The sequence below is a fragment of the Lissotriton helveticus genome, chromosome 5_1 (genome assembly GCF_964261635.1).
Source record: "Lissotriton helveticus chromosome 5_1, aLisHel1.1, whole genome shotgun sequence".
NCBI lineage: Eukaryota > Metazoa > Chordata > Amphibia > Caudata > Salamandridae > Lissotriton > Lissotriton helveticus.
In genome coordinates, this window is record NC_136065.1 from 1,306,462,205 (window position 1) to 1,306,606,383 (window position 144,179).

The following is a 144,179-nucleotide window of genomic DNA, read 5'->3' on the forward strand; positions in this document are numbered from 1 at the left end:
AGTTTAAAACTGTGAAGCTGTAAAGGTTTCGATTTTGATAGTAACACATATAAGGTATTATTATCTACATACGTTGGAGAGTTTAAAAAGTGATATTCGGTAAAGTGTGTCTTTGCATTTTCATGATTAAAAGCATCTAAATAGGAGACGTATAAAAAATATCATCATCATTAGAAGAAAAAAAAGGTTTAATATTTGTTATTTTTATGGTTCTTAATTTAAAAAATGCTAGCATTTGTAAATCGTAATCCTACCCTCGGAAAGGTGTGCTGGCACTTGGGGCTTTGGGAAGGTTATTAAATAATAAATGCCCTTTTCTATGCACCTGTAGACTTGGCTTTTAAACTTTTAATCGCCTCGTCTATATATTTGCACTTCCTCGAAACATTTGGGTACTGCTATTTTAGTATTGTAGTGAGCCATTCAGCAGAATGCCCTTATGTATGCACTGTGCTAAAAATGAAGCTCTTCTAAATTCAGACAGACACTCTCCTTGCAGAACTGTAATTATCCAGTCAGTACTCAAGTAATCATGGTGCAAAGTAGGACTTAGGCCATGTACTGCTTTAAACCTGTATAGAGTATGCATGCACTCTTCTATGTAGCTGCACATTTGTTTTTTATACATTCAATTGTCCAGTCTGTATCATTAGACGTTCACAATCACTCTCACTCTCCTGTTTCAATATTGTAGTGAGCCATTCAGTATTATTTCCTTATATATGTACTGTGGTAAAACTGAAGCTCATGCACTCTCTTTGCAGAACTGTAATCCTTCAGTCAGTACCCAAGTAATTATGGAGCAAAGTAGGCCTTAGTATATGTACTGCTTCAAACTCCTATTAACTATGCATGTACTGTTCTATGCACCTGCAAATTTACCTTTTATATTTTGAATTTCCCAGTCTCTATCCTTACACTTGCACCAAACACTCTGTCATTCCTGTTATAGTTTTATAGTTACTCCTTGATTAGTGTGTAGTAATGCATTCACTACATTCAAACAGTAATCAGCAAATGTGCAATAAGTGGTACATTCCCAGAGATATGGCAGTTATTGTGCACTGTGATATCAGCACAATGGATGCACCGTATTTACAATGTAGTGTATTATGGAGCAAAAGCGGCACGGATATGTGATGTATTTGTGTTGTCAAGGTGGTGCATTGCTTGACTTGTGTTCCAAGTGCAACGCAGCTCCAGCAATGCTCTTGTGGTCCTATGCTCACAAAGCTGTGTCAATCCTTACACCTGTTTCAAGCAGTTGCAGGGTTTCGATGTAGCATAGGCCTAAAAGTGACTGAATGAAATAGTATAGATTTCACTCAGTTACTTTTAGGAGGTGTTCCTATGCTAGAACATCTCCACTCCCTCCCCGCCCCCCCTCTCTGTGCAGGAAAGTCTCTTTCTGGCGCAGTGCTTTAGAATGTGATGCACGTTACATATGCATTACATTGTAAATATCAGGTAATATGGTACATCTTTTGCAACACCGCTGCATCGCAAAAGTGACAGAAAAGATGTGTAAAAGAGGTGCAAGGGGGTTGTAAATTTGCTCCTAACACATACAAATTCACCTAGGTAGTTTCACTAGCAGTGCAAATTGAAGTATAGACTTCTAACATATTTATATGGATGTGTTACATTGAAGTGCTTTAGAGGTACTACGGTATAGTATAGGTAAACACCCTATACATTTATGCTGAAGCACGCTCTTATAGTTTTGCACTTTCACATTCACCATACAGTACTAATTCATTCGTTCATTTATGCACTACACATTAAATCTGACACATTTGTAAACACTAATATAGATATATAGTTCTTTTTTTAAGCCAGTGGAGGTCGTTTTGAAAAGAAGTGGGGTTTTTTCTTTTTAGTTTTCTATTTTTTTTGCATTTTTTCAGCAAGTTTTTAGTTTTGTTTTTTTTTAAAACCAAAAAAATGAAACTGGATACAAAAAAACTGTGGAACAGGAAGAAAAAAGAAAAAAAAATATTATTGTTTTGGGCAACGGTGCTTTTCTTCACAATGAGGTGAATAGACTGCTCACCGTAACAAAGGAGTTCTCTGCAAAATTTACAATGAATTGTAAGATCTGCAAACTGAGGCACAATAATAGGATGCGGACTGCTCGGATGAGGTGGTGGTGCAGTTGAGGTAGAAGGAACTGCAGGTTGAGGGTTCTCCTGGAACCTTTGTGTTGCCATCCTTCCATAATTATTTGGATGCAAATTTTTGACATGGGGAACCATTGAGGCTGTCCCGAAAGAGTTCTTTTTAGTGGGTTCAGCCCTGGAAAGTGTAACCTCACAGATGTTGCATGTTAATTTCGGTACATTCCCCTTTTTCTGTCCCTCCGGAAATGAAGAAAACTTCCAAATGAAAGTTTCTTTTCTCTTTTTCTGAGGTGGCTCAGTAACAAAATCTTCCTTAGAGAAATGTACTGATGAAGTCTCAAAAAGAGCAGCCATTGTAGAGTTTGGTTGTAAAAGACTACAGCTCCACAGAATAGATGTTTTTCGTATAAACCAATCAAAACTCTCCTTTTATGGTCACATGACTTTGCGTACGCTTACAGTGCTCTTACGGTGCTCTTAAGATGCAAGTACGTACGACGTACCTATGCGATTTGCGTAATTGCTTTTAAAAGTAATAATCACTTATTAAAAGTAAAAAAAACAATTTTCATGATTGTCCTAGATACTGTCTTCCCTTAATATGTACATTAAATACATAAATATATGTTTTTGAACAATTAGAAACTTTTGCGCTGTACGCTTACGGGGCACCGTATATGACGTCACGCAGAAGTGGTGATGTGATGCGCAAGGTCAAAGCGGATCCGTAACGCGTGCGTGGCTACGCGCAGAGGACCATTTGCCGTACAAAGTGTGGTGCGATCACTGTACGCGTAAGGTGCGATTACCCAAAAAAATATGAAAAAGGAATTATACAGTTTTTAATTGGAAAAAATGGGGGGAAAAATGTTTTATAGAAAAAAAATGGGATATAGTTTTGTTATTTTACATTAAGAATATGAAATATAATTTAAAAAATAACATAAATATAAGTATTGTTAATAAAAATGTAAGAAATTAGTATAAAAAGAAAGAAACTGAGCCTTTGAAATTCACTGAAAAAACCATAGGTTTCAGCCACGTTATAGTTAGGAATTAGCATTTAGAAAACCTTGCAAATTCACTGAAAAAAACATAGGTTTCACACGTTATAGTTAGCTGGAGATTTCACTCATACAAAACAATTGAAATTCCCCCGTTATAGTTAGTTCAGCTAACTATAACTCGCGCGCCCGCAATGCACTGCTGATGACATCACATACTACATCACTCATGACATGGTCAGTGACATCACTCATGACATCACTGATGACATCTCAAGTCTCCCTTGCATAAAACTATGATTGCTTGATGTGTTTCTCTAATGTGACCCTGATGCTAGTCTATTGCTGACGAAGTAGTTTGCCATTCTTGAAACAACAATGCTGCATGCGCCAGTCGTAATACGCTCACTTCATGTAAGAGCTTGGACTCGTTCTCATGTGTCTAGTCGTCATAGCTTGCATGTGTAGCTCTGCCCAAGTTGCTTACAACATTCACGGCCTGGCTGGTTACTTGGGTCGTTGATGCGAAATCCGACCACTCAATCCTACCCAAGTGGGTGTAGCGACCACCTCCTCCTCCCAGCGCATTGGTGACAGCTAATCATTCTTCACTGATCACGGAAATAGAAAGGTCTTCAACAGTTTCCTGAAACAGAGATAATTAGGTTCAAGATGAATAGAGTCTGGGACCTGGTTCCAAAATTTTGCGGCATGAAAAGAAAAACGTCGGCCACCCATCCGAGCCCGTTTAATACTAGGGACTGTCAGAAGCTTTTTATGGTTAGATCTTAGAGTCCGGGAGATCTGATATAGTTGCAGCATAGGCTGAATCAAAGCGGGTCCATTGTCAGTGATGGACTTATGAACAGTGCACATGGCCTTAAACCAGATTCTTTGCTGCACTGGCAGCCAGTGTAACTGACAAAGTGCTGACTTAGCAGAATTCCGCTTTGGTACGTTCATTAGAAGTCGGGCGCCGCAGTTCTGAACAATCTGTAGAGTTTTAATGGTTCCATGAGGTGCGCCCAGGTAGACCGTGTTAGCATAATCTAGCCTCGATAAAATAAGGTCTTGAACCAATAGACGTCTAGCTTCATCGGAAGGAGAGGAAGAATCTTCCTTATTGATCTAATCAAACCGTAACAGGTGGCAGCAACTTTACATGATTGTACTGAGAAACTAAGATTAGGGTCCAACCATACGCCTAGACTCCTAATTTGTTTCTTAGGTGAAGGGGGAGGGCCAAGGCAGCTAGACCACCAGGGATCTAGATTCATGGAGGCCATGTGTTCAAGCATCATAATTTCCGTTTTAGAGCCATTAAATTTAAGGAAAGACAAATTCATCCACTCTGGTACTTTGCTCAGACAGGATGTAAGATTCTTGTCGCAGGTAACATGTCGGCTAAGGGACACCACCAGCTGAGTGTCATCAGCGTAGGTGACCAACTGGACCCCCCAGGGAAGCACCACGTCCGCCAGGGGCCTCATATAGATGTTAAACATGTTCGGACTTAATGAGGATCCCTGGGGTACACCATACTGCAGAGGAATATTTTTCGAAAGAACATCCTCTTCAAACACCATGAAAGATCTGTCAGAGAGAAAGGACTGCAACCACTTAAGGGCAGTCCCTGCTACACCCATCTCCCTCAGTCTTTGAATCGTGATAGAATGGTTTACTGTGTCGAAGGCTGCGCTGAGATCTAATAAAATAATAGCAGCGCAGCCTCCGGTATCCACGATTTTTCTGGCTTCTTCATCTACGGCAAGAAGGGCGGTCTCCGTGCCCTGCTTGCTTCCGAAGCCCTTCTGGGTGGGGTGCAGGCCTTTGTTATTCTCCACAAACTTAGCTAGTATGGAATTAACATATTTTTCAGCAGGTTTGCTAATACCAGGCAGTAAAGAGATGGGGTGATAATTCGCCCAATCCTCAGGGTCTAAATTTCTTTTTTTTAGCAAAGCTTTAACTCTTGCTTGTTTCCATAGAGGCGGGACCAGTCCGGTTACAAGGCGGGAATTAATTACATCCCGACTAACTGGGGAGACAGTCTCCGAGACCAACTTAAGAATGGGAGGGGGCGCGACATCAGCCGGGGATCCTGACTTGAGATTCCCCAGGAGTCGCTGCAGATTGGATAGGGCAAGCAGAGCAAATTCCTCCAGCCTAACTGGTTGAACGGGTGGAGAGAGTTGTACTTCAGGCTCAGTTTGCTGAAACAGCGAGTAAATGTTGGAAACCTTAGTAGCGAAAAAATTTGCTAATTCATCACAGCATTTTTGAGCAATCCCCAGTTCAGTCGGAGGAACAGGAGGAGTGATCAGGGATTTAAAACATTTTAAAATTTCCCTGGGAGAATTTGAGGCAGAGACAATCTTCTCCTGATAGTAGCTGGCTTGTGCAGCTTTTATTTTACTTTTATAGAGCCTAAGTACAGTTCTATAGTTGCACTTACTGGCATCCAAAAAATCCTTCCTCCATTTCTGTTCGGACTGCTTACATGATTGTTTAAGCAGTCTGAGTTAGAGGGAGTACCACGCTTTTTTATTAACGCCAACTCGATGGCAGAGTTCTTTCTTAAGGAGGGTAAGGTCCAAAGAAGACTCCAGTCTGCTATTAAAATACTCATTTGCCCTAATAGGATTAGCGCAGAATGCAGGGGTAGCATTGTTAAGGTTAGTAGCCCATTTTTCCACTGAAAGTTTAGACCATGTGCGACCAAATTTTTTTGTCCTTATAAAAGGTTGTGACCGATCTACAGGGGTCCAAGCAAAAGATAACAAAAAATGGTCCGACCAAGGTACAATAATGGTCTCAGCCAAAATAATGTTATCAAGATTAGTGAAAAAATGGTTGAGCAAATGGCCTAATTTATGGGTAGGACCAGTAACAATTTGTTTCAACTGAAAAGCTTCAAGGCCTGCCAATAGATCGAGAGATGGGGAGGTGTCAGGTTCGTCGAGGTGAATATTAAAATCACCCAGAACAGAGAAATTGGAGGTGAGACTGGCACAATTTATAGCAATGTCTGGCAGATCATTGCAGAAATCGGCGTGTGCTCCTGGAGGGCGATATAGCAGAATTCCTGAGAAAGTACAAGTAGGAGAGAAGCCAATAGAAAAGGAAACACTCTCACAGTCCAATAAAAGACACCTAGTTGATCTACAACTATAAGTATTTTTGTATATAATGGTAATCCCCCCACCCCGTCCACTGTCTCGATCCTGTCTAATGATAGCATAGTTGGGTGCAAGGGCCCGGACCACATCAGCATCCGAGGCTGTATTTGTCCATGTTTCAGTAAGAAAGAGAGCGTCAGGACTCCTTTCTTCTAAAAGCAGGCATATTTCATTTGCGTGCTTGGGAAGGGAACAACAATTAAGTAGTAAAAAAGAAAATTATTTCACTTTCCCAGCTTTTAAGGGGGGAAGCTCTGGAGGCTTAAATTTAAAATTACAGAGCGGACAATAGTTATGTATTTGTCCATGTTTCAGTAAGAAAGAGAGCGTCAGGACTCCTTTCTTCTAAAAGCAGGCATATTTCATTTGCGTGCTTGGTAAGGGAACAACAATTAAGAAGTAAAAAAGAAAATTATTTCACTTTCCCAGCTTTTAAGGGGGGAAGCTCTGGAGGCTTAAATTTAAAATTACAGAGAGGACAATAGTTATGTTCCTTCCCAAAAGACAAAATATGTGTACATATATTCGTCCTCTCACCTCTAATCCTCAAAAGCTGCTCCCTGTTAAAGCAGGAATTACCAGGGGGAGATTGAACAGGGGTTCCGGCCCCTAGACCCATCCTGGCGCGGACGGGCGCAGACGGGCTTGCCTTTGGCTGCGCGGGGGACGGGGCATACTATTTAAATAGGCTGGGGTGACTGGAGCGCTAAACTCCCTGGCCCCCCCCTCGCCAGCGGTCAGAGGAGCAATGGAGCCGCCTGCTCCCTCCACACAATGAGTGATTCTATTTCTAACACATGTTACAGGAAAGCATGTATGACATCATCCACTGAGTGGGAGTGTTTTGTAAAAGTTAGTTTCATTTAAATATATATACTAAGCAACTACACAAGTAAAATTAGTATCCTTTCTATACTACCAATGAGTGATTCTATTTCTAACATATGTTATAGGAAAGCATGTATGAGGGTCTGTATTAGTGTGTAATTCAGTGTCTGAGTGGTGGTATGGCTCCATGAGTGGCTCTATGAGTGTGTGTCTGAGTGGCAGTGTGGGTGGAGTATCAGTGTATGGAGAGGCATGCAGGTGGCTGCATCAGTGTGTAAGAGGGTTTATGAGTGGCTGTGTAGGTGCATGAGTGGTTGTATAGGTGTGTGAGTGGATGTATGAGTGTGCTAGTGGGTGTGTGAGTGGCTGAATGGGTGTGTGTGAGTGATTGTATGTGTGTGAGTGGGTATATGAGTGGCTGCATCAGTATGTGGGTGGCTGTATGGGTATCTTATTGGGTGTGTGAGTGATTGTCTGGGTGTGTGAGTGGCTGTATAATTGTATTGGTAGGTGTGCAAGTGTCTGTATCGGTGTGTTTATGAGTGGCTCTGTAGGTGTGTGAGTGTGTTTGTGAGTGGTTGTATGAGTGTGTGAGTGGTTGTATGAGAGTGTGAGTGGTTGTATGAGAGTGTTAGTGGGTGTGTGAGTGAGTGGTAGTGTGGGTGTGTGTGGGTGTGTACATGCTTGCATGGGTATGTGAGTGGCTGTATGGGTGTTTGAGTGTGTGTACGAGTGGCTGAATGGGTGGGTGAATGGGTGTGTGAGTGTGCGTTTGTATTAGTGGCAGTGTTAGCGGGTGTGTGAGGAGTTGTGTGGATTTGTGAGTGGTGTGTTTGTGGTTCTGTGGATGATGTCATCAGTGATGTCATTAGAGGTGTCAGTGATGTCACTGACCATCTCTTGAGTGATAGAATATGTGAGGTCATAAGCAGTGCATTGTAGGGGCACAAGTTACAGTTCGCTCATGCGACTATAAATGCTGAATTTATATGTATTTGTACGTGTAAAATCTGAGCCTAACTATAACATCCCTGTAAAAAAGAAAATGTAAGCGTATTTTTATGTTTATTAGTTCTATTTCCTAACTATAATGGCCCTGTAACCTTAGGTGTTTTCAGTGAATTTCAAAGGTTTTTCAAATTCTATTTCTAAAGAATTATGCCCCTCAAATGGTTAGTGTTTGGAGTCAATTTCTAGAGTTTATTTTTAGTATTAAGTATACTACAATTTTTTTAGCTTTTTAATTTAGTAATTTATTTTTAAACTAGTTATTTAAAAAAATACTTAGTGCGGCCTTCGACATGGTCTCCCATGAGATTCTGCTCCCTAGTCTCAGGGAAATCGGGGTTAGTGGCGGGGCCTTGGCCTGGTTTGCATCTTTTCTATCTGATCGCTCCTTTCAGATCCACGCCCCTCCATACCTGTCTGGCACGCACCTCCTCAACTGTAGTGTTCCCCAGGGTTCCTCTCTGAGCCCCACGTTGTTCAACGTCGACGTCTGCCCCCTTACCCTTTTGGCCAAAGACTGGAAGATTAATATGATTTCATACGCGGACGACACACAACTGTACTTCACCATCACTAAGAACGCCGTGCTGAACCAGCTAAAATTTCGTGAAGATGTGCTGGCCATCTCGGATTGGATGGCTGACAACTATCTTCAACTCAACTATTCAAAAACGGAGGTGCTTCTGATTGGCCGTGATTCTCAAAAATGGGACCATCAGTGGTGGCCTGCAGCATTGGATCCTACCCCTCAACCGAAAGAGGTAGTCAAGAATCTGGGGGTCCTGATGGATAACTCCCTCTCTTTCGAGATACATGCAAAAAAAGCTGCAGGAACCTGCTTTGGCCACCTACGTGGACTCAAACCCATTCTGGGATTTTTCGAGGCAACCACCCGTCAAGTAATCAGTCAATCAGTGGTTTTGTCACATCTTGACTACTGCAACGGGTTGCTACTGGGCGTCAATAAAACGGTCACGAAGAGACTTCAAAGGGCTCAGAATGCGGCTGCCTGCACCCATTTTGCCTTACCTAATTCTGTCACACCTCCCATCTTCTGCACCACCTGCACTGGCTGCCCATGGAACCAAGAATTCAGTTTAAGACTCTCTGTTTGACCCATAAGATCTTACACGGCCAGGGCCCCCAGATTTTGCAGGGACTTTGTACTTTCTATGTTCCCACACGAGCATTGTGCTCTGCAGACCTGCATTTGGCCTGCACCCCCATGGTGCGCAGGAGTAGTGATTCGCAAAACTCGTAAAAATGAGTAACTTTCTTGAAAAACAGATATAGGGGGCCATATATCTATTTGTAGATATGTTCACACTTATATCATTAAGGAAAATAGATAGAGTTATATATGTGAAATAAACTTTAAAACATTTTTGCTGACTCCACGGATCTGCTTCGTGAATTTATTCTGATCACGTGATCGTATTTAAAAACCATAGAGTACTTCTGGTCCCGCCTGTGTTTTGGGAATCGCAGAGGTAAAACTTGTTCAATTACATTTACAAAAACATTATGTATTTTACATTAACTACATATCTGATTTTTACCTTTTAAAATATATGTTATGTTATGTTAGTCGAGCTTATATAGTGCATGGCTACCCCAGCGTTCGCAGACAGAACCAGGAGGGGAAAGACACAGCAGAAAGGACAGATAAGTATAGTTGCTTTCAAGCGTAGGCAAGTGCGACTACCTTGCTAAATGGAGGCAAACAGACAGGTTTTAATCTGTTTTCGAAAGGTCCGGTGATCTTGTGTGCTGCGTGCCTCGAATGGAATAGAATTCCATAGGGCGGGGGCCAGAGACCTGAAGGAGCGGCCTCCTGCTCCTTCAGCCTCCCTCTCCTTCAGGTCAGGTACCCACTCTTTTCAACGTTTTCATGGAACCACTCACCGAACTTTTCAGTCTCTCCAAGATTCACTTTCACATGTATGCAGACGACATTCAAATCTACATCAAGATCCACTCACTTGAAGACATTAAATCTCTCAATGCAACACTACAAAACACCCAAACATGACTGGTCGAAAACCATCTGAAACTAAACTCCCTCAAAATGGATTTCCTCTTAACCGCTCCCCCTAACAAAGCGTCCACGATCCTGGACTGGATGAAGCACCTAACAGCTCTCAAAGGACAACCTCTCATTGTCAAATCAGAGAAATCGCTAGGTGTGACTCTGGATAGTAACCTAAAGATGCAGAAGCATATCAGCGCTTCCACAAAAGGAGCTAATTATCGCACGAAGCCCCCACGAAAACTGAAACCTTTCCTGCCAGCTTACGACTTTAAACAAGCAGTTCAAGCCCTAGTAATCCCAATAGTGGAAAATGGGGCTGTAATCTTATGCGACCTCCCAAGGTCGGTGACAGCCCCGCTAAGAGCCGCTATTAACACAGCTGCGAGACGCATCATTGGCTCAAAGAGAACCTCTTACATCTCTCCAGACCTTAGAGCCTTCAACTGGCTACCGTTTGAAGCTAGAATTCATCTGAAAATCGCATGCATGGCGCACAAGGCCTTAACCCACAATTCTCCGAACTACCTAGCTCAGAAACTGGTGCTTTCTGCTGGTAAAAAAGCCTCCAGGAGTACCAAGACTCTTTTACTGAAACCACAACGTTTTGTCAAGAAAAAATCCCACAACCGATCCTTCTCTGGAATGGCACCCAGGAACTGAATGCTTTTCCCACAGAAACGAGACTGAATCCTTCCACTGCCTCCTTCAAAAAAGAAGTGAAAGCGATTCTCATGGCTAAACTCACAGGAACTTACTGACTTATTACTGTATTTTAATTACTAGTCTGTTTTACAGAGCTTTGTATTTTAATCGCTAGTTTTATATCTATTTGAGTATTGTATATCTGAATCACCATAACTGTGTTTTCTATGTCTATTCTTGTTTCCTACATCTGACATGTAAAGCGCTCTGATACCCACAAGGGTCTTGTTCGCGCTATATATAACCTTCAAATAAATACATAAATAGTATCTATTGTGAGTTCTATAGTTTTTAATTTGCCAATCGAAGCAACACCTTTTGTTAAGATCTTGGTTAATGTTGCTTCACATACAGAGGAAAATATTGAAACCTTTTCATAGTTAAAAAATAAAGTAGTTTAGTGGTTGGATAGGCATCTTGGTGTGATAGCTATTTATTCCAGTACATTAACATAGAATGGCATGTTTCTTGAATTAGGAGGGAGCGTAAGATACTAGGGGGCAACCTTATAGTTGTAAACATCAACCAGCTTGATTCGGCTGGCTGGATAATGTCACAACTCTTCTGCCCAGAAATTATACCAACCATAATGCAGATATTGCCCCTATGGTTCTTCTACGATCCTCACATGTCACAGGGTGTTCATCCCTTGCTTACTTTTGGTTTTCAAATAGAGGGAGCACTTGTTAATAACCTGATGTAAGTACATTTAATAGGTGTGAGGCTTTGTCTATCTTGGATATTGATGACTGACCTGATTCCATTTTCAGTCGTGATACAGATTCCAGTATTATTTTTATTAATATTCAATCTGTGATGCCTAATACTAATCCAAATATGCTAGAATTGTTGCTGACTAGCTCTCTTGCCATTGTGAACTGGAACATAGCGGGTTTATCAAATAAGAGAAATAACTTTTATAACACTATATACTCCTGTTGCCCCCACAGCCTCAGGAAGATCGAAAGATGGTTTGCGGATTTGAGTTAGCTTTGTCCTTAGATTGTATAATCTCAGAGGCTCAAACAGGATTGCACAATTTTTTTTACCGTTTCCAAAACTGGGTAGTTTATTGATTGTTAACTTCTATAATTCTAACTATTCTCAATCAAATGTAGAACATACGCATTTATTAGGTCTTTTCTGGATAGCTTTAAGGCATGAGCCAATATAATCCCTTATTTGAGATTATCGGATGATTTCAATTTGCAGATATGTAAGGACCGTCGTTCAAGGTATGATAACTACTTTGTAGGTGCCTCAAATAGCGTTTTACATTTTTACATTTCGATCATTTATTGGAAGAGAAATTATGAGCACTGTTCTTCATGATTTTAATCTTTTATTTACAATGGATTTAACGGTGAATCATACCGTTAATGTTATCCCATCGACCTTCAAAGATACAGGATTCTGAATCTGTGCTTGATTTTATTTTTGTTTTTACGCCTCTTTTCCAGCTGTTAAGTGATTTTAGAGTTACATGGAGTGCCTTCACCATTTTCAAAAATTAATTCAGACTGGCTGTCTTTCTAATTTTTGTGTGTGCTTGGACGAATGATCTCATGCCAAAGCAATTTTGCATTCTTTTCGGACTATTTGTAATAAAGTTAAAGCAATCTTATGACCTCATCAAGGAAATCAAATCTAAGGAGTGTTTTAGGTGGTTTGACAACACATGTTCTGAGGCTTATCGAGATTTGAACAAGGCGTTAAAAAGTATCCCACAGGTTAGGTCAGTAGTATTAGCATGTTATATTAAATAAATGCAAGCGGTGAAAAAGAACAAATCAGAGATGCATGATGAGAAGTGAAATCAGTTAACACAGGGATCCACACTAAGAGACCATTTTAAATATTGGGAGATTGTTAACCACCCGCTTTTATTGCAATCAGAAGGGCTTGGCCTGTGCTCACATATCTTGCCTAATCCTTGGGTAAGTCATTTAATGGGCTTATATGTTCTTCAGAGCCAAGATACTTCAATACTCCCATGCCATTTGAGAAGTCTGAAATCCGCTTTTCATACAGAGAAGTTAGGAATGTGATGATTATCAGATTCCTAAAAATAAAGTTGAGGGTCCCGTGCTTAGCGGTGGGCATCAAATTCCGTTCCACTTGCGGAAATTGCGATCATTTGACTATTTCGCGTTCCACGGAGAGCGTGAAAATGGCAAAATTTCCGCGATCCGCAGCGTACCGGAATTTTGTTTCATGCTTGCGCTTTAAAAATATACGTTCTAGCACGCGCGATCGCCTTACCTGGATCCCAGCGTTCGCCGACAAGTTTTCCCGATCCGGTCTCGTGCTCCACGAGATGTTGGTAGCCGTTTGTGCTACCTCTCGCGAGTTTGCGCCCGCGATCCCGTCATTCGTCTCGCGATCATGCACCGCGAGAGTATGAGATCTCGAACACTTCATTCTCCACCGCGAGTGAGAGTGTGGACGTGAACACGTCATTTTGGACGTGCCATCGACATCCGGCGGGAGTAAGGTGAAGCTCGGGAACTCGAACATGTAAAAAGTTCTATCTGGAGAAGAATATCAGCTCTAGCAGCATAAAACCTTCTGCAAATGATGATTTGGATGAAAAAAACTCCTCAGATTGACATTTACTGGCCTTTTTTGTTGAAGGAGTCCTTTTTTAAATGGGGGGGATGGAGGAAGTGCCAGAGAATCTCCAACTTCCTGTTCCTGTCCAGCAGGCTCCTCCCAGTGCTTTGTCCATCTCTTGCTCATTCTGCCTTTGGATTTTGAGCTGGAAAGATCACTCTTTTTGTCTGCTGCATCAATGCCATTGGATTTGAGGATTTTTTAATTGGATATTTTAAAAGTAAGTGGCCGTTGTGTCTATTTGATTGGGGCATTGCAGTTGTTGCAACTACAATTTAATTTTAGTAACTATCATTCCTTTTTTTTTTTAAATGTTGTGGGTAGTAGTAGTCAGTAGGCCCAGAGCTAGGCATGGGTGGGTGCACGATGAAGCAACTGTTCCTTTGGTGTTTTTTTTAATGTATTTCATTTTCAAGCATCATTTAGGGCATGGATTGAGTTGGGAAATGTGTTTTTTGGGGTGGGCTTTCTGTTGTTGGGCCTGGCCATGTGGCTGGTGGCCATTTAGAAGCCTAGGCCTGCAAGCTTGTCTGACCTTGTCTGCCAACAGGCCTGATTTCAACCAGTAGGCTCAGAGCAGATAGCCACAGCTGCATTAAACAACTGTTTCTGTGCGGTCTGTTGAATTTAGACATCATTTAGGGCATGGATGGCATTGCATTGAGTTGGGAAATGTGTTTTTTTGGGGGTGCACTTTCTGTTGTTGGGCCTAGCCATGTGGCTGGTGGCCATTTTGAAGCCTAGGCCTGCAAGCTTGTCTGGCCTTGTCTACCAACAGGCCTGCTTTCATCCAGTAGGCTCAGAGCAGGTAGCCACAGCTGCATTAAACAAATGTTTCTGTGTGGTCTGTTGAATTTAGACATCATTAAGTGCATGGATGGCATTGGATTGAGTTGGGAAATGTGGTTTTTTTGGGGTGTGCTTTCTGTTGGCCATTTTGAAGCCTAGGCCTGCAAGCTTGTCTGGCCTTGTCTGCCAACAGGCCTGCTTTTATCCGGTAGGCTCAGAGCAAAATTGTTTCTGTGTGGTCTGTTGAATTTGAACATCATTTAGGGCCTGGATGGCATTGGATTGATTTGGGAAATGTGTTTTTTGGGGTGGGCTTTCTGTTGTTGGGCCTGGCCATGTGGCTGGTGGCCATTTTGAAGCCTAGGCCTGCAAGCTTGTCTGGTCTAGTCTGCCAGCAGGCCTGCTTTCATCCAGTAGGCTCAGAGCAGGTAGCCACAGCTGCATTAAACAAGTGTTTCTGTGTGGTCTATTGAATTTAGACATCATTTAAAGCATGGATGGCATTGGATTGAGTTGGAAAATGTGGTTTTTTTGGGGGTGGGCTTTCTGTTGTTGGGTCTGGCCATGTGGCTAGTGGCCATTTTGAAGTCTAGGCCTACAAGCTTGTCTGGCCTTGTCTGCCAACAGGCCTGCTTTCATCCGGTAGTCTCAGAGGAGGTAGCCACAGCTGCATTAAACAAGTGTTTCTGTGTGGTCTATTGAATTTAGACATCATTTAGGGCATGGATGACATTGGATTGAGTTGGGAAATGTGTTGTTTTTGGGGTGGGCTTACTGTTGTTGGGCCTGGCCATGTGGCTGGTGGCCATTTTGAAGCCTAGGCCTGCAAGCTTGTCTGGCCTTGTCTGCCATCAGGCCTGCTTTCATCTGGTAGGCTCAGAGCAGGTAGCCACAGATGCATTAAATACGTGTTTCTGTGTGGTCTGTTGAAATTAGACATAATTTAGGGCATGGAATCGATGGCATTGGATTGAGTTGGGAAATGTGCTTTTTGGAGTGGGCTTTCTGATGTTGGGTGTCTTAAAGACATGCCTTTGTTGTGTGTGTCTGGTGTGTGTTGATGTACAATGCATGCACCCTGCAGACCTTTTTTGGGCCTGTGTATTTTCGTTTTTGCATTTTATTGCATTAAAAAGGCAGAGCAGTGTGCTTTAGTATGCATCCTTTGTCTGGCTTTTATAGGCCTTTTGTCAGTTCATGGTGTTTCCCAGGCCTCCTGCTTGTTGCTTGTGATTTGTGAGTGTCCATGTGGCTGGTGACCTTTTTTTGTGGTGGGAATTATTAGTGTCCTGCTTTTGCCATATAGGCCTGCATGGTTTTTCTATTGGCTTACTGCTTCCTTCCATCCATCCCCTTTGCCAGCAGCAGCTCCATGAATGATGTGATGCTCAAATAGTTTAATGCCAAATAGGGTCCACCCCACTTCCATTACATTTGTATTTTGGTGGTTCTTATTCTCTTTCCTATCCTTCCTGTCCTTCCTGAGAGTGTACTGTGTACCAGTAGTATAACATAGCCCTTGTTGACAAAGTCTCAGAAATGGCTAGACTATATCTTGTTTTGTTTGTTTGTTTGTACTAGTACAGTAGTAACTGAACCACAACAACAAATGCAACATTTCACTGATGTTCTTCTCCTGGCTTATTTGCTTTTAGGTGCACAAAAAGCCAGAGGAGGAGGTGTCATCATCATCACCCGTTGTACTGCCAGCCAGACAGAAGTCCTGCTGTGCATCACGTCCTCGTGTGACCACAAGTTGTGCACCTGCATCCTGCCTGACATCTGAAGATGGCCCCAAAGAAAGGTACCACGTCCAGTACCAAGAAAGTTGCAGGTGAGAAGAAGGAACAGAAAAAGGAAGTGCCACTAACCACGACTGGTGTGCCAGCCAATGTTTTTTTTGGGACCAAAGAAAATTACTCCTGCAGCAGCGTTGTCCGGGAACCAAGCTGGGAGCAGCACCTCTGCACCAGCGGTCAAACCCCACCAACCTAGGCCCAAGCCCTTGAGTGTCGCAGAGGTAGCCAGTCTACTAACGAGCAGCGATGTTGAAATGTCATTATCGCAAAGTAGTACACAATCAACGCAGGCGGAAACTCGGCGAATAAGTGTGCAGCAGAAGCCGCAACAACAACAGCCGCCAGAACCATAGCAGCCGCAAGAACAGCTAACAATAGTAGTTGTTGCTCCTGAAGTAGGGGCATTTCAGGAAATTGAGCTTCCTGCAGACAAAGTGGAGCAAACCACTATTTCAGAAGATCTATTGTCTTCCAGACCACAAGCAAGGAAAAGGAGGCTTAGTCCATCATCTTCTTCTTCAAGAACCGCTTCTGATGATCGTGATGCCACTTGGCAGCCACCAGCTCAGTCTGAGAGTGATGCATGCCACAAGACAATGCTTCTGAAAAGGAAGGTTCCAGAAAAACGTAGAGTTATGGAGGTAGATGTACAAGAGGGGGATGATGTTGATGAAGACGAGCCAGTCATCACGCACATCACTCCCGCCCCAAAGGGGATGGAGACCAACATTCCCACCCTATCCAGAAAGGCTGCTACTAAGCGGGATGTAGTACGGATACCACCAATACAGGTTACACCACCACGACCTCCAGCTGCCATATTTTCAAAGGCCCGGCAGGGACCTACATCCAGCTCAACCATCTCAGTAGGTAGTGGTAGTAAAAGTCACAGTGTAGCTGCACAGAGTCACGTTCCAAGCACACCCTCCAGTTCATCTGGTATTGAAAGTGGCACATCCAGCAGTGCCAGAAAGTTCTCCTCCCCAGTTTGGGACTTCTTTTCTTTTAGCACCAAGGAGGAGAACGTTGCTATATGCTCAATTTGTCGACAAGGTGTTCGGCGGGGTTAGCTTGGTACAAACTATTGTACCGGAGGCCAAGCAAGTCATCTCAGAATACACCACACTATCCTGTGGGAGAATCACCTACTTCATTTAAAACAAAGTAAAAAAACTCAACCCATTGAAGTTGGGCATGAAGAATCAGGGGATGATATTATTGCGGTGGAAGGTGAAGAAGAGGGAGGCATTTCTAGGCCTGTCCCCAGTAGTGTATTGGTACCGCCCACATCCTCCTCAGAAACATCTGAGTGGTACTGCAGTAAGAGTCATACTCAGAGTCAGGCTGAGACACTAAGGTGACCGAGTACTGCAATGAGACAAAGTGCGTCGTTGAGCCTAAGTGGGTTAATGAAAACAACAGCACCACAAAGGAAAGTAATCCAGACTACCATTGAGAGCATGATTAGGTTGGAGGGGCAGTTCCAACGCAATCACCCAACGGCACAGTTGTACAATGCGAAGCTGGCTAAAATGTTAGCACTGGACCTTCTCCCTTTTTCATTTGTGGAAAGGGTGGGTTTCCTTGAATTTGTGTCAGTCATCTACCCTAAATGGAAGGTTCCCAGCCAGTCCTATTTACCAAGAATTGCTGTTCCGGCACTACATCATGATGTGCTGGAATTGGTTGGACAAGCTTTGCAGCAGAGTGCTGTTCACAATATCCACCTAACAACAGACATGTTGACCAGTTGCCAAGCCACAGATTACATGTGCATCACTGCACACTGGGTCTCTTTTGTGGGGGTTAGAGATAAGCTATCTGAAGGAGGTGCTGTTGACACAGCTGAGATTTTTTAAGCTACTCGGAAACATGCAACTGTAGCCATGTTCGCCATGGAGAAATCTCATACTGCTATAAACATTTTAAAAGAGTTTCGCAGCAAGGTTTTTGAAGGGCTAAGTATTGGTTTTGTTGCCACAGATAATAGCAATAATGTACTCAAGGCCATGGAGCTTGGTTCCTATTTCAGGGTTCCGTGTTTGGCGCACTGCATAAACATTATAGTTCAAGACTTTCTGAAAAAAGAACCCATAATCAGCAACTTACTGACCCCCTGCCGAAGAAAATGCACTCATATCAGCCATTCTTTTAAAGCTCTGAAGCAGCTGAGGATCATTCAACATGACTATAACAAGCCAGTCAAAGCACTCATCCAGGAGGTGGAAACACGTTGGAACTCAACGTATTACATGCTTGATCGTCTGTTTGAGCAGTACAGGCCACTCAATGAATATATCATGCAAAGACTGGATGCTACTGTGAAAGGCATGACCCTTCAATGGTGCCTAGTTAAATGCCTGACTGACATCCTTCGTCCTTTTGAGGTCTTCACACATGAAGTCAGCAAGGAGGACTGTACAATAGGCCAAGCTATACCATTATTGCAAATGCTAGAGCATCAGCTGAAGAAGGTGTCTGAATCATACAAAGGTGTAGAGGAAAAAAAAGAAGCCTATGACTTGGTGGAGAGCTTAGCCCGCCGCTTATCTGAAAATACAAGGATGCAAAATAAGATTTTGTCATTAGAACATTACATTTCTGCCACAATTCTGGATCCACAGGCAAAATTGTCACTGAAGACATTAATTCCTTTTTCAGAGATGGGTGTTGCCCGCTAAAAATCTTGGATAGCTGAGGCAGCGAGTAAGTTGGAAAATGAACGGCTGCTAATTAAAAGCCCGCTAGATCAACCCACAAGAAGTACTGCAGCAGGGCATCCGGCATCCAGTGCAACTTCGGAGGCTGAAGGCAGTGCATTTGGCTCACCATCACTATCGACAACAGCAGCAATAACTGGATCATTAGGCCCAGTAGAATCGTTACATGATTGGTATATACAGTTAGGCATTGGTATTAAGCACAGTGCTGATGCACAGAGAAAAGAGCCCGAAAAAAGGTTAGCAGCAGCACCCCTGAACATTGAGCGGATGGACCAGGCCTATCTGGATGACCCAACAGAGGTTTACATTGATCAAAACCCATTGCAGTGTTGGTATAGGTAAAGGGCCGAATGGCTACTGCTCAGCAGGCTGGCGATAAGCTATCTGGCTTGCCCTGTCGCAAGTGTCTGCCCTGAACGTGTTTTCAGTGCTGGGGGTTCCATTGTAACAGTGAGAAGGACCAGTCTCTCGCCCAAAAACGTGGAGAGGTTAACAATGATCAAAATGAATCAGCACTTCATACCACCGAATTACACAATATATGAAACAAGGGAGGAAGATGAGGACAGTGACTCAGGTGACGGAAGTAGTGTGTTACATGATTACCTACTATTGGTTAAAACCCCAGAGTTTGAGGACGAGCTATACTTCCGTGACAATTAGGCTTGCACTTACTGTCTTCCTCCCTTATTTTCCTTTATATGTGTGTCTGTCTTTCGGTTACAAACTTTGAATCACAACAAATCCATCACCACCGTCTTCTGCTCTTCTTATTTCAATATACGAGTTTCAGCTGTCTGCATTTCACAGTACAGTCCTCCGAATCCAGCTCCTCCGCTCCATCTTCCTGAATCTCCTGAAATCCATTGCCCTCAAGACAGATGATGATTGGATGATGCTAAATAGAAGAAAAATACAATCTTTCCTAGTCCCGCTAAAAGAAGTGGAACATGATGACTACTATAGGTATCCTCCTTTCTGAGCCAAGAGAGACTGCCCATTAACTGAAAAGTGAAAATTAGATGGAACAGGTGATGAATGATGCCATGCATTGGACGCAGACTGAGTGATTTTGTTGTTGTTTGTTGTGCATGAAGTTATTTCATTGTGCACTAATCATCTATGCACACACTAAACATAACTCAAGGCAATTTTCCCCTTCTTGCAACTTATTTTGAATAAGAAATGTGAAAAGGAGCTGGCAAAGTGAAAATAGGTGTCCAGGGTCCAGCAGGACAGTGTGGAGACTGGAATTGTAATATGTGCTTAACAGGGACAATGTAAAACTATCATGTTTAGGTCGAGGCTTGACAGCGCATGCGCTGTCTGCAAGACTGATGTAAGAAGCATAGCGAGTGTAATTCCGCCTGCTGGCCGCCATTGGTTAACTCTTGCTTTAATATTATTGCTTGGCTCCTAATTGGTTGGTGCTCCGATACATCACTTCCATTTTTATCGGAAGCAGCACCGACCAACTACAATTTTATTACGCCCAAAGTGTTTCTGTGTAATATTTAGGGACTACTTGTTTTATTGTGTGTCATCACGACACATAGTATGGAGCACAGTTTCATGTTTTATTATTTTGTAACCATGGCGCCCGCTTTCACAGGGCGCCATGAATCTAAGTTAAATTGCATAGGCATCACGGTTTATATTTTATCACGGCGCCCACTTTCATCATTATGTAATGCTTATATCAGCTTCCCTATGGTTGCGTATGTAGTAGAGGCAGGCGCACTGAAACAGTGCTTAACGCTCGCTTTGATGAAGTGTGACCCATCTCAGCATTAAAGAGAAACAGCCGTGCTCCGAGATGGATTAAGGTATGCTGGGCATTGCAATTTGCGCAGCTTGCCATCACATGCTTTGCACACTGAAATTGCTGGTTGCAGTTTCCTGCTTTCCACACTAGCTTTCTACTGTAAATGTGTAAATGTAAATGTAGTTGAGCTTATATAGCGCACAGCTACCCGCCGTGGGTTTCCCGGCGCTTGCTTAGGGAACCCTTCCTGGTATTCCCCTGTGAGATAGCAGGGTATCCACAAGGTGAAAGTCAGGCATCCCGCCGCGAGGGGCCGTTGTGGAGATTAAGCAAGCTATTGCCCAGAGTCGCAGAGTGTGAACCCGTGAGTCGAGGAGGTACCGGGGCGAGAATTATCGAGTCCGTGAAATTTTTAGCCCAAGACCCCGCCGAGGCGGGGAATTGAACCCTGGTCCAGGACCGATCTCAGCTTCCGGGTCTGCTGCCTCTAACCCCTGAGCCACACTTCTCCACATGTGTGGCCGTGCTAGAGATTAAGAATTCAGCGAGTGTGACTCGAGTTTACTGCGTGTACAACAGAAGAGCCTGGGAAACCAGAGTGACTCTTTGCTTGGCTCAATATGTGCAGGGGTAACCGCAAAAAAATAAATGCAGTTACATTGGGAAATGCAGTCTTTTACAGATGAAAAATCAAATAGTTAATGTGAGCGCTGCTGATGTTGGGGTTTGACCGGAGACAAAAGCACTGAGGATATATCTTTATAGCATGCACTATCTTAACCTACGATTCAGAAAAGGGGGTGGTGATGAAATGGCAGAAACCGGTCCCCGGAAGCTTGTTTCCTTCCCAGTACAAGAATTGGCTTGGTAGTTTGGTTTGCCCTGTTCCCATCATGCACTGGGACAGGAACAGACTAATTTGCATATAGCCAAGTTCTGAGCTGGGATGGTGCAGTGAGCTAAAAAACGGTGATGGATCAAGCCCTGATCTTTGGACTGGGTAAGAGTGGTCTGCTTAATTCAGGCACTCTGTTCATCACCACCCCCTTTTCTGAATCTATCTTAACCTAGTCACTCTCACGGCTTACAAACACTCAGTCATCTCACTTCCCACCCACCCACTATCACAGTGCTCTCCTCAACTCTTCTTCCCGGCAAGTGCCTCCCAAATGCAGACCTACGCTCTTTCGCATCCAAATACTAGTGGCCTACCAAACTGTAAGAATGCTCTTATACCATATACAAATACTCGGAGCCAAGCGTGTGTTCAACTGCCTTTATTCCTCGGAGCGCCGGGGCTTTGCGTCTGTCTCTCTGCCGGGCTCGGCGCCAACACAAAATGGCCGCCTTCCGGTTCCTGTTTGCCCCTTCCGGTTCCGGTCTAGACCGTCACCACACAAACCCGGCAGCCACCTTCCTCTTCCAGCAGGAAAGAAAGATCATGGGCTTCAGGAATGTAGAAAGGACGCATGGTTAGGGAGGATTGCATAAATTTGGATTAACAGAGCGGGCATCAGGGCTGAGAAGAAGGGCATGAAACGCGAAGAGGAAGCGAGAGCCGGAGAAGCAGCACCTCCAAGCTAGAGAGGCAGCAGGCGTGTAAAGGGGGGAGTGTAATGAGCCTAGCTGTAGGGTATTTGTTGGTGTCTGGAGGCGCACTTGAATTAGCTGGTGGCTCCATATTATTGAAAATATAAAGTTTTCGATGCTGGGCATTATAAACCATTTTCATGTGAGGTGCACAAAGACTATAGCTCCCACAATGCATCATGTTGCAGAGCGCTTTACTGGCTTAAAAGACAGACATGCAGTACCGAAGTAAGCACAGTACCGAATACACTTTGCAGAATACAGTTTTAGTGCTTTCTTATTCCTGTCTCTGGGCAGTGCCGTTTTTAATGCCACCTTCCTTTTGTCCTTTTGCTTTGGAGGGTACTCTGGTCTATTTTTGGCACCATTCTATATGGCCGATGTTTTCTGAAAGCAGCACTCCTTACAGATTGTTTCTTTGCAACTTTTATCTTGCTTGTAATTTCTCAGTTGACAGAATAAACCTACTATATAATCATTTATTTTCTTTGCCCCGGCATACTTTTGTCAGCTTCAAGATTGACCTTGGTTTTTTCTATCAGCACGAATTCTGTTTTAGCTTCAGATGACATTGGTGCGAGCAGGTTGGGAGCGAGGAAGGGTCTGGATGATAGGAACGTGGCTGTGATAAGGGTTTTTTAGATTATTACTGTTTTTGATGTGGTCCAGGTTGTGTATTTTTTAGAGTATTGGTAGTATTGAGTGCATGTATCTTAGCCACCGAGGTTATGTGTGGAAACAAGTTGAGCTGTTTGTGACTCTCTCTTGTATGTTTGTGAGTGCAGCAGATTAGACGGCAATAGGGATCGCCTGAGCAGATAGATGATACTGCTCAACTGTGGAATCATTATGCAATGGTGTGTATTTGCAGGAAAATGCAAGCACTTAGGAAGCATTTGAAATGCAATAGGTCTCGCATTTGCGAGGGTTTCAGCTATTGGCATTGCAAATGACAATGCCTTTTATTTATGTGTTTTGAAAACCTGCAAGCGTGCGTAAATATACACTTTGTTCTTATGGTCTTTGCTTACAAGAAGCAAGGCTCACAGTTACTGCAGCTCTTTTACTGCCAGCCTTGCTTCTCATAAGCAGGAAATATAACTACAAAATGCGTGTTTATGCACCCCTTGCAGGTTTTCAAAACGCATAAATAAAAGGCATTGTAATGTATAACGCCAATAGCTGAAACTCTCACAAGTCCGAGACCTATTGCATTGCAAATGCTTATTTTTTCTAGCACTTGTGAAATATAGCATGGCATTATGTACTCAATGGGGGCAATGTGGAAACTGTTTATCTTTTTTTGGAAGAATATGGAGACCGACTTGGAACCGCAGGAGATTGTTCATCTATTTTCTTGGCCAATGTGTAAAGTGGTATACCGATTAGGGCTTAATTAGAGTAATATGAAATTAACAGAGTAATGTTGAAACTACAATTGCAATACGAAAAAAGGTATGGTAACTTTCCAGTATCAAAATAGAAATTGACATGGTAAATTGGCTTTACTTCGCTTAATTTGCAAAAGGGATTCCAATTTTCTTGGGTCAATATTAAACTGCCATATTATTGTGTCCCTAACTATGGCAATGTTCAAACGGTAATGTAGTTTTCCTTGTCGGAAAGTGTTCATTGGCCTGGGAGCATAAAGACTGACAAACTATTTTCTAGGACCATGCAGAATCTGGCAGGGCAATGTGTTCATAATTTGATAATGAGTAAACTGGCATGCCAATATGGAAACTAGCAGTTCACCTGAATAGAGCACAGCAAATCTGCAATTGCACCACATAGAAGTGGATCACTGACATAATATCGAGGGACATAATATTGACTAGCAAAAATATCGGCGAAAAAATATCGACAGACAGAATATCGACTTTGTATCTGCAAACAGGTAAGTACAAAAATATAGAGTAAAAAATATAGTTTACCAAAATATAGTTTATAAAAATATCGACTTTATTAAAAACAATGTTAAATTAAATTAATATTAAAAATTAATTACTAAAATATACTTAAAAATACTTACATTACCTTATAATAATAAAATATTTAATTAACGTTATAAAAAAAATTTACAATCATATTTGTTAAAACATATATATATATATAATAATATAATATAATACAAATATATCCAATATTATTACCGAAGGATAGCGGAAGTGTAAAAATTACTATTCCCACTCCAGAGAGTGCAACAGTAGGTAAGGCGCTGGATAGCGTAGAGGTAAAAATTACTATTCCCACTCCAGAGAGTGCAACAGTAGGGAAAGCGTTGTATAGCGTAGGGGTACAAATTACTATTCCCACTCCAGAGAGTGCAACAGTAGGGAAAGCGTTGGATAGCGTAGGGGTAAAAATTACTATTCCCACTCCAGAGAGTGCAACAGTAGAGAAAGGGTTGGATAGCGTAGGGGTAAAAATTACTATTCCCACTCCAGAGAGTGCAACAGTAGAGAAAGGGTTGGATAGCGTAGGGGTAAAATTACTATTCCCACTCCAAAGAGTGCAACAGTAAGGAAAGGGTTGGATAGCGTAGGGGTAAAAATTGCTATTCCCACTCCAGAGAGTGCAACAGTAGGGAAAGCGTTGGATAGCGGGAGGGTAAAAATTACTATTCCCACTCCAGTGAGTGGAACAGCAGAGAAAGCATTGGATAGCGCAGGGGAAAAAATTACTATTCTCACTCCTGAGAGTGCAACAGTAGGGAAAGCGTTGGATAGCGTAGGGGCAAAAATTACTATTCCCACTCCAATGAATGCCACAGTAGGGAAAGCATTGGATAGCGTAGCGGTAAAAATTACTATTCCCACTCCAGTGAGTGCAACAGTAGCGAAAGTAATGATTTAATATTTAAATTAAAATAAATTCGTTATCAATACCAATAAAAAATGTATTACAATGAATTGCCAATTACAAAATATGTATTAATTAATTAATTATAAATACCAATAAATATTACTTATTAAAAAATATTTACCTATTAATATTTTATTAACCAATACAATTCCAATACCAAAAATGTAACAAGTAATAAAAAAATTACCAATTAATCATTAATTAACAATAAATCAATTATCAATATACAAAAATAATTTTAAAAATTACTTAATTACAATTAAATTACTTCCCGCCCTATTCCTCTATAAACCCACAACCCTTTCCGAATAATACATTAATACACTTAACATAATTATCAATGTATTAATTAACAAAAATTATTTACCAATTAATAAAAACGAATTACCAATTAACAATTATTTAACAATGAATTAATTATCAATACAAATAAATTAAAATAAATATTTACTTAATTACAATTAAAATACTTCCCACCTTATTCCACTATTAACCCAGAACCCGCTACAGAACTAAAGCGCAAAATTAAATGAAAAATAATTAATAATTCATAAAAATTAATATTTAATTTACTATAAATAAATTATTTCCCAGCCTATTCGCCTATAGACCCACAGCCCGCTACGGAATTAAATTATGCAAAAATGAAATAACATAAAATTCTTTACTTTAAAAAAATTAAACATACATTACAATAATAATATACACTTTTAACACATATACTAACATAGAAAACACTTTTAAAAAATTGATATTATTAAAAATGTGATATAAATGTAATGCCTATATTATGTACTTCGATATTTTGACAGTCGATATTACTTACCTGCATTTCGATCGCTTTCGAGGCTTTTTTTCAGTTTAAGAAAATTTTTATTAAATATTTTAAAGAGATTAACAGGACATATGTTATGAAGTTTTAGAAAACAGGCAAATAATATATATATATATAAGGAATACATAACATATGCAATAAATACTAATCAGAATGATAAGAGGGATATAAAGAAAGGAGGGAGAAAGAAATAGGTAAAGAAGCAAGAAGAAAAACAAGAAAGAAAGAAGATAGAGAAGAAAAGAAAAAAGGAAAGGGAAGAAGGAGGAGAAAAGTATGTGGAAGTAAATAGAAAGCACTCAAGAAGGAGAATTAGAAGAAAGATAGGAGGTGAAGGGAAGCCAAAAAAGATCAGATTTAATTTTTAGGGGAATAGAAGAAGAGGCAGCAATAGAGATCCTATGTTCATCGCATACAAAATTCCACCAAGTATGAACAGAAATCTTAGAATTATCTTTCCAACACGATAAAATGACTTTGAATGCAAGAGAGATCAACAGGTCCAACAATCTTGCAGAAGAGGATATAATATCAACATCAGCGGATAAAGAACCTAGAAAAACGTTCTGTAAAGATAACGGAGCGGAACAAGAAAATATGCACATACATGTCTTCCAAACTTCTTTCCAGAATGAAAGGACAAGGGGACATTCATATAATAAGTGTTTAAGTGTTCCAGTATCTTTAGAACATGACCAACACAATGCAGATGAAGTTTGGGAAAACTTATGAACATTAACAGGTGTAATAATGACTCTATGATAAAGAAAAAACAAAGATTGAGTAATGCGAGCAGCAATAGATGTCTTAAACAGTTTGGACCAGATACGATCCCACAACAAAACAGAGAAGTTAGTATCCAGGTCACTTTCCCATGCAATCTCAACAGAGGATTTGGGACGATCTTTAGTATTTGAAGTCAGAATTGTATAAACATGTGCAGCTTTAAGTTGATGGCTGGAGAATAAAGGATATAGAGAATTGGTAGGAACAAAAGAAGGAAAAGCAGCTGGAAGGGAGAAAGAGGCTAAGTGAGATAAAATGGCAGACGTAATCATGGTGTATTCATTTATAGAAGAAGAGGACAAGTCAAATAACTTTTGCAATTCCAAAAATGGAAGGAGAGAGCCATCAACAAAAAACTGATGTACAAATACAATATTCTTTTCCTTCCAGTGTTTGAAATAAAATGTTTGACCTTTATAACGAAGAAATTTGTTATACCACACAACTGATGCTAAAAAACATTGCAAAGGGGATAGGTGAGAGGAAAATACATTGGATAGCACAGTTTGGGAGTATTTTAAAATAGGGAATTTAGTCAAAAAAGAACAATTTGATATAAAAACAGTATGTTGAAAGGAAAAATCCTTCAGTAGAGAGCGTTCAAGGAGAACCCAGGTAGGAACGGGGGTATCCTTAAAGTCATAGGCCAAAGAAAAAGCTTGTCTAATCAGGAAGGCTAAATGGTATGTCTTAAAGTTGGGAAAACGAAAGCCACCTTCAGATTTAGGGCGCATCAGCTTATGCAGAGCTATACGAGGGTGTTTATTATTCCATAGGAATTTGGAGCAAAGAGCATTTATGCGAGAGAAAAAGGAAAGGGGAATCTTAAAGGGAAGCATAGAGACAGTATATAAAACATGTGGAGCAATCATCATCTTAATTGTGTCCAATCGACCCCACCAGGAGAGAAATAAGGGAGACCAACTTTGAAGAAGGGATTGGATTTTCTGTAAGAGAGAAGCAAAGGTAAGCTTGAGGGTTTCTTTCAAGGAAGGTGCAAACCAAATACCGAGGTATTTAATTTTGGTGGGACACCATGCAAAGTCAGTATTATTAAACATGTATTGATAACATAACGTGTTGAGTGATAGAACTTCAGTTTTGGAGAGGTTCAGTTTATAACCCGATATAGAGGAATACAATCGGACCTCCTCCAAAAAAGGAGGAAGAGAGGATTCAGGGTTGGACATATATACCAACACATCATCTGCATAAGCCAACATTTTAGTTTCAGTGGAGGATAATTTAAACCCAGAGATCTTGGGATTAGAGCGAATTCTTTCTAGGAAAGGTTCAAGACACAAAATAAATAATAGGGGGGATAGGGGACATCCTTGTCTGGTACCTCTAGATAAGGAAAAACATTTTGAGAATTGATTGTTAACAAAAATACTAGCACGAGGTGAGGAATAAAGGAGTTTGACCAATGAGATAAAAGAGGGACCAAAGCCAAACCATTGTAAGGTATGGAACAAGAATTGCCAATTGATGCGTTCAAACGCTTTTTCCGCGTCTAAGGAAAGAGCTGCCATAGGGATTTTAAGTTTTACTGTGAGAAATGATATTGGAGAACATACGGGCATTATCAGCAGCAAGTCTACCTTTTACAAAGCCAACTTGATCAGTTTTGATTAAACAAGGGATAAGGGAATCAAGTCGTAAAGCCAAAATTTTTGCAAATATTTTGCAATCATTATTGATTAAAGATATAGGGCGATAATTTTTACACTGGGAATGGTCCTTGTCTGGTTTGGGAATGATAATGATTAACGCATCCAAAAAGGATCCAGAAGCCTTTGCATCCAAAATAAACGAGTTAAAAAGTTGTAAGAGTTTTGGAGCAAAACAGGCATGAAAAGAGGAATAAAATTCCACGGGAAGGCCATCTGGGCCAGGTGCCTTAGATTTTTTAAGCGAGTTAATGGCCCAAGTTACTTCTTGGATGGTAATTTCTTTTTCCAAGAGAGCAAACTCATCCAGAATGGAAGGGGGAGAAGGAAGACCTTCAAAAAAGGACGTTAAATTAACATTAGAGGGATGCGTATCATCAGTATATAAGGATTGGTAATAATTATGAAAAACTTCAGCAATATCTTCATCCGCTGAAACTAATCTGTTGAGAGAATCATTAAAAATTGGACCTACATTTTTACGCTCTGACTTTACTTTCAAATAGTTTGCTAGCATTTTCCCCGCTTTATTTTGGCCACCATGAAATTTTGACTTAATTTTAAGAAGAGTGTTACAAGCTTCATTAGTAATAATCTTATTCAGCTCTGTTTTGGCAGAAATCAAATCTTGAAGGGAGGAGGAGGATTTAGAAGAAAAATACATATGTTCTAGGGTTTTGATTTTCCAAAGTTGCTCCTCATATTTTTTCCTATTGAGTTTCTTTTTGTTAGCAACATAGGAAATAGTAAACGCCCTGAAAGCAGCCTTTAAGGCATCCCAGTTGTTAGGAATGGAGGTGTCAGAGGGATTATTAAAGGAAAAAAATTCTTCAAAAAACTCCACACTTTTCTTCATAAAAACCGGGTCAGATAAAAGAAAGGAGTTACATTTCCAACGACTAAATTTGGAAGAAATAAGGGAGAGGTCAAGTGTGGTAAAAACAGGGGCATGGTCGGAAATAATTATGGAGCCAATTACAGAATTTTGAATGGAAGGGATTAACGATTTACTAACCATAATATAGTCAATCCTAGAGCGGGTGTGATGAACATTAGAAAAAAAGGTATATTCCAACACACCAGGATTACACAATTTCCATGAATCAAATAAAGGACGTTAGGCAATGGCAGACTGAAAACTCTTATGGGATTTATAGGGTTGAAATTTACTGGAAGATAGTTTATCTGAGAAAGGGTCTAACCATTGGCTAAAATCCCCGGCAATAATAAAGTCAGGGCAATCAATGGAGGAAATCAAAGTTTTAATATCGTTCCAAAATTTAGGGTCAGACGTGCCGGGCCATAAATATTTAGCAACACCAGTGTCTTATTATGGATATTCACCTTAGCCATTGCCCAACGTCCTTCATCGTCATTTTGAGTAGAAATAATCTGTACATTTAAAGCTTTATGAAATAAAATAGCGACCCCCTTTTTTATGGATAACAGGAGAAAAAACAAATTGACCCACCCACTGCCTTTTCAACTTTAGAGATTCAACATCAGAACAATGCGTTTCTTGAAGGAAAACAACCTGTGAATTGAGTTTAGATAAATGAGACAATACCTTTTGACGCTTGACAGGATGGCCAAGACCTTGCACGTTCCAGGAAACAAATTTACACACCATGGAGGGAAGAGGAGATGGGCGACACGTGAATTGAACATATGGTAAGGGAACAACTACGGAAAGGGGAACAACAAAGACAAAAAGCCCATGAGGTGGGAATTCCCAGGACACTCTCCGCACAAAGACACAATTGACTACGATTCAAAAAGTACATCATGAAGGAAAACAATTGAAGAAAAGACCGCATGGGAACAGAAAAATATAGAACAAATAAGAGAAAGAAAAAGCAACCCATAAAAGAAGAAAAAGGAAGAGAAATAGAAAAAAGGGGAGAGTACAGGAGCAGAGCAAATAGAAGAGAAAGAAGAGTAAACAGATCAAGGCACAGGAGCCTGATCGGAAAAAGATAGAACAACCAAAACGTATGAGGCATGGATACACCAGACAGGGGACACGTCCCCACGAGCAACCATTAAAGGACATGAATAGAAAAAGAAAGCAGAATGTAAGAGCGAAATCTCACGAATGAGATCAAAGACCAGGAGAAAGAATCAAGAGAGGATAAAAAGAAGATGAGGAAAGCTGCAGTATAGAAGAAAGAGCAACAATAGAAAATTCAGCAAGAGGAACATTAGTTGGCACTGTCCATATTCGAAGGTGAGATACTCTGAAGGTATGCGTGGAGCTTTTGAGGATCATCATATGAGGAGGTGCGACCATTATGAGTGATCTTGCAGAAACATGGATGTAGGATGCCGTATTGAATGTTGAGTTGTCTCATGAGAGGACGAAGATTCAGAAATTCCTTGCGTCGAGCATTCGTTGCTGATGAAAGATCTTGTGAGATAAAGATGTTATGGCCAGACCATTGAAGACGTCTTTTAAGTCTGGCGGCTTTTAAGACAGACATTAACTCTGTGAATTCTAGGAAAAGCATAATAATACCACGAGGTTTATTAGAGTTTGAGTTAATGCGGCCCAGGCGGTGAGCCCTCTGGATGTTAAGAGGGTGTGACGCAGGTTGGAGGTTCAAAAGTTCCTGTAAAAATTTTCGTAAGAAAGACACCATGTCAGGCCCTTCCAAATTTTCTGGAACACCATAAACGCGTAGATTATTCCTACGATTGCGATTTTCCAAATCCTCCGTGTGTAGCTTAAGTTTATGGATTTCTTGCTCTAATAATGGAATTTTGACTGAAGCATCCTGGATATCGCTAACTCTTTGCTCCAAGTTTAAGACCTTGCCCTCCATAAGAACCCAACGATCCTCAATTTGATTAAGGCAGTCATTAGTAGCAGACATAAACGGTTGGAGCCCTCGAACCTCCTCAAGGATGGAGTCCAACACCGGATTTGGTGAAGATTTTATGGGAGAAGGCGGGCCATTTTTAAGTCTTTTAGCCTTGGTACCTGTTTGAGATAATTTCGGAGTATGAGAGTCAGTAGCCATGTTTGCAATAAGAGATAAAGCAAAGAGAATCAGACAGGCTGGATAAGCAAGATGGACACAGCCCAGTGTAGCACGTGGTACGACTGAGAACAGAATGCCACTTGAAGGCGATGTAAAAATGGCACTCAGGTCGAGCACTAAAACCACGGAGGGTAAAGCCAAAAGTCGCAAACCACAAGCTCAGCTGAAAATGTCAATGAAATGTCATAATAGGGTATTAAAAGAAATTAACCACCTCCATAGGATATATCAAAGGTTGTAGCTTATTGAAGTAATAACTCAAGAGGTAGAACAACATGAGCAAAGATACTGTTGTGTATAGGGGCACTCATGAGAATACTTCAAAACCAATAGAGGAAGCGTTTCCAAAAAGGCGGCAAGCATTCCTTTGAGGCACACATCAATTGAGGAGAAAAACAGCGAAATACATGCAGCGCCGTTCAAACAAGAAAGTTACAGCATAGAAGCATTGTATGGCAGCGCGGTGGTGTAATGTTAGATTCAGGAACCCCTCATAGCAGCAGCAGAGTCAAAAGCTGAAGTAAACCCAGACGCGAGCTCAGCGGCCAAAATGGTGGCCGCCCGCGTCACGGAAAAGAGAGAAGTTACCGTCGATAATTAGACACACCACCGCTGCAGAAAAACGGCCGGAAACAACACCCTCACAGTCTCTGGGTGTTCCGCCGTAACTGCAGCTGTCTTAGGTCGTAGAAAACAGGGAAAACAGCTCTCACCGCATCCGCAGAATATGTCCGTAGCGGAGCTCACGGAGAAGCCGTCCTCACCAGCTGGCGCGCAAGACACGCCCCCTGCATTTCGATCTTTTTAACCACTATATTAAGCCCATTCGATATTATGTCCATTCTATATTTTGACTTCGATATTCTGTCCATTCTATATATTTTTTCCGATATTTTGTCTAGTTACCGCTATACCTGGTGCAGGTATAATGTGGCGCAGTGGTTTACAAAGTGACGCATCTACCTAGATGCATCACTTTGTAAATATGATGCAACATGGCTCATTTTTTACCCTGCTGGTGCGTCACACCCGCTGCGCAAAAGTGAAGCAAGGGCTTATAAATAAGCCCCTTTGTACTTTGCAGGTTTTCTTAAAACATAAATAAAAGGCATTGTCATCTACAATGGCATATTGCATTGTTAATGCTTTTCGCAGTGGTGTTTATTCTTTAAACTGTCCCTTCTGTGCCTCCCTTCTCGTGCTTTTTCCGTCATTGTCTCCTTTTCCACCATTCCTCCCTCCCTGCATTACTTTTTACAGTTTAAACAGCAATGTAGTTCAAATAAAACAAATCAATGCAGCTATGCACATGCTTCTTGGCGTTTGGATCTTTCACAGAAACAGGTTGCAGCTAGTGAATACTGAAAAGCACTTTTGAGTGTGAGATCGCAAATATCGTTGTGGATAATGGTTCTCATGACTGGTTAGGATGCATGAGTAATGTTCCTGGAAATACAGTGATGCTGGTGAAAATCACAAACGGCTCTTCCTACGGGGAAATGAAAGAATAACTGGGACTTAATCCTATGTTACTTTTAAGTTGCAAATGCCTGATGCGCAAAATGGCTGCTGTCGCAAGCACAGTTAAACTGGCTGGTCGGTGTTGGCACGAAAAACACTCTATTACATCACCAATGTTATTACTGCCATTAACATGGTACCCAACACCTCCATAGAAGAAATTTATTTATTTATTTATTTATTTATTGCCATTTATAAAGAGCGACAAATACCCGCAGGCGTCTCGGCGCTAGACCATTTGCATAAATTCAGCTCAGTGTTATATGCTCCAAACAATTTCATTGTTCTTTTAATGGAAGCTATTGATTAAACAGCCAAGTCTTTAGTCTCTTGCGAAACTGAAGGAGTGAAGGACTTAGTCTAATGTCTTGAGGCAAGGTGTTCCATAATTTAGGGGCTGCAACCAGAAAACGGCGATCGCCCCAGGACACTGTTTTGGAACGTGGGATCACTAGCTGGTTAAGATTGGAAGACCGGAGCTGTCTGGGAGGTTGATAGGGAACCAACTGGTCCATTAGAAAGTGCGGACCTTGATTATTTAGGGCTTTATACACTATGCAAAGTGATTTAAACTTGATCCTGTTCTGGATCGTCAGCCAGTGGAATCTTTTATTAGTTTCTGATATGGCCACGAATTTAGGTGTTCCAGAAAGCAGACGTGCTGCGGCATTTTGTATCGACTGCAACTTCCTCGTGACCCTAACCTGAGTGTTTAAAAATAGGCCGTTGCAGTAGTCGAGGGATGATAAGACCAAGGAACTAACCAGAGTTTTGGTGGCTGCCGCTGGCAGGAACGGACTGATTTTCCTAATCATGCGTAATTTAAAGTGGGCTGTAGTTGCCACTTTGTTCGCATGATCCGTAAAGTTAAGGCCCACATCAAAGGCAACTCCCAAGTTCCTAACCTTAGCTGCTGGAGTTGGAGGTGCTCCAAATGTGGGTGGCCACCAAGATGATGACCAAACTGGTGATAGAGGTCCGAAAATAACTTCCTCAGTTTTTTCGGAATTGAGCTTCAGGCAATTTGTTGCCATCCACTCTCCAATTTCCAGCATTCCGTTTTGGAAGCATTGGGCCACCTCCCCTCCGTCACCTTTAATGGCCAGTACCAATTGCGTGTCGTCCGCATAGGAGGTTAGGCTCATCCCATGTGCTTTGATGACATTAGCAAGGTCCGACACATAGAGACTGCTGTGCATGGTGATACCTTAGAGTTGTATAGCAGCCTCAAAGAGTGGGTGTGGTGGATTGGTCCTGCAGGAAGAATAACCTCGGACTGAAGAAGATGCTTTTGATTTCAAATAAGCTGTCCTCAGTTTGGGAACCATGTAAGCTACGGACAGGTGAGTGGTAAAGATATACACGTGAGATCGCAGAGTAAGGGAACGGAAAAGATAAAGTGGAGAGTGGGAGAATACATGTCCGGAGGCAGTGACAATCGAGGGGTAATAGATTCATAACTAGGTGAGGTTTTAACCGTGGACTGCAATTGAGAATGTAAACTGGGGTTGGAGAGAAAGCCAATGACAGATATTGACAAGCTAAGGAGGCAGAAAGTGTGACCTATTACAGGGACAGGGTGGCTAAGAGATTAACAGATCTGTAGGAAGGTGGACGCACCTGGGTGCCATGCTGCTTAAAAGCAAGGAGAAAGTGATTTAACAAAGTAGTGCTCGCAGACTAAATAAAATGCATGGAGTAACTACACATATAACAGCGGATGTCCTTATGGGAGGTAACATAAGAGAGGGAGGTACTAAGGAGAGACTAATATGCCTACTGACCAATGAAAAGCCACCATTTACAAAGGTCTGTGACGGGAGCCAATTACAAAGATGGGCGGAAAATGAGCTTCTAGTCCATACTTGAATACAGCATGCCTCGCAGAGCAACACATGCGCTGCCCATGCTCGACCTAAAAAATGACAACTAGATATAGGTAAGAGGAAAATTTCAGTTTGACAATGTTGCACTGAAAAAAATAATTCACCCTCTATGTTGGGGCACAAGGACAGGTTAGAGCAGAGGAGGGATAAAGAGAGAGACTGAGACAAAAGGAAATAAGAGCGTGAGTGGGGAGTAGAGACAAACGGAGAGGGGGAAAGGCAGTAAAGAGAAATCATTGACTAGAGAAGAGAGGGGAGGGAAATAACTAGAGATAAGCACAATTAGGGAGTGAGAAAGGGGGAAGCGAGAGAGGGAAACTGCGAAGGAAAAGATGAAATGAGGACAGACTAAGTTGAGAGAAGGGTAGACCAAGAGATTGGTAAATGTGAGGTGGGAAACAAAAGTGGAGAGAAGGGCGATGCAAAGGGAAAAAAAAAGAATAGTAAATGATAAAGCAAAGGATGGATGCAGAAGAGCGTGTTAGCAGTTTCCTGGTCACAAATAAGGAAAGGATGAATTGAGGCCTCACACATTTCTTAGTTCTGACGTTCCCGCAGTCTACAGCATGATATAGAGGATGGCAACACCTAGAGGAAGTGCAAAATCAAGAGTAGAACCCAAGAGAAGGCTAATATGATATTATGCCTCCAAGAAAGAGATACTATGGTAAAACAAATGCCATCTGTGGATTATCCACTGTATCTAACAATTCCTCCAGAAATAGGTGTATTTTCCCTTACCACTCAACAATAAAACATTAAAACATACTTTTGGTCTAATCTCTACTAAAGATAGAACAAGCTCCCTCCACTTTCCTGAATAAACTTTGAAAGCATGCAGAACTGAAAGCACTTATAAGGACAAGAATCTTTTTAATGTGTACAGAGAATGGTCTTCTGCAAATGTCATGGTTTGATAAAGCAGGTAGCCACTGACATCAGCAACTCAGTAAAGTGGACACCACAAAATATAGCATTTGGTGTAGGATACAAACAAGTTCAATGGTTAGAGGGAAATTAGGGTGACTGACATGAGAAAACTCAAATGAAGAAAATGACACGTTTCAAGACAGGAACAGACCAAAAGTAAAACTCAAAGAGGCAATAGGAATTGAGAGAGTGGGGAATAAGGACATGGGAGGTAGAAAAGAACAACCTATATAGTGTATGTGGGTGACAGAGGAGTAAGAAAGAGGAAGAAATTATAGACTAAGAGAAAGGGGGTAAATAGTACAGGGGCACTGGAAATGGGGGAAATCAGGGCGACTACAGAGAGAGAGAGAGAGCGACAGACAGGAAAAAAAGAGATGAATAACAAGAGAGACGGAATAATTTGAGGGACAATAATAAAGAAGGGTATTAAAATGGATAGAGGGGTTTGTAGAATGAGACTAAGACAGAGGGATGGCAACAGAATGAAATGTAGGTATGGACAGACAAAAACATAGAAAATCTAATAGTGATCAGTGAGAACATTAGAGTGCAGGTGAAATGAGAGAGCAAAGAAAGGGAAAAAAGGGATAAACCCTAGCAGGAGCATTAATTGGCTGTTGTTCACTTGTGGGTGAACGAAAGAGAGAGTAAGGAAAGCATGCAGAACATATGTACTATATAAAAAAAATTAAAAGAATGTCTGTAGTTCAAGTGATTTCCTCCAACATGTCAAGCAGATGCAGATCATGTCTCTTCCCACAGTATAGATGTCTCCAAGTACCAAGCTGTGTTATACCCCCAAGACATCAGACTCAGAGAGAGAGACTTCTGGGTGACAACCAAAAGGGTCCATGAAAGACTTGGGTGTGTACAGCCACTGAAGCATGATGTTTTGCAGTGAGTTTCTGACTTATGAGGTCTGGGCAGAGATATCAGGAGACCTCAGTGTGGCCAGGGAAATTAGTGATCTGAAGGTAAACAAGATCTTCAGGTAGGTGAAATTGAGAAGAATATTCAGGGGTCTAAGGTGGACTGCATCTTCAGTGATTAATATCCCTGAGTAGGACCCTCTAGGCCTTTGAGCAGGGCCAAGCAGAGCATTTAAATGACACTGAGCAGGAAGCTTGGCACCTCTGGTGAGCCAGAGCCATTGGGACAAGCAGGAGCCTTGAAGGCCTTGGAGTGAGCAGGTTTTCGAGCAACTTGGAGTAAGCATAAACCTCAGGACCCTGAGGGTGAGCTTGAGGCTCAAGAACCTAAACTCAGCTATGCTTCTGAAGCATATGCTCACCCCCCCATTTCCTACTGTGAGGATTGAGGGTGAGCAGAATCTCCAGCCATCTGGTGTTGACAATACACCTCATGCCCTTAGGGTGAGCAAAACATCAAGGAGGGGAACATCCTTTACGACGCGGATGTTACCCCGCGCTACCATTACGACGCGTCTCTTACAACGCAAGTCGTAACCACAACTTGCGCTGGAGGGCGCTCAAGGACAAGGAATAGTTAATTTACTATTCCAACACCTTCCCTACTATCCACGGGGACTGGTGTTGGAATAGTAAATTAAACTATTCCTAAGTCCGCACCCTACAGCGCCAGACGTGGTAACGACTTGCGTTGTAAAACACGCGTTGTAACGGTACGCATGGTAATAGCCCGTCATACATCCCATCAAGGAAGCTATACAGATATATAATACAGATATATAGGTTTTACGGAATCTCATGGTAAACATGATCCTCAGGGAAATGAGGATGTCCTGGAGCTTCCAAGTAGGAGTGAGAAGAGCTACAGGGTCTGACGGTGAACAAGGAAATCAGATGACCAGATGATGAGCTTGAATCCAAAGCCACCTGAGAGTGAGCTGGAACCTTAAGGATCTGAGCCTGAGCAGGAGTCTCAGAGGATCGGAGAGCGGAAATAAGTTTCAGGGTCCCTATATTAAGTGGGTGGTTTTGAGACCAACTGATGGTGAAAAAGAGTCTGAAGGCCTTATGATGAGCAGCACCTATGGATTCTTAAGTGTGAACAGAAGCCTACATAAAAGAGGATAGGCATGAGCTTCTTGGGACATGTTGGTCAGAGCCAAGCAAGGATTTATAAGAATGACCAGGAGTTTGAGGTCCTGACTGCAGAGAGAAGATTCAGAAATCATAGGGCGAGTAAGGACATAGAAGATCTATAAGTGAGCAACTGATTCAGGGACCGAATCGTTAAAAGATGTGTGAGTGAGCTGCAGAGAAATAATAGTGTTTCCAGCAAGTGGAGAATGCTAATGGTCCTAAAATATTTGAAAAGTTTAGTTATCACAAATGTCTCCCTAGATTTGCTCCCTGATACTATCCAAGCAATGTTTCATGAAAGGTTGTGATCTGCAAAGGTAGGTCACTTGCTTTTTGGTGCTCAGGTCATTATTTGGTACCCCGTTTTTAACTGTGTTTTTTAATAAACATATGAATAGAAAGGGAGGTTAAATAATTTTAAAGTTTGCATTATTTTATTATGTAGGGGTGTGCAAAGTTGCCAGAGGGCTTACTGCGCTGCATTTTTAAACTTCAGTGCTTTGCAGTTGACAATTTTGTTTTTAAAAAAGCATCAAAAGCTTCAAAGAGATTTGTGGCAGCAGGAATGTTTCTGCTGCTGCATATGACCAGAAGCAGACTGCAGCCAATCTATATGCTGCCTCTCTCTCCTTCCACAAAGCCAGAAGCGTGTTGGTGTTTATGGTGTTAAAATAGCAAAAGTTGACTATGTCAGTACTTAAAATATTGAATTTCTGCAATACTTTGTACCACTGCCCATTCATCTTCATGGCCAACCCATCCTTGTTCATGGCTCACCCTGAGCAAGAATCCTAGAGCCGGGCCTGTTTGAGACACAACCATCGGGAGCGAAAGTAAACAAAATGATATTTGTATGCAAAATGGTGACAATGGAGAGTACGTGATATTATAAGCATTGTCAAAGTTCTAATTTTCACATGAGAAATGTGCGAGGGTCACAAGTTAAAATACTTTGCACTTTCACACATTTCTTGGACATAAGTGCACATGTGATAATTTACCTGATACGGAGTGATGCTGCCTGATTTACCAAAGAGAAACTTCGATCTATTCAGGGAAGGATGCATCCTGATCTGTTTTCCTTTTGTAAACAATACCGTATATTGCTCACTAAGAATCAACTCACTAACACGAATTGTTTGCCCTAAACGTACCCCAAACTGAGGAGGTTTACACATCTGACATAGAAGCTAGCTGTTGAATACCGCCTGTCATTGCTTTCTGGAAAAAGAAGCTATTGTATAAATAAAAATAAAAAGATCCAGAATGTTGTGCAATCGTGCTGAATTCTAAACTCCATCTCTTGCATTTTCCAGCTGAAATTTGTTCTTATTTTCCATCTGTCACAACGACCTTTTTGTCTGTTTGCCGAAGCTGGGGGCATCTCTTTGCCCCCTCTGTAAAACTTTAGGCGTGTGAAGGAGCAGAACGGATCCAGCATTTAAATGTGGACCAGTGGGCGCACGTGAAGGACTGAACATCTGCGCAGAAATAATATGGTGCATTATACCCATGGCCGCTCACATTGCAGACTCTCCAAAATTCATATTTAAAATGTCATTTGTATTTACAATGATGTGTGTCTGACTAAAGCATGTTGAATAATTATTATGTGGCATTTGATTAGCTAGCCTGGTGACCACTCTAATAAGTGGGTAAAATGTATACAAGGAGTCACTCCACGCTAACGAACTGCGGGGCATATTATCAAGACAGGCGATAAAATTATCGCAGTTTTAGCGGCAGAAAACTGCATCTAAAATGGCAATAATGGGCTTGATAATATGCTCTATGGAATTCCAATTGAAGCCCATGTTAGATGTGAAGGACATCTAACATTTGTGCTTCAATTGGAATTCCATAGAGCATACTATCAAGCCCATTATCGCCATTTTAGCGGCAGTTTTCAGCCGCTAAAACGGCGATAATGTTATTGCATGTCTTGATAATATGCCCCTGCCTCTCTTGCAGAGTTTACGCTGTTTTATGTTTATGAAATCAGTGGAGCAGATTGGAGGAAACCCTGCAAAAAATCCTGCAGACACCCTTTCCTGTTGGTAAAAGGATGCTTTTTAGAGGCTAGCCCGTGTTTAAAAAAAAATGTGGTCAGTCCTTTACATAATGTCATTACGTCTGGAATAATCATCAGTGTATATGGAAGTAGTTGAAACGTGAATGGACCAGGACCAAGAAGGGCTGGTTGGCAAGCATGTGGCACCACCGGTGTAGTTTTTGGTTAATAGAGATGAGTCTGACTATGGCATAGTGGTTCAGGCGATTCTTTAAGATCCAGGAGCCTTTCCCATATAGAGATGTATACGCCGTGGAAGGTGCTTTAAATTCGATAAGTGACTGGGTGTAGAGCTGGTGACGGGATAGCCAAATAAAGATAAAACGATTATGGTTCTGGCTGCAACATTTTGGATCATCTGCAGGTAGGCAAACCCATTTTACAAACCAGAAATAAATATTGAGTGCTACTGCAGACCGCCTACCCTCTACTATCAGAAAAGGAGTGATTCAGGAAAGAGTTTAGAGTGAAAAAAGGGGTGGGTGCTGAGCAGAAAGATTGGGATTAAACTGAAATCCTAGGTTTTTCTCCACCTCGAGCGGTTTAAGAAAAAGCCTTGGTGAAATGGCCAAAATGGAGGGTCTAGAGATTGCTCTTGTATTGCATGATTAATGATAACATGTTTTATCAGAAATAACAATTTAGCCAATAAAGCCCATGCACCCACTGATTTCCCAAAGTTGGAATGTTCCCTATATAATCTCTTGTTTGTCACGAGAAAACATATTGTCATAAAAAAGAACTCTCATGATGCAAACAGTGGACAGATTAGCACTGTGGTTCCTCCCAGAGATGAGAATGCAACTGTTGTACCATAATACAGATCTCCAAGAGTTCATATACCATGCTGTTTTGGAAATTCGGGTTTGAACGTCATCAACATACAGGAAACATAGGAGGCCAGGACAGTAGATGTGTCTTTCCACAGGCCCCACATACAGTAGATGATAAAGAGGAATGGTGATAGTTTAATTGCAGTGTCAAAGTGCATGATAGTGAATGCACACCTTCCCTTTTCACATTCAATTAATTTTAATTAATTTTGAGCTTTAATTGCCTTAACTGCGTGCAAAACAGCGCCGTGACCGTCCCTTTCCACAGCTTCACAAAGATGCTTCGAAGAGGGCAACTTGCGTGCCCCCAGCTGCTGCACAGCTGCAATGAGGAAACTTTCCTCCAAACTGACTCATATTTATCCAAGTAATCCATAGTGTTCCATGATAATCTCATACAGTGATCAATGTACTCCCAATCTTTTTAAAGACACTCCAGAGACAGCCAGATGATGCTTGAATGTTTATTACGCATTTTCATTTATCATATGTCGCCTTAAGCTTGAACATAGATATGTGCTTTTTACATTCCTTCGAGCCAACGTAGTAACAACCCAATGCATTTCGAACTCTTGTAAGTTCTTCCTCAGGGGTACTGAAATGAATTGAAAAAAGACTGTATAAGCAACAGATAAAAAAATTAAATAAAAAACACATGCCTATATTAACTGTGCATAATTCCATGAACAAAAAAGATTTGTGCCATGCATTGTCCCAACCTTCCCTTTTGCTCCCCTAATAAACTCACGTGTTGCAATATTTGTAATAATCTGCCAATGTATCCAAACCACTAATGCCTATAAACTTCCTGGACCTTCACTTTGCTGTCCCTTTAAATCATCAAAACTGCACGAAGACACGATGTTGTGCAAATACTCGCCCCTTTCCCCAAGCTGTTCTTACATTTATAAGAACATTGCTGTATTCTATTTACCTTGTTACCGGATAGTTTAATTGCAACCGAAAAAGGTAGTGTAGCGATTTGTTGGGTGCAGAGGACTCTAATCTTTTATCATGTTTATTTCGATGATAAAACCCCATAAAACATACATAAGCATTCATAAAACAGTTGAAGCGTACAACATATGTGAATTGATATCATAATGTAGAAAAATGTCCATAAGAAAGATAATAGTCACATAATATGTGCATAAAAAAAATAACAGTTCTCTTTAAAGAGACTTGTCTCTTTAGAAAATAAAAAGTCAACTGGTGAACTTAACCATTTTGTTAAAAAAGACAGATAAACTGTGCCCTCAACCAAGTTATACATTGTGAACTTAAGACAATAAACATCTAACTACATAGAATGTCAGATCTTGATTGATCAGCAGATCAGCTGTTAACATATGTTAAAGAGACAAAGACCTCATCAAGCTGGATAGAGAACACATGCCATGTGCCATAGAAACTCTGATCCGAAACTAAAAGTATAAGTTATAGAGTGCTTGCAGATCGAAAGTACCATCAATATCCATAAAATTGACAGCAATAGATAATTTATGCAGTTATTGTACAAATTCAAATGAAAGCACCAGTAATTGATAATATATAAGATCTTTGTATTCACAGGTTGCCATGTTTTTTTTTGATAAACAGATTTTATTGATTTTTTCATACAGAAAAACAATAGGACACACACATAGCTTGTAAGCATTCGCACAAGGCATTGGCATTTAGTTGATACAATACAATAGTATAAAACAACCACAGCAGCACTCCTGTCTTTAGTCAGGACCATAGGCTAATTGACCCAGCCATTTCCCCCAAACTCTACCATGGTTAAGGGGATAGCTCCTGGCCTCGTAGCCCGGTTTTTCCTGTTGTGCACACCAATCTACTCCCTGGCGCCATTGTGAAAGGGTGAGTGGAGTAGGGGACTTCCAGCGAGTATCAAAACGTCCCTTAGAAGGACCGGTCAGCCCTCATGCCCCCAGAGCCCTCAAAGACACCCAGCAGAAGCACTAAAGGGCAGAAGGAAAACTCCCATCTAAGCACCTCTGTCTGCTCTCCCCAGTGGAACTCCAGAACAGTGGAGGCAAGTAGGCTCAGGGAAGAGTCCCGCTCGGTGAAGCCTAGCCAGGGACAAGTAGGTAACATTGAGGTAATATGTTTGGATCAACTGCAGTCGGGAAGAAATTGCGATAACTCTCAGTGCCATCAGTGTGTCTCGCCAATCATTGTCTTCAAGGGGGCTCAACTAAGGGCCCCATTAGGATGATGGGCGGAAAACCACCCCCACCGCCATGGAGGCAGGAAACAACCGCCGCCAGGACCGCGGATAAACCGGCGTTCAAATTAGGATCAACCGCCAAAAAAGACCGACCGCAGCGGTAGCAGGCCAACAGAAACCGCCCGACGGGGGTGGTAACGTCCAAAACCCGACCGCGGCGGTAAGAAACGCAGTGGAAAAACTACAACCCGCCGCAAGCAAAGCGGAGACACCGCACGGGAAATTAGGATATCCCCGATGGTCCCGCGGTACGAACTGCTGTTTCCGACCGCCACGGTCGCACACAGGAGTGAATGGGAGAGATACCGCAAGAGCTGCAGCATAGCCACCGCAGCGGACGGTACATGAAAAACATGGCGGACGATGCCAAAACACCTCAACAATGCCAAACTGAGCACAAATCAAAGTACTACAAAATTGTGGTATCCCGGTGCACACAAAATCAAATTTTTAATTTCTGAATATTTAACTGAATCTTAAAGTAGGCGCCACATCCGACGCACGTCGTCCAAACGTGCCTTAGAAATACTGGAGCTGTGGAGTGAGAAAAGCAGTTTCTCACAAAGATGTGCGCTCTAAGTAAACATGAAACTGTGGAGTTTCTGAACAGTTCAAAATGCGGATTTATCCAAAATAAATGTTTCTCAATCAAAGCAGTTGATTGCTTTCGAAGTTTATTCCAAAAGTTTTCATTTCAAATGTTTTCATTCACATTTTGTTGGGGTACATTCCCAAATTATTGAAAACGTCTTCAATTTCAAATACCCAATGCATTTCGGGTCGTAAAGCGAGGACCCTTCATCAGGGGTCTATGGAAAGAGGAAATACAGGACCAGGGTAAGTATATGAGGTCACTGGCTTACAGCGCGTGTTGCATGCTTGAAACAAAGGTGAAAAGACGAGAGAAAAGACTCGATACCCGTGCGCTTAAGAAACAAAAGTGCGGTGGAATATTGTGTGACTGTAGTTTAAAAACGTAGTTTAAAAATGTGAAATACGGTGAGAAGTCCAACACCAGGCAGACTAGAACAAGAAGTAAGAGAAATTGATGTATAAACAAATAAATCAAGCCACCACTAACATTTAACCATTAGGCTAGAAGTGCAAGGAGTAGAAACTTACATTAAGGTCGGACGACAAGCGTCTCAAACGTGTGTTCGGCTCAGCGACAGTCGGAAACACCCGGAGATGTGCAAAGTCAAGAGAGTTTGGCGTGTGACGTAATGTCACGTGATCGGGAGTGACAAACAATGAACACAAAAGTAGGACTTGGAATAACTGGTGCATCACAGCAAAGGAACTAGAACGCGTCAAATACCGACGTAGCTTGCAACATGAACTCATAATGCATAAAATACTGCAACATACAAAAACCAAAGTGAATACAAATGGAAACAATGCAAATATGAATGAATCAGAATATGGTGATAAAGGTGAAGGTCAGCAAACATGTAAGACTGGCAATAACATTCACATGCGAAATGAACATACTACCAAGGGGGGTAAACAGATTAGACCGAAAAAGACAAGGCTGCATATTATAAAAAACAAGAGTATTCCACCCTGTCATTAATTCCGAACGGTTGTAAAGCATTCAATTTTTTAATCCAAAAATATTCGGCCTGTAGTCTTTGTTTAACCGGATCAATGTCTCTGCGTTGTGTGAGAACCTCAAGGATGGTACAACGCAATTGAGCAATTTTATGACCAGCTTCTTTCCAGTGATTGGCCATTGTGGATTTGGTGTTCAACAATCTGATGTTACTCTTATGTTCGGTTATGCGTACTTTGAATTTGCGCTCGGTTTGTCCCACATACACTTTGCCGCATGGGCATTTGATGGCATACACGGTATTGACCGTGTCACATGTACTCGAATGATGTAATTGGATGGGATATCCTTTAGTTGGGTGAGTGAAGATGTTGCCAACCATAACATTTCCGCAGTGAACACAATTGTGGCATTTGGCCATCCCTCTGTGCTTGAGTTTGTCTTTTTTGGGTGTGTTCAGAATTTCTTTGAGATTCCTAGATCTCTGAAATGCAAACGTGATTTTCTCATTGTAAAGGTCTTTAAGATCAGGTTCCATTTGAATGAGGTTCCAGTGTCTGTTGATGATGCCTCTGATCCTCAAAGCCTCCGTGGAAAATTTCAGTACACACACCGTTTGTTTGGATTTGGGGTTGGTTCTTGCTTTGAGAAGCGATTCTCTGGGTCTTGCTCGTACTTTCTCCATAGCTACTTGCAGGACTTCTTCCGGATAGTGTCTCAATCGATACTTGTTAGTAAGAGTGTCCCATGCAGCATGTAAGTCATCCGCTTGTGAAGTGATTCTTTTGAGTCGAGTGTACTGTGATGTAGGCAGATGTTTTTTTAAGGGCTCAGGGTGGAAACTGTGAAATAACAGGCTGGAGTTCCTGTCTGTGGCTTTGATGTGAACTTGAGTAGTGATCATATTGTTATGCAATGATATCAACACATCCAAAAATGCAATGGTGGATTTCTCGATGGTGTGTGTAAATTTGATCCGGTCATTCTTGGTATTCAGAGAGCTGATGTTATTTTCAAGCATGGTTCTGTTACCTTTCCAAATCAAAAAAATTTCATCGATATACCGTTTAAACAAAACTAGATTGGATACCCATTCAGGATTATGTAGAATGTAGTCTGACTCGAATTTATGCATGAAAATATTCGCGTATGAGGGCGCCCCCCCAAAGCCCATGCTGGTACCGTTGCATTGATTGAAAAATTTGTTTTGCCACTCGAAGTAGCTGTGATACAGCGAAAACTGCATCAATTGCAGTATGAAGAGTTGTTGGGATTCTTCGAGTTCACTGTTTAATAGGCTCCATTCTAACGCTTCTATGCCCTCTTTGTGCGGGATAGAAGTGTACAAAGACACTACATCAATAGTACAAAGCCAGTACAACTCGTTAGTGTCTAACTCAATCTCATGCAGCATGTTGAGAAAAGCGGTGGAATCTTTAATGTATGTAGCGCTAGTTTGGACAATCGGTTGGAGAAATTTATCGACGAATTTGCCAATGGGTTCGGAGATGGAACCACACGCAGAGACAATTGGTCTGAAAGGTGGTGTAATGGGATCTTTGTGTATTTTTGGCAGCATATAAAGTCTTGGTCTTCTTGGAAACTTTATTTCGAAAAATCTTCTGGTTTTCTCATTGATCCAGTTCATTTCAAGAGCATGATCAAGGATTTGATGTAGAGTCATTTGATATTCGTTTGTGGGATCTTGATCTAGTGGTAGATAAATGTCTTCATTGGATACATGATCATGGATCACGAACACACGTTTGAGACGCTTGTCGTCCGACCTTAATGTAAGTTTCTACTCCTTGCACTTCTAGCCTAATGGTTAAATGTTAGTGGTGGCTTGATTTATTTGTTTATTCATCAATTTCTCTTACTTCTTGTTCTAGTCTGCCTGGTGTTGGACTTTTCACCGTATTTCACATTTTTAAACTACGTTTTTAAACTACAGTCACACAATATTCCACCGCACTTTTGTTTCTTAAGCGCACGGGTATCGAGTCTTTTCTCTCGTCTTTTCACCTTTGTTTCAAGCATGCAACACGCGCTGTAAGCCAGTGACCTCATATACTTACCCTGGTCCTGTATTTCCTCTTTCCATAGACCCCTGATGAAGGGTCCTCGCTTTACGACCCGAAATGCATTGGGTATTTGAAATTGAAGACGTTTTCAATAATTTGGGAATGTACCCCAACAAAATGTGAATGAAAACATTTGAAATGAAAACTTTTGGAATAAACTTCGAAAGCAATCAACTGCTTTGATTGAGAAACATTTATTTTGGATAAATCCGCATTTTGAACTGTTCAGAAACTCCACAGTTTCATGTTTACTTAGAGCGCACATCTTTGTGAGAAACTGCTTTTCTCACTCCCAGCGCCAGTATTTCTAAGGCACGTTTGGACGACGTGCGTCGGATGTGGCGCCTACTTTAAGATTCAGTTAAATATTCAGAAATTAAAAATTTGATTTTGTGTGCACCGGGATACCACAATTTTGCAGCGCAACCTTTCAGTCTACCTTATCCCGTGGCGTGCACCATAGATTCAACATGCAATTTGATGATATAGCCTTGTTAACTTCGAACAAAGCTGAAACCCTCGTTTTCACACAGGAAGCTGCTCGTGAAATTTATGGGCTAATACAGGATACCAGGACATTTAATCCTCAAAAAACCACCACCGCTCAATTACTAAGGCAGCTGGAATACACATGTAAGAAAGAAATTAACCAAAGGCTTCATGCCACAACGCTCATACACTACCACAAGAATCAAAGGATTCCAAGAGGGCTCAGAATAGCCTTAAAACCAATGCTGTGCAAAACAAACAAGAAGTTCGTAGAAAAATGGTACCAGATACTCAACAAATGTTCATTGGACTTGATCCTTCTAATTGTAGAAGAATTATCTAAAGTATTACTTGAGTTGGAAGAAGAAATCAAAACTTTAAAATCTGAGATTGACAAGATTCCAGATCTCCAAACAACTCTTCAAGATATTGAAGCCAAACTTGAAAGATATGCTAAGGAGGTCAATGAAAGAAAGGTACGCAAGTACCGCCGCGACACAATTGATTACAAGCTTGAAGAGGTCTACACTTGGGCCGAGATTTACAATCAAAAAAAGTGGCAACCACAACCTCAACCTAAGAAGACCAACGCTTCATCATCTCAAGAAAGTGTCGTATCAGACTCTGAGTTGGCCCAATCAAGAGCTCCGGCCAAAAGTGTCCAAACTCAATTGGAAAAATCCACCACCCAACAGGTGTCTTTTTTAGAGATCAGCCGAGCAGCAAATGCCCCACCACACGTAGAAAAACAAGGAGAGGTAAGAGAAACAGCAGGAGAGGTTGCCAAAAGAACCCGCAGCCAGTTGGCGAAAACAACTTAGTGATTAATATCTCGTCAACCACGCTAACTGACACTCAAACCAAACTACTCAACAAAGGCACCACCTTTGTTCCAACCTACAGATCTAATTTAGGCGAATCCGAAATTGCCCTGTTCAAATTTTTCCGGTTGTTGAAATTAAGATTTTTCTTCAAAGATGTTGCGCAAACACCTATAACTGATACGTGGGACAAAGAATTCAAACCTAAGAGCACTTTTTGCGCACCTTTCTCTCACAAAACGATTGAGGCATTTGAACGTGCAGTATTAGCTGATGTGCAGAAAATTTCTTTTTCTAAACCTAAACGAACCAATCTCACGAATAAAGAATGGAACACTCTGAAAAATCTCAGCCAAGACAAAAATCTGATGTTCCAAAAGGCTGACAAAGGAGGAGCACTAATAGTGATGGACATGGAGTTCTATCTCAAAAGCGTCCATGATCATGTATCCAATGAAGACATTTATCTACCACTAGATCAAGATCCCACAAACAAATATCAAATGACTCTACATCAAATCCTTGATCATGCTCTTGAAATGAACTGGATCAATGAGAAAACCAGAAGATTTTTCGAAATAAAGTTTCCAAGAAGACCAAGACTTTATATGCTGCCAAAAATACACAAAGATCCCATTACACCACCTTTCAGACCAATTGTCTCTGCGTGTGGTTCCATCTCCGAACCCATTGGCAAATTCGTCGATAAATTTCTCCAACCGATTGTCCAAACTAGCGCTACATACATTAAAGATTCCACCGCTTTTCTCAACATGCTGCATGAGATTGAGTTAGACACTAACGAGTTGTACTGGCTTTGTACTATTGATGTAGTGTCTTTGTACACTTCTATCCCGCACAAAGAGGGCATAGAAGCGTTAGAATGGAGCCTATTAAACAGTGAACTCGAAGAATCCCAACAACTCTTCATACTGCAATTGATGCAGTTTTCGCTGTATCACAGCTACTTCGAGTGGCAAAACAAATTTTTCAATCAATGCAACGGTACCAGCATGGGCTTTGGGGGGGCGCCCTCATACGCGAATATTTTCATGCATAAATTCGAGTCAGACTACATTCTACATAATCCTGAATGGGTATCCAATCTAGTTTTGTTTAAACGGTATATCGATGACATTTTTTTGATTTGGAAAGGTAACAGAACCATGCTTGAAAATAACATCAGCTCTCTGAATACCAAGAATGACCGGATCAAATTTACACACACCATCGAGAAATCCACCATTGCATTTTTGGATGTGTTGATATCATTGCATAACAATATGATCACTACTCAAGTTCACATCAAAGCCACAGACAGGAACTCCAGCCTGTTATTTCACAGTTTCCACCCTGAGCCCTTAAAAAAACATCTGCCTACATCACAGTACACTCGACTCAAAAGAATCACTTCACAAGAGGATGACTTACATGCTGCATGGGACACTCTTACTAACAAGTATCGATTGAGACACTATCCGGAAGAAGTCCTGCAAGTAGCTATGGAGAAAGTACGAGCAAGACCCAGAGAATCGCTTCTCAAAGCAAGAACCAACCCCAAATCCAAACAAAAGGTGTGTGTACTGAAATTTTCCACGGAGGCTTTGAGGATCAGAGGCATCATCAACAGACACTGGAACCTCATTCAAATGGAACCTGATCTTAAAGACCTTTACAATGAGAAAATCACGTTTGCATTTCAGAGATCTAGGAATCTCAAAGAAATTCTGAACACACCCAAAAAAGACAAACTCAAGCACAGAGGGATGGCCAAATGCCACAATTGTGTTCACTGCGGAAATGTTATGGTTGGCAACATCTTCACTCACCCAACTAAAGGATATCCCATCCAATTACATCATTCGAGTACATGTGACACGGTCAATACCGTGTATGCCATCAAATGCCCATGCGGCAAAGTGTATGTGGGACAAACCGAGCGCAAATTCAAAGTACGCATAACCGAACATAAGAGTAACATCAGATTGTTGAACACCAAATCCACAGTGGCCAATCACTGGAAAGAAGCTGGTCATAAAATTGCTCAATTGCGTTGTACCATCCTTGAGGTTCTCACACAACGCAGAGACATTGATCCGGTTAAACAAAGACTACAGGCCGAATATTTTTGGATTAAAAAATTGAATGCTTTACAACCGTTCGGAATTAATGACAGGGTGGAATACTCTTGTTTTTTATAATATGCAGCCTTGTCTTTTTCGTTCTAATCTGTTTACCCCCCTTGGTAGTATGTTCATTTCGCATGTGAATGTTATTGCCAGTCTTACATGTTTGCTGACCTTCACCTTTATCACCATATTCTGATTCATTCATATTTGCATTGTTTCCATTTATATTCACTTTGGTTTTTGTATGTTGCAGTATTTTATGCATTATGAGTTCATGTTGCAAGCTACGTCGGTATTTGACGCGTTCTAGTTCCTTTGCTGTGATGCACCAGTTATTCCAAGTCCTACTTTTGTGTTCATTGTTTGTCACTCCAGATCACGTGACATTACGTCACACGCCAAACTCTCTTGACTTTGCACATCTCCGGGTGTTTCCGACTGTCGCTGAGCCGAACACACGTTTGAGACGCTTGTCGTCCGACCTTAATGTAAGTTTCTACTCCTTGCACTTCTAGCCTAATGGTTAAATGTTAGTGGTGGCTTGATTTATTTGTTTATTCATCAATTTCTCTTACTTCTTGTTCTAGTCTGCCTGGTGTTGGACTTTTCACCGTATTTCACATTTTTAAACTACGTTTTTAAACTACAGTCACACAATATTCCACCGCACTTTTGTTTCTTAAGCGCACGGGTATCGAGTCTTTTCTCTCGTCTTTTCACCTTTGTTTCAAGCATGCAACACGCGCTGTAAGCCAGTGACCTCATATACTTACCCTGGTCCTGTATTTCCTCTTTCCATAGACCCCTGATGAAGGGTCCTCGCTTTACGACCCGAAATGCATTGGGTATTTGAAATTGAAGACGTTTTCAATAATTTGGGAATGTACCCCAACAAAATGTGAATGAAAACATTTGAAATGAAAACTTTTGGAATAAACTTCGAAAGCAATCAACTGCTTTGATTGAGAAACATTTATTTTGCATAAATCCGCATTTTGAACTGTTCAGAAACTCCACAGTTTCATGTTTACTTAGAGCGCACATCTTTGTGAGAAACTGCTTTTCTCACTCCACAGCACAAATCAAATTAGCCATGCCCTCCGAATACACAAAACCCTTATCAATTAAAAAACAAATGCCCAAAAAAACATACATTTCCTAGGACAACACCCACAACACACTTCACAGCAAAATCCCATTTGGACACACCCACACAGCTGAGTATAAAACCAGCCCCTTTACTGACCACAATCCTTTGCAACACTCCAGAAGAGAAGGCCATACACCACATCTGACAGGAGAGGCAAAAGAACACAGCACACACAGCACCACCACCACCACCACCATCACCACCATCACTACCACCATCACACCAGCACCAACAATCCCCCAGCACACAACACACCTCACACATCAACACCACACCCTCCCCTGCACCCACAAACACTTCAAACACCACGCACCATGGCAGCACAGCAAATGCCAAAATTCACAGAGAGTGAGTTGACAGTCATGGTAAATGTGAGAAGTGTGGCTCAGGGTGGAGAAGTGTGGCTCAGGGGTTAGAGGCAGCAGACCTGGAAGCTGAGATCGGTCCTGGACCAGGGTTCAATTCCCCGCCTCGGTGGGGTCTTGGGCTAAAAATTCCACGGACTCGATAATTCTCGCCCCGGTGCCTCCTCGACTCACGGGTTCACACTCTGCGACTCTGGGCAATAGCTTGCTTAATCTCCACAACGGCCCCTCGCGGCGGGATGCCTGACTTTCACCTTGTGGATACCCTGCTATCTCACAGGGGAATACCAGGAAGGGTTCCCTAAGCAAGCGCCGGGAAACCCACTGCGGGTAGCTGTGCGCTATATAAGCTCAACTACATTTACATTTACATAGTGAGAGGGGAACCACAACTGTTTGGTAGCCTGGTCCAACAGACACCATTAGCCACAAGGACACAAATGTGGGAAAGGATAGTTCAAAGGGTCAATGCAGTAGGGACCATCCCGCGATCCAAGAAGGAGATCATGAAGCGGTGGCATGATCTCAAGAGGGTTGTCAAAGAGAGGAGGAGCAAAAACTGGGAGCTGGCTAACCGGACTGGCAGTGGCCCTCCCATCTCACAGAAAACATTCACACCATTGGAGGAGAAGGTGCTTGCCATACTGCATCCTGAGAGTCTCACAGGAGTAGCCGGGGAATGGAGGCTGGTAAGTACAAACAAATGGCAACCAACACACTGATAAGTACTTCCTTGCACAACCCAAACACCATTGCATTGTTCACCCTCACCTAACAGGTAGCTAGTCATCTTGCTTGGGAGGCTTGTTTGGGGGTGGGAGGTCTGTACCACGACTCACACCATGCTCCCTGTCCCACACCTGCGCAGGATTGAGGCCCCCCCCAACCAGGAGCATGTGTCAACCATTGCACTGTTCAACCTTACCTAACAGGTAGATAGCCATCCACACTGTGAGGCCTGTTTGAGGGAGGGTGGCCTGCACTCCTATTCCCACCATGCCCCCTGTCCCACACCCCAGCAGCGTGGACGCCCCCCCCCCACCCAGGAGCATGTGTCAGCCGTTGCATTGTTCACCAAACAAACTTACAGGTAGGTAGCCATCTTGCTTAGGAGGCTTTTTTGGGGGTGGGAGGCCTGTACTCCTACTCCCATCATGCCCCCTGTCCCACACCCCAGCAGCATGGAAGCCTCCCCCACCCAGGAGCAAGTGTCAGCCATAGCATTGTTCACCAAACAAACTTACAGGTAGGTAGCCATATTGCTTAGGAGGCTTGTTTGGGGGTGGGAGGCCTGAACTCCTACTTCCACCATGCCCCCTGTCCTACACCCCAGCAGCATGGAGCACTCCCTCCCACCCAGGAGCACCTGGAATCCATTGTACTGTTTACCAAACAAATTTACAGGTAAGTAGCCATCTTCACTGGTCTGGCTCTTTGTGGGTGTGAGACCTGCATCACTACACACTGCACCAATTGCATGCAATGCTTCGATACCTGACATGTACGAGTAATTGATGTTCCTCTGCACCATGTAATAACAGCCCCTATTGCTCTTAACAATAATAGTGAAGTTGTCTCAATTGTGTAGTGTACAGACAGCGGATGACATGCAGCTAACAGAATACTTGCACAGTGTCCAACACTGACCATTCCCCATCTAATCCACAGGTGATGAAGAACTCGCTGCTGAAGACAACAATGACCAGCAGAGCCAGTCTCCACCCCCGGTACATGGACTCTCGGATGTTGACTCTGGTGTGCCAAAGACCAACAGGTCCCAGGACCCCATCCTCCCTACCACCACGTGTGCTGCACCAACAACAGCACAGCAGACCCCTGCAGTCACGGCCAGTGACTCCACCGCTTCCACCTACGCCAACACCACCACCAGCACCCTCCCTGTCCCAGGAGATGACCAGGACACACCACCAACTGTGGAGGGCAGGGAGAGTGTGTGGGGACCCACCATGGTGAGGCAACAGGTCCGTGGCAGCAGGGCAGGTAGGAGGGCCAGGATCATCCCCAGAACTCAGGAGGTTGGCACACCATCCCTGGACCACTTCACCAGAGTCATCGGGGCATATGAACAGGTCCAGGGACAAAGTGGCCGGTCTGACAAACTATTACGTGAGCTCAGCCTGCTGATAAGGTCCATCGACCACGCATTGGTCAAATGGTGGCCCACATGGCCCAGCAAGTGGCGTTGCTGAGGAACAGGCCTGTATCCCAAACAACACCTCCGCCCCCTCTGTTGTGCTGCAGGATGACAGTGCACCATCGTCCCCTGTGGCCACAGAGAGGGGTGAGTCCTCAGATGCCGCTGGCCATGCAGCAGGCACACCCCGCCAAAGCGATCAAGGGGGCGTCCAAAGAAGAGCTTGGGAGTCTCTGGAGGCAAAGCACCAGCCACACACGAGGCACAGAGCCAGCCCTGATGGCAACCCTCTTCCCCACTGCATTGACTGTTTGGACTGTCCTTCCCCACACTGCCTTGTGAATGGCACCTGTCTGTTGGACTGGGTCACCACATCCATGTGGTGTCTACTCTTGCATCTCATCTATCATGACTGTCAACTCACTGCTCCATCACCACCTTCATGTAAATATGCCCGCACTCCTCACATGTCCACTTTGTAAATAAAATAGCTTACACACTTGAATTTGTTCTTTTTTGTTTTTAGTGCCATATTTACAGTGTTGAAAATGTCCATGGTGTATCCAAAAGATGTACAGCATGTAGGGCTGGATAATTTCAAAGCACCTAGGGAGACACAACGGAACAACAGTCACTGGCGTCAGTGTGCCATCACAGACATAAAACTATACAAAACATACACATAAATCTACAGGCACACAACACAATGTGCAGCAAATGTCAACAAACAGAGTTCTGCATACGTTCACATGTGAAATGTCACAGCCACTTTTCCACACACAGGTGACTCAACATGTGCCTGTCTGTACCATCCGCCCATAGCCCATCACAACAACAGCAATCACAACAGACAATGTACAAGTCGTACCGCTTCACCCACCTTCAAGTGAAGTAGCGGGTGATGAGCTGTTGACGCATGTCAACTCCTTCCTCCTCTCCACTGTCCTCATCACTGGACTCAAGTCCTTGGGCAGGCGGGGGCCTTGGGTCCTCACTAAGTATGGGTGAGGATCTGCGGTCCGCGAATTCACGCGAAATTGCAAAAAAGTCCGCGTATTAGTGGATTTTCCCGCGAACTCGTGAATTTTTTTCCATCTACTCAACTGGAGTACTTTCTACTGGCTAATCAGTAAGTGCTACCTCGTTGGGTAAATGTATAGTGCTTTTCCTACACTGCAGCTGTGTAAAGGGGCAGAAGATTTTTCTCCACCGACCGTGTGTGCCTGTAACTTTGCCACCGCGACAAAAGGCGCAGAGGTCCCTTGAGTGAGCTGTCCATCATAGTTGGGAAAGGGCAGGAAGACGATTGATACCGCTAGTGTGTGGTGCAGGGCTTCTATGCGTGTCATCAACATGCCTCTTGTGTATAAAGGGTCAGAGAGCGAGCAGGCAGCAGGTGAGGAGAAAGCAGCCTCCTGGTCACAGGAACTACAGGGGGATTGCACTCGAGAAACTCATGGATTCAAAGACCTCCCTCGAGTATTACAGCTAATTTTCGACGGCAGATATGGGGTTAAAGCACACTTGCCCAGCCTCGACCGTGCTCACTAATGTTTTGGGCTGATTAAAACGTTACTGAATTTGAGCTTCAACTCGGGCACCTGTAATATCTGTAAGTGCTTCCTGTTGAGTTTTAATTTTTGTGACAAGAGCCTCATGCCAGAATGAATCCTGCCCTGCATAGTTATCCACAAAGATGCCACCTTTATGTGCAATAGCTCTACTCAACTGGAGTACTTTCTACAGGCTAATCCAGTAAGTGCTACCTCGTTGGGTAAAGGTAAAGTGCTTTTCCGACACTGCAGCTGCGTAAAGGACCAGAAGATTTGTCTCCACTGACCATGTGTGCCTGTAACTTTGCCACCGCGCCAAAAGGCACCGAGGTCCCTCGAGTGAGCTGTCCGTCATAGTTGGGAAAGGGCGGGAAGACGATTGATACCTCTAGTGTGTGGTGCGGGGCTTATATGCGTGTCAACATGCCTCTTGTGTATAAAGGGTCAGAGAGCGAGCAGGGCAGCAGGTTTGGAGAAAGCAGCCTCCTGGTCTCAGGAACTACACGGGGATTGCGCTCGAGAAACTCAGGGATGCAAAGACTTCCCTCGGGTATTACAGCTCATTTTCAACAGCAGAGTCAGAGTCAAAATCACTTTATTCGATTAAATTAAAATCACACAAGTATGCTATACATTCATAGTTGATTATTGGAGTATAAAAAATTTTTTTTTGTGTATATAACTTAAAAACAAAACACATTATATACAAAACCAAGTTTCATATTTACAAATTTCATATTTACAAGAGTTAAATAATTAAAATGTTAAAATATTTGTCCTCCTATTGCACTGTCTGTGGTTTACTACAGGATTTCATTACACTTATACGGTTTGTAAAAGGAGTATATTCGATGATCTATTTACAATGATATTTACAAACCTATAATACAATCATTTACAGTGCTGCCCCAACAGGGCGTACAGTTTTTAACAAAGGCTAGGACAATTTACCAGTGGCTTCGCTCTATTTTGACGAGACCTGATGGACATAGTGAGAAAATTTGCTACCCCAAACATGATTAGGGGTGTTTCCATTAATTGTAAAAACAGAAAGGCAGGTTTCACTTGGGTAAACTTATGATCATTCAATATGGGCTTAATATATTTGTCTCTTGCAATACTATAAAAAGGACAAAAAAAAAGGAAATGAAGAGAGTCCTGGTCTGAAAAGTCGTCACACTTACAGGGGGCGTTCTCATGCGGTTTACACCATTTATTGTATTCACCCAACAGGAAGTGAGACTGATCAAAGCGGAATTTAGTGAGAAGCCACCGATGGAAGGGTTTATTTACTACCGCCAGATATGGTTCGATAGCTAAAGATGTTATTGTCAAAAAATGTGACCTCACGGTTGGCTTCATAATCTCGCGAGTTTCTCTATCAGCTTCTCTTTTCTTTATATATTCCAATTTTACCCAACTAATGTCTTCTTTTTGTAGGCCTTCAGGGTTGGTATATAAATCAGGGCGGCCCAGATATTGTGCTATTTTCTTAATATGTGAAAGCCACTCAATTTCAGCCACACGATCCCGCCTCATACAGTCTTTAATGATCGTGTGGTTCAATATTAAATTAGGGTTAAGCCAAGTTTTAATCCATGCCCCTAGAGGTGCAAGGGACAACATATCTTCAATGTAAACCATCCCTAGTTCCAAATGGACTGAGTGAGCAGGTGTGGATTTTGATAAGCCCAGAACAGTTCGCAGAAATATGTTCTCTGCCCTTTGGATTTGGGTTGTGTTCTTATATCCCCAAATAGAGGCTCCATATCTTGCTATTGCTATGGTTTTAGCTTTATATATGGATAATATAGCCTCTGGTGGTTTGCCGCCAAGACGTTTGGCGAACCCCAATATAGCTGCAGATGATCTTTTTACTGCTGCGGTCTTGTTCTGGATTTGTGGTGCCCATGTCCCTTTTGCATCGAACACCACACCTAGATATGTAAAGGTTTTCAACAGCAGATATGGGGTTAAAGCACACTTGCCCAGCCTCGACCGTGCTCACTAATGTTTTGGGCTGATTAAAATATTACTGAATTTGAGCTTCAACTCGGGCACCTGATTTATTTATATCTGTAAGTGCTTCCTGTTGAGGTTTAATTTTTGGCCCACAGGAAGCACTTACAGAGTTAAGGCAGGTGCCCGAGTTGAAGCTAACTGTGTAACCATCTTAGAATGGCGCCTGCAAGCTGCCAGAGTTGCTTACTTGCAAGTTGCAACTCTGGCAGCTTGCCGGCGCCATTCTAAAATGGTTACAAAGTTAGCTTTCTTCAACTCGAGCACCTGCCTTAACTGAAATCCGCCCGCGAGCGGATTTGCGGATTTTTCGGCAATTTCGCAAGATTCACGGAAATTGACGAAAATCCGCAAATTCCGCCAGCGGAACAGATTTTCCGCCCATATTTAGTCCTCACCATCATCCAGGAGCAGGGGAATCCCCTTGTGAATGGCCATGTTGAGCAGCATACAGCACGCCACAACGATCTTTCACACCTTCCCAGGTGAATAGGCCAGTGCACCTCCAGTCCTGTCAAGGCAGCGAAATCTGGACTTGAGCAGTCCAAAAGTCCGTTCAATGTCACGTCGGGTCCTGCCATGGGCCTCATGTTACCTGACGTCAGCCGGGGTCCTGGGATTCCGTAGTGGGCTCGGCAGCCATGGACGGCTGAGATATGCAGAGTCACCTGTGAATGACAAACACACATTGCAAAGTTGCACAAGCAGAGGGCAGCAGGTCACACACACACAGCACACCATATCACTAGGCATTCTCACCCACAATCCAAGCACGCTCGGGAAGCAGATTTGCCATCATCTGGGGCATTTACGAATCATGGGCTGAGCCAGGGAATCTTGCACACACATGTGAAATGGTCATGTCCGCAAGGCACACCACCTGCACATTTATCGAATGATAATGTTTGAGATTTCTAAAAATGTGCTCAGTCGCCTGTGGTGGCACCAGACCTACATGGGTGCAATCAATGGCACCAACAACATGGGGGATGTGCCTAAGGGGATAGAAGTCAACCCTGGGAGAATGTATGTATTGATCCTTATATTTCATCATGGCTGCAAGAACATCCCTCAGCACCATGCTGAACATGGGTTGCGACTTCCCTGCAGCGCCGGCCACGGTTTCCTGGAAGGAACCAGTTGCAAAAAAGTGGAGGGCTGCCATCACTTTGTATGTGGGTGTGAATGCAGTTCGATAGTGGTGACGAGGCTGCAGGTGCGGTTCCAACAGATCACAAAAGGTCTTCAGGGTGGTCTGTCGAGGCGGAATTTGCCAATGATCGCTATAACCTCCATGTCCTCCAGCACTGCCAGGTGATGTATGAGATTAGGCCTCCTCCTAGTTGAGATGTAAAAGTTCAAATGTCAATGATAACCATCATGAGGTGGCCACAGCACATACCGTTAAGGATGTCACGCAAACACAAAGACTGCCATGAGAGATGCGTGGCACACCAGGTTACATGGGTGGATATTTGAGACACACAGAGGGCACACCTTTCTATTTACAATACACAAGTGCCACAAACAACACATAGGTCAATGGGAATGCACACATAGAGAACACCACATTCTACATGTGCACACCTCGTACCGTACTATCCACAAAAGTGTGTCAAATGAACATTACTGGCCCATACCCATCTGCTGTACCTATCACACCTCAATGCATCATGTGAACGTGACACACATCAAGAGCCCAATGATCACAGTATCTGGAAAACTGTCACTTCTGTGCATGAGCTCATATGGTAGCACAAGTAAGTAACAACACCATACAGTGAAACAAGCCTTGCCTAGGTCAGCACTGACCCACAACATATTGATTTGTCACACATCTTTGACATCATTAAACATCAAATGCATAAGTGACATTGCAGGCACCACAGACCAATGTGCGTCACACATAACGTGCGACCACCTGTGCATTATATTGAATAATGGCATTGTGTGCACAATGATGTGCCCTTAACCATGTTGCTGCTGTGTACTGATGCAGTGGGACATTGCCATTGCATGTACCCAAAATCGCGGTAGCTATCTCCTGGCCACGGCGGTGTGACCCCAGCACCACCCCCTTCACAAGTGCGGTAGCCGTTGGCATGGAGACATGGGTAGATGGCGGTGGGCAAGCGCCGTCACCCTAATCAGGGTAGCTACTGTCTGGCCACGACGGTGTGACCCCAGCACCACCCCCTTCACAAGTGCGGTAGCCATTGGCATGGAGACAAGGGTAGATGGCGGCGGGCATGCACCGCCACCCAAATCACAGTAGCTACCGCCTGGCCACAGCAGTGTGACCCCAGCACGACCCCCTTCACAAGTGCGGTAGCCATGGGCATGGAGACATGGGTAGATGGCGTTGGGCATGCGCCGCCACCCAAATCGCAGTAGCTACCGCCTGGCCACGGTGGTGTGACCCCAGCATCACCCCCTTCACAAGTGCAGTAGCCATTGGCATGGAGACATGGGTAGATGGTGGTGGGCATGCGCCGCCACCCACATCGCCGTAGCTACCGCCTGGCCGCGGCGGTGTGACACCGCCGTGGGGCATTGCCTACAGCCAATGAGAGCGATGATTGCGGTGGCATGATGCACATTTGAAAATCGCGGAAGGCGTGCTCTGCCACCGCGGAGGCGGTCATTGGATGGGTTTGAAAGATGCACCATTGCGGTAGCGCACCCCGGGCCCCTGCGGTGCATCACCGCCATGGAGCATTGCCTACAGCCAATGGTAGCGATGATTGCGGTGGCATGATGTACATTTGAAAATCGCGGAAGGCATGCTCCACCACCGCGGAGGCGGTCATTGGATGCTTTTGAATGAGGCAGACCTGGACATTGTTGCAGCTTTGCACCTTACAAACAACCCCAGGGGGCTATAAATATGTGGGAGTGAGCCTCACATTTCCACTGTTCACAGAGCCTGCTGCCTGGGATCCTCTCCTGCTGCTGCCTCAAGAGCCTGCTGCCTGGGACCCTCTCCTGCTGCTGCCTCAAGAGCCTGCTGCCTGAGACCCTCTCCTGCTGCTGCCTCAAGAGCCTGCTGCTTGGGACCCTCTCCTGCTGCTGCCTAAAGAGCCTGCTGTCTGGGATCCCTCACCACTCACATCAACCACAGGTGTTCCATGTCCACAGGGATGGCAAGGACAGAGAAGATCCGTGCCAGTCCTTTCACAAGCGATGATCTGGAGGTCCTAGTGGACGAGGTGCTAGCACAGTACCCAAGGCTGTATGGTGGACCCAATGTAGTGGTAAGTTATCATAAAGTGAGCTGTAGTGCATGTGTGTGTGGGAATATCAGGTACCCTCTACACCCTCATGTATGCATGCAATCACATCTGTTTGGCCCATGCAGAGTGCCCTTGGGAGGTGTCCCCCAGTTTGGGATGGAGGTAGATTACAATAGGTCCTGAGTCTGTGTCTTGCCACTGTACTGATAGATGTTGGTACATGACACTATGTAACTGGTCATTTACCCTTCTTTTCTCCCATACCTGCAGCTCAAGGTACACCAGTGTAAGGCCTTATGGAGGGCCATTGCAGCAAAGGTGCGAGCCCTAGGGGTATCCAACCGACGACGCACCCACTGCCACAAGAGGTGGGACGACATCAACCGGCTGGCAAATAACATGGCTGAGATGACTTTGGGGCTGCAACCGCGCACTGGGCGTTTGGCACGGCGCAACTTAACACCACTGATGGCCCGCATTTTGGCAGTGACTAATCCTGAGCTGGATGCATGTCTGAAGGAGCATCGCCAGCAAGGCACGGGTGAGTATTTGGGGAGGGTGACTTTGGCTGGGATCGGATGCATGTGTAAAGGGCCTGTGGCATCAGTGGCCCATGTGAAGTTTGTGTGGTGGTGCTGTGCTTTGTCATGTGAGTGGCAGCAGGGATGTGTGCTAGTGTCAAGCTTTGTGACAAACTGGCCTTACAAAGCTGATCATCCCTGCTGTGCTTTCTCATAGCCAGATGTGTTAATATCCACATGGTCATTCAGCATTGGGATAGTGTGGGGAATCTATTAGGGGTTGAACAGCAGGGTCCACTATCTGAGTGTGAATTCATGTATGCCTACTTTGCAAGCACCATGATCGGTGAGGCCCACACATCTGACAACAAGGTGACTCAGAGTAACACATGGTGCTTGGTATCGCCTACTTGACATTGTGGACTGTCATGTCCGAATAGGTGTGTGTGTTGTCCTTTTCTGTTCCCTGAAGGTCTGTCAGTGGCAATGAGTGTTGGGACATGATAGGTGTGGGCAGAGCAAGTTGTGTGTCTGTTACACTTCATCCACGGGCATGGTGTTGTGCTGTGTGGCCTCAACATGGCTCCGTCATGGCAGATATTTAGGGTTACAGTCACTGTTGTGGTCTATGTAGTGTGTTGCTGCAATGTGATTGCAGGGTGTGGTGGTCACCATGTTGATTTGGGCATCCCCTGTACTGCATTGATTGGATTGCTTTGTCCAGATGATGACACTAACACAACCCTGCATCTCCCTCTCATGCAGAATCGCTAGTGGACACGGAGGAACGGAAGCCGGAAGCCAGTGGTGTGCGAGAGTAGCACCACAGCTGCACCGGAGGCCAGTGACACAGAGCCCACCAACGCATCTGAAGGGAACCGTAGTATGCAGGAGGAATCCGTGGCTAAGACACAGAGTACTACAACATCTGATGCCAGTGGTGATGCATCCATGTTGGAAGGCACTGGGAATGGGGAGTCTGCAACATCATCTACCACACAGCGGACAGTGCCCAGCCTCCCATCCACTTCATCTGGTGCTGTCCTTGTCCGTGTCAGTAAGAGAGGACAAGTTACATTCACACCTGGTACCGCTGAGGCTGCACCTGTCCCCCCTGCTGCCTTCAGTGCTGAGTCTGTTGAGCTCCTGCGCCAGCTTTGTGTGGGCCAGACTGCCCTGCTCAATGCCTTCAGTGACCATGACAAGAAGTTAGGCCAGGTGGTTGCCTACATGGAGGGCATACACTCTGACGTGGGTGGGCTACACCGTACAGTCCAAGCTTTGTCATCCACTGTGACGTCTGCCCTTCAACAAGCACATGCTCCCATTCCTGCTCAGGTGCCTTTGTCCACCCCTCAGTCAGTGGCCACATCAGATGACAGTGATCACGGTTCGCATGCGTCACAGACACCATACAGCACAAGGAGCACACAGCAGACACAACCCAAGCTGTCCCGCCCACAGACACCATCCTCACAGAAGAGCAGAGCCACGCCAGAATGCAAGGACAAGAGCCCGTCAGGGAAGAGCAAGGCCGAAAAAGCAATGAGGCTGACATCTGGCTCACATGCCTCAGAGGCATCACCATCAAAGGACTCTCTTGTCCCTAAAACTTCACGCAGAGCTAGGCGTGCAGTGTCTGTGACCACTGAGGAGGTGTTGTATAGCAAGGGTACACCTAGGAAGGGCACAGGGCCACATCCCCCACCACATCAACTCCAATTCCAAGCCCAGTGAAGCAGGTGGAGGAAAGCACTGTAAGGGCCACCCCAGGCAAAGAGGCAAAGAGGCAAAGGAGGACACTGTAGGGGCCACCCCTGGCAAAGAGGCAAAGGGGGACACTGTAGATGGGACACCTGGCAAACAGGCAAAGGAGGGCACTGTAGGGGCCATCCCTGGGAAAGAGGCAAAGGAGGGTACTGTAGGTGGGACACCTGGCAAACAGGGGAAGGTGGTCCAGAGGCGTAGCCAGACAAAGCGTTCCGCAGGATCCAGCACATCACCAGAGGTAGTACCAGTGTCTGCACCTGATGCGGGACTGTTGGTGTGTGTGCCTGTTGCGTCATCACCAGTTCCCATTAACCCCATGGCAGGGAAGCCATTTTATATTCCCAAAAAGTGGAAGGGCACCCCTCCAACCTCTCCTACCCACACTGTGTCACAGGTCTGCATGACTCCACCTCCACGTGCCACTATGCCACCTGGTCCAAACAGCCCTCCAGCTTCACAGACAACAGATAGCCCTACATCACCTGTGCCTCTGTCTCCCCACTCAAGTGTTCCTGCTGTCCCCGACACACAGCCAACTCCAAGTCCGCCTGACAGCCAAATGTGAGTGGCAGTCCCTCTCATATACCTGTCTCGCATACAGGTGTGCTAGTCCTGCCCATTGTTTGCCACCTCGGTGTGTTGCTGGTCATGGAAGGGTACAGTAAAACACACTCACTGTGCAGCTTCTCATGTCCTGATTCCGCATTTCTCCCTGGCCACTGATATTGACATTCACTGCTGTGTTGTACTCTCAGCTGTGCCAAGGACACTGGCCCTGTTCCTCTGCTGTGTTGTACTCTCACCTGTGCCATGGACACTGGCCCTGTTGCTCTGCTGTGTTGTACTCTCCCCTGTGCCATGGACACTGGCCCTGTTGCTCTGCTGTGTTATACTCTCACCTGTGCCATGGACACTGGCCCTGTTGCTCTGCTGTGTTGGAGTCTACTCTGTGCAGCCTCTCATGTATTTGCTGTGCCGCCTGCCATGGACACTGGCCCTGTTGCTCTGTTGTGTTGTACTCTCACCTGTGCCATGGACACTGGCCCTGTTGCTCTGCTGTGTTGTACTATCACCTGTGCCATGGACACTGGCCCTGTTGCTCTTCTGTGTTGTACTCTCCCCTGTGCCATGGACACTGGCCCTGTTGCTCTGCTGTGTTGTACTCTCACCTGTGCCATGGACACTGGCCCTGTTGCGCTGCTGTGTTGGAGTCTACCCTTTGCAGCCTCTCATGTACTTGCTGAGCTGCCTGCCATGGACACTGGCCCTGTTGCTCTGCTGTGCTGTACTCTCACCTGTGCCATGGACACTGGCCCTGTTGCTCTGCTGTGTTGTACTCTCACCTGTGCCATGGACACTGGCCCTGTTGCTCTGCTGTGTTGTACTCTCACCTGTGCCATGGACAACGGCCCTGTTGCTCTGCTGTGTTGTATTCTTACCTGTGCCATGGACACTGGCCCTGTTGCTCTGCTGTTTTGGAGTCTACCCTCTGCAGCCTCTCATGTATTTGCTGTGCCGCCTGCCATGGACACTGGCCCTGTTGCTCTGCTGTGTTGTACTCTCACATGTGCCATGGACACTGGCCCTGTTGCTCTGCTGTGTTGTACTATCACCTGTGCCATGGACACTGGCCTTGTTGCTCTTCTGTGTTGTACTCTCCCCTGTGTCATGGACACTGGCCCAGTTGCTCTGCTGTGTTTTACTCTCACCTGTGCCATGGACACTGGCCCTGTTGCTCTGCTGTGTTGGAGTCTACCCTTTGCAGCCTCTAATGTACTTGCTGAGCTGCCTGCCATGGACACTAGCCCTGTTGCTCTGCTGTGCTGTACTCTCACCTGTGCCATGGACACTGGCCCTGTTTCTCTGCTGTGTTGTACTCTCACCTGTGCCATGGACATTGGCCCTGTTGCTCTGCTGTGTTGTACTCTCACCTGTGCCATGGACACTGGCCCTGTTGCTCAGCTGTGTTGGAGTCTACCCTGTGCAGCCTCTCGTGTACTTGCTGTTCCACCTGCCATGGACACTGGCCCTGTTGCTCTGCTGTGTTGTACTCTCACCTGTGGACAAAGACACTGGCCCTGTTGCTCTGCTGTGTTGTACTCTCACCTGTGCCATGGACACTGGCCCTGTTGCTCTGCTGTGTTATACTCTCCCCTGTGCCATGGACACTGGCCCTGTTGCTCTGCTGTGTTGTACTCTCACCTGTGCCATGGACACTGGCCCTGTTGCTCTGCTGTGTTGGAGTCTACCCTGTGCAGCCTCTCATGTATTTGCTGTGCCGCCTGCCATGTACACTGGCCCTGTTGCTCTGTTGTGTTGTACTCTCACCTGTGCCATGGACACTGGCCCTGTTGCTCTGCTGTGTTGTACTATCACCTGTGCCATGGACACTGGCCCTGTTGCTCTTCTGTGTTGTACTCTCCCCTGTGCCATGGACACTGGCCCTGTTGCTCTGCTGTGTTGTACTCTCACCTGTGCCATGGACACTGGCCCTGTTGCGCTGCTGTGTTGGAGTCTACCTTTGCAGCCTCTCATGTACTTGCTGAGCTGCCTGCCATGGACACTAGCCCTGTTGCTCTGCTGTGCTGTACTCTCACCTGTGCCATGGACACTGGCCCTGTTTCTCTGCTGTGTTGTACTCTCACCTGTGCCATGGACATTGGCCCTGTTGCTCTGCTGTGTTGTACTCTCACCTGTGCCATGGACACTGGCCCTGTTGCTCTGCTGTGTTGGAGTCTATCCTGTGCAGCCTCTTGTGTACTTGCTGTGCCACCTGCCATGGACACTGGCCCTTTTGCGCTGCTGTGTTGTACTCTCACCTGTGACAAAGACACTGGCCCTGTTGCTCTGCTGTGTTGTACTCTCACCTGTGCCATGGACACTGGCCCTGTTGCTCTGCTGTGTTAGACTCTCCCCTGTGCCATGGACACTGGCCCTGTTGCTCTGCTGTGTTGTACTCTCACCTGTGTCATGGACACTGGCCCTGTTGCGCTGCTGTGTTGTAATCACACCTGTGCCATGGACACTGGCCCTGTTGCTCTGCTGTGTTGTACTCTCACCTGTGCCACGGACACTGACCCTGTTGCTCTGCTGTGTTGTACTCTCACCTGCGCAATGGACACTGGCCCTGTTGCTCTGCTGTGTTGTACTCTCCCCTGTGCCATGCCCACTGGCCTTCCTGTTTGTAGTTTGCCTGTGCAGATTATCTTGCATATGGTCAGCATTTTGTGCCTTGCTCTTGTCCACTGTTGTTCTACTGTCACAACTGTGCAATATGTGAATAAAGACAGTTACTCCTGTTGTGTGTTTTGTCAGTGTCTTTGCTGATTAAAGTTCTTTTGGTGTGTGCATTTGGTTGCCTGTGCCTCATGCTCTATGTGTCACTTCTACATTGCCAAGCTCTTTGCCCGCATCACATTTTTAAACAGGGGTGACAGGGTCTTTAGTTCATTCAAACACTGATACTTGTGTTATCTGTGTTGGCTCTTTTACCTGTCATACAGTTATCTTTTTAGTGGTTTGCTATTGTTGGCTACATTGATGCCATGTCAGGTTGGGGTACACTGCCAGCACAGGGTGTGATGTTGTGCACAGGTTTGCATGCAGGCTGGACAATGTCATGATGTATGTGTGTTATTCCTGTATATGTGCCCAGCTGTGTATGTGAATGTTCATTTGTGTTGGCCCTTAGTCCAGGCCTACATGAGATTTGTGCTCTTGGGTGGTGAGGAGGTGTGCAGTGTGAAGGGTGTGACTTTGTAGTGTGTGTGGGTGCCCCTGTATTGTGATAGACACACATGTGTCAGGCAAGAGTTGTGTGCCTGTAGTTTGGATTGTCCTGCCCTCTGTAAATGATTGTATGCACTTGTGTGAGTTGTCTGTTGTGCACTGTACAGTGTGTTGGTGTGTCCATGCAGTTCTGTGTGACTCCTCCTTGTTGTTTTAGTCACTTATGAGTGTGCAAAGTGTGTAACTAGCACATCAGTGTTGTGTTTGTTTGATCATCAATGTGTCTTGAGTGTGTTTGGTTAGACTGTGTGGCCCTGCTGCTCCTCACTGGCATTGTGTTTGTGTTTCTCATGCATTGCAGGCACATGGTGCCCTTTCTCCTCCTGTATGGCATGGTGTGTGTGGTGTGATGCCATCCCCTATGTGTGCCACTTGTGCCTAGCCATTGTGGGTCTGCACTCCCTCTAGTTGTGTATGGTACACCCCTTATATGTCAACTACTGACATGCAAGTCGGTTGACTTTGATGTCAGCTGTCCCCTTTGTTTACATGTGTATGTGCCTCCCCATCACTTCATTTGTGAGACTGTGCCTTGGGGTGCAGTTCTTGGGCCAAGAATGATGTTGCACTCTTTACATTGCACCAATGGTTTATGTGTGATGTTCTTGAGCTATTTATCAGTGAGGATTGCCCATGTGCACTTGGGCTTTGTGTGCTGCCCAGTGCTCTGGTGTAGGTGGTTCTGCTCTTATATCCCAGAGTGGTGCATCCTGTTGTTGTTGTGTTGGATGTCTGTGTGTTGGCTGTGCTATTGCTTCACTGCCTGGGTGTGCTGTTGTTTTTGTGCTGTGCTGATTTGTGGTGTGTGTGTTGAGGTTGAGTCAGTAATGTCTGTGTTTAGCTGTTGTGCTTGTTGTGCATACAGTGCTGTGTGTATGTGGGTTTGACATTGCCTGATGTGCATCCCTTGATGTCCTGTGGTGTTTGATGATTTGTGCTTTCATGGGCATCTGTGGTTGGTTTGATGTGGCAGTGTAGGTCTGTGCACATGCACGACTTGTGTGATTTGTGGTATGTTGAGTGTGTGTTTTGTTCTTGAGTGAAGATGTTGTGCACTCATGTTGTGTTTTGCTCCCATTGCCTTTCCACAGTTTGGCTGACATGGTATGTCTGCTTCTGTTGGGGTTCTGTGTGTGTTCCTGTAATGTATGTGTGTTGTTTTTGGGCAGGCATCTGTTCAGGCATCCCTGTGTGTGTGTTCTGTTTATGGCTACACCCAGGGTGTGTGTTTGTTTGTGTGTATATGTGCTGGGAAGTATTGGCAGCCTTCAGTGTGTGAGGCACTGGTGTTGTGTGTTCCTTGTCAGACACTCCTGCAGTGGCTGTCTCCCTAGTTGTTTGCTGTGTGGTGCAGGGTGTGTATTGTGCTTGCTTGTTGCTGTGCTTGTTGCTTGTTGGTGTGCATGGGGGTGCACAGGATGGGCACCTGGCCTGTGACTTGATGGGATGTGTTGATGTGTGTTTGGGGGTGGTGTGTCCCTGTGGTCTTTGTGCCCTGCCCATGCCTTGTAGTGGCCCTGCCTTCTGCCTTCTGCATTGTGCGCATGTGTTGACCGCGGCGGTGACATGACCGGGAACGCGACGTTGCTGCTAGTTCGCGGTGGATGTGTGTCCCGGATGCAGAGGGGTGACTTGATGGAAGGTGGGTCATGTGTGGGTGCCCTTGTGGATGTGTTTTAACCCCCAGCAGGATGTCTGTTATGGTTTTAGACCCTGTGTCAGTCAGTGTGTTGTGTGTTGTATTTGTGTATTTGCGTACCTGCGGCGGCATCCACCGCGCCCCATTTGGTGGTAGTGCTGTAGCAGGGACATGATCGGATGCATATGTAGAGCTGCGTCCATGGCGTTCATGACCGGGTGGAGAGGACTGGGTCTCTGCTATGGCGCTCCGCTGTCGACGTTCCGCCGTCTCTGGTTGGGCGGTGTCTCCGCTGCGGTGCGTCTGCCTGTTTGGGGCATCCTAATTTGTGGAGCGGAGCGGACGTCATTCTGCACGGCGGTGAGTCTCCATTGGCTCCCACCACCGCGGTGGCGGGCACACTTTGATGGCGGTGCACGTCACTCCGCGTTGGTCGGGAAATTACCTATGTTTTGCTATACCAATATGGCGGACGTGAGTACCCCAGCTCACGGGCGGAAAAAGCTTCTTTCCGCCCCGCCAACACCGTGGTGGGGCCATCGCCCGACATCCTAATGAATCCCTAAGTCTCCCATCGCATTCTGAGATGTTCAAGCTTCCCTGGGGCACTGACAATCAAATTACGGTAGATCTTGGCAATCCGCCTTTACGCAAGTCATCCATCAGAACCTTAGCCTCTAGTGGACTGAACTCGTGGAGGGAGTCATTCTGCGGGGCATGAGTCTGAAGAGCGTGTCTCAGTTGGAAGCATTTATAGAACTGTGTATTGGTCAACGCAGAAGTGGTTTGAAGTTCTTGAAATGACTGCATATGTGTCCCTGACTCGACATCCCCGAGCTGTGAAATTCCAAGGAGGTCCCATCGCCCAAAAGATCTGTAGCGCTGTTACCTTCCTTAACCAAGTACCATGCCAAAGAGGTGTTAGTTGCGTGCGATTGGTATTCCAATGGCTGCGGTGTACGGCTACACTCCAAGCTAAAAGAGCTGTTTTGGTCAGCAAAGCTGTGGAGTTAGGAATGGGGGATCCGTAAAGCATGGATAGAATTCGAGGAAAGCCTAGAAAATAGTTTCAACTGGTGGCCCGAATCCGACTAACCACCTTTAAACGCCAGGACACCATCGGGTAACAGCGCCCTCTAAAAATGTCAAAAATAAATAAAAATAAATAAACCAATCATGAATTTCTCAAAGATGTAGTGCTAAATAGTAGAGGAAGAGGTTGGTCATTCCCAGACCACTGTCATATCGGGTTCATTGACAATGTGCATAGGCTAAGCGGACCTCAAGCCATGCCACAGGAAGGAGGCTGCTATCCTGTCCAGGGTCCGAAACCATGGTTGTGGAATGAGGAGAGGCAGATTTTGAAAAACGTAGAAGAACCATGTCAGGATCATCATTTTATACAGAGCTATGTGACCCAATATGTTTAGTGGGAGAGGGTGCCGTTTAGCAAGGTTGGTTTTTAGCTTTCAAGTCAGGAGCTCAAATTTAAGGGGTCAGGTAAGTTCAGGGTGTAGTGCAACCCGCATGCCAAAGTATTTGAAGCTGAGACGGCGGATGGGGATAGTATCTTGCCAGTCGAAGAAATCTCTGGATGGGGCCAGGGGCACCAACACTGATTTGGAGTGGTTCACCCTGAGGCCGGAAGCCTCTGTGAAGCAGTGCAGGAGGTGAAGGCATCTGGGGCAACTCATCGTGGGGTTTGTCAAATAGAGAAGGACATCATCTGTACAGAAGGCTATGGCATCTTCGTGGCCGTCACTCCATTCCTCTCCACTAGTTGAGCATTGGCCTGGATAAGTCGCACCAGTGTTTCAATCACAAGTGTGAAGAGGAGTGCGGACAGGGTGCAACCCTGCCTGAGCCCTCGGCCGATGTGGAAGGCGTGGGAAAGGACACCACAGATCTGAACCCTCGCCTTAGGGTTTCAGTAAAGGGCCTGAACCATTCCACGGAAGGGATACCTGACTCTGGCCTGTGTCAGCAGTAGTTGGAGATAACTCCGATCCACCGTGTCAAACTCATTTTCAGAATCTATAAATAAGTAAGGCCAAATCAGGATGCAGAAGATGACCAAAGCCACATGAAGACGTCAAAGGCAATGCCTCGCACTATGATTTGAATGTGGCTGGGTCTAAACTGGGGTGGCATGGTGAACAAAAGAATGATGGATTTAACCCAGATCTCTTGACTGGGAGTGAATGTATGATTTATTCAGCATTCCGTCCATTATTTGTTCACGGGGCACTTTTCACCTTATGAGGGATGGGTATGCCCAGACATGGGTCCCTTGCTAATTGTGCCACTGGATTCAAGCTAGCCTGGTTGATGAAGGGTAATACCCAGAATCCGGTCCCAGGATGCTTGTTTCCGGTCCAGGGAGGACCTGGTTTGGCAGTTCGGTCTGGAATGTTCCCATGGTGAAGCCGGGAGCGATTCACCTTTTTAAAACTTAAACTGTCACAGAATAACTTGTGTATTTGTCTTTTAAAGCACTTACTTGTTGGGAAATTAGCTGTTAGAGGCAGCGGAGCCAGCGCTGACACAGCACGCTAATCGATAACACTCCTCGCGGCACTAGCATAGGCCACGCCCCTTTTTAGGCCATGCCCCCTGCCGACGCCTACTTATAGACGCCGAGTTAAGGGCGCTAAGTAGAAGCTTTGAGCTACACTCCTGAGGCAGAAGCCGGGAGCGATTCACCTTTTTTAAAACTTAAACTGTCACAGAATAACTTGTGTATTTGTCTTTTAAAGCACTTACTTGTTGGGAAATTAGCTGTTAGAGGCAGCGGAGCCAGCGCTGACACAGCACGCTAATCGACAACACTCCTCGTGCCACGAGCAGAGGCCACGCCCCTTTTTAGGCCACGCCCCCACAGTCCTCACTCATTGGAACAGTATAAATCATGTGCATCTTCCGGTCGCGCAGCGGGCGTGACGTTTGCGCGCCGAAGGCGCGCCTAAGGCAAGCCCGCCTGCGCCCGTCCGCGACCGACCGGGGCCAGGGGCCACCCCCCTGCTCAACCGTCACGCCAGACCATCACTTATCACCCGCAGTCCCTTCGCCAATTAAACCAGACAGTTGGGCCATCCTGTCTACACACATGGGACCCCTCTACCCAACATTCCGTCTGTAATCAATGTGGTTTTCGCCTTTCTCATGGTATAAAGAATCCCACTTCATTCTCTATGCTGTTGCTTAACTGCCGTTCGCTTCCTAAACACTCCGCGGAAATCTCTCTACTGTTAGAGGAGATAAGCCCTGACGTCTTTTTCGCCACTGAGACTTGGTTACAGGAACACTCTGAACCTGACCTGGTACAAGCACTTCCTCCTGTCTATCAAATACTCCGCCTCGACCGGAAAAAGGGCATTGGCGGTGGTCTAGCTATAATCTACAAATCAAATTACGTTGTCACCAGTACCCCCGTAGACTTCCCAGACTGCGAATGCCTTCCTTTTTTCATAAAATTAAGTGCCACACATACCTTTTCGGGTATGCTTATATATCGTCCTCCTGGACCACAAAGGCAGTTTCTCTCAGACCTTACCTCGATAGCGGCAAGTCTTGCAGTTAGTACTGCTAATTTCACAATTCTGGGTGACCTTAACATCCACCTGGATGACCCAAATGACTCTATAGCAAGGGATTTATTCTTGGGCTTAAGCGCCCTTGAACTGCACCAACGTGTCACTGGGCCCACCCATCTAAAGGGTCATCTCCTGGACCCCGTTTTCAGCAATTGTAATAACCTTCACATTGGAAATTCCTCTCCCCTTCCCTGGTCTGACCACTTCCTTATCCCGCTCACTTGGACCCTGCCCGATCACTCCCCCCCCCCAACCCCCGATGGCGCAACGTTCACGTAACTGGTTTAAACTCCACCTATCTGAGTGGGAGGATCTCCTACAAGGTACCAAACCCACTAAAACATCTATCCCCACTCAGAAACAATGATAACTACAACCTGTGGATCACCAGCTCCCTTGATATAGTTTTACGACTAAAAAACTCCCACCCTAAACGGGGCAATCCTACAGCCCCGTGGTACACAAATGAACTACGAGAGGCCAAACGTGTATGTAAACGATTGGAGAGGAAATGGCGCCTCAGCTACCTCCCATCAGATAAATCAAGCTATAGAACAGCAATTAAAAACTACAAAACGTAAATTCATCTGGCTCAGGCTAAATACTTCGAACTCAAGATTGAGAACGCAGCGTCCAAACCCAAAGAGATCTATCGAATAGCCAAAACCCTTCTGCAACTTCCGGAACCACCGAAGCACCATAACAATACTCAGATCCATTGTGAGTAAATAGCTGAGTTTTTCCACCAGAAAATAGAAACCATCAACTCCTCTTTCCCCCTCCCCGTCACTCTACCCACAGCTTTCGTCAACACAGGTTGCACGACAGTCCCTCTTCACGATCTCAACAGCTTTCCTCCTTTAGAATTTACTAATTTGGAGAAACTTATGGGACAGGTCAAATCTGGATCACCCACTGACCCAGCTCCTCCCAGTACCCTCACCCAGATCACACCTCTGATCTCGCCCACTATTCTAGACCTGCTCAATTCCTCACTCCATACTGGGATTGTCCCTCCTCTATGGAAAAGAGCAATGGTCAAAGCCCTATTAAAAAACCCAATCTCGACCAATCTAACCCCGCCAACTACCGTCCCATCTCCCTCCTACCATGGCTCAGTAAACTCCTCGAGAAGCATGTCAACTCCGTTCTCACCAACTTCTTAGAAGTCAATAACATTCTAGATTTCTCTCAGACCGGCTTTAAGCCCCGTCACGGAACGGAGACGGCATTGATTGCAGTGACGGAGGAGGCACGAAGGATCTTGGACGATGGTGGATCCACGGCCATCGTCCTACTCGACCTAAGTGCCGCCTTCGACACTGTCAATCATAACATCCTACTCCATCGTCTTGGAGGAATAGGAGTGTCAGGGACTGCTCTCAGCTGGATGAGATCTTTTCTGACTGACAGATCCTTCAAGGTTTTTGGGTGGGATTTCACCTCTGCCAGTAGACCTCTTAATTGTGGAGTGCCTCTGGCTCCTCCCTGAGCCCTACCCTTTTTAATGTCTATCTGCGCCCCCTAGCTGATGTTGTCCGCCCATTTGGTGTGAAGATCGTCTCCTATGCGGACGACACGCAGCTAGTGGTATCATTGGACCCCCCCTAAACTCTCATCACAGCCTACAGAAATGCCTGGAACCAGTCGCCACCTGGATGTCCGGCTCTTGTCTCAGGCTTAACGGGGACAAAACTGAGATAATGCTCCTTGGAAATAACATCGCCAAAACCATCGACCCCATCTGGCCTCCCTGCTTAGGCAATTCCCCGCAACCCAAGGAGCCAATCAAGAGCCTGGGCATCTGGCTTGACCACACTCTTTCCTTCAACCATCAGGCCACTAAGCTAGCTGCCACCTGTTTTGGGCTGATGAGACTGCTTCGCAAAATTCTCCCTCTTCTTCCATTCCACTCGAGACAAATCATGGTTCAAGGATTGATCCTCTCCCGCCTCGATTGTGGAAATGCTCTATATCTTGGAGCACCCCAATCCACACTCAACAGACTCCAGGTTATTCAAAACTGCGCAGCAAGAATTCTCCTGGATATTCCCCGCCGAACCTCAGTATGAGCCAGACTGAGAGATCTTCACTGGCTCCCGGTGAGATCCAGAATCGAATTTAAGAGCATGTGCATCGCACATCGCTCTTACTGGGGAACAGGCCCCCCCATTAACTCTTCCCTTGTGAAAGCCTACCAGCCCACTCGTTCTCTCAGATCCGCGACCTCCCACCTCACCTCAGTACCACGCATCAGGAAGGCCAGATGTGGTGGTCGTTTGCTCTCCTACAACCTAGCCAGGATCTGGAACTCCCTCCCTCTCCATATCAGATCTGAACCCAACCTCCTCACCTTCCGGAAAATTCTCAAAACCTGGCTATTCAGCAAAACCTCTGTTTAAAACCTAACTCTGCCTCTCTCTTCCTACCTCTCCGGACTAGTTCAAGCTCCCTACAGTGCTGGGATGCCCCTGGGTAGCCAACGCGCTTTACAAATCCTCATTCCATTCCATTCCATTCCATGAGGCACAGGGTCAAGACTGAGTTGCATGTGGCTGGGTCTAAACTGGGGTGGCATGGTGAGCAAAGGAACAATGGATTTAACCCAGATCTCTTGACTGGAGGTGAATGTATGATTTATTCTGCATTCCGTCTATCATTTGTTTGCGTAGCACTTTTCACCCTAAGTGAGATCGGTATGCCCAGACGTGGGTCCCTTGCTCATTGTGCCACTGGATTCAAGCTAGCCTGGCTGATGAAGGGTAATACCCTGAAACCGGTCCCAGGAAACTTGTTTCTGGTCCAGGGAGGACTTGGCAGTTCGGTCTGGACTGTTCCCATGAGGCACAGGGTCAAGACAGATTTGCATGTGGCTGGGTCTAAACTGGGGTGGCATGGTGAGCAAAGGAACAATGGATTTAACCCAGATCTCTTGACTGGGGTGAATGTATGATTTATTCAGCATCTGTCCATCATTTGTTTGCGTAGCACTTTTCACCCTAAGTGGGATGGGTATGCCCAGACGGGGTCTCTTACTCATTGTGCCACTGGATTCAAGCTAGCCTGGCTTATGAAGGGTAATACCCAGAACTGGTCCCAGGATGCTTGATTCCGGTCCAGGGAGGACCTGGCTTGGCAGTTCGATCTGGACTGTTCCCATGAGGCACAGGGTCAAGACTGATTTGCATGTGGCTGGGTCTAAACTGGGGTGGCATGGTGAGCAAAAGAACAATGGATTTAACCCAGATCTCTTGTATGGAATTGATTTTATGATTTATTTAGCATCCTGTCCATCATTTGTTTGCGTAGCACTTTGCACCACGGGCCGGCATAAGGCTGCATTGTTCTGGCTGTATCAGAGTGCTTAGGACCTGTTTGAGATGGGGGTCCAGCAGGGTTGCAAAGATTTTAACTTCCTAGTTGACGAGGGATATTGGACGGTAATCAGCACATGCTGTAGATGGAGGTTGTGTTTTAGGAATCACCACAATCGTGGGAGTATCTATCTCCCTGGGAAAGGTGCCCAACTGGCCAACCTCCTTATATAGCACAAGGAGTTGCGGGGTCAGGATATTGCAAAATGTAGTGTAGTGTAGTGTAGTTCCTATAGTCCCAATAGGCTCTGCGCATTGGAATAATATCTTCAGTAGTGTAGACGTAGGACTGAGGTTAACTAGGTCTCTACTGACTATATTAGACTTAAGTGTTTGCCAGCTAGCTCAGAGTTCACTAGAAACTTTCTCGAATAAGCGAGGAGGAGTTTAACTTCCCTGGATAGACAAGAAGGGATTTAGTTTCTGACAACCATAAAACATGACAACTTTGCTCTCCCTGAATAAGAGTACATCTCTAGAGTCGTGTGAAAACAAAAGACAGCTATTTCACTCAGTCAAAGGTGCGTACTTAGTTTCACTAGATTGCAGAGAAAAAGAGGGACGGGCGTTTTCAATAAAAGGTGTTATTTATTGAGCAGTCTCTTTCCTCATACAAGAGAAATGAATTGCTACAATTGCAATACTGATAGTTAAGTAAAGTGCATACAGTAAAAGCAGGATTATGAAATAATACTGTAAAAGCATGGATATGGTTTCTTAGCCATATGATACTTTAAAATGGATAAAATATATACATACATATATACATTGGCTAATCGTACTCAACTGGTGCTTCTAACTACGCCTACCCCGGTGTACCTGACCTAAGCCTAATACGTGGGAGGGAGTAAGTAAGTAGCAGTTTAAGTTAAGTTTGTTTTGCCAAGAATCTGACTCAAGAATTCTCTGTAAGGGTTTACTCAGTTCAGTACCTGGGTATTAGAAGGCAGGAGGGCTGGTATCTCTCTCTCAGGACTCGGTATCCCAGTCACCCGCAAGGGTAGGCTGGAAACGCCGGAGGCTGGATTTCTCGGCAAGAGAAAAGACAGCGTCTTTCTCAGCGCGTCAAAAGGGAGGCGCAGCGTCCGTGGGCTCTCGCATCAGCTGGGCTCTTCGGAAGTAGATAGCTACTCTGCTCCAGGATTACCACCGTGTGTTTGCTTAAGGCAACGTTGGTATATTTATACCTGAAAGGTGCCGGGTTTGACGTAAGGCTGGACATAAGACGTCAATAAAGATGTCACTAAGAACTGGTCGTTCTTACAGTGCTTTACAGGAGTTCTCGGACGAAATCAAAACAAAGCAGCGGGGATTTCCCAGGTTGCTGGAGGCTTGGATTTGTTTAAGAACTCGGTGTGCTTTCTAGGGGGCTGGAGGAATAGGCTTGCTTAATGTGACAGCATGCGCTATGACTGAATTATGAAAAGGGTTTCTATGCCGTTGTAGGGATATTATTGATTTATAACCGGACAAGGGCAAAGAATAGGAATATCGATTCAGGTACCTAGATAAACACACTACAGTAGCACTCTGTGGGAAAGACATTGGGGCCAGGAGCTTCCCAGGAGCAACCTTCGACAAGGTTACCCTATCTCCTCGGCCGAGAAAGGCTCATCTAACATTCGAGCTACCGGGATCCGTCTCAAAGTTTCTCCGCAGTCTGAGAGCACGCGTCTCCAGCTGAGTGATCGAAGGGAGCAAGCATGTTCTTGTATCTGGATATGCCCTTTGGCAAACCCCCGTAGAGCTGTCTTACTGGCAACCCAGAGGATGCCAATAGTCGTGACCGGTTACCATTATTGTGAAAGTATGTTTGCAGTTCCGCATACCAGACCTGGACATAAGTTTCGTCCTGGAGATACCAGGCATTGAGATGCCACATAAGTCATTGACCCTCCCTGGAGGAGCAAAGATTGAGAAAGAGAGAAGCATGGTCAGATATGCCACGGGCGAGAATATGGGCATGAGAGATGGCAGGACAATCAAAGGCAGGCAGGAAGACAAGTTCTATAGGTGAGTGGGTGTGATGTGCAGCTGATGTGTGTGTAAATTGATGGTGTACCGGGTTCCACCTCCTCCATGCATCGCAGAGACCTATGGCAGTTGCCCACTGAAAGAGGTGACGTCTCCCGAGCACCAGGATACATAGGGAGGTCCAGTGGCAGTGTCTTCTGTGGACAGGGACTGCATTGAACTTGCCTCCGATTACTGTCAACCCTTGCAGAAGACTCAGCAGGATCTTTGACAGATCACAGAAAAATGTGCCAAGGGCCGTGGAGGGAGCATAGACACTCACAAGATTAATGATCTGGCCATCTATTGTCCCGGTGAGTGCCAGGAAGCAGCCCTATAGGTCTCAGACCATGCAAGAGTTCGCGAGTGGGAAGGAAACGCTGCAGCAGGATGTCCATTCCTCTGGACCCACGAGAGTAACCTGTATGAAAGATCCTCTCATACCGTTTGCATGCCAGGAAGGGGCAGCGGTTACCCATAAGGTGAGACAAGTAAATGCAATAAAGAAAACAATCTAGACAACAAGCCTTCTCCATCTATGCATCCAGAATGACTTTACTGTTTCTACAAGGTACTACACTTCATTAATTCAGGAAAGGGCTGAAGGCACATTACTTTAAAGAACACTATAAGGCAGTGCCGTAAAATTACACTTCTGATCTCAGAACCCAGCTGGCCTTCCAGTCACTTTTTGGTGGTCCCTATACAAATATCACATACATATATACTCAAGCTTTGGCCATCTGTGTGATTTTCACCTACTTTGGTTGCCCTTTGAAAGTGCAGATGCATTAAGCAGGCTCTTAATGCCCCAGTCCACAGTTTGTGAAAAGGCACCACTACATTACATTCAAGATATTTTAGAGTGATGATCCTAGGGTCTATCCCAGCTTCTTGAAAAATCGATTTAAAAGTTGCTATTTTCATATTGTTAACTTCCAAAATTCTAAAAGAATACTTGATTTTATTACATGTTTTAACATGCTCTTGCATTCCCAAAGCCATGTTTGTAAGCATTGCATGTGGTGGAGCTCTACCTGCACCACCAGATACACCAGATGTTCATGAACACAAGTTTTTAACACTGCAGTATCTAAAAATAAATCCACAAAATACAACTGCCATTTGGTTGTACTGATAATCATCATGGGTTGTCACATCTGACGAGATGGGAACTACATTTTAAAGTCATCATATTGCAAGGTGTTCTTGAAGTTACCATAAACGTGCCATAGTAGCGGCATAAAGCTTTGATATGTATACTTACCAGAAGTGCATCTACACATTTTATTTTTAGTTTTCATAGTGGATCTGTAAAGAAACCCATTCCTTGAATCCTTTGGTTATATTCAATCCCCAATCCTGCCTTAGACAAAGCATGAGGTGTTAATTTCTGATGGTACGTAGGATGTGAATGTGCCTTTTAAAAGGTTGTGTATTCGACCCCGTTTGAGGTTGTTTACCAAATTTCCATATCATTCCCGCCCTGGAATGCCCACTCCCCGCCCCTCCGAGAAGATTGTGAGTAAATGGATTTATGAGTTCTGTGAATGGGAAAAGAGTATTTGGAACTGTAAATCATAACATTTTTAACATAAAAGTTAAACTTAAGTGATTAAATGGCTTTGTTAATTGGTCCCTGTGGACGTTCTTAAAGAGAATACTAGTAGTTATGTGCTATAAAATTGTCCTTCACGTTTTAAACAATCAACACATCCTTAGTGGACTAATATATCACCTGACTTCACCTCCCAGCAATAGGCCAGATTTGTAACCGACCTCACAACCTTCCCAGTAAGCACTCTTGACCACCCTTTAGGCTTTCCTTTCTTGGATCCAAAAGAAGGGAACACTGTTTGAAAGAGGTGAGCATTTCTCAAAAAGAGGGAGTAAGAGGGAAAAAGGAACCAGGCTCACCCTCCACAAATTATCATTAAACATAAAACCCATGAAACCAAGGATCCAGAGCCTGGCTTGTCAGTGAATAGTACTCACAACACTCATTGGAGTTGGAATAGCTTTGATAAGCTGAAGAAAGAAAATAATTTTTCTTTCTTGTTTCCCCTCACTCACCAGGGTTTCGCCACAGTGACATGCTTCATCATTGGCGCCATCCCAGCCCTCTACGGACTGGGGCGTGCTATGACTTGCACACTACGTAGGAGCACTTTACATTTTGGACTATGTGTGGTGCTAGGTGTGTTGTGAAGTGGAGTGGTATGAGTAAAGTGGATTAAAAATACCTGCCTAGTGAGCTACAAATGATTTATTCTTGCTCCTGGGTGGAACATTAAAAATGGGGTTCTAGGGATCCTACTAACAATGAGTGTGCCTAGCAGTTTCTGTCAACATGTTTCGAGCTTCCCGCAAGCTCTTCTACAGGGCGAGGCAGGGACCAGCCCTTTGTTCGCCACTTCTAACGTGCTCAAGTGAGATACTAAAAAACAAATATTATTTACAATGCTGCAATAATAAGGCATGCATTAGTACATACACTAGTAATGATCACGTAGTATCTGTAAGAGAAAGAAAACACTGTGTGGTTATGGGGGTGTATGCCCCCTCAGTATAATGACATATTTCTTCATACACCATCCACAGATCAATGGATTATCTGTGCTTTTCAGTCCATGCGACAATGCGATAAAAACCGGTCCAATGCCAAGTGATTAAAAACCATGTGTCACACCATGCTTTCATTCGTAATCAGCGTTTAAGCATACACACACCACAAAAATAAGTGAGACAGACGATTATATGTAAAGATACCTAACTTGGCCCCCTTGGCCGCGGAGTGTTGTCCGTATCCCTTCCAATTTAAGGGAAGAAATCGGGAGAAAAAGATTGCCGTTAAGTACTCAGCAATGCTATGGCGTTAAAGTGCCGCAATGTCAATATCTGGTAGCACTGCCAAAAAGAAGTACATCGTAATTAAAGTAATGGTCGATGTTGTCCGCTCTCGGTCGGGACCTGTAGGGAATGAAACCCCTTACTTGAAGTATGGGATAGCTCGGCTTAGTAACCTACACTGCAACCTCCGGACCGCATCTTGAGAAGCGTGTGTCCGGGGGTTGATTAAATGCTGCCACTTCCGCGTTGTCATTGCGGTTGCATCTGGACCGTGGAAGCACTTCTTACTATTCTGGAAGCCACAAAATGTCGGCCATCTTGGGGGAATTATTTACAAAATGGGCCCTTTGAAAAATACGTGTAGGAAGCTTTGTTTTAAACAAAAAATAATTATCAGTGTTCCGCTAAGGGTTCAAATCCCGAAAAAACAATTAAGGGTTATTTGGGGTCGGAATTATTAGCATGTCGGGGTACCAGCCATAGAGAGGTTGATATAATAAAGGTGAGGGGCCATCTATGTGGGGTGTCTGGCCTACTGAGAAGGTTTTAGACTGGTCAGAGGGTTTATGTGATAGACTTTAATTTCTATCCATAAACATTCAGGGAACCGTCTGTGGGGGCCATCTTGTAAGGGTCATTTGATTGCCCCCCGTTGCTCAATGAGGAGATATATAATATTAGGACATAAAATGTAGTTTATTGTCGTCTATGCATGATCATTAGTTGACAACATCAAGAAAAATGGTGCTATTAAGTGTGCTAAGAGATACATTCAAACGCACATAACATTAGTGAAGCCTGGAGTCAAAAAGGGTCAGAATCTCATTATGTGAGTTGCCCCCATGGCAAGTCGTCGTTGAGACCTTGGGTATCTGAGCGCAACTTAAAGACCCAGCGTTGTTCTTTCTCAAGGAGTTTTTTATCCATATGTGTTTGGTTCTGCACGGTTTCTAAGACTACCCACCTCATATCATTCGGTGTGTGTAATTTTTCCAGGAAATGTGTCGTCATTTTGGTATTAGTACGTTTGCACCTGATGTTACTCCGGTGCTCCGTGATGCGTGTGCTGACCTTCCTAGTAGTCATACCTACGCAGTATAAGTTGCAAGTACAGGTGATCTTATAGACCACTCCTGTTGTGTTGCAATTTGAAAAAGACCTAAGGTCCCATATCAAGCCATTGTTGCAATGGACTTGTTTCGTTGCTGTGGTCAGGTGGCAGACGCTGCAGTTTGTGCAGGGGTAATGGCCTGCAGGGAGGGGGTGTAAGAGGCGTGCTGCGCCCACAGAGCCCTGTGGTTCTCTTGGTCGTGTGTGGACCACAACATTTCTCACATTTTTGCCCTTACGATGGCTGAACTTTGGTTTTTCGAAATTCAAGTCCCCACTGTTAAGGGTTCTCCAGAGTCTTTTTATTATTTTTGCTACATGGTCAGAGGCCACATTGTAATTCGTGATGCAGATTATTGTTTTTTGGTGTTTTCCTCAATGATCTTTGGTTCTAAAAGTGCTTCACGGTTATTATTTGAAGCCCTTTTCTTAGCTTTTTGCACGATATGTTTGGGGTAGTTTCTGAGGAGGAGTTTTTCGCTCAGGTCTTTGGCCTGGACATTGAAATCTCTTTTTTCAGAACAGTTACGTCTAAGACGTAAGAATTGCCCAAAGGGTAAATTCTCCCTTAGTTGTCTTGGGTGGAAACTGTTGAAACTGAGAAGACAGTTCCTAGATGTGGGTTTAGAATGTGTGGTTGTGGTGAGTCTGCCTTTCTGTGCTTGTATATTAAGGTCTAAAAAAACTAGGTTTGATCTGCTCATTGATGATGTGAATTTCAAGAAAGGGTCTTGTAAGTTTAGCCATTGTAGGAAAAGCGTTACTCCATTCTCATCACCCTCCCAGATCAGTAGCACGTCATCTATGTATCGTTTCCATAGTTGGACATGGTTCAGGTGGGGGTTGTTAGGATGTAGGATCTTATGTCTCTCTAGGTGGTGGACGTACAATCCCGCCACGCTCGGCCGAAAGTACTTCCTATACTCGTGCCATGCTTCTGGCGGTACAGATTGTTTTAAAATTGGAAAAAATGTTCAGTTAATGCAAGGCGACAACATTGGAGGACCACATGTCTGGGGGTGTTGTATTCCCATGCTTCCTCGAACAGGACCTCTTCCAAGATTTCTAGGGTCTCTTTATGCGAAAGACTCGTGTAGAGGCTTTCTACGTCAAGGCCCACCAGTATGTGGGTCGTGGGGTTGTATTGCAGGTCTTTGATGAGCCACAAGACAGCTTTGGTGTCTTGCAGATAGGTGTCTGTCCTTTGTATTAGAGGTCTCAAAAATGCATCAGCGAATTTGGACAGCGGCTCTAAGATGGAACCAATCCCTAAGACTATTGGTCTCCCTGGTGGTTTAGTCATGGTCTTGTGGATCTTGGGGATTGTATAGAAGTAGGGGATGGTAGGGTCTTTATTTTCAAGAAAGTCTGCCTCTTTCTTGGACATCCAATCATTGGTCCGGGATTCCTCTACCAGACTTGCTATCTCAATACGTAAACGTTCTGTGGGGTTGATGTCAATGATTTTATAGTTCTGTCCGTCCGCTAGAAGGCGGAGGCATTCTGTATTGTAGTCAGTTGTGTACCACAATGGCGCCCCCCTTGTCCGCTGGCAGACTTTCTTGAAAATAAAGACCCTACCGTCCCCTACTTCTATACAATCCCCAAGATCCACAAGACCATGACTAAACCACCAGGGAGACCAATAGTCTCAGAGATTGGTTCCATCTTAGAGCCCCTGTCCAAATTCACTGATGCGTTTTTGAGACCTCTAATACAAAGGACAGACACCTATCTGCAAGACACCAAAGCTGTCTTGTGTCTCATCAAAGACCTGCAATACAACCCCACAACCCACATACTGGTGGGCCTTGATGTAGAAAGCCTCTACACGAGTCTTCCGCATAAAGAGACCCTAGAAATCTTGGAAAAGGTCCTTTTCGCGGAAGCAGGGGAATACAACACGCCCAGACATGTGGTCCTCGAATGTTATCGCCTTGCATTAACTGAAATTTTTTTCCAATTTCAAAACAATCTGTACCGCCAGAAGCATGGCACGAGTATGGGAAGTACTTTCGCGCCGAGCGTGGCAGGATTGTACGTCCACCACCTAGAGAGACATAAGATCCTACATCCTAACAACCCCCACCTGAGCCACGTCCGCTACTGATCTGGGAGGGTGATGAGAATGGAGTCACGCTTTTTCTACAATGGCTAAACTTACAAGACCCTTTCTTGAAATTCACATCATCAATGAGCAGATCCAACCTGTTTTTTTAGACCTTAATATACAAGCACAGGAAGGCAGACTCACCACAACCACACATTTTAAACCCACAGCTAGGAACTATCTTCTCTGATTCGACAGTTTCCACCCGAGACAATTAAGGGAGAATTTACCCTTTGGGCAATTCTTACGTCTTAGACGTACCTGTTCTGAAAAAAGAGATTTCAATGTCCAGGCCAAAGACCTGAGCGAAAAACTCCTCCTCCGAAACTACCCCAAACATATCGTGCAAAAAGCTAAGAAAAGGCTGCAAATAATAACCGTGAAGCACTTTTAGAACCAAAGATCATTGAGGAAAACACCAAAAAACGACCAATCTGCATCACGACTTACAATGTGGCATCTAACCATGTAGCGAAAATAATAAAAAGACACTAGAGAACCCTTAACAGTGGGGACTTGAATTTCGAAAAACCAATGTTCAGCCATCGTAAGGGCAAAAATTTGAGAAATGTTGTGGTCCACACACGACCAAGAGTACCACAGGGCTCTGTGGGCGCAGCACGCCTCTTACACCCCCTCTCTGCAGGCCATTACCCCTGGACAAACTGCAGCGTCTGCCACCTGACCACAGCAACAAAACAAGTCCACTGCAACAATGGCTTGATATGGGACCTTAGGTCTTTTTCAAATTGCAACACAACAGGAGTGGCCTATATGATCACCTGTACTTGCAACTTACACTACGTAGGTCTGACTACTAGAAAGGTCAGCACACGCATCACGGAGCACCGGAGTAACATCAGGTGCAAACGTACTAACACCAAAATAATGACACATTTCCTGGAAAAATTACACACACCGAATGATATGAGGTGGGTAGTCTTAGAAACCATGCAGAACCAAATACATATGGGTAAAAAACTCCTTGAGAAAGAACAACGCTGGGTCTTTAAGTTGCGCTCAGATACCCAAGGTCTCAACGACGACATACCATGGGGGCAACTCACATAATGAGATTCTGACCCTTTTTGACTCCAGGCTTCACTAATGTAATGTGAGTTTGAATGTGTCTCTTAGTACACTTAATAGCACCATTTTTCTTGATGTTGTCAACTAATGATCATGTTTAGAGGACAATAAACTACATTTTATGTCATAATATTATATATCTCCTCATTGAGCAACCGGGGGCAATCAAATGACCCTTACAAGATGGCCCCCACAGACGGTTCCCTGAATGTTTAGGGATAGAAAGTAAAGTCCATCACATAAACCCTCTGACCAGTCTAAAACCTTCTCAGTAGGCCAGACATCCCACATAGATGGCCCCTTGCCTTTATTATATCAAAATCTCTATGGTAGGTACCCCGACACGCTAATAATTCCATCCGACCCCAATTAATCCTTAATTGTTTTTTTGGGACTTGAGCCCCCAGCGGAACACTAATAATTAATTTTTGTTTAAAACAAAGCTTCCTACATGTATTTTTCAAAGGGTCTGTTTTGTAAATAATTCCCCCAAATGGCTGACATTTTGTGCCTTCCAGAATAGTAAGAAGTGCTTCCACGGTCCGGATGCAACCTGAATGACAACGCGGAAGTGGCAGCATTTAATCAACCCCCAGACACACGCTTCTCAAGATGCGGTCCGGAGGTTGCAGCTTAGGTTACTAAGCTGAGCTGTCCCGTACTTCAAGTAAGGGGTTTCATTCCCTACAGGTCCCGACCGAGAGTGGACAACATCGACCATTACTTTAATTACGATGTACTTCTTTTTGGCAGTGCTACCAGATACTGACATTGCGGCACTTTTACGCCATAGCATTGCCGAGTACTAAACGGCAATCTTTTTTTCCTGATTTCTTCCCTTAGATTGGACGGGATACGGACAACACTCCGCGGCCAAGGGGGCCAAGTTAGGTCTCTTTACATGTATTTAATCGTCTATCTCACTTATTTATGTGGTGTGTGTATGCTTAAACACTGAGTAGGAATGAAACCATGTTGTGACACATGGTTTTTAATCACTTGGCATCAGACTAGTTTTTATCGCATTGTCGCATGGACTGAAAAGCAAAGATAATCCATTGATCTGTGGATGGTGTATGTAGAAATATGTCATTATACTGAGGGGGCATACACCCCGATAACCACACAGTGTTTTCTTTCTCTTACAGATACTACGTGATCATTACTAGCGTATGTACTAATGCATGCCTTATTATTGCAGCATTCTAAATAATATTTGTTTTTTAGTATCTCACTTGAGCACATTAGGAGTGGCGAACAGAGGGCTGGTCCCTGCGTAGTCCTGAAGAAGAGCTTGCGAGAATCTCAAAACATGTTGACAGAAACTGCTAGGCACACTCATTGCTAGTAGGATCCCTAGAACCCCGTTTTTAACGTACCACCCAGGAGCAAGAATAAATCATTTGTAGCTCACTAGGCAGGTATTTTTAATCCACTTTACTCACTCCACTCCACTTCACAATACACCTTCCACCACACATAGTCCAAAATTTAAAGTGCTCCTACGTAGTTCGCAAGTCGTAGCACGCCCCAGTCCGTAGAGCGCTGGGATGGCCCCAATGATGAAGCATGTCACCGTGGGGAAACCCTGGTGAGTGAGGGGACACAAGAAAGAACAATGATTTTCTTTCTTCAGCTTATCAAAGCTATTCCAACTCCAATGAGTGTTGTGAATACTATTCACTGACAAGCCAGGCTCTGGATCCTTGGTTTCAAGGGTTTTATGTTAAATGAAAGAGGTGAGTAACATCTTTCTACAAAGTGGTAAACACCTTTCTGCAACAGGTGGTGAATGTGAGAGGAGTGAAAACATGTACCTAAAATGAGAGAAAGTCGATTATTGTTGACCAAGCAATTACACCTTTGTAAATGTGAGGGATTCCACCATTTTACACCTTCAAAAGGGGAGGAAGCAGTTTCCAGCAGTATGAGAAAGCACTGCCCTACTTGCAGGCAATGGAAAAATAAAGGGCAGGCAATTTGTGCATAAGATTTACTCCAGGGTCCCACTAGCCAAAAGCATGTTTGACACACCGGTTTACCTCTAGCAAAAGCTGGCTTATGGGCAGGCACGGCTGTTAGCAGGTGTAACTGCAGGGCGGTGATGTAGGGAGGGGGAGGGGCAGGGTGGGGGGTTGTAATGTATGGATTACGGACTATAACAGGTAAGTAAACTTATAAATAAATAAAACAAATTTCGTTGTGTGCACTGCATCACCAAATGCGATGCAGTGCACACAACGAAACTCGTTTTATTTATTTATATGTTTACTTACCTGTTATAGTCTGTAATCCATACATTACAACCCCCCACCCTGCCCCTCCCCCTCCCTACGTCACCGCCCTGCATTTACACCTACTACCGGCCGTGGCTGCTTACGGGCTACATACGCTAGATCCACCAGTAAGCCAGGTGGGTTGCGTTAGTTTGTCATGCCATAATTGGTGCTGTTACTGTAAGATTGTTGAAAAATATGGGTTTGGAGCACCAATGCTGACTATTACCAGAGCACATTTGCAATCATATTTAAGAATGTGCAGGTAAATTTGTCCTCAAATCCACAGCATTGACTAACCTTCCCGGCACTCTGGCAAACAAGGGGTAAAAGCATAAAAAGGCTACAATGTATTAAGAATACTTAGCATGTCCATTATTCAGGAAAATTCAAATTTGGAAAGAGCAGGTAAACTTCCACTGCTGGTGCAGTACACTGTTATAAGGGGCAAACCCCCAAAGTTTGGGAATAAACAAGTATGGGGGTAAAACAAGGGCTCAGTTTTCAGGGCTGAGGTGTGTTGTGCAGTACGACTTCTGAGCAAACTAAGTACAATCTTGCGGAGCACTATGGGCCAACAGATGTGCAGTGTTAGTTCTGAACAAACTAGGTGCAATATTGCGTAGAACCTATAAATTGTGTGCAGGGTTTGTGGGCTACTACTCTGGTGGGATACCAGCATGGCGGCACAGAATCGGTCACAAGTCTCCGCCTGTCCCCTCCCGATGACCCTCTCTAGGGGTCCATATTTCTCTTGGTGCAGCACACGGTCATCAGTGAACTCCAAGTGTGAACTCGCCAAGCAAGGGGGGGCAACCCAGGGATTAGTCAACCCCTATATGGAACTGCACATAATGGTACACAGTGAAAAAGGGAGTATACTACGCAGAAGCCTGGTCTAGAGAAGAGCAGTAGTTTAATTTTATTGTAATATCTTTGGACAGCGCTGTACTCCCATACAACGGAGGTCAGCCGGTAGAGAGAAGGTTATTGTGCGGCCACAATTTATTTATTTATTTATATTTGTAAAGCGCCAAATCACCAACGGTCTCTAAACACTACAAACCATAAAACCAGGGATGCCATGATGCTTGCAGATAGAGCAAAATTAGGGTTTGAACTTATCGAAACGCCTCAGCAAACAAGATAGTCTTAAGCTTTTTCCTAAATGGTAGGAGAGATGCCTCACCGCGCAGGCTCTCTGGTAGCTTATTCCAAAGCTGAGGAATCACAAGAAAGAAGGCACGTCCCCCTAAAGTGGTGCTGTTAAAGCGTGGGCAGCCCAACAAGTGTGTGCCTGATGAACGAAGACAACGACAAGGCACATAAGGCTTCAGGCGATCTTTAATGTAGCTGGGTGCTGCTCCATACATAGCTTTGTGTGCAATACACTGGCCCTTAAATCTGATCCTCTGTCTGCTATAGAGCCGGTGTAGCTGCTGTACCAAGGGTGTAGCATGTGTTCTTCTCTGCAGTTTAAGGATCAGACGTTCTGCATCATTTGACCACCTGGAGTTTCCCCAAAAGGTTATCGGGGAGTCCTGTGTATACAGCATTGCCATAGTCCAGGCGAGATAGAACTAATGCTGACACCGAGGCACGCAAGGTAGCAGATGACGACAAGGGTACAAGTTTCCGTAGTTGTCTCATCATTCCCACACAACTTCCCACTACCGCAGCAATGTGATTTCCCATTGCTAGTTTGGAGTCTAACCTGATGCCCAGGCTCTTCACAGCTGGTGCCAGTGATGGAGTGGTGCCAAGCTCTTGGGGCCAAAAAAGACCGGACCAGGCATTAACCCCAGTAGCGATAGCGAGAATCTCCATCTTAGCAAGATTCACTTTCAGTGAATTCAAGGTCATCTAGTTCATAGTGAACCGAAGGATGTTCTGTACCTTAAGCTGTACCTGGGAAGAATTCTCAATATGATTAATTAATTGGGTGTCATCGGCATTATTAAATAACTGACACTCCAGCTTAGCCAGAGCATCCATCAAACGGTGGAGACAGATATTAACAAGCATTGGCATAGCCTTGGTGCAACAACATCAACTGTTGCATGGCTAAACAATTATACAATGACAATGAATGACATTTTTTATTGTTTACGTTAATTAAAACCACAACAATACATTTTCTAATAAGTTAGTGAACTGTAGTAAAAATTATAATTATATGATTCATAAACCGACTTAAAAAAAACTTGTGTTTAAACGTTATCAGCTCTCAATTCTGTATAAAGTGCCATCAGTCAGTTAGTCAATCTCTTGGTGATATGCTGAGGTTTCCAGATGGTTGTCGTTAGCAGGTGATTAGACCAAAGCTTATTTAATACCTAATCGACTGCACAAGGGGGAATGTTTCTACAGATGTTCTTGGCCAACTGTTCAATTATTCTTTTAAAATGCAAGTTCCGGGTCAGGACCAGTCAGTCTTGATGTTAAGGTACCGTGCTTAGGGACCGTCATAGTTTATTTATTGTTATTATTTGTTTATTTATTTATTTGTTTTTAATATGTTTGCATGTGCTGAGAGGAACTTTATTAATTGGCAGTTCAATGGGGTATCTGTTGGGTCCAAGCCTGCTATGATAGCGGATCTGCATGTCCTTATGCCTCTGAAGTTCATAGCATGTTTTAGAAAGGTGGTTCGTGCTTCTGATAGTTTTGGACAAATGCAGGTTAGATGAACGAAGTCCTCTTTACTACTCCCGCATAGTCTGCACTCTTTCGGCCCTTTGTGTGCCCATGTTGGCTGAGCTGCGATGGACGGCAGTTTGCCTAGGCGCAGGGCCATCAGTTGTAGCTTCCGGTAGGCCGAAAATGTAATATTTAAGTACGGCGCTGGGGTAAGTGTTTCATAGTTGGTAATTGCCATCCACGCATGTTTTCTCTGGCTGAGGATGTTTTTGTCGACTAGCAAAGAGTGACATTTTGCTGACTTATTTATGGCTTGTTTGAAGGCTGAATAAGGCAAGTAGGTTTCCCAGAGCTCCCCTGTACCGGTTTATGATAAGGCTTTTGTTAGATAATGGTTGTATGGGGACTTTTCATTGTTCTCTAGTTCCTCCCACAATGCCTTATTTAGTTCCGAATCTGCTGTGTTTAGCTTCAGGCTATATCATTGTTTAATAGTTGCATACATTCTCCCCAGTGTTTCATTAGTTACTCCAAATTCTATCCTTACTTGCGCTGGAGATGCGGTCTGATGGATTTGAAAGACTCTTTTATAAATTAAAACTTGCGATTTGTTGAGCAGGTCGGCATCTTTCCCGTGTAGTGCAGGGCTGCCATATGATAGTGTTTTGGCTTTCATTACTGCTAGAAGGGGTTCAAATGATGGCCCCTTCAGTTTTTTTGCTAGTGACCTGAAAGCAAACGATAGGGCGTTTGTCCTCTGGGCCATGTATGCTTTTTGCTCCCGGTGATTATTCCTGTTGTCAATGTAAAAACCCAGGTACTTATAATTAGATACGGCTTCTAGTTTTTTGCCCTCTAGTTGAAGTTGCTGATTGGCCATCCGATGTCTAGTGATCAACAGTGTTTTGCTTTTTGAGGTGTTTATCTCTAGCCTGTTGTCGGCTATGTATTCCAGCATTCCTACTAGCATTCCTACTAGTGATCTTTGTAGGCCGATCTTAGGCTCATCAGGATGACATCGTCCGCATATGATAGGTGAGATAATGATAAGGAGCCTAATTTGGGTGGATGAGATATAATCATGTTAAGTTTTGGTGCCAGGTCTGCCATGAAAAGGTTGAAGAGATGCGGGGCCAGAACACATCCTTGTTTTAGCCCTTTGGTGGTTGTAACCTTTCGTGATAGCCTTGAGCCATCTCCTAGCTTTACTCTCATCCATGTGTTCGAGTATAGAAGTAGTATTCCTCTGAGTAATTTTCCGGGATGTTCCACTTGCACAGTTTTCCCCATAAGATGTGACGGTCCACACTGTCAAATGCCACCTTTAAGTCGACAAAACAGCGGTGAAGCTGTTGTTTTCTCCGTATATATTTGTCGGCGATCATCAAAAGCAACAGGATGTTTGTGATCCTTTTCTGAACCCTGTTTGATTAAGCGGTATCAGTTTTAAAGTGTCAGACCAGATCGTCAGTTCTTCTAGTAATAGCAATGCGTAAAACTTTGCGTCCACGTCCAGAAGTGCTATTAACATATAGTTGGACGCAGGCGTTCTGTTGCCTCCTTTGAAGATTGGTGTAATAACTGCCCCATGCCAGCTTGCAGGAATTTGTCTTTCTTTCTCCACCTCATCAAATAGGTTTTTTAGTCTTCCACTCCACAAGTCGAGGTCTGATTTGAAGACAATTTGGGGGGATGCCATTCGGACCTGGGGCCCCGTTTCCATGGCCCTTCAGGATTACTTTTTTTTACATCTTCAAAACTAAAGCTTTGGTTTCCAAGTGTGGACCAAGAATCACTAGCTTCTTCCCATTGGGCATCTATGTTTTGCAATTCTGGTGTATAGCAAGTTGGTCTGATATTTGTGTTCTGTGAGATAATCCTAACGTAGGGGGTCAATTACGATGGCGGACGGAAGGACGACCGCCGGCCTGAGGTATGCGGAAAATGCGTTTTCCCATCCGCCAGCCGCGGCTAGTCCGTCTGCCATAATAGGATGGGAAGCAATGTAAAATTTCCGTACGCCGTGGAAGAACATGCACCGCTGCGGAAATACACCCGACCCCGCGGCGGACATAACCAATCCAGAGACACTGCCGTACGGAATGACGTCTCGACCGTCCTAGAAATCATGATGGCGGAAACGACACAGCAAATCGCTGCGGAAAAACAACCAGTCTGAACACGGCGGATTCACCACAGCGGAGAGGCAAAACATTGCAGAGATACCCACCGCAGGCAGGCCGTCGCCATGGACCCAGCTCTACACGCATTTCCGATACTCTTCGTGCTCCACCACCAGCAAGTCATGGACCGCCGCCGCCGACGACCCAGGTACGTAAACACACCAACTGCTGTCAGAAGGGGAGTACCTGCCAGGGCTGTGATGTGGGGAGGGGGAGTGGCATGTTGGGGGACAATAATGTATGGCAAACGGATGTATGCAGGTAAGTACGAATCGTACGAATAACTTAGCGTCCCCTGCATCGCATTTCTGTATGCAGTGCACACCAAGATAATCTAATGAGCAACACATATGTTCACTTCCCTGCAAACATACATCATCCATACATCACAAACCCCCAATGCCCCTTTCCCTCCCCACGTCACCACCCCGGCAGGTACTCCCCTGCCGACCACGGTTGCAACACACACACCACGCACGTGTCGGAGCCCCTACCTACAACAGAACACCAGCTCTGGAGATGAAAACACAATCATGCACCACCAGGAAAACCACCTGGGCACAACAGACCCCACACACCCAGAACACACACGCACCGCTAACAATCACCCACACCACGGACAACGCTACGGAGCAGAGCAGACGACGGAAACCATGCCCACAAGCAACGATGCGGGCAGGCAGGAATGGCTAGGCCACACAGCTCACAGGCCCACATACACACACCAACACACAAGGCATACCACACATAAGGAGACATGCTGGCCCACCCTCAGGCTAACCCCACACCTACTCCACCAACAGACAGAGGCCCATACACCACACACCACAAAAAACAACACTGCTGCACACACATAAACAACCAACACACACACGATTAGCCCTGACATGTACACTGACAAAGTCGACACTGAACAACCTACTGTGTACCCACAAATCATGAGTGTGACATATGCACCAAATGAAAAACATCCACATAACCTGCAGTGCATGGTAAGCCACTGTTGTCCCCAAATGAGACTCTGAGTGCCTCCTCCACCCTTACACAGTCCACAGTCACATTGCAATGACTATTCCCCAAGCCAAAGTAAATGAAACAGTGCTGGGCAATGGTAATGTGAAAGTGGCAGACACAGCATGTACGACAGCAACAATATATCAACAGTGCAAGGAGACAACCAGGAATGACACAGAGAAACCACTACACAGGAGTTACTTGCTTTATTGCACATAATAGAGGTTGACTCCAAGAGTAGCCAAGAGCATTGCCACTGGATAGAACAGAGCAGGTACATCTGAGGCAGCACATGAGAGGGCACAATGCAGTATCATAACAGCAACAGGGCAGTGTTCATAACAGAACAGGTACATCTGAGGCAGCACATGAGAGGGGCTAAGTGCATCAACAGTCCATGGCACAGAGCAGGTACATCTGAGGCAGCACATGAGAGGGCACAATACAGTATCATAACAGCAACAGGGCAGTGTTCATAACAAAACAGGTACATCTGAGGCAGCACATGAGAGGGGCTAAGTGAATCAACAGTCCATGGCACAGAGCAGGTACATCTGAGGCAGCACATGAGAGGGGCTAAGTACATCAACAGTCCATGGCACAGAGCAGGTACATCTGAGGCAGCTCATGAGAGGGGCTAAGTGCATCAACAGTCCATGGCACAGAGCAGGTAAATCTGAGGCAGCACATGGACGTGTGTCATGCACACCGTCACATGGACAATAATAATGCAAGGGTGGTAACAATGGACATTCCGGACATCAATTAGAATCACATTACAGTGATGTGAACTGCACCTCACAGCACAGAATTAGGTGAACTGTGTGAGCCCGTGGCTTTGGACACAGTCGCAGGAACAGATACAGGAATGGGAGATACAGGCCCAGTACTAGTGACTGACACATGAGCCATAGACCCAGACACATTGGCAGCACCAGGTACAGGAGTGTGAGACACAGCCACAGCTCTAGTGACTGACACATGAGCCATAGACCCAGACTAAGCGTGGGCGTAAAATCCGTTTCGCGGGCGAATTTGCGGATTTTTTATCATTTCGCGAATCGCGCAAATTTGCCCAATAATCTGCAAATTCGCATGCTACGAATTATTTTGCTTGGTCGCGCTTGAAAAATACAATATAGCGCGCTCGTCGTTGACTTACCGTGATTCTGAGTCCGGGAGTTGTTTTTCTCCCGGTTTTGCGTGTGCTGCGCCATTTTCGATCTTGCTGCGTGATCGCGCGAGAGTTTTTCGAACGCAATTACGTTATCGCGGCTTGCCATCTTGCACAGAGAGAGTTTGACAACGCGAGTACGTCATAAGGGCTCGCGATCACGCATTGCTGGAGTAAACAATGCTGAACACGTAGATGCGGCGCGCAGCTGACTTCCGGCGGGAGATTTGAACAGCTCGCGTTCCCGAATTTGCAGAAATTGCAATTCTGCACAAGAAATCCACCGCAGGAAGCATAAACCTTGTGAAAATTATGATTTTGATCAGAATAACTCCTAAGATTGACATTTGGCTGCACTTTTTGGTGCAGGAGTCAATTTGTTGGTGTGGGGTGGGAGGAAGGAAGTGCCCCAGAGTCTCCAACTTCCTGTTCCTGTCCAGCAGGCTCCTCCCAGTGCTTTGTCCATGTCCTGGTCCCTTTTCATTTGGCTGTGGAGCTGGAAGGATTACTTTTTGTGGCCGCTGCTGGATATTTGTATTTGAGGACTTTTTGGACTTTGGAGTTTGGATCACTTTTGGACTTGAGATTTTACATGTAAGTTGGTGTTGTTTGTTTGGGGCATTGCAGTTGAGGCTACTCAAGTTGTAAAACTTTTTTCACAACTTTAACAAAATATATATTGTGGTGGGTAGCCACAGTATCCAGTAGGCCCAGGGTTAGTCATGGGTGCATGATACACCTGTTTCTGTGATTTTCTTTTAACTTAATTCTCATTTATGTCATGGAATTTTCGCTCACTGTTATATGTTGATTTTGTTTTACATTTTGGGGTGCCTGTAAAGCCTCACTAGCCAGTAGGCCCAGGTGTATTGAGTGGTGCATGGACCTAGTCTTTCTATGGGGTGTCTTGAATTTAAACATCATTGAGGGCATGGATGGCATTGGATTGTGGTGATTTTTGTGTGTTTTTCGACTTTTTATGGTGTTGTTGGGGCCTGGCCATGTGGGTGGGGGCCATTTTGAGGCCTGGGACAGGCAGGGCCTTGCCATGTGGTGGGGGTCAAGGGTCCATTTTGAAGCCAGGCAGTGTGCCCAAAGCCTGCACCCAGTTTGCCTTGCTTTCAACCATTATGCCCATGGGTACTCAGTGGTGCATGGGCCTAGTCTTTCTGTGGGGTGTCTTGAATTTAAACATCATTGAGGGCATGGATGGCATGGGATTGTGGTGATTTTTGAGTATTTCTCGACTTTTTGGGTTGGTGTTGGGGCTTGGCCATGTGGGTGGGGGCCATTTTGAGAACTGGTACTGGCAGGGCCTGGCCATGTGGTGGGGGTCAAGGGGCCATTTTGAAGCCAGGCAGTGTGCTCAGGCCTGCACCCAGTTTGCCTTGCTTTCAACCATTATGCCCAAGGGTACTCAGTGGTGCATGGGCCTAGTCTTTCTGTAGGGTGTCTTGAATTTAAACATCATTGAGGGCATGGAAGGCATGGGATTGTGGTGATTTTGGAGTGTTTTTCGACTTTTTGGGTTTGTGTTGGGGCTTGGCCATGTGGGTGGGGGCCATTTTGAGGCCTGTACAGGCAGGACCTGGCCATGTGGTGGGGGTCAAGGTATGAAGCCAGGCAGTGTGCTCAGGCCTGCACCCGGTTTGCCTTGCTTTCAACCATTATGCCCAGGGGTACTCAGTGATGCATGGGCCTAGTCTTTCTGTGGGGTGTCTTGAATTTAAACATCATTGAGGGCATGGATGGCATGGGATTTTGGTGATTTTGGAGTGTTTTTCGACTTTTTGGGGTGTTGTTGGGGCCTGGCCATGTGGGTGGGGGCCATTTTGAGGCCTGGTACAGGCAGGGCCTGGCCATGTGGTGGGGGTCAAGGGGCCATTTTGAAGCTAGGCAGTGTGCTCAGGCCTGCACCGAGTTTGCCTTGCTTTCAACCATTATGCCCAGGGGTACCCAGTGGTGCATGGGGCTAGTCTTTCTGTGGGGTGTCTTGAATTTAAACATCATTGAGGGCATGGATGGCATGGGATTGTGGTGATTTTGGAGTGTTTTTAGACTTTTTGGGTTGGTGTTGGGGCTTGGCCATGTGGGTGGGGGCCATTTTGGGGCCTGGTACAGGCAGGGCCTGGCCATGTGGTGGGGGTCAAGGAGCCATTTTAAAGCTAGGCAGTGTGCTCAGGCCTGCACCCAGTTTGCCTTGCTTTTAACCATTATGCCCAGGGGTACTCAGTGGTGCACGGGCCTAGTCTTTATGTGGGGTGTCTTGAATTTAAACATCATTGAGGGCATGGATGGCATGGGATTGTGGTGATTTTGGAGTGTTTTTAGACTTTTTGGGGTGTATAACTGATGTTCCTCTGGCTTCCATTGCTTTTAGATGCACAAGAGAACCACCAGTGCCAGGAAGAAGTCCTGCAGCGGTGTGTGAAGCACAACGTCACGTGACGTCATGTGTGGCCACAGACAAGACAACTCTGCAACTCGTGCAACTGCGGCCTGCTGTTCTGACATCCCAAGAAGATGGCCCCAAAGGAAGTTGCCCGTAGCGCCTCAGCGAAAAAAGTTGCCAGTGCCACTGCCAGTAAGAAGGAGCAGAAGAAGCAAGTGGCACCACCTACCAAGGAGACTGGTGTGCCCACTGACACCTTTTTGGGAAAAAAACTACGCCTGCAGCAGCAGCGGTGTCCGTCGGGGACCAAGCTGGAAACAGCACCTCCGCTTTATTGAGCTCAGTGCCACCACGCAAAGTTAGGTCCAAGACCATGAGTGCTGCTGCGGCAGCCACTTTGGTTGTTAAATCACCATCGACCAGTGATCTTAGCTCATCACATGAAAGTACAATCCAATCAACGCCGGGTGTAACTCAGCTGACGAATGGTCAACAACCACAGCCACAAACACAGGTGCAACTAGTACAAGCGCAAGTACATGGGCAAGGAGAGGCGCAAGTAGAGCCGCAAGGAGAGGCGCAAGTAGAGCCGCAAGGAGAGGCGCAAGTAGAGCCGCAAGGAGAGGCGCAAGTAGAGGCGCTGGGAGAGGCTCATGGACAGGTGCATGGAGAGGTGCAACTAGAGGTTCATGGAGCGGCACAACTGCCTACAACGCTTGTTCCTCCAGAAGTAGGGGCACATCAGGAAATTGATATTCAAGAGGAGGTATCATCCGAGGAAGCCACTCCTCCTGATGATGATCCATTGTCTTCCAGATCCCCAGCAAGAAAAAGGTCAAGGAGGGCTACTCCTACTACAAGTTCTTCTTCAAGCCCCCTTCATTCTGATGACCTTGATCGTTATTGGATCCTAGCAATGCAGTCTGAGAGTGAGTCATACCATGAGCCGACAAAGGTAGCTAAGCCTAAAAGGAAGGCTCCCGCAAGGCTTCGACTTATGGTTGATGACGACGAACAAGAAGTGGTGTCTTCTGCTGCTGATGAACAACAGTCTGACGACGACCCAGTCATCACAGTCGTCACTCCAGCCCCAGCGGGCATGCAGCAGACAAACATTTTGACCCTATCCCGAATGGCTGCTGAGCGGGATATGGGCGGCGTGGCACTGGTACCACCACCGTTAACTACAACACCAACACGACCTACAGCTTCCATCTTTTTTAGTCAGAAGGGCCGGCATGGACCTCCATCCAGCTCGACCTCAAGTAGTGGTGCTGTAAGTGAACAACAGAAACAAATTCAGCCACGCCCATCCTCCACTTCATCTGGCATTGAAAGTCAAAGTAGCAACTCCACCTTCAGCAGACATCACCAGTCCCCAGTTTGGGACTTCTTTACTGTTAGCGCAAAGGTGGAAAACATGGTCGTTTGTTCGATTTGTAAAGTATCTGTTAGTCGGGGTAAGCTTGGTACCAACTATGGTACCGGAGGCCAGAGAGGTCATCTCAAGCAACACCACACTATCATTTGGGAAGCACACATGAGAAAGATCGAGGAAGGCAAAAGAAAAAAAAATCCAAATGTATCCCTTGATATTGCATCTGATGATGATGAGAGGCTGATCGTGCAGGGGGGAAGTGAAGAAGCGACAGACATTTTTTCTGGTATACCCAGTTCTGCTGGCAGCAGCACTGCAGTGGTATCGCCCACACCCTCTACGCCTGCAACATCTATGAGGCACACTAAGAGTGTGGGAGAGACACCAATGCGAAAAACTACATCACTGGGCCTAACTGGTTTGAAGACGTCATCATCATCATCATCACGTAAAATGATCCAGCCCACCATTCGCGGAATTTTGTGGTCGGAGGCGCCATTTGAACGCAACCACCCAATGGTTCGTCTGTATAACGCAAAGCTGGCTAAAATGCTAGCGCTGGACCTTCTCCCTTTCTCTTTCGTGGAAGGGGTGGGGTTTCTAGAATTAGTGGCAACAGTCTGCCCTAAATGGAAGGTTCCTAGCCGGTCCGATTTTGCCAGAGTTGCGGTTCCAGCACGACATCAAGATGTGCTGGAGGTGATTGGGGCAGCTTTGCAGAAGATTGCTGTTCACACTATCCACTTGACAACAGACATGTGGACCAGTTGCCAAGCCCTTGATTGCATGTGCATCACTGCACATTGGGTCTCTTTTGCAGGGTCTTTTGCAGGGGTTAGAGACAAGTCAAGTGCAGTTGTTGACCTGGACACAGTTTTTCAAGCTACTCGGAAACATGCAACATTAGCCATGTGTGCCATGGAGAAAACTCATACTGCAAAAAACATTTTGGAGTAGTTTAACAGTAAGGTCTCTGAATGGCTGCAACCAAGAAATCGCATAGTTGGTTATGCTTCCACGGATAATGGCAGTAATATAGTTAAGGCCATGCATCAAGGTGAATATTTCAGAGTGCCGTGTTTGGCGCACTGTATAAACCTGGTTGTGCAAGATTTCTTGAAAACTGAAAACACAGCCAAGAAGTTACTGACCACCTGCCGAAGAATCTGCACACATTTCAGCCATTCTTTTAAGGCCCAGAAGGAGCTGAGGAGCATTCAACATGAACGTAAACTGCCAGTCAAAGGACTCATCCAGGAGGTGGCAACACGTTGGAACTCAACCTTTTACATGCTTGAGCGTCTGTCTGAGCAGTGCATGGTAATCAATGACTATGTCTTTCAACTAGGTTCTACTATGAAAGATATGAGGCTAGAGTTGGAGGAATGGAAGCTTGTTAAAAGCTTGACAGACATGCTTCGTCCTTTTGAGTTCTTCACCCGTGAAGTCAGCAGGGAGGACTGTTCTTTGGGCAAAGCTATTCCATTGTTGGTCATGCTAGAGCATCAACTGAAGGCGGTGTCTTCAAGGTTCAGAGATGCTGGTGAAAAAAAGCAAGACGCATATCAGTTGGCGGAGAGCTTATTAGGCCGCCTAGTTGCCAATGAAAGTCTTCAAAACATACATACAGAACAACATTACATTTGTGCCACTATTCTTGATCCACGGTACAAAAAGGCAGTGGCCAGCAAAGCATTCATTCCTTTTGATGAAGCAGATCTTTCAAAGTACAAACATTGACTAGCTGTGTCAGCCACTCGGTTCGAAAAAGATCGGCAGAAAATTCAAGGAGCCGTCAGAAGTCCAACTGAATCAGCAGGCCATCCAGCATCAAGTTCCACTTCTGAATCTGTGGGAGAAGGGAGTCACTTTCCCTCACAGCCGTTAACGACACCAGCAGCAACCGTATCATCATCCTCACCTGCACCAGGCCCAGCCATAATATTGTCGGAAGCGGATTGGCTAACTCATCAAGGGTTTGCTCGTTCCAGTGCTGCGAAGGCCACAGATGGTATGCAAAGTGGAGCAACCGTGGAGAACCTTGAGTCGATAGTGCAGGCCTATTTGGATGACCCAACAGAGGTCTTTGCTAATATGAACCCATTGCTGTATTGGTACAGGAAAATGGCTCTATGGCCACTTATCACCAACCTGGCTTTAAATTATTTGTCTTGGCCACTCGCAAGCGTGTCTTCTGAACGTGTTTTCAGTGCTGCTGGTGCCATTGTAACTTCAAAAAGGACCCGCCTCTCAGCCAAAAATGTGGAGAGGTTAACACTGATCAAGATGAATCAGCACTTGATACCACCAGATTACAAAGTACGTGAATGCATGCAGGAAGAAGAGGACACCGACTTAGGTGACGGAAGTTCTTCTCTGTTACCTGACCTACTCCCGTCTCAATTCATGGAGTTTGAGGACGAGCTCTACTTCCCTGACACCGAGCCTGAAAATGACTTCCTTTTTTTCGTCCTTATTCACTTTTATTCCTGTGTGTCTTTCTTTGTTTTGCAACTTTTACCACAACAAAACTCTAATCACCTAATCACAACAAGTCCATCAGCAGCACTGTCTTCATCTTATATTTCTTATTGATTTGAAGGTGCCGCAGTCTGCATTCCTGAGGTTCACAAGTTCATAACTCAATCATGCTCCTTTATACTTCTCCTCCAGACTCCCTATCCACTTCCCTCAAGGCAGATGGATGGATTACGACAAGTCCCCTCAAGTGGGACTGAAATTACTGACTGACTACTAAGATGCTTGCTGATTGCTGACAGAGTTACTTCTGATATTGACAGGAGAGGCTGCCCTGTGGGCCCTCACTTTCCGAAGAAGATGCGGACAAAAAGTAGAACAGGTAATGAATAATTGAGAAGATGGCATGCAGTGGACGGCAATGGCTGTCTGGCTCTGATTAAACCAATTGCAGTTTGTTTTTTGTGCATGAAATGATGATTCATATGTCTTGTCTTAGTTATTATTTAATCTTTTACACAGTAATTGTAACTCATGTCAACAACTCTGTTTTTTTTACCTTGTTTAATTCAAATTGTACTTCAAATTCAGGGGCCACTATATTGCATTTCACAAAATATGCAAAATGTCCTTGGAGCGGACTCACTTGCCAATATACCATGATGATTGATTAAATAATATATATTCTTTCTTTACAGTCACTCACTGGGATGGATAGATGATCAGTGTTGGTTTACGGAAGAACTATGGCCAATTCGTGAGTGGCAAACAGGTAAACCAGTCTACAACAACTACTACAGCAGGACTACATGTCTGCCTATTCGTGGCATGTATTGGTGGAGGGCGAGGCAGTGTACTGTTGTTGTTATGACAGGCAGAGTCCACTCCAGACAGCAGTTCATGTAAAATTGGGGCTATGTGGCTTGCTGCATACAATTAGATATGCTTTGTCTGTCTGACAAAGAGCCTAGGTATGCTACATCAGATTGCTTCACTCAGTGGTGCCTGCCTTGACCCTCTGCATGGCACTGCCTCAAGCTTGGGCCAAACATCCGTTATGTTTGCAAAATTAGCTGTTTTTCGGTATTTCGCAAATCTCGCGAAATTACCGAAAAATAGCAAATTCTTGAGCGGAACGGATTTTTGGCCCATGCTTGCCACAGGGCCATGCAGACGGTTAAGGCAGGCACCACTGAGTGAAGCATCCTCCTGATGTAGCATACCTAGGCTCCTTGACACAAACAGACAAAGCATATCTAGGGTTTAGGGTTCAATGCGATTTACTAGGGTTTTTGGGTTTAAGTTGGTATGTTCACGCTGATTCTAGGGCTCGGGGCCCGATGCAGGCTTGTTCATAATGATGTTGGCAATGTTTAGGAGGGTTTGGTGTTCTTTGGTCCACGATTGGCAGAATTTTTGCCTTTTTGGGTGTTTTGCGGGCGCGTGTGTTTGGGTGAAAACTAAGTGAAAATTAGTCGTAGAACTTCTTCTTCTGCAAAGAGCGCAGTGGTTCGATTTTGTTCTGCCTTGCTGAGATTCTTGTGAATCGCTGGAACAAGTGACTGTCCAGGTAAGTTTCAAGAGGATCGAAGTAGTGGAAGTGCTGAAAACAGCAATGTTTTGTGAACAGCGCAATTTGCCATGTTTTGAATATACCAGTATTGCATGTTTTTGGGGGGCTGTTTGGGGGTGTTCTACATTTGTGGGGGAGGGTGTGGGGGTCTGGGAGCACTGCTGGCACAGTCTAATTTTGATTGCATTTTTTTTTCAGAAAATCCATGGTAGAAAAGGGGAGTTAGGGGCTAGCTGCAGAGCGTATTTGGACTGAATTGAAGGTAGGCCCATTTTTGCCTGTTTGGGGGTGTTCTGCTTTTTGGTGGGTGGCTGCAAGGGTCTGGGGGCATAGCTCGGAAGGTCTAATATCGGAATCAAGTGTTTTGGACCAAATCGGAGGTGAAAAAGTTTTCGCGTTTTTGCTCACTTGCATGTCTTTGGGGTGCTGTTTGGGGGGCTTCTAGGTTTTTGTGGGTGGGTTTTGGGGTCTGGGAGCACTGCTGGCGCAGTCTAATGTTGATTGCATTTGTTTTTCAGGAAATCCATGGTGGAAAAGGGGAGTTAGGGCCTAGCTGCACAGCACATTTGGACTGAATTCCAGGTAGGCCCGAAATTTGCTAAGTCTCACTTTTTGCGGTTTTGCTTTTTGGCTGTTTGGGGGTGTTAAACTTGTTTCTGCCTGGGTTGACGGGTCTGGGGGCTTTGCTGTGAAGGTCTAATACCGGATAAAAGTGGTTTGGAGAAAATCGGAGGTGAAAATGTTTTTAACTTTTCAGAGTTTTCGCTCACTTTCGTGTTTTCGGTGGCCTGCTTGGGGGGGTTCCGAGTGTTTGGGGGGGTTGGGGAGTCTGGGAGCAACGCTGGGTATGGATACTTTTGATTGCAAGGGCTTTGGAGAAAATCCATGGTGGCAAAGGGAAGTTAGGGCCTAGCTGCAGAGCGCGCACGGAGTGATTTGGGATTGAGGGCTAAATAATTCTGTGTCACATTTTGCGGTTTTGCTTTTTGGCTGTTTGGGGGTGTTAAACTCATTTCCGCCTGGGTTGACAGGTCTGGGGGCATTGCTAGGAAGGTCTAATACCGGATAAAAGTGTTTTGGATAAAATCCATGGTGAAAAAGTTTGTACCTTTTCAGAGTTTACGCTCACTTTCGTGTTTTCGGGGGCCTGCTTGGGGGGGTTTCTGGTGTTTGGGGGGTTGGGGAGTCTTGGAGCAACGCTGGGTATGGATACTTTTGATTGCAAGTGGTTTGGAGAAAATCCATGGTGGCAAAGGGGAGTTAGGGCCTAGCTACAGAGCGCGCACGGAGTGATTTGGGATTGAGGGCTAAATAATTCTGTCACTTTTTGTGGTTTTGCTTTTTGGCTGTTTGGGGGTGTTAAACTTGTTTCCGCCTGGGTTGACGGGTCTGGGGGCATTGCTGTGAAGGTCTAATACTGGATAAAAGTGGTTTGGAGTAAATCGGAGGTGAAAAAGTTTTTAACTTTTCAGAGATTTCGCTCACTTTCGTGTTTTCAGGGGCCTGCTTGGGGGGGTGCCTGGTGTTTGGGGGGGGGTTGGGAAGTCTTGGAGCAACGCTGGGTATGGATACTTTTGATTGCAAGTGGTTTGGAGAAAATCCATAGTGGCAAAGGGGAGTTAGGGCCTAGCTGCATAGCGCGCACAGAGTGATTTGTGATTGAGGGCTAAATAATTCTGTCACTTTTTGCGGTTTTGCTTTTTGGCTGTTTGGGGGTGTTAAACTTGTTTCCGCCTGGGTTGACGGGTCTGGGGGTATTGCTTTGAAGGTCTAATACCGGATAAAAGTGGTTTGGAGAAAATCGGAGGTAAAAAAGTTTTTAACTTTTCAGAGTTTTCGCTCACTTTCGTATTTTTGGGGGCCTGCTTGGGGGGTTCCTGCTGTTTGGGAGGGTTGTGGAGTCTTGGAGCAACGCTGGGTATGGATACTTTTGATTGCAAGTGGTTTGGAGAAAATCCATGGTGGCAAAGGGGAGTTAGGGCCTAGCTGCAGAGCGCGCACGGAATGATTTGGGATTGAGGGCTAAATAATTCTATCACTTTTTGTGGTTTTGCTTTTTGGCTGTTTGGGGGTGTTAAACTTGTTTCCGCCTGGGTTGACGGGTCTGGGGGCATTGCTGTGAAGGTCTAATACCGGATAAAAGTGGTTTGGAGAAAATCCTAGGTAAAAACAGTTTTTAACTTTTCAGAGTTTTTGCACACTTTAGTGTTTTTGGTGGCCTGCTTGGGGGGGTTCCTGGTGTTTGGGGGGGGGGTTTGGGAGTCTTGGAGCAACGCTGGGTATGGATACGTTTGATTGCAAGTGGTTTGGAGAAAATCCATGGTGGCAAAGGGTAGTTAGGGCCTAGCTGCAGAGCGCGCACAGAGTGATTTGGGATTGAAGGCTAAATAATTCTGTCACTTTTTGCGGTTTTGCTTATTGGCTGTTTGGGGGTGTTAAACTTTTTTCCGCCTGGGTTGACGGGTCTGGGGGCATTGCTGTGAAGGTCTAATACCAGATAAAAGTGTTTTGGAGAAAATCGGAGGTGAAAAAGTTTTTAACTTTTCAGAGTTTTCGCTCACTTTCGTGTTTTCGGTGGCCTGCTTGGGGGGGTTCCTGGTGTTTGGGGGGGTTGGGGAGTCTTGGAGCAACGCTGGGTATGGATACTTTTGATTGCAAGTGGTTTGGAGAAAATCTATGGTGGCAAAGGGGAGTTAGGGCCTAGCTGCAGAGCGCGCACGGAGTGATTTGGGATTGAGGGCTAAATAATTCTGTCACTTTTTGCGTTTTTGCTTTTTGGCTGTTTGGGGGTGTTAAACTTGTTTCCGCCTGGATTGACGGGTCTGGGGGCATTGCTTTGAAGGTTTAATACCGGATAGAAGTGGTTTGGAGAAAATCAGAGGTGAAAAAGTTTTTAACTTTTCAGAGTTTTCGCTCACTTTCGTGTTTTCGGGGGCCTGCTTGGGGGGGTTCCACGTGTTTGGGGGGGTTGGGGAGTCTTGGAGCAACGCTGGGTATGGATACTTTTGATTGCAAGTGGTTTGGAGAAAATCCATGGTGGCAAAGGCGAGTTAGGGCTTAGTTGAAGAAAGCGTTTGACACTATTTTTAACTTAGGGCTCGTTAGGGTTAGCAGTATTGCATGTGTTTGGGGGTGTTCGAGATTTTGGCAACTGGGTTCTGGGGTCTACTCTTGGAGCACTTGTCGAGAAATGTCTAATTTTGGTTGCAAGTGGTTTGAAGAAAATCCATGGTGAGAAAGAGGGGATTTGGGCTTACTTTACTTTCAAAGTACTTTTTGTCACCATTTTCCACTAGGCCTCAGAGAGGTAGCAGTATCGCACGTTTTTTAGGGTCTGATTGGGGGTATTCTACATTTTAGCGTCTGTGTTTATATTTTTTTCTCAGTGGTGTTTTAATATCACTTCCTGTTTTTCCATCAACATTTACAGAGCGGCTTTCACCCTGTGCAATGGAAAAAAGGATGAAGTTAGGCTTCACATTAGCGACCCGCAATTCAGCATCCGCCAGGCAGGCAGTGGACAGGGTGTCTTCTGGTCACCAACATTGATCGACGGAGCGTCAGATGGAATGGAGGAGTACCGCAAATGAGAGGAATGGCTGGATGCATGCAACTTCCCAAATCCAACAGGACAAGTACAACAACATACAGTAACAGTATCCATTCATTTCTACTTATCTTTTAAGTAATGTTATTGCTGTGAACTTCTATGAGTGTGACTCTGCATTTCTTTGCTCTCTGCTTCTAAATTCATCCCTCCAGCCATTGTATAGTTTAATTTTGCTATTTTTCAAACTAATTTAATCAACAAAGTGTTTCTCTGAGTGCAGAGATAGGCAAGTGAAAACGCATAATTACTGCAGCCCTGTACTGTTGCATTCTTTCATTCATTAGAAAATACTACTTAGTTTAGGTAACCTAACCATCCATTTAGCAATCAACTTCATGCCTGCAGTAGTGCATGCACTTCCTTTATGTCCCTTAAAATATTTATGGATATCTTCGTATCCAAAGATTTGTTTATCTTCATTTGTTGTTTGTCCGTGCTGTGTTTTTTTTTCCTCTCTCAACAAAAATTTCCCAAAAAACCCCATTCCCATCCAATTTCCAAACCCTAACCGTCTTCCCCCGGGCTGTGTGGTTTTCATTGATGTGTGAGTAAATGACAGCAATAATTCCACACACTTGCTGGGGAGGATAAGGTCATAGCAACTGAAAATAAATTGCATTTCAAGGCTGCTGAAGGAATCTGAGGATATATTCTTACTCAGCTTGACACAGACCCATGACTATTGGCAAATCAAAGCAGATTTTCATGGGCGCCATCAACTGGATTGATCATGAAGAACATCCTCCTCCTACACGTGGCAAATGATTACGCTGCTGTGTCCTTCACCTTCAGTACTATTTCTTGTAGTAGTAGCCAATGTCAAATTCCACGCAATTAGTAGTTATACCTTCAATACTTTAGCATTTGTAAGGCTACATTATGGCACTGTTCTAGTGTACTGTCACATGCTTTTGTATCTATCGTACCGTTCTAATGCTCCGCTCAGGCCAATCAAGGTTTCAATTTCTTTTTTTTCATATGCTGCAACTGCCACGGTGTACCACCACTAGTACCACCGCAATGATGCCATTTCAACTGCCCAGGATTGCCAACCTTAATCGCCATGCTGCCAGCCCTGTGCCTAGCCCTATTTTCAAACACGAATTACAGGTAAGATAAGCGTTTGGGGGGAGGAAGAATAATGGAGTAGTAGGAGAGACGAGAGACTGGCGGTAGTACTAGTAAAGTCCTAGGACAATTGAATTCACTAACTCTGTGAGAGTCACTTACATTTGTAAACATTTGGACAATTACTTACACAATTTGAATCAAGAAGCCACTTAAGTTTCAGGAAAACAAACTTACAGTTAAACCCCCCCCCCTCCAGCCTCAACTGCAGTAAAAAAACGTATGCTATGTTTAAGTTGAAAGTAAAAATTAGTTATATCCCTAACAAAAATAAACTATCCCGCAAGACCCGACCCACCCCCCTACCTAACCCCAAAGAATATCCATGAAATAAAAAGTCCCCAAAGTCCAAAAAACCCAACTCCCAATAGTCTTTAAAAAAGGGGCAAGGGACAGTCTCTCCTCCTCTAATGCCGCCGGCGGTGTACTTTTTGGGCCAGGTGGTCATGCTCCTTGCGGAGGTTCTTGAGCAGGATTCTCATTTTCTTCTGCTCCTGCTCAAGGTAGGACACCCTGAGGGTTAGGCGGTGCACGCGTGCCTTGCACCTGCTGTGGGGGGCAGCTGATTTTTTGGCTGCTTGGTGGTGGCGGGTGGCTGCGGTACCACGGCTCCGTACCGCTGGAGGCCTGCGCTGACTGGCTGACCCAGGGAGCGCGGAGGAGGATGCAGCTGGCGCTGTGGATGTTGTGGAGGTCGACTGCGTGTTCTTCTCCTCCTGGGCCACCAGCCGCCGATATTCGGCGATAGTCGCCTCCAGTTTCCGTTGCCCGGCCCGTCTAGCCAGCTCCTTCCGTGACAGTTTGGAAGGAGCTCTTTAAGATTAACACAAAATAATTCAGCAGAAAGTTGTGTGTACATAACATTTGTGGCCTGTATCTATCTAACCTCCCACTTCTTCAGCCTTGCTCTAACATTAGTGGGAGTTTCAGGAATCAATTCTACGAGCACTATGGACTCACTACATTAGAGTTGACTATGACAGTACACCAGTCTTATTCTTCTTCTTCTCTCCTGTTTAGCGAAATTGGTACGTAAACTTCTGGAAGCCGGCATAATGCCAGCGCAGTCAACTTGCACCCGAAAAAAACAGACACACGCCATGATGACACAGGCTTGCGTTACTGTACCAGTCCAGTACATGCAGGTGGTGAAGCTCTTACTTTTCTATTACGGGTGGCACTGAGAATACTCTGTTACAAGGGCTACTGCTTAATTAATTTAACTTTCACCCTACAGTGCCAATGACTACTAGAAAAGGAAAATGAAGAAGATAAATAATATGATTATCTATCCCTTCACAGGATATGTATTTGATTACATATGGGATGACTTTAGGTGCTTTGTTTTTTATTGAGTGAACACTGATAGGCCACACATGAATGACAGAGTTGTACTAAAATTATTAACAGAGATAGTGAGTGGCCCCCGTAATCGCCGGATATATGCTGTGCTTGCAATACAAACTACTGCTACTATTCATGGTAGTATTCGGAAAAATTACAACTTCTTTTCCTTGCCTTTCCTACACTGGAACGGACGTGCGGGTGCGGTGTTACATGCTCTTCAAAGTAACACTTAGTTCCAGTGACCATCTACTCTCTCTACATACACATATGCAATCTATGAGTCAGATAGTACCATGATCCAGGCATCCATCCATTCAAAGCAAATGTCAATCATTCTTCTTAATGTCTCAACTGGACAAACCTTACTTTTTCTCACAGGAAAGCAACATTTTAATTTTATTTATTGAAACCGCAAGCCATGCATCCGTGCTTGACTTGCATTTGAATTTCAACCAAAGGATATATTGCGCACACATATAGGGGCCGATTATGATGGAGGATTTTCCGCATCCTCCGGGCCGGCGGAAGCCACCGCCGCCCCGGAGGATGCGGAAAATCCTCTGCGGACCCACCAAAGACCCACCGCCACATTAGGAAGGCTGGTGGGTCCTAGTTTCTATCCGCAGCTTTTCCGCCGCGGTTGGCTTACAACCGCGGCGGAAAAGCACTAATATGGTGACGGTGTCTCTCAGACACCGTCAGCCATATTAGGATGCCCGAAAAGAAATGCTTTTCCACGGCGGGTTTTCCGCCGTGGAAAAGCATACGGAGCTTCACTGCGGGGGCCTGTTGCGGGCCCCCTGGGGGAAGGGGGAGTGGGGGGGTGCACATGGGGGGTACCTATGGTACCCCCCTGCATTTGTATGCAGTGATCGGCAGGCACCGCGCGGTGCCTGCCGCTTGCTGCATACAAATGCAATGTATCCTTCCACCGATCCTTGCTTCATCCTCCAACCGGCCATGCATCATATTCCCGGCCACCTCGGGAAGCATTCAAAAACACGTATCATTCTTTGCCAGTCATCATTACTTTTAACTCGCTCGTCCTTCCACACTTACTTACACCCTTCTTTCCCTTTTCGTTCATCCCATCCATTAAGTTCATCTCTGATCTGACTTGGATTCTCGAAAAAACTTTCACAGCTGAGTTGAAGTCAATTTAGAGGAGGCTACTACCTGGTTGATAAAAACTTAGTTCTAAATTTGTAAGTCTTCTTAACAGTATAGTATACTTGTACTGTACAACATATACACCCGTGCAGAGAGCACACTCTGCAGTCTGCAATCTCAATAAGTAAGGAATATAATAGCTTACCACTGTCCGCCACTACCATGGCATCCCCCACAGCAGCTTCCGCTGACTGTTGCACCGCCTCCGCCCCAGGAGTGCCCACCTCCGTGCTGGCCCCGGCACCGGTGGATGGTTGTGCCGATGTACCACCTAGAAAATACATTTCAGATTCTTAGATACCATATACACTCCCTTGTATTTTGTCTAGGAATGAAAAAATTTCACTACGACTACACAAACAAATTTAATAATTTGTGACTGTCTAGTCAAAACTAAAAATTGCACTTTTTTCAGGGAAGGGTGTTGTCTTGCTACACTTTTTGGCACAACTGATGAGTGCTTGCTTTTTAACACGCACAGTTTTTCTCATAACAGACAGAAGCTTCCCTTCTAAGAACAAGAGCAAGATCAGATCATCATCACTAGGACGGAGTCAGCAACGATTCAGCACCACAAAGAAGATTTAAAGTTCCAACCAGGTGTGGGCTCGCCCACAATTAATGTGTGAAATCACAAAGCACTTTGTCATTTTCAATCCACCGTTTATGTTGTATGATGAACTTGATTTTAATAAATGTTTTTACTTTTAATAAAGGTTTAAAACTTACATAGACTCTGTGGTTTTTAGTCATGAGTGAGTGAGCGAAAGGGTTTGTAATTTGCAAGCATGAGTCCTTGGCTCTGACAGTTCTGGACTCTGACTCCGTAGTCTTATGTCCTGGGTTGGATAATCATCATTGGGGATCAATCATCGATGAATTAGGGTGCTAAATGACTCTGTCACATTAGCTAGTCTGTAAGGAGATTGTTGGTTCAAATTCTGTTATGACTGAGGTATGTGCAAAGTCTAACTGCGCCTATTATAATTGATAAACAATGCACTATTTCGTGTCCATAGTTCTGTTTGTGCAGAATTGTCCCTGCAACAATAGTAGTATGGATTGTCCTCCTATTCAATCAAAAAGTAAACTAGTATCTTATTCTATCTTGGTGGTCATTGACAGTTTATTGTTGGGAATTGTCAAAGCATAAACATTTTGAAGACTTCAAAAGACATTATGGACAACCCAGAGGACTGCACTCAGTGCATAGAGCTATTGCTGAATAGAATGGGAGTTTCGTTTAACACCTTTTGCCAACTGTGCAAGCTTAGTTAGCTACACAGACAGACTAATAATAATAATCTAGTAGTACCACAGGGAGTCATAGTAGAGGCAGGATAAGAATTTAGAAACAGTCTACAAGAAGATCAAAGACGATTTAGAAAAAATCGAATGAGGAACGTTAGTAAAAAATAGGTACTCTAAAAGATAGGGAAGTATAATTATTAATATTAACATGAAAACTTACTGGGGTCAGCAGAGGAGCCCTCGCCGGACCGATCCTGGCCTTCCTGGTCCTCCTCCGCCGGCACCGCTACCTCCTCCTCTGTCCTCTTGCCCCTGGGGGAAGCTGATGTACAACATGAAAGAAAGACCCAAACATGGATGATTGTTGTCAACCAAATCAAACATTTCAAAAGAACAATAACAAATTATTTCGGGGAAATAGCAAATAGACAACAATTGCACTACATTTATTGACCTATCTGATGTGGTCTACTAGGATATTAGTATCGCTGGATTCGCGGACCGTCGACTTGGAAAGTTATGTAACTCACTAAACCAACTACAAAAATGTTCGACTAGGACTGGCAGGCAGCACTACGCAGCACGCGAAGTGACAGACAAAGTCCATCGTGATTGCAGACCAGTGAGAACACTAAAAAGTAAGTTTCTTACTACATAACCAGTCATTAAAATACTCAAACTATCAATCCACCACCACTATCTCTTCTTAGTGGCAGGTGTACAAAGGAAGGACTGGACTTGAGTCTCTAGGGGCAGATTTACAAGTCCCTTGCAGCTCTTTTGCTCCGTCGTTGCATGACTTTTGTGACGCAGCGGCAGCGCAAAAGAGGCGCCATGGTGCGGGGTATATTAACAATGTGACGCATCTGGGAGATGCATCACGTTGTAAAGCCCTGCGCCATCGGGGGGCGTTCCGGCATAAGGGAGTGCGTTCCTGCGCAGGAACGCATCGTAAAAGTGGCTGAGTGAAATCTACAATATTTCAGTCAGTCACTTTTAGGCCAATGCTGTGTCACTCAAAACCCTGTGCCCGCTTGAAGCAGACATAGGGCACCCCAGAGCATTGCTGGAGCTGTGTCGTGGTTGCGACGCAACTCCAGCAATGCGCTGCCTTTAGGGCACAGATGCGTGAAGCTTCTGTGTCGTTTTTGCCCCATGGTGCGCCGCATTGTAAATGCGGCGCACCATGGGTGGTGAAGGCGTGGCGCACAATTACTGGCGCATCCCTGCTAATTTTCAGGGATGCGCCAGTAATTGTAAATCTGCCCCTTAGTGTCTAGCATTACGCAGTTCTGTAAAATACAGTCATACATAATTACTCAGGCCAATGAAATGAGCACAAAAAAATCGAAAACAAATAAGCATAGTAGCACCGCCACTGAGCAGGAGAGCAGTGCACCTGAAATGCAATCACAGAACATTTTGAAACATAATTTACCTACAATCTAATCGGCAGCATTATTGCTCTTCGGAAAAAACAAAAATTTGCAATATGATAACACATAGAGCAGGAGAAAACAGAGTAGTGATTAAATAGCTAATACTACTCACCAAGCCTGGGGATCTCGACTCCTAGCAGGTCGAGCAGATCGTGTTCACGGTCCAGGAGGTCGGACCACTGGTGCGTGGCCTGGTTGTAGGTGCGCCGGACCCGAGAGTGTTTATACATGGCCCGGCACACCTTCTCCCACAGCTTCCAACGCTCCCGGAGCCCGTACCCGCTAGTGAACCTGCCGCCTGCCGCGATGGTCTTGGGGAGGCGGCGCTGCACATAGTAAACCAGTGCGGCCACCTCCTCCGCACTGAAGATCTCCCGGGCTGTGACTTGCTCCTCCCGCAATCGCCCGCATGGGAGCCGGGTACGGGGTGCGGGACCCTTCCCCTTCTCCTTTCCGGCACCCTTTGCCATGGTCCTGGACAGGAATGGAAATAATAAATAGGAAAGAGAATAGGGAAAAAGTAAATAAAAGAAGAGGCAAAAAAAGTAGTTTTAAAGTAACCAAAAGTAGAAGAAAACACAAAATATAGATCTAGAAAAATAGAGGGATAGATAGTAAGTAAAAAAGATTAAAAAAAACTTCAAAAAAGCAAAGGATGGAAAAGATTGAAGCTCGAAAGCATGCCCAGCACCATAGCAATGAATGAAAAACAAGATGGCCGCGCCCGTTCAGGACCGCGTGGGTACGTTCACGCGATATTTCGCCCGGGAGCACGCAAAACCAAACGCGAACTTGTAATAGTGTGCCGCACACAACGCGAGATTGCCAATAGCGCCCGGAAACGGAAATACGCAATGCGCACAAGATGACCGCGCCCATGTACGACCGCATGGATAACTTCGCGGTCGGTGCGCTGCAAGCGGCTCGTGAATACGCAAAAAACCCGGCGAACAAGAAAAAAAATCTGTAATTTCGCACGAATTCGCGAATTTTGCGGATCGCGAATTCGCTTTCGCACTAATTCACGGACCGCGAATTCGGAAATTCCGCCCATACTTAACCCAGACACATTGGCAGCACCAGATACAGGAGTGTGAGACACAGCCACAGATCTAGTGACTGACACATGAGCCATATACCCAGACACACTGGCAGCACCAGATACAGGAGTGTGAGACACAGCCACAGATCTAGTGACTGACACATGAGCCATAGACCCAGACACACTGCCAGGACATGTCCCTGTACAGTGACCAACAAAAACCATGCCAGCATCTGAGACATGAGAGTGGCGGACACACACACTGGCAGTACCCGAAACAGGAGAGGGCACAACTGACACAGTCCCAATATCTGGCCCATGAGAGTGAACTGCAGCTGACCCATTAGGACCACTGAAATGATGAGCCACAGGGCTGTATGGTCCAGAAGGCAGGGTGGCTCTGGGAGCTGGGGACAGCTGTACTGGAGCGACATAGGGGTGGTCAGGTGTCACTGGTGTGTGTTTACGTTTCTTAGGGATATGTAAGGGTACCCTGGACATGACTGGTCTGGTAAGTGGTGCGGGATCATCAGAAACATCACCCATCAAAGGTGGATCATGTGCTGGTGGGGGTCTGCTCTCTGGGGACGTGCTGGACCCTGCTTGACGTTTGCTCTAGCCCTGCCTTCTGCCCTCTGCATCATGTGTAATGGGGGATGCTACAACAGTGTACTCCTTCCTCTGCTTCAGCAGGGTGTGGATGGGAGTAGAGGTATGGGGGACTCCACCGCTGACACATGTGCTTTACGTTCCTTCACCAACTCCAGCTTCAGGGGACACAGGGGTGATGTATGCCTGTCCTTGGTGGATGTCGTGTCCATGTAGAACCCTTGGCCCTGGGAGGTGCATGCTCCCTGGGAGGTGCCTTGGCCGTGGGAGACGCCTTGGCCGTAGGAGGTGTCCTGTCTCTGGAATGTGCCTTATCCGTGGGCGATGCTCTGTCCCTGGGAGTTGGCTTGTCCTTTGTAGTGTTCCTGTCCATTCTAGTGTCCCTGTCCTCGGGAGGTGCCCTGTCCTGGGGAGGTGCCCTGTCCTTGGGAGTGTCCCTGTCCTTGGGATGTGTCCTGTCCTTGGGAGTGTCCCTGTCCTTGGGAGGTGCCCTGTCCTTGGGTGTGTCCCTGTCCTTGGAAGGTGCCCTGTCCTTGGGTGTATCCCTGTCCTTGGGAGGTGCCTTGTCCTTGGGAGTGTCCCTGTCCTTGGGAGGTGCCCTGTCCTTGGGAGTTGCCCTGTCCTTGGGAGGTGCCCTGTCCTTGGGTGAGTCCCTGTCCTTGGGAGGTGCCCTGTCCTTGTGTGTGTCCCTGTCCTTTCTGAGGTGCCCTGTCCTTGGGTGTGTCCCTGTCCTTGGGAGGTGTCCTTGCCTTGGGAGGTGCCCTTGCCTTGGGAGTACCTTTTGAGGGGGGTGCCTGTGTGCCATGTGAATCCCTGTCCCCCAACACCCCTTGAGGATCCTGTGTGTCAACTCCAGGGTAGCTGGTGTCCTGTTCTGTGAAATATTTCCCTGTTCAAGGGGATGGTGTCTGTGGCCTCCGTGCCCTGGCTTGCTGCCTGTGCCTGCTTCTAGTGCAATGCCCAGAAAATGAGTCCTGTTCTGAAATGTCACTCTCCCCAGAGAAATCAAGTGGTGTGGATGGGGGAACTGAAGTAGAACCTTGTCTATGCGACTGTTGAATGGCTGCAGACACTGTGTTGGTTAATGACTGTACTGTTCTGTGGAGACCTGCAACATCGCCATGCATCCCCTCCATGAATGCCACCACCTGCCCCAACTTCCAATCGTGGTCCAGGAATGCATTAATCATGTCTGTCTGCCCTACACACAGCTGTCGCAGCAGATCAACCGCCTCAGCACTAAGGGCATTTTGTGTCACAGGGGCAGGAGCAGCGGTGCCTGCACCGAAGGCCACTCTGCTCCCCCTACTCTGGCGAGCACGAGCAGTACTTGTTGCAGTTGGTGGCAGTGTGGGCCCAGTGTGATGTGTACCTACTGAAGGTATAGATTGTACATTCCCTGTCTCCACCAACAGTGCAGACTCACCACCACTGTCTGAAGATAAGGACGATGGGCTCTTCACATGTGAGTCCTCAGGGACAGTTCTGTCGCCCTCTCCGGGGCTGCTCTCTTCAGTCTCAGTCTGCGTGTGTGTGATCTCTGATCCGGATGCATTGCCACCACTAAGCTCCGTCGTTTGTGGGTCTGTGCCCTCGTCCAAAGCTGGAAAAGAGAGAAAAGAGGTATACTTAAGTGCCACACTCACGTACTGCTAATTCAAAAATCAAAACTTCCTTGACTGCTGACCAACATGTAGCACCCATCCTGCACACGAACATCCTCATGTCAAAGAGCCGGGGGTGCATGTGAAACATGTACATTATACAAACAGGGCAAGTGCATGCACACCACCTCACATGTGATGCCATGGGACCACAGACATCAATGGCATGTCCGTGGACCCTGCACTACAATGCAACTGGTATGTCCACCTGGCTGACATGGATGCCAACGCTCACTCCGCTAATGGCACTCACATGCAATTGCAGCACAACAGATACACCACGGATTTCACTACTGTGTCCGAGCAGCAATACATGCGTGCACTCACAAGTCACAAACCCATTCAGTGTGCTTACCGCTAGTTTGCTGCTGCCCTCTCAGCCGGGCGGACAGGCCAGGATGTGTCACAGCTATGATACGGAGCATTAGAGGGGTCATGGTATGTCGTGCAAGCCGGGATGAACTTGGAATCAGCCCCAGTGTCATCTCCGCCACGTTCTTGCTGAGCCTGGAGATGTCGTCCCACCGCTTGTGGCAGTATGTGTGTCGCCTATTGCACACCCCCACTGCCCGTACATCACGTGCTATGGTCCTCCACACGGCCTTGCGAAGTGCAGCTTGACCTACCATGATGGGAGACAAGAGGGTGCAAGTCAGTAGGCAGTTGGCCATTCACAAAGATAGGAGCTACACATATCTTTCTGCAGCCACGCACAGTACGACATATGTGAAGGTTCCACAGCACAACGCCAAGATTGCAGGGGCCAGGAGTCAGTGACCACCTAATGCACACCAACATGTCCCCCACTGCACTTACCACCTGTCCCGGGGCACCGCAGAGCCGTTCATAATGGCGGAGCACACCGTCCACAAGGGCCTCCAGCTCTGCTGAGGTGAAGGGACGAGACCAGACCTCTCCAACTCTCGGCATGGCAAGGTCCAGGACTGTGGCACAACAGCAGCAGTTGGTGGAGTGGGCAGCAGCAGCAGGTAGAGGTGATGGGTGCAGGCAGCAATTGGTGGAGTCCTCAGCAGCAGGTAGAGGTGATGGGTGCAGGCAGCAGTTGGTGGAGTCCTCAGCAGCAGGCCGAGGTGATGGGTGCAGGCAGCAGTTGGTGGAGTCCTCAGCAGCAGCAGGTAGAGGTGATGGGTGCAGGCAGCAGTGGCTGGAAGCAGTGGGTGCGTGCTGCTCAAATCCACACATCGCTTATGCGTCCCGCGTGACCTGTTTCCATTGGCTACATGTGCAAGGACCATCACGGTCACACACCGCCAACCGCATGTGCGCGCTACCGCGATGGTGCATCATTTGAAATTCATCACTCACTGGCGTCGTAAAGGCGGAGGACGCATTCCACGTGGGCGGGGCAGGCTAACACATACATTTTAATGTGCAACTGGAAATGGCAGTTGGTACCCCCCCTTTCAGTCACATTGCAGCACCCATTGCAGACTGCCGGGAGCGGTCGGTCACCCCCCGCCGGGTGCGGGCGGTTGGTGACTGCCCGCACCGCACCCGGCGGGGGACCGCCCGCACCCGGCGGTGGGTAACTGCCCTCGGTAATGATGTCACCCTGGCATGGATGTCCATGGCCGGTCACCCACCACCGGGTGCGGGCGGTGGGTGGCATCATTACAGAGGGCGGTTACCCACTGCCGGGTGTGGGCGGTCACCCACCGCCCACACCCGGCGGGGGGTGATCGACCGTTCCCGGCGGTCTGCGGTGGGTGCTGCAACGCCACTGCGACGCCAGTGAGTGATGAATTTCAAATGATGCACCATCGCGGTAGCTTGCACTTGCAGTTGGCGGTGTGTGACCGTGATGGACCTTGACCATGCTGACAATGGTACGCAGTATTCCAGTATCAAGGATCAGGTTCTGTGATGGTGGAAGGCGTACCCTGATGCTGTGTGTATACACACTGCATGTCTCCGCACACATGTAATGATTGTAGGTGTACATGTGTGTCAGGGGATGTATGACATTACAACGCATGCTTTATGGATGTTCGCAAAAACTCCTGCCTGCCAGGGTTAGACCCTGTGACATCGTGGGGCTTTAGGTGAATGTCACTGCAGAGGACTGAAGCAATCCTCTCTGGGGGCCGGCACTGGAGACACTGAAAAGGGTACATAAGGGTAATGTGCGCGCTGAAAGCTATCACGGGCCAGGCGCCCAGACCCTGACAAGCCCGCCTCTGAAAGTCTAACTGGTCTGGAATCTTGCCCAGGGTCCAGTCCCTGCGAGCTCTAGGAAATGCTGACAGATGTTCCTGCACACGCAGTGTCCGCGCTGTTTGGGGCCTTATATGTGCGCCATGTAACCCGTTAAAATGTGCCAAAAATGTCATACGTTAGTGACCCCCACATGAAGGTGCAGACTGAACAGAAACTGTCTCTGCAAAAGGTGAGGGGAAGCATTCTTTAGACGCTGCTGCAAAACAGAGGAACGTCCTCCCCCAAAGCAGCATACTGCATAAAAATGTTGCATGTGATCATACACGTTATTAAAAATAACGCAATAGATTTGAAAAACTCGTCAATATATGACATTTATGGTGTGAGCTCCCGGAAAACCATTGAAGTAACCGAGAAAGTCCCCATCAAAATCTCACAACTATTTGGAAAGTCTCTCGACAGAGGTGCCCGGCATTTAAAGTTGCAACGTCTTAGAGAATATTTCTGGCCTAGGTGTTTAATATAACATGGGAAACCTCGAAATGGGTCAGTTATATTATAGGGTAAAGCTAACACACATATATATATATGGATAATGTCTTATATTGAAAATGCCCGATTTTAAGGGCGACGTATACAGTCAGTACACGTAAGCAGAATGTTGTCTCCTTACAAAAGTCTAAAATGAGGAACAGTCACTTCAAGGCAGGTCCTGTCAGGGGAGGATTTGACTTGTGGTAGATGTAGAGCCAGGTCTGCGAGGTTTGGGGGAAATGATGGCTTATCCCCCCCCAGTGCCTGTCCATCAGAGAAGACTGGGCCTGTCTGTAGTCTGCGAGTTATGGAACTTCCATGGCTTGTACCATTAACTATCATGTTTGTTCTGCTAGCTTTGGTTTTACCTAAAAATTTCCCCTAACTTTTTACATGCTAGGCAAGCAGGATACTGTGTTCACTATTAAACATTTTAGCTGATAATTGCATTTGAGGGACCTTGACAAAATGTAGTTTTACTAAGTAGGGTTTGCCATAAACATTCTGAAGAGTACTAATAGATATGCAAGTGTAGCAACTCAGATAGTCACTAGGTGGAGTGCTGAGGTTCTGTACCAAGAATTTATTCAAAAATGCGTTTAACAATAAAAATGAATATATTAAAAAAGTGGCCTTATGCTGACATTTTATTTAATGTTGTATTAATTATTTTAAAAAAGGCAGAAAACTAGGCTAGCGCTTCAGCTGTAAACAATGGCACCCATAATGCACTACAATTACTGCTTTTCATGTCGAGATTGTCAAATACGTGACAACAGCAGCACCTTTAGACACTATTTTTGCAGAAAATGTTTACAATGTGAATGGGAGCATAAGCTAGGAGTAAATGTTTCCTAAAAAGCTAACTTAACTGTTTAAAACCTGTATAAATAAGTATTGCAAGTAAGTATTTAAAGTGAGTTTGCTGTAAAGCAGAGAGCACATTTTTTTCTGAAAATAAATTTGATATAGTTATATTGAACAAACACAAATAAAAATAGGAAGAGTACCTTTTTCATCACATAAGTAATTAAACATGTTTGTATCAAATATTAATAATTTTGAAAGGAGTTTAAGGAAAGAACATCCGAGCCTTTATGAATACATACATAAGAGTAAAACAAGGTTCATACAAATTGTGCCAACAATCCTAAACTATGAACATTTATCCCTCGAGCGAAAACCTAAATGCTGAGGTGGTGCAACCTTAAACAGCTCTTGAATACAAGGTGCCTCATTTATGAGGCTGTGCGTCACTTTTACGCCGCCGACGCACCAGTGGCGTAAACAATGTGACTTGTTGCACCATATTTAAAAAGTGACGCATCTAGGTAGATGCGTCACTTTGTAAACCCCTGCGCTACATTATACCTGTGCCAGGTATAATGTATGCAGGGGGGGCGTTCTGACGCAGAAAAGGATAATAGAAGCAACGCAGTGAAATCTATAAGATTTCACTGCGCCACTTATTGGACGTAAATGCGTCAATTTCTTACGCCTGGCTCACAGCAGGCGTTAGACTGACGCAGGCCCTTTCACATGGGGCTTTTCCCATGTGAAAGAACACATTGCTGGAGTTGCGTCACTTTTGTGACACACTCCACAATGCGTCACTTTTGCGCCATACAAATACGCCATGATGCGTCATACTGTAAATATGACGCATCATTGGTGTCACAAAGAGGGCACAATGAAAAGTGACGCATCGCCGTTTTCACGCAGCGATGCGTCACTTTTCATAAATGAGGCCCAAGTTCTTTTATATCTAATGCATTAATTTTTCTAGCCTGGATGATAGGGGGAGAGAGTGATGGTAGTTAAGAGTGATGGTAGTTAAAGGGAGGGGGGTGGGGCATTTTTCAATCCTCGCCTAGGGCAGCACAACACCTAGAAACGGCCCTGTTCAAAGGTCAGGGCCAGTGAAGCTTCAGCGCCATAGGAGAAACTAAAAAAAAGGAAATAGAATACGTGCAGTGTAACAACCAAGTGAAGGGGCTAGTAGCCATGGGAGGTTACAAATGATGCTGAACAAAAGACTTGGAAGCTGTTCCTCTGGAAAGGGGCCCGTCACTAGCAATGTTAGTGGTGGTGGGTTGGGTGTTGGAGGGGCTTTAAAAATAGGAGGTGGTGGGATGGGGGGGTCCCGCTTTTGTGGAACTAGGGTCCTCACACACCCAGCAAGCTAGGTGTCATGCTTCAACATTTGGACCTGCTCCTCGTTGGACCGGCGCTGCAATGTCCAACGGGCACCCACAAAGGGGCTCTTTATCGGAGATCTTTTGTTCCTTAGCCGTATGATGAAGTGGGGGTGTGTGGCCCTTGGGTGTGTAGATACTCGGTGGTGCAGTGAGTGCGTGAATTTTACACTACAAATACAGGTACATTAGATCTCCCGGTCCCAAGATTTGCCTTTAGAAGGACACAAAACCTAAAAGATGTGATTATACACACCAGACCAAAAGCTCAACAGAATAACCCACAGAGAACCCTCTGGGGCCTCCCCGCTGTCAAAGGACACTTTCCCTGCGGGGGGTGCATTGTCTGTAATCAGACCCTAGTGGTAAAAACCATCACACTAACTGACTCATTTACCTGGACACTGAACAATCACACGAACTGCAACACCTCCAGATGCATTTATCTGATTACATGCCCGTGTGGCGATATGTACATTGGGATGACAATGAGACCAGTTAAGACACGAATCACAGAGCACAAAAGTAATATCAGGTGCCATAGGCTAACAACCAAGATGTACACACACTATCATGAGAAGGGACACAACCCAGATTCACTTGAATGGCTGGTACTAGACCACCTCCCTGGAAGTACGCAACATACACTTTTCAGAACTGAACAGCGCTGGATACATCGATTGTCAACATCCACCAAAGGATTAAATTACGACATACCATGGGCAACACTGTACAACAGATGAACCCTGGTCACACGTATGTATTACCATCTGTTCCACACTCCTCTCCATAGGTACAGATGGTAAGAATAATTAGTGGCCATATACAAATGAGTAATACCTAGAATTACATGAGATAGGATCATACTAGGTGTTCAGGCCCCCCCACCCCCCTTTTTTGGGTCCAATCCGACCAATGCCCTAGACGTACTGGTGTCATAACCACCAGGTCTGCCCAACAGGAAGTGCCCATAGACACCATTCTATATTAATTACACACGTAGACGCACTGCCCAGGGGTCCACAAACTATGAGGCGAACATATATGCTGAATGACTGTAATCTATGCAGGACACATCTGCACCTACCCCGTCTGTTGACAAGCACGTAATGCGACTCCTGTGATCAGGGCATAGGATGACTGCTGAGACTGTCAGCATAGGTCATCGACATGTTGAATTAGAATTAACCAATTGTGCTCCGTTTAACCAACACTCTAAGATGGCCACCGGAGTGCTCTACAAGCCCAAGTTGTGCTGTGCCATGTCTAGTCGTGACCAACAATAGCCAACTGACAACATGTAGAGGTAGGAACAACACCCATATTTAGAAAGACAAATGAGAATACCAACCAATCATATTCCAGCGCCTTTTACGAGATCAACAGCATCAGCCCATGCTCTCCGTATGTAGGAACACACTCCAAGATGGCCGCCAGAGCGGGCCATGAGCTAGGGGTTCGGTCTGCTACACTTCCTCAACCGGAAGTTTCTATCGGAAGCCACGCCCCCACCCACGCGCACGCTCCCGGACCCTACATATCGCCACAAAATCATGATGGCGGCACCAGCGGTCCAGGGACGGGCGAAGTGGGAAGGCCGGAGAACATGGACTCTAGTCCTAGCAAGTAAGTCTTTTCAACATAACCCCGTAACAAACGAGGACAGGAAGATACAACCGTCTTCGTCCCAGACCATTGACTTGTGCACTTTTCCTAAGTATGTGAAGTAACGTGTTCCCCGCACCAGCAGGGAGCCGCGATGGCCCAGGACCACGGGCTGCAGTGGGGCTGCACTTTCCCTTGTGCGACCAGTGGCCGTGGGTGGGCTCTGGTAGACGCAGGCTGCCACGCTGATACCGGGTGACACTCGGCTTTACATACAGTGGCAAGGGAATCTTCTTTTTTAACTTTGACGGACTCAATATTTATCATCCTGTCTTATGTACCACACAGGGCACCTACAGTTGAGACACCTGCATGATTTGCCCGCCCCAGTTGAGGCACCTCTCACCATTGAGGGAGGTGAGTTACAACATCATATTACCCACACAAACGAGATAATGCACTGGTTTCCCAGTAATTGATCCATACATAGAATGGAATGAATAGACATTCTATTGAACACAATAGTTTTCCACAAGATCAAAAGATATATAGCAATGAACTACAGCTGCTTAAAAAACATGTTTTTATTAATTAATTAACACAAGTAAAAAAATTGAGGATTCATTGTATCACATTAAAATAACAATACAAATATAAAAATTCCATATGGTACAATTGACAAACATAGATTAACACTTTATGGACATTAAAAAATTATGTAAGATAGGTGGCATGAAAATTCGGTCTCTACGCGCGTTTCGGCGGCCAGCGCCTTCTTCCTGGAGCAGCCACACAATATCTAAAGGTGAAGATATATACAGTTATATCGATTCTTGCTTATAAAACTTGTAGCTAGATATTATGCATTTTGTTCAACAAAACTTAAAAAATAAGAGAAACAATTTGAGCAGCAGCTATAGATTGATAAAAATTACATTTAGAGTTGCATTTGTCTTGTCATATAGTATTGTCATTTCCTTATGAGAGTTGGATTTATTTATTTCAATTGAGAGGTAGGGAATTTATCAAACAAGATTCCCAGTGCTGATTATTTGGCTGTGCTTTGATGTACAGTATATACTATAATTGCCAAAAAAGGTCTAGGGGACTTAATTGAAATGATAACGTTGACACAGTCTAGGCCAGGAGTTTTTTTAGATAAGGTTATGATATTTTAATCTGGCACAACAAAAATCGTTCAGCTTTTAGCATAGGTCTGATACTTACTAAATAATAATCTTAGCAGAAGAAAGTTGTTTTTTATAGAAAAGATATTCAGATTCTACTAAATGTAATATTTCAGATGGAGCAACGCTCTAAAATGGTTATCATGTTAAATTATAGATGGGACAATCGGTAGATTATAATAGCCTCGTATAATCTATTGCGAAATATCAGATAAACAAACGTATACACGTATAAATTGGATAGTGATGAATTTTTTATTTTTTATTGGTTATTACTAAATGTGATATTTCAGATGGAGCAACGCTCTAAGTTGGTTATCATATCATATTTTAGGAGGGGTTCCGGTTGGCGGGCGTAGATTCAAATAAACCTATTTTATCAGGTAACAACAACGACAACTGATACTATTGTCTATAGAAATACACATCTAATTTTGTACACTAATAAATATTTATTACTGTGCCTACTTTTTACCCCTAGCCATATCCTAATCGAAATTGAAAGGCTTCCAAAACGAAAGAATCTGAATATCTTTTCTATAAAAAACAACTTTCTTCTGCTAAGATTATTATTTAGTAAGTATCAGACCTATGCTAAAAGCTGAACGATTTTTGTTGTGCCAGATTAAAATATCATAACCTTATCTAAAAAAACTCCTGGCCTAGACTGTGTCAACGTTATCATTTCAATTAAGTCCCCTAGACCTTTTTTGGCAATTATAGTATATACTGTACATCAAAGCACAGCCAAATAATCAGCACTGGGAATCTTGTTTGATAAATTCCCTACCTCTCAATTGAAATAAATAAATCCAACTCTCATAAGGAAATGACAATACTATATGACAAGACAAATGCAACTCTAAATGTAATTTTTATCAATCTATAGCTGCTGCTCAAATTGTTTCTCTTATTTTTTAAGTTTTGTTGAACAAAATGCATAATATCTAGCTACAAGTTTTATAAGCAAGAATCGATATAACTGTATATATCTTCACCTTTAGATATTGTGTGGCTGCTCCAGGAAGAAGGCGCTGGCCGCCGAAACGCGCGTAGAGACCGAATTTTCATGCCACCTATCTTACATAATTTTTTAATGTCCATAAAGTGTTAATCTATGTTTGTCAATTGTACCCTATGGAATTTTTATATTTGTATTGTTATTTTAATGTGATACAATGAATCCTCAATTTTTTTACTTGTGTTAATTAATTAATAAAAACATGTTTTTTAAGCAGCTGTAGTTCATTGCTATATATCTTTTGATCTTGTGGAAAACTATTGTGTTCAATTGCCTAGGCTGTTACTTTTCAAATATCTCTGTTTCCCTGACCTAGGAATTACGAATTCGTCTATTCAGGGGGTCCTTGTTACATATGCAAATGAATAGACATTCTAGCCATGCAATTGTGGATTGAATTTTGAGAATGGAGCATGACTATGAGAGATTTTTAATGTTTTTAATGTTTTAATGCACATTGCTGACTGCACCGTGATAGGCGGTGTGGACCACTTGGAATGAGCATGTATATAGACTGGAGCTACATGTAAGATAGCTTCCTACTAGTTGATAATAACCAAATCCCTCCCCTGTTGTTTTTCTCCACATTCTCTGTCTCCCCAGGTACTTTTTACAGAGACTACATGAGCTTTGACTTGTAGTAACTCCTGAATGGTAGCACATCATTAGAAGCACCATTCAGTGTAGATATTATACACCACTTTCACTGTTTTTTACACCTTTCGGTCCTGAAGAATTGCCACGGTATATTGTTAACCAATAGGGCAAGAAACATGTCGACCCAGAGAGTAGAGCAGTAAAGCAACTGACTACCCCGCCTTAGGGTAACTGCCACTGTAGTATATAGACTTTTAACAAGGTGGATTACCGACCGGAATAAAGCTTATTTACTTGGAATATCCAACCTTTTTTAAAATTCACGCACTCACTGCACCACCGAGTATCTACACACCCAAGGGCCACACATCCCCACTTCATCATACGGCTAAGGAACAAAAGATCTCTGATAAAGAGCCCCGTCGCCCGTTGGACATTGCAGCGCCGGTCCAAGGAGAAGAAGGTCCAAATGATGAAGCATGACACCTAGCTTGCAGGGTGAGTGAGGACCCTAGTTCTGCAAAAGCGGGATCCCCCTATCCCACCACCTCCTATTTTTATAGCCCCTCCAACACCCAACCCACCACCACTAACATTGCTGGTGATGGGCCCCTTTCCAGAGGATCAGCTTCCAAGTCTTTTGTTCAGCGTGACTCAGGTGGGCATGGACCCTGGACCTCTTTAAAAAGTCCCCCCACTATCCCCCTCTTTTGTTGAGAGGTTACAAATGATGACATGGCTGTGCTAAGGAGTGACTAATAAGCCTATTAAGGAATCAGCCACCAGCATTTACAAAGAAGAAAGACACAAGCCAATGAAAATTAAGGGCGGGGGAGTGGGAGGGGCTTCTCTCCCATACTGAACTACAGCAGGTCTTTGCCAGAGCAGCTCTTGCGCGCTGGCCCAGACTCGATCTAAAAATGGGGTTCACAATGGTTGAGTCCTGGCCCCCACCTTGTTTTTATTAATGATTAAACGTTCTGCGGATGTTCTACTTGATTGTCAGAATGATTTTCATTCTCACATTTTTGTTGGACAAAGGTCCCTGCCTTGCTGTTTGCTGACAACACCCTCTTGCTGGCAAAGATTGCTAGGGGGTTATCAACCTTATTGCAGCTATTTTCCCTCTCTTGTGAACATCATGGTCTTGAGTAGAGACAGCTTAGACCAAGTGCATGGCCTTTGACCCATGCAAAAGCATTTGGGGGAGCATATCGCTTTATGGAGTCTCCCTTGGTTGATGCATTTCGATTATCTTGGCATTCGGATATCAGACTCCAATTTGTGGGATGCTCAGATACAAAACAGTGCTGGTATATTAAAACATATGGATGGGGCCTTACTTAGATTTGCTAAACCTGCCATGTCTTACCCCGTTAACCCTCTCCTCCAAAAATATAGGGTACAGTGTCCAACTGCAGCATTAAAGGGAAGTGATGATGGAGGTAACTTACCACCTGAACTAATTGGATTTCAAAATTTTATTTTACAAGAGTTAAGTCCAACTAGACTCTCCTAGCTGCACCCGATGATTTAGGTGCCTCTGAGTCGCCAATAGATGACAGGACACTGTTAGGGACTATATCCTGTCTTCATACACTGTTAGTTTTAGTACTGAGGTTTGAGAGGGGCTCTCAGCATTGTTACTGGACACTTGTTTGTTGCAGAAACATCACTGGGAAAGGTGTCAGTTGTTTTGTGAACACAGGTGCGATTTCCTATTTCTCACTGAGAAGTGGCTTCATCCTATGCTGGCCTGGACATCGCCATAACCTCACCTCATGTTTATAAAAAGCTGCCATGTAGAAGGGAGGGGTAAAGGGGCGAAGGAGTGGCTTTAGTCTACAAGGACTGTTTTACTTGCTCCTCATTCACTACATGGGAGGCAAATTGTGCTGATATATTATTTTGCTCATGTCAATAGGCCGGAGACAGTTCTGTAACACTAATAGTGGTATTGGTATATCACCTGCAGCAACTGACAAAGCTTATCACGACACCCTAGTAAATAATATAGGACAGAGCATTCTTTGATTTCCAAAGATAGGGCGTTTCCTCTGCATATTATTTATGCATTTTGTTTGTTTGCAGTTCATTTCTAAAATAGTCGGTCTTCCTTCAGTGTCTTGCAGGAAGTAGTGTTCCTATCCACTTAGCATAGCAACAGCTGGACTTTGGGGCATATTACCAACCAATAGAGATAATTTTTGTCTCTAACTTATTTAGAGACAAAAATTATCGCCGCAAATCGGCGATTTTTATCGCAGATAAACCTTGCTATTAGCAAGGTTTATCGCAAATGCGATAAAAAACGGCCGCAATGCATGAATATTGCTGAAAAGTCCGCGATATTCATGCATTATCGAGCAAATGCTCTTAGCCATGTTATCCACCTCCCATTGGAAAACATGGCTAAGAACTGCTCAGGGCAGGTGTTAGCTTTTGGAGATATTCGCGCATAGCGCGAATATCTCCAAAAGTTGGTAATAGGAGATAGCGATGTTAGCGACTGTTTCCAGTCGCTAACATCTTGGCACGCCCACTTTGCATGTCATTAGTGATAAATATCACTGACATGCAAAGCGGGGCCCAAGATGGTCGCTATCTCCTATTAGCTGTTACTAACTGGTGTTAGCGACAGCTTGGTAATAGGGAGATGATTTTATCTCCGCTTTCTTGGCTTTTAAAGCCAAAAAAGCGGGGATAAACCCCCTTGATAATATGCCCCTTTGTTTTTATATCTGATGTACAGGTAGCATTAGGAGATATTTCTCCACTGCGGTGGTCTGACGATTATTCTTTAAGGACCACTTGTGCTCCTCCTTAGCCTCCTAGCGTTAAATTTCCCAAACGGCAAATACAAGCTTGGTCTAAAGTTAGCATCGATTTAGTCCTAATGGGTCTACAGTCAGCTCTGATCTGCATTGAGAAAGAGACAAAATTAGACTAGCTCCCACTAAACAGCATAACTGAAATATACGAGCCCTTAGCATATGGGTCCTTAGTAGACCGGCTTGGGATAAAGCAGGCCATTACTCCTGAGGCGGAAGCCGGGAGTGTTACTGCATCACCTGTTTTTTAAATATTTACTTGAGAGTTACATTTTGTGTATGTTTTAAACTCACCCCCATTCTCTGCTGCTCTGTTGGGACAGAGACCTCAGCCTAACAACTCGCGCTGCGGATTCTATCGCTGCCGCGACCCCCTCGCAAGTCATACAGCTGACGCCATTATCGGCGTGCACAGAGGCCACGCCCCCTCGAGGCCACACCTCCTCCTGCTATTGTTCCCTCCTATAAATCATGTGCATTTGGAGGAAGCGCAGCGGACGAGCGCAGCGGGCGCGCCGTTTGCGCACCGAAGGCGCGCCTAAGGCGCGCCCGTCATCGCCAAGACATCGCCTCACGCCGGTACCCCTGCTCAAATCACACAGACGGCATACTACTATGATAAAAACTGTCTCCTTGCACTAAACCCGGGCCAACGCTGCGATAAGCTAGTAGGCTGCATTGGACAGACCGACCTACACTGTAAGTCCTGTAACTTTGTTACACCTAGGCCGTGCTTACCTGGACACAAAGACAGCACGATAAAACACACCTCGCTCACGATTCAGCTTAATGTCAGGTCCCTGGTAAAGCACCACTCTGAGGTCAACACTTTATTGACCGATAAGAATCCAGACATACTATTTCTGTGAGAAACCTGGCTCAAGGATGAGCTAACCAGTATTCCAAATCTCACGCTGCCGGATGGTTTCTCTATGATTTCCATCAATAGAGATTCTAGGGGAGGTGGCATAGCTGTTATCTATAGAACGCTATACTCCTGCTCCTTTCTGAAGGAAGACATCACAGGATGTGAATGTGCCCGCTTCAAAATCACCACTAGCCCTCACTTCTCCCTTTCAGGCCTTTTCATCTACCGACCCCCGGGGCCCACCTCTAAATTCACGGAGGAACTCCTAGAGGCAGCCCACGCCCTGGCTGTGACCTCCGCCAACTTTACTATTCTGGGAGACCTTAATCTCCACTTTGACTCCACGTCGGATCCCATCATCATAAATCTCCTGGCGGACTTAACAGCCCTTCAGCTGATCCCTCTCATCCAGTCCACTACGCATTTTGCTGGTCACTTACTGGACCCTGTCTTTACAAATATCCCGGAGGCCAGAGCCGATCCACCCAAGCCCATGGGTTGGACCGACCACTTTCTCATTAAATTTGTGATATCGGCCGACATCCAGCCCAATAATGATCCGCCTCCCTCCTGTCTTAAGCGGCCCTGGCACAAACTCCAAAATAAGGACCTTTTGGCTATTCTAGGAGTACTCAACTTCGTTACCACTAAAGACATTAACACGTCTTATGCCTCGTTTCAGAACTGGATCATTAAAGGACTTGACACCCTCATACCAGACAAATGGACTAGAGGACGCATCACCCCCTCTAACCCCTGGTATAATGAAAATTTGAAACTCTTAAGAAAGGAATGCAAATTAGCAGAACGTAACTGGAGAAAGGATTATAAGGACAAGGACAAAGCTACCTACCTGTCCAAGCTGAAATCATACCATAAAGCTATACGCGCGGCCCGCGCATCCTTCTACGCCAAAGAAATTGACTCCAGCCCCAACCCTACGAAAACCATTTTTAAACTGGTTCAAAAGCTGCAAAACTGTGGCAATCCCGCCTCGTGTATCTCTTCCACACAGCAGTGTGAGAACCTCGCCACCTTCTTTATTGAAAAGGTAAGGAAAATCTATAACACCTTCTCACAGAACCCTTCCGACTACACTAGGTCCTCCAACTCTCCCTTTAAAGGCACCAGACTCTCATACCTACCTGAAATCTACCATGGGGACCTAGTTAAACTCTGCAGTAAGGTTAAATCCGGCGCCCCCTCAGATCCCATGAGACCGGCTCAATTTTTAGAGGCACTGGACTTCTTTCTTCCATCCCTGGCCACACTTCTCAACCTCTCCTTTTCTTCGGCAATTGTTCCCACTTGCTGGAAACAAGCATGGGTCACCCCCATTATCAAAAAGCCGACCCTGGACCCCACAAAGCCGGAGAACTATAGGCCCATCTCACTGCTCCCCTGGATGTCCAAACTAGCAGAAGCCCATGCTAACACCGTACTATCAGACCATATGGCCCAAAATAACATCCTGGACCCTTCCCAAAACGGGTTCAGGCCAGGGCATAGTACGGAGTCCGCCCTTCTATCCACCACCGAACATCTTCGGAAAGTATTAGATGCCGGTCAAAGTGCTGCGCTGATATTGCTCGATCTCAGCGCAGCCTTTGACACGGTTTCCCACAACATCCTGCTGAAACGCATGGAAGATATAGGGATCTGTGACCTGGCCCTCGAATGGTTTCGCTCATTCCTGACGGGCAGGTCCTTCCGAGTCTCAGCACCCCCGTTCACCTCCCGGTCTCACTCTATCAGCCAAGGAGTCCCGCAGGGTTCGGCTCTCAGTCCATCCCTTTTTAACCTGTATGTGCAGCCCCTCGCGGCAGTGGTCAGAGAATGGGATCTCACGCTGGTGTCGTACGCTGATGACACACAGTTGGTGATTACCCTCACTGAGGCCCCCTCAACCTCTGCCACACGATTCAGGGATGGACTGGCCGCAATCGCCCAGTGGATGACGGGTAACTGTTTACAATTGAACGCAGGGAAAACCGAGGCGCTGCTCCTTGGTAAAGACCCCTGCTGTTGGAGCGACCATTGGTGGCCTTCCTTGCTGGGCCCCATCCCTCCCCCTAAAACCTTGGCAAAAAACCTGGGAGTCTGGTTGGACTCCTCATTGAGCTACCAAACCCACACTAAAAGAGTGGCAGCTACGTGTGTGGGTCTGCTGAGAAGCCTCAACCCTATTCTTGGCTTCTTGGATCCCAAAACACGCCAGCTCATAGTCCAATCTATCATTCTCTCTCGGTTGGACTATGCTAGTGTCCTACTGCTAGGCGCTAACAAAGCAGAGACATCAAGACTTCAGCGAATCCAGAATTCTGCGGCCAGAGCTATAGTCGGCCTTCCAAGAAGATGCTCTGCTAGAGCCACCATACATAGACTCCACTGGCTCCCAGTGGATGCCAGAATCCAATTTAAGGCCCTCACTACTGCCTTCAAAATCCTTAAAACAGATGGTCCTGTACTCCTCCGTCCGCTTCTACTACCCTATACCCCCCAGCGCAATCTGCGCTCCCTAGGTCAACATCTGGTAGTGGTCCCCCGCACAAAACTTTGCCGTGTCGGGGGTCGCTCCTTCAGAGTCTTGGGAGCAAAACTCTGGAACTCCCTTCCCCTGAACATCCGTCGCCTGGACAATCTGTCCGCGTTCCGCAAGGCAATTAAAACCCATTTGTTCCCACTGCCTTAGCCTCCCCCCCCCTCAGTAGGTTATGATATGGTTTCTCAGCGCCGGGACGCCCCGTTGCTGGGGCAGCTGTCGCGCTTCAACAAATTCGTAACATAACATAACATCTAAGAAAAGGCTGGTTAGCAGAGAGGACTAGATAGGAGAATATTTGTTCATGACAAGTCGAACAATAATGTAGGGTGGCTATCTTTGATTGTGACTTACTTTGATTCTGAAAACCAACAGACGTAAACAACTCCCTGTTATTTCAAAGTTTTCATCCACAGAATCTTAAGGTGAACTTACCATTCTCACAATATATGAGGATTAAAAGAATCTGCTCCAAACCGGAGTATTTGAATAAACATATGAATTTGCAACATCAAAAATACTTAGAAAGGGGTTACCCTATTGAGGTTTTGGAAAAAGCAAAATGCCGAGTGATGGCATGCGACAGAGATAACTTGTTAAAAAAGACTAGGAAGAAAACCATTGAAAGACATGTATTTGTTTCAAAATTTTCTACAAGCTCACAAAAGATCAATAATATAATCACGCGCCACTGGGAGTTACTACAAAATGAACCTGATTTTGAAGGAATTTTCTCCCACAAACCTATTTTTGCCTTTACCAGATCGAAAAACTTGAAAGAATTGCTAATCTCATCTCCCATTGAAGGACAAAAACAGCACAAAGGAATGAAACGATGTGTAAATTGTGTTCATTGTCACAATGTCATAATTGGAACATCTTTACATCATCCTCAAACAGGAAAACTCATCACACTACATTATGACGGTGATTGTAACTCAAACAATGTAATTTACTACATAAAATGTCCGTGTGGCAAGATATATGTAGGTAAGACGGAGAGAAAATTTAAAATTCGCATATCCGAACACAAGAGCACCATTAGGAACCAAAACCAGAAAAGCAACCTAGCCAGACATTGGATTGACAGGAAGCACAACATCTCCCAAATACAGTTTTCAGTACTGGAAAAAATTAAACTACATGAAGGGGCGGATCTGAACAGATCTTTCCTTCAAAGGGAAATTTACTGGATGAAAAGACTAAGGGCCAGATGTAGGTAAATATATTTTACCGACTCATAAATACCGAATATTACCGATTCGGTATTTATGAATCGGTAAAATATAAGGAGGGAGATGTAGGTAAATCCAGATGTGGATTTACCGAATCTGTAAAAGTCGGTATTTACCGATTCGGTAAATACCGACCGGTAATGCCCATTCATTCCTATGGGCTTTGAAGCCCATAGGAATGAATGGGCATTACCGATTCGGTATTTACCGAATCGGTAAATACCGAATTTCACAAGGGTGCAGGGGGTGTCACTTTGACACCCTCTAGCACCCCCAAAACAGGTTCGGGTGCCATGTGGCAGGCATACCTGCCCTAAGGGCAGGTCTGCCTGTCATATGGCACAGGTGTGCATGCACACATGTGCATGCACACCGGAATCGGTATTTTACCATCAAATTGAATTTGATGGTAAAATACCGATTCTGTAAGGCTTGTGGGACTCAGAAGAGTCCCACCTACATCTCAAAATTACCGAATCGGTAAAAATACCGATTCGGTAATTTACAGAATCTGTAAATTTACCGATCAGTAAATGTACCGATTCTGCCCCCTACATCTCAAAATCCATTTACCGGTCGGTAACGGCCGAAATCGGCCGTTACCGACCGGTAAATGCCTACTTACATCTGGCCCTAGGTACACAAGAGCCGAGTGGGCTCAATGAGAAAATAGATTATGCGTGTTTCCTTTAACAGAACAGAGGGTTATCAGATTCACCCTGAGGCCACAGGGTTGATGCAAAGAACAAATTTCTCTTTACAGTGTCCATACCAGAACTTAGCAGTTTATATGGAGGTTTGAACGGCGGTTTTGTATCGTTTTAGTGGAGAGAGCTGCTTATCAGACACAGCGTGGAGACGGAAAGCATCACTTCGGAAGTTTTGGTGTTTGAGGAGGTAAGTTAGGGATTCGAGCAAGGTAAGAGGAGGTTGATTACTAAGTGTAGTGGACAACAAGGGGTTAAAGCCACGGTCTGTTTGTTTTAAAGGGTGCAAAACGGCAAGCTGACAGCGAGGTGTCTCTTGAACACGGAGTTAAGATTCACAGTCTTATAAAGTGAGATAAGAGGTTGTGGAGTTAGTTTGTGCACAAAGTGGAGTCCTGTTGACGTTTATCGGCTTGAGTATTTGACAGTGTGTTTTTCGTTTACAGATTACATCAGTTTTCTATGTGAGTATTAGTACGATGCAACATTTTGGGTCACATTAGGGTGAGGTGAAGGAGACTGTTTCTTTGTTTCTTCTCTGTTACTACATTATATCTAATTTTGGCCATCATAACATAGGAAATGTTTTTGAATATGTGTTTGACACTCATTGAAATTTGACCAAATTACTTTGTTACATGAGGAAGATTATTTAGCATATTTGAACTTGTAAAGACGTTTATTAAAATAATGTATATATTGTTCAGTCTACAGGCCCCTGAGGAAGAGCCATCGGGCTCGAAATGCATCGGGCATCACTTTGGAATTATTGTGAACTGATGGAAATGTTTTCAAAAACTGTGTTATGATTTAAAGATTATGTTTACTGAATTTTGAAATCTGTTAAATAGAGTGGTTATGCAACCCAAAAAAGAACGATGTGTAGTGGTTCAATTTAAATTTGTGCGGTTCAAAAAGTTTTTGGTGAGATCAACCAGAAGCCTTTGTATACACAGAAAGATTTGTGGTTTAAAATAAAATCAGCGGTGTTCCAGAAGGAACCACACTAGCTACAGTGCACAGAGGTCGAGGGGAATCTCTTCTCGAGATAGGTGCTTCCTTTGATTCTGAACCACTTCAATATAGCTAACACTTCATGACAACGTAACCCCCCTCCTTGAGCAGCCACATTCAAGAAGCTAAGAATTCATCCCACCAACTATTCACTGTAATTAGACATTTTCTATACCATCAAGCCTCTCGGAGCCATGCCCATCCATCAGGAGTTTTTTAATCAGTTGGCAGCTCATTTTGTTCAACCAATTCAAGCAGTTTATGCAGAAACAAGAAGTAATTTAAATGGCAGGGCACATAATCTATACCCTGTCTCGCAGGAGGTTCACTACTTCGAATGCACAGATTTTAGAATGTTAACGATCAGAGAGGAGACACTACTCCCACACCTTCGGTGCTTCAAGTTTTAGCTCTGTTAGTGGCAGGAAAAATCTCTCCACTCTTTAATCACTATGGTAAATGGCATGAAAGTCACAGTAGATGAAAATGACTTAGTTGGGGTGATATATCCGATAGATACTTCTAGCCGAAGCTTCCTTACCTTAGAATATTACCTAGGCATCAGACTGGATCCGCAAACTTTTCAAGCAGCACCACTGACCGCCAGTAGGTGGGTTCTACAGTTCTGCATCTTCTGCGCCAAATGTGACGTGCACAATGCTTATATAGACGCCACCACAGTGCATGGACATCAGTTCTCTTCTTTACACACCAGTCGATTTTTAACTGTCTTTTTTCAACATTTTGTCAAAGCTATTTTTTAGATTTTCTTTCCCAGTGTGCTAGGGATGTCCTCTAAAAAAAACAATGGGTTTCAAACCCTGTGGTGACTGTCACTTACAAATGTCTGTGACAGACCCCCATCTGGTCTGTCTTTGGTATTTGGAGCCGGACCACAACTCCAAGACTTGTGAGGACTGCTGAACCTAAAACCTCAAGAAACTGAGGGAGTGCTCCTTGAAGCACCATGACTCTTGAGTCCGGTTGCCTCCATGACTCTTCCGATCATGAGGTAGGTCGCAGGCCCATTTGTGGAGTCATTCCAGGGGCTAACCTTCACACTCAAAATCGCTGGTTGAGTCCCACAAGAAGTCTAAGAAGTCAAAGAATTTGAGCACTCTTGGACTTGACCTCGCCGGTCCAATTCTTCTGATGAGGCACGGGAACAACATCACATTAGGGCCTCCTCTCAAGCAAAACCTGTGTCTGATCCGCTCCTCCCTAAGCTTCCCTGTGCCAGACCAACCCCCACCCAAGTTTGTGAATTTTATGAGGCCATGCACCTCATCTTGGGCGTGTCAACGCTTTGGAATGCCTTTTGCCTCCATCTACCGGAGTTGCGTCAGACGGCTCTAATCGTGAGACCATTACCTTCCCTGGAGCCTGTTCCAGCAACGTCGTTCCCATAATCATACTCAACTTCGATGAGGAGCTTGATTGCCATTGGCCGACGCCAACTCCGGAGATGGCTGGAACTTGACTTTTGAGTCAGAGCCAGATCCTGCTTTTTTTGACAAGTCTGAAGAGGAGCATGATTTGGGAGGATTTGAGAATCCTTATGGCTACACCAACCGCCTTGATGAGGCCAAGACAACTGGTATAAGGTACTGGCAGATGCAATTTATCTGGACACTTCCCCAGAGCCTGGTCTCGTCTCCTAGTGTGTCTCCTGAGGAAGGGGGCTCTATGCTATGGTGGTTAGGAAGGTATCTGAGGTTCTGGACTTTACACTGCCCTCAGTGGCAGTCAAGACAAACATCTTGACAGTAGCGTTTCAGCTAGGAGTCACTGTAGATGAAAATTACCAGGTAGGTGTGAGAGAGGCACCAAACCTCTCCTCCCTTTTAATGAAGTCCTCACTGATGTCCTGCTCGGGGCCTGGGCCAAGCCATGCACGGGGTGCCAGTGCACAGAACAATTGTCCTCCACCATCACCCTGCTCCTGGAGACCCAACTTTCCTCACCCAGCACCCCACCCTGGAGAGCCTGGTCATCCTGGACTCCACTTCCAAAGTTAGCTCTGGCATATTCCCTACCACTCCACCAGATAGGGTATCCTAGAGGCTGGATGGTTTTGGCAAGAGTATGTTCCCCTCATTCCGACCTTGCACTGTTCTTGGTGAACATCGCGTGCCTTTTGAGCTGATACACCTACACAGTTTAGGATTCGGTTGCACAATAGCTGCCTTTGGTCTTGAAGAAGCCCCGAGCCATACTGAAACAGGCTATTGCCCACGGCAGAGATGCAGCAAAGTTCACCATTCATTGCGGTCTATATACAAACGACTTGCTAGGCAGAATAATTCTATCATCAGTGGCACTCAAATAACACACCTGACTCAGGTCTACTGGCTTTCTGGGGGATGCCAAGGCATCCCTCATGGACAGGCCCCTTGATAGTACATGCCTCTTCAGTAACAAGGCAGATTCAGCACTGGAGTGTTTTAGGGATAGGTGGGCCACTGCCGGGTCCATGGACCTCTCCATGGTCCCACACCTTCAATAAGCCTTGTGGGACACGCAGCCAGAAGACTACCCAGTTTGCTACCCCCAGCAGCCGAAGCCTCAAAATCCCTTTAGTTTGCCCGTGTACCATCACGGGTACCCAGTGGAGACAGGATCTGACATCACCTGCCTGCTGGCTGTCCATAACTTTGCACAAGTATTCACTACAAATTTTAGAGTGGAGTTACTCCATCCATTTCCTGAAAACCCACCACCCATGCCACCATCTGCAGACCAGCTGATAGGTGATCACATCTTCCTTGCTCATCAGAACATTCAGGCTCTTTTAGCAAAAGGAGCAACTGAGAGAGTGCTGACATCACAAGTAGGTCCTGATGGCTATTACCTCTATTTTCTGGTGCCCAAGAAGGATGGAAGCCTCCACCCTATTTTAGATCTGTGCCCTCTCTGAGGCGAAGATTGGTGCTCACCAAGATGTCTGCACCCTGCTAGAGCTCATGCCTGGCATATCCCCTTAAGGCCTGTTGAGCTGGCAATTCAGAGGAGCTTTGGTTTCCAGAGCCTGGGTTGAGTGCGCACCCCTCGCGGGTGCCCTGTGAACCGCATCATGGCCATAGTAACTGACACCTGATCCTACATACCTGCAGGAGTAGGACGCGTTCTGATCATTCTGTTTTGGCTGTGCTGCTTCAGCATGCCTGACTTCTCTGATGGCTGTGGTAGCTGCCTCTATCCCTGCTCATGCACGCATGGCCACTCTCCATCTCACCATCACTGGGCGCCATGACCTTGGCCTTCACAGCCTAGCCGTCCCCCCGCTGATGACAAGAGCCATGCCAGTGCACCCGGCGCATAGCTCTGCACTACTGCCAGGAGGGCTGCTGGCCTGACACGCCGCACAGAGATGGCTGTGGACTTTTTCCACCCAACCATTTGAGACTTACTTGGGGGGCATCCCGCTCTCACTTGCAGCAACAACTGGATTTCCTACAACCTGAACTCTTAGCTCTGCCAATGCCATAGAATCTCCTCTGGCTTCCTCAGCCACTTAAGAAGCTTTCAACATCTGCATCTTTTTTCTCAATGGCGACTGCAGACACTACCCTTATTGGGAGGCCATTTCACCGGGGGAGGTGAAAGGTGAGTGCCTGGCCATGCCAACAACCCCACAAAGCTTACACAATGCTCATTAAGGAATGCTCTCCACTACCTATGGATCCACTCTCTTGTAAATCCTTATGGTGACTCCTGTTATTCTGTCTGGGAGTCCCCCAGGATCCTGCCTGAAGCCAGACCTCACCAAGGACATCGCCAGTCCCAGGGCGCCTATGGGCAACACGGGGACATGGAAGAGTGCACCACATGGCATTGTGCAAGAGTCCCACAATGCAGATGCTTACCATGGTGCAGGTAACACCCACTGCATGTAACTGGGCCCCTGCCTGCTGTGGCTGGACACTTGTTTGATTTCCCAAGGAATGGGCTCTTAGCCCATGGACTCATCGCAGAAGCGCCTGGCAACCATCACCAGCCTAATGCAATTCAACCTCAATATCGACCAATGGACAGACCACCCAAACAGCCCTAACACCGTTACATGCAGCAACATACATTTGTGGCCCACCAACTGCTTTTCTCGGAGTCAGTAGTGCTTTGTAGTCTCAAGCTACCTGTGCAATGCCCCCTTAGCAGCACCCCCTTTCCTCTAAGAACATTGATGCCTAGATGAAAGTGATCTCCACCATTGGATGCACACTTTCCACCATGAATGACAAAAAGACAGACCTCACTACGGAAGTAACGTCCCTTCAAGTAACGTCCCTTCAGACAGAGGTGACTGCCTTCCACACCCGCCTATACACCCTGGAAGCATGGGTGGACCTACGTTATTGGTGTAAGAACATTGATTTCATCCTCCACAAAGTGACGGACCTGGAAGATGGGTCCTGTAGAAACAATATTCATATCTTTTGAGATCCCAGAGGGGGAAGAGGGAAATCAGATGCTGACTTTCCTGGGAGATTTCACACCCAAGCTGCTTGATAGTCGCTTCCTAGAACCTCTGGAGTTCTAAAGGATGCGCAGGGTCTTCTCCCACATTACAGCATAGGACAAACCCCGCCACCTGATAATAGCCTGTGTCCTACGTCACCAACACCCATGGACCATCCTCAGAGCGGCAAAGCATGTGACAACACCACTTCTCTATGAAGGGTGCTCTGTCACCTTTGCCATGGGCTACTCATAGACCACCAACCCCAAATCCAAAAAATGGCATTAAATATGTCAGTTTAGACCCAGCAAAAGTCACTTAGGATGGGAAAACTCTGGCATTTCTTGACACTGGAGGCTTTCCTAGATGACTTTGAAAACTCCTCCATGGACACAAATACTCTCCAGGATGCCATGATCGACACACTCCAATCTTAACGCTGATCTTGTCCTCCTCCACGCCAGAAGTGCCACCATTCTGTGGTGCAGGAAATCAGACAGTCTTGGCCTCATAAGATGGTTGAAGCCCTCAGCAAAGGTAAGGAGAGGGACAAGTACTGTTCTCTAAATCAGGTGATATCCCAGGCTACGGAGGTACCAGCCTCCACTTGACCGAACCAGCTCTCTTCAGCCCCGCTTAGCTAGTCCACTATCCGTGTCCTGATTGCCTCCTTGCCCCATCTGGGGGGGTGGGCTCCCCTTCTGACCTCCCCCTGGTGTATCTGTGCCCTGTGAAGTACCAGATCACCACTTACTTCTCTAGACTAATGGCCCCAGACGTCTGCTCTTCATAGCTCAAACTCCAAGAACAATTGCCCTCCTCATGATCTGGGGCTCTTCCGGCCCCTATCCAATCCACAGGTTCCCTTCCAGCTGTGCTCTCTGGAGCAGGTACCACACTGTACTGGACATTTCTCCATCACTGCGGCTAGGGCAGGTGGTGGCAGCTCCTACTCAACCCCGCTTTGCTCTGCAGAGGAAGGACTCAGTTCTGTGTCCTCCATTTTAACTCATTGTGCTTCTCACTGGCTGTGTGATTTTAATTCGAGTGGTGTGCAAAAATGCTTGCGCTCTTTTTAATTTGCTTTTCAGCAGCCCCGCTCGGTTTAAAATACTTTTTGTTACTTGCCTACCTGTGTTTGACTTGGGTAGTACCTTGGTGTGCCTTCCCTGCCCCGTTCCAACGCGGCTTGCTGTGCCGATTGAGTGGAGGGCAGGCGGCCATCTTGGGAGTAGTCCCAGACCCCGGCTGGACTGGTGGTAGCGCTCTAGCTGGGGAGGGAGGCTCTCATATAAATCGGCTACCAGACTGGGACGCTTGCGGCTAGGGCAGGTGGTGGCAGCTCCTACTCAACCCCGCTTTGCTCTGCAGAGGCAGGACTAAGTTCTGTGTGCTCCATTTTAACTCATTGTGCTTCTCACTGGCTATGTGATTTTAATTCGAGTGGTGTGCAAAAACGCGTGCGCTCCTTTTAATTTGCTTTTCACCAGCCCCGCTCTGTTTAAAATACTTTTTGTTACCTACCTACCTGTGTTTGACTTGGGTAGTACCTAGGTGTGCCTTCCCTGTCCCGTTCCACCGCAGCTTGCTGTGCCGATTGAGTGGAGGGCAGGCGGCCATCTTGGGAGTAGTCCAGGACCCCGGCTGAACTGGTGGTAGCGCTCTAGCTGGGGGAGGGAAGCTCTCATATAAATCGCATATGTCTTCCCAGTCGCGAAGCGGGCGCGCTGCTGGCGCGCCGAAGGAGCGCCAAAGGAAAGCCCGTCTGCGCCCGTCTGCGCCCATCCGCGCCATGTGCACACCCAGCGCTAGACTCCCTGCCTGCTTTTCTTCCAAGTTGATGGCAGGAAAAATAGGGTATAGTCGCAATGAGCTAATGGCATTAAATATAGTCAAATGTCCCGGGGACAGACACTGGGAAGTTTCTGATTGCACTTCCAAGGTCTGCCCTTCCTGTCATTTTTGATTTCACCTTACTACAGCTGGCTCTGCCCCGCAAACTATTAACCATACTACGATTTCAGCTGCGCTAATTAATGCTCAGTCCTTGGCTAAACATGCCGCCGATGTCTTTGACCTTCTGGCGGAGGGCCAACTTGGTTTAATCTTTGTCACCGAGACATGGTTAAACAGCTCTTGTGCCCCGGTGGTGGAGCTCGCCATTCCCAGAGGCTTTAACATTATACGGGCGGATCGTTCCATGGGGAGGGGAGGGGGCGTTGCTGTGGTGTTCAGGGACAACTGGCCTGCAGGTCCGTTTATTACTGCTTTGGAGGATGTGATGGGGCCTCGTGCACTGAGGTTTCCTAAGTTTCTCCTTCTTGGGGAGTTCAATATTCATGCAGATGCTCTAGATACTTCGGAATCGAGATGTTTAGCCGAATCCCTGAATCTAGCCCAGCTTAAACAGTGGGTTAAGCTGCCGACTCATGTCGGGGGTCACCTACTTGACCTAGTCGGCTCCAACTTTGACCTTTCTCTATCCTGCCCTGAATGTGTGACATGGTCCGGCCACCATCTGATCAGGTTTTCCTGGTCACTAGATAAACCCTCTGGGGCTTTTTTCACCCCCCCTAGTGCTTGCCCCCAGAAGATCAATCTCCCTGCGTTATCTGATACTTTATCTCAGAGCCGTCCTTCTTTGGGTTCTGAGGTATCGGAAGCAGTGCAGTGTTTTAACGCCTGGATTGGTGGGGGGGGGTTGTGTCTTCTGTGAATCAGGGCTCCAGCCGCAAAAAACGCATTTCTCCCTCCAAGCCGTGGTTTTCTCACGCTTTGCGTGAAATGAAATTGGGCTGTAAAAAACTTGAACGGAGCTGGAGACTTGGCTATTATCCAACTGCTAAGACGACTCTTCGCGCCGCCCAGAGAGAATATTATGCCACCATCAGGACAGCAAAAGGCAACTATTACGCAGGAAGGATCGCCAAGGCTCATAATAACAGCAAAGCAATTTTCGCCATCATTAAGAGTTTTCTCTCTCCTTGTGCTGAGCAACCTTCGCTGCCTTCCTCTGAACAGTGGTGCGAGGATTTGTCCTCTTTCTTTGCAGATAAGATTGTGAAGATCCAGGACAGCCTGCGCACAGTATGTTTCCATCAGAGGGTCTTGGCTCTGCCTTCACTGACCCCCCTAAGCTCCCCAACTGTCAGTTAAGGGAATTTTCTCTTTCTGATGAAGTGAGCATCCTGGCCGGTTTGACGTCCATGAAATCAGGGTCTCCCACCGATGCTTGTCCGGCTCGTGTTCTGGGAGGGGTGGCAGAAGCGGCCTGTGCAGAGGTTACTCAGATTATTAACCTCTCCTTTACGACAGCTACAGTTCCGATTTGTTGTAAGCAAGCCAAATTACTGCCGCTCCTAATGAAATCAGGTTTGGACCCATCGGTTCTATCTAACTACCGACCTATTTCCCTGTTACCGGCGCTGGCCAAGGTTTGTGAAAAAATGGCGTTTCGCCAGTTGGACGCCTTTGTGGAGGCCTCCCATGCTTTGCACCCGGCCCAGTCAGGGTTTCGTTTTGCCTATAGCACTGAAGCAGCACTGGGCGGATACAACTGCACCTCACAATCGTCTCACTGAATGACAATGGCCTCTCACACTTCCTTAAATGAAAGAAAGTCCTCCACTATCTACACACAAAACAGGTTGACATTCCCGTCCTTCAAGAAACGCACCTGAACCCATCTGAATCCCTGAAGCCCAAACGTAACTGGTGGGCAATATCATAAGTAGTAGTCGTATTCAGACGGCTGATACCTCGCTTCCATCTCCCCATGCCTGCTGGTGAGCTCTCTGAACGCCAGAGTGGACAAACTCAGCCGGAACACGAATGGTGCCTCTATCTAGACATTGGGGAGAATCTTGGATAGATCTCTTTCCGCACCACTGAGAATGCAGAGAATGTGCAATTTTAGTATGGCATCCCAAACTCCTGATTATGAGGAGTGGTCCTCAAATCAGCCTGCGACTTGGGTAGGATCTACTGTTCCAGCAACAGGACAGGGTCTTGCACCTGAACCTGAGAACGCTCTGCCTTCTGGTATAGAGATTGAGTGGCGTTAGTTAACAGTTTTTGATCTCCCTCCAAACGTCTGTAATGTCATTCAGTATATTTTATGAGTTGCAAAAGTTTGCATTGGTAAATGAAGCCATTTGTACTTGCAAATCTGATTTACACTTAGAAATAGCGTTGTGAATGAGGCCCAGGTAGGGGATTGACCCCCTTTGTTATGAGGTTTTTCTAGCACCTGGTATGTTTTCCAATGCCGTTCAAAATGGCACTGACTTAGGGTAGATAATTCCTCACACCTCACGCACACAGGCACACACAAAAATGTGCAAATATCATTTTTGGAGCAATCGTGAATTGTCTTATGCAAATCCACCAGTTCATCCACACATGCATATGTGACTTCATTACTCAATATATGTGATTTGCTCACTTCCAAAAGTCCAATTCGCAAAGGAGTCAAAGAGGCATATTCCCAAGGACTTATAGCTGAGTTATCAGCACTTTATTGCAGCCAAAAGTGGCGATAAAATTATCTCCTGTCAACAAGAAAAGAGTGTCATCTGGTATCAGAGAGACCACACGGAGGAGCAACGAAGGCGGTAAAGAAACGGCCTCACTTCGGACGTTTAAGAAAGCCCTCACTCACCACCTGGTGATGACATGCTTCATCATCGGGCCCCACTAAAGAGGCCGAGTGCCTCTTTAGTGTGCTTCAACGCCAGATTTACTGCGGAGCAGGATTAGTGAGTTCAAGGCATGCAGTGAAAAATAACAATTAGTGGTGAGAAGATTAAAAATGTCTTCAGTGTATCAAAATGATTTACGCCTTTCAGTTTGTTTAGCCTTGAACGCGCTAAACTTGGATTAATCACCCTGCAGCCTGCAGCCTCAAGTCTCCCTGCCTACCTCCCTGCCTACCTCTCGCGGAACCCGCTCCGCGGGTCCCGCATCGCTGGAGTGTTTCTTTTGCCGCCTGGAGCCTAGAAAGGACAGCAGAGGGAAGTTTTCAACGGGGCTGCGAGCGAGCGCGCCAGCTCTCTGAGGGACTTCATCTCCCAGGAGTGAGCGCCAGCCCGGAGCAGCATCACCTGGGCCGCTCTCCCCGACCCCTCCCACCCTTCCACCGAGCACTCATTAGCAGCATCTGCTGGAACAGAGAGTGGGACGCCTTTCAGTTTGTTTAGCCTTGAACGCGCTAAACTTGGATTAATCACCCTGCAGCCTGCAGCCTCAAGTCTCCCTGCCTACCTCTTGCGGAACCCGCTCCGCGGGTCCCGCATCGCTGGAGTGTTTCTTTTGCCGCCTGGAGCCTAGAAGGGACAGCAGAGGGAAGTTTTCAACGGGGCTGCGAGCGAGCGCGCCAGCTCTCTGAGGGACTTCATCTCCCAGGAGTGAGCGCCAGCCCGGAGCAGCATCACCTGGGCCGCTCTCCCCGACCCCTCCCACCCTTCCACCGAGCACTCATTAGCAGCATCTGCTGGAACAGAGAGTGGGACGCCTTTCAGTTTGTTTAGCCTTGAACGCGCTAAACTTGGATTAATCACCCTGCAGCCTGCAGCCTCAAGTCTCCCTGCCTACCTCTCGCGGAACCCGCTCCGCGGGTCCCGCATCGCTGGAGTGTTTCTTTTGCCGCCTGGAGCCTAGAAGGGACAGCAGAGGGAAGTTTTCAATGGGGCTGCGAGCGAGCGCGCCAGCTCTCTGAGGGACTTCATCTCCCAGGAGTGAGCGCCAGCCCGGAGCAGCATCACCTGGGCCGCTCTCCCCGACCCCTCCCACCCCTTCCACCTCTTGTGTGCAAGCCCTATATTAATTGACTACGCTCCCGCAGCGCGGGAGAGCGCGCGGGAGAAGCCCGGGACAAGGGCGGGACCGTCTGTGGCCGTCCGGGGCCGCTGGAGGCCGGGCTGGGCCACCCCTCTTACCAGCGTCTCATATCTACTATCACCAGTAAGTGACATTGAATACCCGAGTTTGTTTGAGATTAATATGGCATCGTCTACAATTACACACTCTGTCAACAGCCACTTGGTAACTCCGACCGTAGAGTCTGGCTCATTGGCAATTGGCCCCTTAGATAAATTCTTTTTTAATCGCTCAATGACAATAGATAAAGAATTAACCCTGGCAGAGAAGCGCGCGGAGCGCAGATTATCAATTGAAATACTTAAGAACTCAACGGATAAGTTTCCTAATCGAGCTTATCCCACCCTGGTAACCCCTTTATCATCAGTAACCCTCCCAGGTACAACCGAACACTCTGAGGTCCAGGTTGGAGAAGTTAACAAGTGTGTTGCGATAGATTCAAATAATCTATGTGGTAGTAAATCGCAACTAACTCTACACCCCGATTCTGGCCCCCAGGTCATATTGGCCCATTCTAAAACTGGGTCCAAAAGGAAATGGACATCTTCGGTAAAAAAATGTAAAAAGGCGGTTAAACCCCCACAAAAATTTAGGAAGATAAATAAACCTGTGAATATTGGAAAGGTTGTTACCCAAGAAGTTCAAAGTCCAGAAAGTGTTT